Source organism: Tursiops truncatus, chromosome 12 (assembly GCF_011762595.2).
Source record: "Tursiops truncatus isolate mTurTru1 chromosome 12, mTurTru1.mat.Y, whole genome shotgun sequence".
Classification (NCBI taxonomy): Eukaryota; Metazoa; Chordata; class Mammalia; order Artiodactyla; family Delphinidae; genus Tursiops; species Tursiops truncatus.
In genome coordinates, this window is record NC_047045.1 from 51,116,485 (window position 1) to 51,243,427 (window position 126,943).

General features: G+C 37.2%; 1 protein-coding gene across 2 annotated transcripts; it reads left to right on the forward strand.

The window, feature by feature from the left end:
- Nucleotides 1–26,837: 26,837 nt before the first annotated feature.
- On the forward strand, nucleotides 26,838–99,324 carry CLVS2 (clavesin 2). 2 transcript variants are annotated; one of them, XM_019951915.3, is made up of 7 exons: nucleotides 26,838–27,330; nucleotides 27,856–28,705; nucleotides 40,335–40,509; nucleotides 78,951–79,061; nucleotides 84,894–85,114; nucleotides 92,067–92,191; nucleotides 92,679–99,324. In XM_019951915.3, the coding sequence occupies exons 2-6, from the start codon at nucleotides 28,317–28,319 to the stop codon at nucleotides 92,152–92,154; spliced, it is 984 nt and encodes a 327-aa protein (XP_019807474.1). In that variant the 5' UTR covers nucleotides 26,838–27,330; nucleotides 27,856–28,316; the 3' UTR covers nucleotides 92,155–92,191; nucleotides 92,679–99,324. The 2 variants fall into 2 exon arrangements, with proteins under 2 accessions (XP_019807474.1, XP_033723570.1); XM_033867679.2 differs by having other exon boundaries at nucleotides 26,839–28,705; nucleotides 92,067–99,324.
- The last annotated feature ends 27,619 nt before the right edge of the window (nucleotides 99,325–126,943 follow it).

Below are 126,943 nucleotides of genomic sequence, written 5' to 3' on the forward strand. Positions count from 1 at the left end.
CATAACATATTTTGTCTAAAATTAACATGCTACCTTGGCTTTCTTTTGATTAGTTTTTGCAAAATATATCTTCTCCCATCATTTTAAGTTCAATATGTGTATGTGTGTATGTGTACATATGTTTGTGTGTGCGTGTGTTTTGGATGTTTTCCTTGTCAGCAGTGTAGAGCTGGATTTCGTTAAAAAAATCTAACCCAACAATCTGTTTTTTTAATAGCTGGATTTAATCCATTTACCTATATTGGAGCTAATGATTATAGTTAACAATTAATACAATGGCTTTATTTTTGCAACTTATCTTGTGTTTTCTGCTTTTTATTTTTTTTCCTTTTCTTATTTTTCTCCTTCCCTGCCTTCTGCTGGATAGTATCTTTTTATTCCTCTGTTATTTTAGAAATTCTATTCAGTTCAGTATTAATTTGGCATTTTATGTATATTAAATGAATTATATATTAACTAATTCAAACAGCTCCATGAATTATATACTGTTGGTATGTTAATTTTATGGGTAAAGGAAAATGAGCCCTAGAGAGATAAAATAATTAGCCTAAAGTTACACAGTCAGTAAGTAAAAGAACCAGAATTCAACTCAAACATTTTTGCTCCAGAGTCTATGCTTTTCTCAACCACCGGGCTAAATCAGAGCCATGGAGCAAAATACAGAGTTTTGGACAAGGCTACAGGATATTCTGTGACAATACTACATACCATGGTAGTAAATAGCATACTAAGAAAGGCTTTATTAAAAGGTGATATTTGAGCAAAGACTTGAAGGGGGAGGAGAAAAAATTTATACAGATATCTGAAGAAAGAGAATTCCAGGGAGAAACGAATACTAAGCCCTGTGGTGACAGCCACAAACCAGGAGTCCTTATGTCTGTGAGCAAACAAGTGTTGAATGATGACAGCGAGCAAACAAGAGGCTAGGTCATGTAGAGCCTTGTAGGTTATAGGAGAAGCTTTTGTTTTATTGGAACACAGGCCCACCCATTCATTTGTGCATCATAGAACTGCAGAATAGAATGGTTCCAACCGAGACTATATGGATTGCAAGGCCTAAAATATATACTATCTGGCTCCTTACAGAAAAGTTTGCCAACCTCTGTTCTACTCCAAAAATGTTTGAATGAATGAAAATAAAAGCTCAATTTTGATACTTTATCATAAAATTATATTGTTATAGACAACATAATATATATTATATAATATATACTGTATGTATATTAAATACATAAATGTAATGTATATATACACACATAAAAATGTATATTGTAAATATAATATTCATTTCATGTATATTAGATGCATATTAAAATCATGCTGTATAATATATAAATAATATATAATAGCATAACTATCTACACTATATAATTATATATAACTGTTTAACAATATGTAATTATAGCTCTGTATAGCTTTTATATAATACATACATATATGTGTGTATATTAAAAATATATATGTCTGTACAACTTTTATTCTCCTTTCTCAACTAAATTCTAAAATAGGAACTGTGCCTTATAATTGCTTTATTACTTTGTTCCCAGTTTAGCCTGGTGCTAAAGCGTTTAATAAATACTTGAGTTGGCATAAAATTGTTTCAGTTATAGTAATTCTTAACCTACTGACCTATTATAACCATTTGCTCTTAAGTTGGAGGCTTATGTCAGAGATCTAGAAGAAAGATATGAAATGGAGTAACATAGTGATTCAAATATAAATCAGTAAATTATTGCTGGAATTATATGTTTGCAGGATAAATAAACTGTCCTTTATGAGGTGTGATTAAGCAGTCTCACAGAGTTAATGAACTTCTTAAAGTGCCTTGTTAGCAACAAATAGTTACACATAAGGAGTATCTAGCTTGAAGTACTATTGAGTCAGGACTTTCTGTGTTAGATTTGTATGCTTCTTTTCCACAGGGGTTTTGGTCCATTTTAAACGCTATGGACATTGATGGATTAAAAAGTGCCATGGCCAATATTGCATGAAACCATGTAGTCCCAAACTATATGCTTCACTGAAGCTGCTTAAGGAAGTGTAACTCTTGTTTAAAAAGAAAATGTAAGTGAGAGAAGTGAAAACAACTTGGAGGAAGCTAAATCCACAAGTGAAGGGCAGTGATGTGTGTTGTTTGGAAAAATGTCTTTGATAATGTGTTCTGAGAGCAAAAATCTATAGTAGAGTTATTTTAGAGCTAGCTGTCTCTTCAATTATAATTTGTCACTAGCTGTGTGGACGTTTTAAGGTATCATAAACATTGCCTGACAACACACAAAATTTAAAATCTCTACGTTACACAATGGACACTATTTGTATCAGTGTCACTTATCCAATGACTCCACAAACCATATAAATGATGTAGTTCATAAATGCACAAATATTTCACAAGGGAACATGAAATACTAAATTTTTATTGTATCAGTTTAAATCTGTTCTAGCTTATTATGTGGCGTGGTGTCCACCTGATTGATACTCCAAGGTCGCTACGAAAAAAGATGGAAGTTTAAATCACAACTTATAGGTTAGAAGTTACTGATCCAATTGTTTCCTTGAACTACAAATGGTTATATGCAGGACCTTAGGTCTCCCACTCCTTTGGCATATGCATTTATGTATTTGGGGTTGAGTAAAACCCAGTGGTCTCCTCCAGTGTCTACAGTACTGGTACATTTTCTCCTTTGCTTTTATGTAAAAAATACTGCCTGAACATAGTCTGTACAGTTTGGTGAGAGAACACTCTTTCTGGTCTTAGACTTCAAACATGAGCTTTCAGCTCTGGATACTATGTTCCTATATTCCAATTTTTATTAACAGTGCTGTCAGGCATGTAAATTTAAAATTTTTTAGAAAAATTGGGGCTGGGAGGGTGGGAATTGACAAGGGATTTGTAATAATCTTGTTACTGGGAACAAAAGACAAAAACCATTTTTCTTGTTGAGGAATTGTACCCTTTTCTTCTGGAAACAGATGTGAGATTTATTTTTTTTACCTTATGAAACAAAAAATAGAAAGCACTTTCCTTAATAAGTCTAGGGGTATGTGGGGAAAGAAAAGCTGAGCCTCATTATACAAGAAAGAAGAGGGAACTAATACGTATTGAGAACTGAATGTGCATGACACTGATAGAAGCTTTAAACACATTATCATATCTTAAAATTTTTTTTTATTGAGTACAGTTGCTTTACAATGTGGTGTTAGTTTCTGCTGTACAACAAAGTGAATCAATTATATGTATACATATATCCACTCTTTTTTAGATTTCCTTCCCATTTAGGTCACCACAGATCATTGAGTAGAGTTCCCTGTGCTATATAGTAGGTTCTCACTAGTTATCTATTTTATACATAGCAGTATATATAAAACATTATCATATTTAATCATTACAAGGACTTTACAGATCCAAGAACTGAGCTTTAGCTATATTAATGACATTCTCCAATTCATCCCATTATGCTTTGGTCTGGAACTATTAGAATTTATGATTCAAACTTACACAATAAAAATTCACATTGCATGAAATTCAAAGCTAAGGGTGGGCTTCAGTGTTGACAGATTCACTGAACCAAATATGTTATCAAGGACTCAGGCTTCTTTGGTCTCTCTGTGCAGCCACACACAGTTTGGGTTTCAACCTAAGGCCAGTTCTCTCATGGTCATAAGATGCCTGCCAATAGCAATCGAGCATACTTCCTTGTTCACATGCAAGGGGAGTGACAGAGAACATTGTTTTTGGAGGCTCTCCCAGAAGCGGAAGGCAGACTTTCCCAGAACCTTCCAACGGGACAGCAGTCCTTTCCTTGATTTACATTAACTCCAGTAAAATCTCATCATCATGGAACCCAATAAATCTCATCACTAGCCAAAGAGATGAGATGATCTTTAGTGGGGTCAGGCCCACCTCCAGGAGCTGGTGGTAGAGTCAGTTCTCTTGAAAGTCAGGGACTGAATGGGATGGAGTGCATAACGTTAAGTTCTGTTAGATCCAGATGGCAGAATAGGAAGCCCCAAAACTTCCTTCCCCCACAGAGACACAATATTAACAGAACAAAGGATAAAGTCACATGGTCAATAGAGGAAGAAAAAGCATTTGACAAAATTCAACACACTTTCTTAAAGACACTCAACAAACTGTGAATAGAAAAATTTATGTCAGTATAGTAAAGGCCATAATATGAAGAACCCACAGCTAGCATAATCTCAATGGTGAAAACGTGAAAGCTTTTCCTCTAAGATCAGGAATAAGGCAGTGATGCCCACTGTTACCACTTCTATTTAACATAGTACTGAAAGTTCTAGTTAGAGCAATTAGGGAAGAAAAAGAAATAAAATCATCAAAATTGGAAAGTAAGAATTCAGATTATTTCTGTTCACAGATGACATGATTTTATATGTAGAAAACCCTAAAGACTAGCAACAACAACAAAAACCTGTTAGATCCAATAAGTTAATTCAGTAAAACTGCAAGATATAAAATCAACACATAAAAATCAATTGCATTTCTATATAATAAAAATGAATAACCCCCAAAGGAAATTAAGAAAACAGTCCTATTTATAATAGCATCTAAAAGCACAAAATAGTTAGGTATAGACTTAACCAGGAGGTGAAAGATTTGTACACTGAAAACTTCAAAAATTATAAAAGAAATTAAAGACAAATAAATGGAAAGACATTCCATGTTCACAGATTGGAAGAATTAATATTGCTAAAATTTCCATGCTACCCAAAGTGATCTACATATTCAATGCAATCCCTATCAAAATTCTAATGGCATATTTCATAGAAAGAGAAAAAACAAGCCTAAAATTCGTATGGAATGAAAAAGGATCCTGAATAGCCAAAAGAATCTTGATAAAGAATAAAGCTGGAGACCTCACACTTTCTGACTTCAAAACACATGACAATACTGTAGTATTCAAAACAGTGTAGTATTGGCATAAAGACGGACATATAAACTAATGGAATAGAATAGAGAGACTAGAAATAAATTTAGGTATATACAATCAAATAATAGTCAACAAGTGCCAAGGCTACACAATGGGGAAAACACAATCTCTTCAACAAATTTTGCTGGGAAAGCTGGATATCCACATGCAAAAGAATAAAACTGAACTCTTATCTTATACCACACACAAAATCAACTCAGCATGGATTAAAGACTTAAAAGTAAGGCCTGAAACTATAAAAATCCTAAAAGAAAACACTGTGGCAAAGCTTCACAACATTGGTCTTGGCAATGATTTATTAGATATGACACCAAAAGTGCAGGCAACAAAAGCAAAAATATATAAGTAGGATTACTTCAAACTAAAATGTTTTGCACAGCAAAGGAAACAATCAACAAAGTGAAAAGGTAACATACTGAATAAGGGAAAATATTGGCAAACTATATATATATATATATATATATATATATATATATATATATATATATATAAAATAAGAGGTTAATATCCAAAATACATAAGAAACTCCTACAACTTAATAGTGCAAAAACAAATAACCCAATTAAAAATTAGGTAAAGGACTTGGATAGACATTTCTCCAAAGAAGACCTACAAATGGCCAAAAGGTATATAAAAAGATGCTCAATAACACTAATTATCAGGTAAATGAAAATCAAAACCATACAGAGATACAACCTCATATCTGTTAGGCTGGCCATTATAAATAAAGCAAAATAACAAGCCATGACGTGGGGAAATTGGAATTCTTGTGCACTCCTAGTGGCAACATAAAATGGTAGAGCCACTATGGCAAATTGTGTGAAGTTTCTTCAAAAAATTAAAAATAAAATTACCATATGATCCAGCCCCATATCTCATTTCTGGGTGTATTCCCAAAGAAACTGAAAGAGATGTTTGCCTTCTCATGTTCATTGCAGCATTATTCACAATAGCCAAGACGTGGAAACAAATTAAATATTCATTGATAGATGAGTGGATAAAGAAAATGTGGTATGCACATGCAACAGAATATTACTGATCCTCAAAAATAAGAAAATCCTATCATATGCTACAATATAGATGAAACTTGAGGACAGTATGCTAAGCAAAGTAACCCAGTCAAAGAATAAACACTGTGTTATTCCAGTTATATGAGGTATCTAAAGTAGTCAAACTCATAGAAGCAGGAAGCAGATTGATGGTTGCCTGGGGCTAAGGGGAAAGGGAGAAGGGGAGTTGCGGGTTCGATGGGTATAGTTTCATTCATGCAAGATGAAAAAGTTCTAGGGATTTGCTGTACAACAATGTGTATATAGTTAACAATACTGTACCGTACACTTAAAAATTTGTTAAGAGGGTAGATTTCATGTTATATGTTTTTTACCACAATAAAAACAAATAAAAAAACAATTGAGTTCTGTTAAAAGGAAGAACAGAGTTAGATTCTGGGTAAGTTAAACAATCTACTCTGCTAAAACAGGATCTTTGAGTCCTGAGGAAACAAGACTATTTCAGCATCAGAGGCTGGGATGTGTTGGCCTATGACAACTAGTTTTCATTTAAAATAGAAAACTTACTTTAGGAAAAAGGAATGTATGTTATATAGAGCATAATATTATTAACTACCATTTCTTAAGTACATGTCAAATACTTATCTAAGCTCTTTGTTACTTAAAATGACCCTCACAACAATCTTATTAAAGTAGGTACAATTATGTTCAGTTACTGATACGAAAATTAAGAGCAGAAAATTTAAGCAACTTGCTCCAGCTAGGGTGTGGAAGAATTCAAACACAGCAGCGTAATTGCAGAGTCCGCTCTCTAAAAATACGTGAGTGAAAAATCCAAAGAGGGCTCCACTATGAGAAAAATCTATGTTAGAGTTAGCCTGCCTTACATGATTGACAAAATCACTATAGCATCTCAAAAGCAATAAAAATATTAGCATTGATTCACAGCATCTTGTGCTATTGCTTGAAGATAAAGGGAGCAACTAGAATCATTAATAATGTTCTTTTTTTTTTGCTGTACGCTTGCCTCTCACCGCCGTGGCCTCTCCCGTTTCAGAGCACAGGCTCTGGACGCATAGGCTCAGCAGCCATGGCTCACGGGCCCAGCCGCTCCGCGGCGCATGGGATCTTCCCGGACCGGGGCACGAACCCGTGTCCCCTGCATCGGCAGGCGGACTCTCAACCACTGCACCACCAGGGAAGCCTAATAATGTTCATATTTTGTCTCTCCTGATGTGACTCAAACATACACTCTTCTTCTTAACTGTTTGTGTGGTATACTCTTGACTTCCTGACAGAAAAATGTGAATTCTATTGTCCTTAGTTAATGCAGAAACAATTAGACACCTAATGTTTGCACTCTTTTCTTTTAACTTCTGCCTACTTTGACAGACACAAAGTATTATTAAATACTTGAAGAGGTGGCCATAAATCATTTAAGGTAATTAGCTACTCTCCACAGAAAGTTCAGCTCTGTATCTTTTTAGAAGAAACTGGGAAAATTGTCTTGATTGACTAGTACTAGCAGATTCTCCAGGGGACATTTAATCTCTTGGGTTAAATATTTCTTTTGTGCACTATGAGTAGCAGCAAGCCTGATGTTTTTCATCTCCATTTTTACTTGTATATTTTTACTTTATATTCCTTCCCTTCACATGTGACATGCTAAGGGCTGTCACACCTACACTGTGGTGTAATCATAAAGAATCTGTAGTCACTTTCTTGTGTCACCCTTTACCTGTATTATCATGTAAGGGTCTCAGAGTAAAGTAGTTGTGCAACATCATGATTTTCAAGGTCAAACCCTTCATTTTTCTCCTCAACACTATATTAAATTTTTACATATTCTTGGTTTTATTCTTGAATTATTTAAAACAGTATATTCTAAGTTCCATTAAAGTCTTAAATTTCGAGTGTGCCAAGTCATGGTGTCAAAGAATTTGAAAATAATATATTCAAATTGTATTTTCTTATCATTTCCCTTTTCCACATAGTTCTTCTTACCCATTGTCCTGAGAAGAAATTTTAATGTTTGCTTTTTTATGCATAATTTTCCCTTAGGCTGTTTTTTTTGTTAGTCCATGGAATAATTTGAATAATCAGTGAACATTCTGAAAAGTGAAACTTTTGTCTATTGAAAGGGGATGAATTTAAATGGACTATCCAGGTCTAAAACTCTAAGAACTGTAATCTTGGACGTTCTCCAAAATTATCTTCTTGTCAGCATCGCAAGGAACCATTTACTTGACTAATTTACCATCTATGCTCCCAAGTGTAAGTTTCAAAATCCTCTTTATTTTCTTTAACTTTTCATTATGGGGATTTTCAAACATATACAAAATTAAAGAGAATAGCAAAACAAAGTCCCTTATATCCATTACCCAGTTTCAACAATTATCAACATTATCCCAAATGTTTTTAAACTTTCCACTAATCTCCATTTTTTTCCTAGCACATGCTTTAAAGTAAATCCCAGACATTCTGTCATTTCGCCTGTAAATAATTTCATTTACATAAAGCTCTTGCTAAAAAGTAAGAATTGTGCAAGAAAAACATTCAAATGAATATGAAAATCACAGCTGGGACTTCCCTGGTGGCTCAGTGGTTAAGAATCCTCCAACGCAGGGAACACGGGTTCGATCCCTGGTCCGGGAAGATCCCACATGCCGCGGAGCAACTAAGCCCGGGCGCCACAACTACTGAGCTCACGTGCCACAACTACTGAAGCCCGCACGCCTAGAGCCCGTGCTATGCAACAAGAGAAGCCACCGCAATGAGAAGCCCGCACACCGCAACGAAGAGTAGCCCCCGTTCGCAGCAACTACAGAAAGCCCGAGCGCAGCAACAAAGACCCAACACAACCAAAAATAAATAAAAATTAAAATAAAATCACAGTTATCCCTCTAGATATGCTCAAGTAGTACAGAGTGAAAAGGAGCATTGGCAAACTTCTAGTTTCCTTGAGTTACAATCCTAACTCAGACACATATTAACAATGGGATTTCAGTCATGCACCTTCACCTCTGTGTCCTCAGTTCTCATTTCTTTTTTAAAAAAATTAATTAATTTTATTTTTGGCTGCATTGGGTCTTCTTTGCTGCCTGCGGGCTTTCCCTAGTTGCCGCGAACAGAGGCTACTCTTCGTTGCAGTGCATGGGCTTCTCATTTGCGGTGGCTTCTCTTGTGGCAGAGCTCGGGCTCTAGGCTCACGGGCTTCAGTAGTTGTGGCGCACAGGCTCTAGAGCGCAGGCTCAGTAGTGTGGCGCATGGGATTAGTTGCTCTGCAGCACGTGGGATCTTCCTAGACCAGGGTTCGAACCCGTGTCCCCTGCATTGGTAGGCGGATTCTTAACCACTGCGCCACCATGGAAGTCCCTTAGTTCTCATTTCTAAAGTGGAAATTTTAAAATGTCTTTTACCTCAGAGACAAATACTGGGTTGTTATAAGGATGCAACATACAGAGAATGCAAACTGACTTTGTAGACCTCAAATAGAATGGCACCTTTTATAGAAAGTTAGCATAAAAGCACTGAATAAATATGTGTCACATGGAAGAAAAAGTCTGTAAAACATGAATTAAAGACATTATCTGTACAATGTCAGATTGTTGTATGAAATGTATAGAGTTGAGTCACTTCACCAAGTGTTTTGCTCAACTAATGTTGAGCAGGTAGCTATTTAGCGATAGCAATTGAATATATAGTGTATATAAAGTATACATTTAGACCATTTGACATTTTAGCATTTTGCCAATAAAGCACCATATAATTGACAGACATTTTCTTTCTTCATTTAGAGGCTTTATCATTATGTAGTAATAGTAAGAAAAATACTCTATTTTCACACTACTGCTTAGGTTAAATGTCAGATCTTTTTTTTTTGCGGTACGCGGGCCTCTCACTGTTGGGGCCTCTCACTGTTGTGGCCTCTCCCGTTGCGGAGCACAGGCTCCGGACGCGCAGGCTCAGCGGCCATGGCTCACGGGCCCAGCCGCTCCGCGGCATGTGGGATCTTCCCAGACCGGGGCACGAATCCGTGTCTCCTGCATCGGCAGGTGGACTCTCAACTACTGCGCCACCAGGGAAGCCCTAAATGTCAGATCTTTGCCTCTCATCAGCAACCTGTGTGCTTAGGGCATTTTTGCTGCCTAACATGGTGACTAAATGGATCTCCTCACATGAAATTTTGTTGATCACTTGTCATTCATGGTGACTGCAGTGATTTACTGTTTGCAAGAAATTATATTTTTCCCTAAATAATTTTTTTTAAGTAAGAATATTTTGGACTGTTTAAGTTAAACTTGCTTCAATTAGACACACAAAAACCTGAATTTTGTCTTTGGAGAGTACCATATCTTGTGGCTGCGAGGGATGCAAAGATGAAAAAGCCATGGGCACTGCCCTTTAAAAGCTTGAAATTCCGTCATAGAGAAAAACATGCAAAAAAAAAAAAAAAAGATCTGCTGCTAGACAGAATAAAATATATACTTTAATAGAGGAACAAATAAGCAAGGACAGAGGAAGGAGCTATTGAGACCAGAGGAAAAGAAGAGCGGGAGAGAAACAAAATGTTAGGCTAGTAGGTGGCAGTTCGTGTCAAGAGCTTAAAAAAAATCAAATATCACACCCTTGACCCGAGATACCACTAAAAAAATGCATGAAATAAGTATGAAGTCTAAAAAAAAATCAACATAGGTTTTTCCTTTCTTCTTTTTATCTACAACCTCAAAAGGAGGTTGATAATATGTAGCATATTTGTAATTGACAATAGAAAAAATCTACAAATAAAAAGAAGGTTATAATCAGCAGTTTTGCTAAATGCACTCTATAACATTGTAGAAGTAAACAGTTTTTGTGGGGAGAAAATGGCATAGAATTACAGTAAGCTTTTTAGTCAAAGCAGCTGCTCTCGTGGTTTGTGGTGAGGGTTCCTGAATTCACACAACCCAGAGAGCTTACTCTGACACCACAGTGGTCGCTCTTGTCTTATCACACTGCAATGTTCAATTGTCTGTACAAACCATAAAAGGTTTACAGCAACTAATAAATGGAACTGATCAGATTTAATGCCATTGCTCTCACACCCTAGTGCTATGTAACAAACTGTGAAGAACCTCAGAATTTATTTTTTCCGTTGTAAAAATGCTTTTGGGGAATCTTTGAGTGTATCACAGCAGCATAGGGAGGATGTGTTGTGGAATTCCCATTGCTGTGAGGGCTGGTGAGAGATACATCTGCACCCAACACTTTAAAGGCGTGTACTTTATGCTTCTGTCCTTGTAATGCACACCCCCTGGCTAATGGGAGAAGGGGCCTCCTTTGCCCTTCACTCAGATGCTCCCCTAAGCGCAAGCTTCTTCCATGGAGAAGCTCTGGATCTCCCTGGGGCCAGCACGTTAGAGAGTTTCCTCTACAGTACCCTCCTCAGGCCAGCTGGTACCTAAGTGGAGTGGGGCATGAATGGTGTGCTGTGTCTGTTTTTTCCTTGGCCACACATTCTTTGGGACCATCCTCAGCTTTCTGGAACTTTACTACAGTGCTGTGCGACATACAGATGAAGCACATCTCTCTCCCCAGCCACCTTCATAGCTCCATTGTCCTAGACAGCAAAGGGAGGATCATGCTTATCATACAGATAGTCAATTGATTTCCATTCAGTGTGAGTCATGTTTGCTTTAATTGGGACATAATCAATGTCCATTCTACTAAGACAGTCAGTATGCTCTTTGATGAATTGCTTTTAATTTTCCTCTGACAGTTTGTGGTAGATTCTCAAAGGTGATATTACCTTTTTCATTTAAAACTGGAAATTCTATATCTATAGCCACATAACAACATACTGACCTTAAATCATACTCATTTGAAAGAGTATAATACTAACTTTTTGAATTCTCCATGCCAGCTTCTATATTGCTCTAATCAAAGAAGCTAATGTATAAAAAGTTACTAATAAAAGATACAGAGTCAGAGAAAAAAGGCCGTTCAACTGAAAAGTGAATTTCTATCTAAGATTGAATTCTGGTAATTAAAATGGAATTACTAAGAGCCGATTTAAGAGTGGGTTTCAAGACATCATTTAGAGTTGAGACAAACTTGTTTTCCACTTCAATTTTATTTAAGAATTAAATTTTTCATTCAGTAGCAAAATCACAAAAACAAACCACTTTATAAAGAGAGTATGAAAGATATTTAATCAAATCATAGTGACTAATAATATAGCCATTATATATTATAGCTAATCATATATACATTATTTCATTTACTCTCATTTTACACAACTGAAAAGAAGTAAGCAAACCATATTGCTAGTTAAATAATCTGGGAAACATTCGTACTTTACATAGATGCTACCTCCATTTGTTATTATCTGAGTAGAGGATTTTAAATTTGAAAGAAGTGTAAGAAATCATCTAAGTGAACACCTTTACTTTACAAGTGAAGAAAAAGTGGTTAAGAGGTCTTAAATAACCTAACCTAATAACATAGCAAGTAAGAAAGACATAATTGATATCTGGTTTCTTGACTCAGACATTACTCATCTAATTTCTACCATATAATTCACAACTCTTTTTCTTATCTGTTTTAAATTACTGTGATTATATTATTTTCTTTGATATATTTATTTGAGTTTTTTAATTCATTGAGAAACCTGGTATATTCTTTAAACCAGAAAACCAAATGATGTTTCATTAATTCAACATGTATTTATCACACCCCTACAAGACAAAGCCCTAACTTTACAGAACTTATGCGTACTAGGGAACAGGATAAACAAGGAGAAAGCAGGCAATTACACTGGAGCATGATATATGATACAGTAAGGTTATCATACATTGTTATGAGTACAGAGTAGGAGCACAGCTCAATGGTGGACAGAGGTGGGTGGGTCGTATAATGAGGTTGATTTCAAACTGAGCCCTGAATGATTAGTGGTTGTTACCCCCGCAGTGAAGAAGAATAGAAAAAGCATGTACCAGGATTAGGGAGCAGAGTGTGGAAAGGCTCAGAAGCGAGACTGTGCAGTACTTTTACTTTCAAGGATGTGCTAGGAGATTGATTTTACTGAAGCTGAGTGAATGACAAGAGAAATGAGTAGAGAAGTATGAAAGGGTCAGATAATATTTGGACTTTAAACTGAGGGAAAAAGAGATCTGTTTAAGGGGCTTCAGGAGGAGATACAAAGTTCACTCTGATTGAAGGGCAGAGACTGGCACCACCGTGGTTAGGGCAGTCATCTTGCTATGTGACATCCTGCTTTCAATTGTGTGATGGCTTCCATTTCCTTAGGACAGAGTCTAATCTCCTTACACAGTTTACAGGGATTTGCTTCTGTTTCTTCTACCTTCGTTCCAAATTTCAGCTGCACTGGAACAGAATGACTCATGCTAAGAAGTCTGGCTTCTGCGACATTGAAAATTCTCAGTATGTCAGTATGTTACAATGTGGCTTCTTACCTGGGATACTTCTCCTCTTCTTCTTTGTCCAGGCAGCACCTACTCATAATTTAAATTTCAGCCCAACTGTTACTTCCTCCAGGAAGCTTTTCCTGAAATCACACAGTCCTACTCTAAGTGGGTTTCATCTACTCTGTGTCTTCAAGACCAACCATACTATCACTGTCATATCATTGTCATCCATAATATGATTGCACGAAAATGCTTGTGTTCTTAGTAAAACATCAAAGGTGAATAATATATGTGTGATATTATATGAAATAAGAATAATAAAGCAGACATTGTTGGAAACAGAAGTTGTGACTGCAAATTTTCTTATCTTTTTCTTCGCTGGCTATAACCTCTGCTCAGTAAATGCTTGTTGAATAAATAAATTGGTATAAAGCTGGGACAATGAGACTAACATGAGGTGGTTACATATGTGATGTAACCAAGGGAATGACAATGGCATTGGAAGGAAGTGGATGGTCCCTAGAGCTACTAAAGAGATACAGGGGGGTGGGGGGGGGGGGAAATTCCCTGGTGGCAAAGTAGTTAAGAATCCACCTGCCAATGCAAGGCACATGGGTTCTATTCCTGGTCCGGGAAGATCCCACATGCCGCGGAGCAACTAAGCCCGTGCGCCACAACTACTGAGACCACGTGCCTAGAGCCTGTGCTCCACAACAAGAGAAGCCACCACAACGAGAAGCCGGTGCACCACAACGAAGAGTAGCCCCTGCTCACCGCAACTAGAGAAAGCCCACGCGCAGCAACGAAGACCAAACGCAGCCAAAAATAAAATAAATAAATAAATTTTTTTTTTTTAAAGAGAGATACAGGGGAAGAATTGACTGAACCAAGGGATCGGTAGTGAAGGATGATGGCAGAACAGTGGTTGACCTTCAGGTTTGGCTTACACAATGGCTTGATGGGGTTACCAGTCACTGAACTAGGGAACCCAGAGGCAGAGTACTTATGGAAGGTCAACGTGAAGACTACAGTTTTATGCATGTTGCAGTTTTAGGCTGAAGGATCTACAAGTAGAAATAAGCTCAAGACTGTGGTAGGTGGGTCTGGAGCTCCTCAGGGAAATTTGGATAGAGAGGTGTAAGTCATTGGCATAAGAATGGCAGGGGAAGCGCGTAGAGTGATAGGAAAGAGCTGAAAATGCAACCCTGAGGAACAGAAATGTTTTAGAATTGGGAAAAGAGTAATGAAACTACAAAGGTGCAGAGAGATAATAACAATAATAATGGTTAACATTTGTTGTGGACTTACAGTATACCATAGATAGTGCCAAGTGCTGTATCATTTAATTAATTCGACAATACAATGAAGTATATTACATCCCTATTTCTCACCTTGTCTTTCACATTTTACAACTATCAAAATAATGCATGCTTTTACAAAATTCACAATGATATAAATACAGAATTAGAGGTAACTGTATTATATAATCCATTCTGCAAAATAACTTTCAGTAAAGTTTAGCGCATATCTCTCTAATTTTTCCTTCTCTCTGCATATTTATGTTGTGATTGATAATTCTTTTTTTTTTTAAGATTGTGTTACTTTTGTGCAACTTAATTTTTCCAGATGATCACAACTGGTTTACTTTATATTTTAAAACAGCTGCCGGTATTTCATCGTATGGATACAATAAGCAGTCCAAGTAATGCTGCAATGAGTAATCTTTACAGTGAAGAAAATTAGGCTTATAGGTAAAAATAGGCTTAGAGTAAAATTATCAAGGGAAACGGCTAATAAGCGGTGGAAGCAGGACTCAGAAGAGAGAAGCCAAATAAATATCAGATCACAGAAGCCCAAAGATGTCTGGAGAATATGTCAAGAAATGTGGAGATGGGCTTCCCTGGTGGTGCAGTGGTTGAGAGTCCACCTGCCGATGCAGGGGACACGGGTTCGTGCCCCGGTCCGGGAGGATCCCACATGCCACGGAGCGACTGGGCCCGTGAGCCATGGCCGCTGAGCCTGCGCGTCCGGAGCCTATGTGCTCCGCAACGGGAGAGGCCACAACAGTGAGAGGCCCGCGTACCGCAAAAAAAAAAAAAAAGAAATGTGGGGATATTAACAGTGCAAATGTTACAGAGATTAAGTAATATTTAGCAAGAATTTGTTCGTGACAACCACTAATGCATGGTGAGCACAACTTTAATGGAGGAAGTCAGAGGACAGGGTTGAGGGTGAGTGGAGCATGACCAAGAGGAGATGGTGACTCTAAACAGCCTTGTCAACAAGTTTAAAGGAGAGGAGATAGGGTGGTAGTCAGAGGTTTATGAGGTTGTAGAACCCCATAAGCAATAACATTTTTTTTTTTTTTTCGGTACGCGGGCCTCTCACTGTTGTGGCCTCTCCCGTTGCGGAGCACAGGCTCCGGACGCGCAGGCTCAGCGGCCATGGCTCACGGGCCCAGCCGCTCCGCGGCATGTGGGATCTTCCCGGACCGGGGCACAAAGCCGTGTCCCCTGCGTCTGCAGGCAGACTCTCAACCACTGCACCACCAGGGAAGCCCAACAATAACATTTTTTTAAAAAATATAAAGCCATTTTGATAGCTCATCAAAATATTTTTCTTTGATTTGTAGTTGGATGAATATGGAAACATCAGAGAAGATGCGTGATTATGTGCCTAAAAGCAAAAATCATACTAAACAAATGTGCATCACATACTTGACCTGTATACACGAGTCACCAAAGTATGTGCATGATTGAAGCGACTGATTTCTTCTTTCTTAAAAGCTTATTGTGAAACATTTAAGACATAGAAATAGAAAGCACATTATGAGGTAACCCTTATATCCACTGATATACTAAAAAATAAATAGTGCCAAATTACTTAAAGCCCCATGATGCCCCTCTTTGATTTTATCTCCCTGCCTTCACCTGAACAGTTACCAATGTCATGAATTTGGTGACTCCTCTGCAGGAGATAAACTAAGAATACATTCTCATTGTGTCATTTTCACAGAAAATGATGACTAATAGGGATTAGTATAATGTTGATCTATTATTTGACACTATGAGAAACTCTCAAGTTTGAGGAAGTTTAAAATATACTTTTATACAAACAGTAAAGTGAATTTTAGAAGGTGGTTTAAGCATACAAGCTAAGTAAATTTTCATGTAAACCAGACAGCCTGAGCACTATCATAAAAGATAAAGCTTATGAGCTAACCTAAGGTTCTTGCTTTGACTGATGTTCCTAATTTCATGCCATTTCCTTATTCTCATGGTGTCTAATATGGTATTTTATGCTCAAAATGATTTTTTTCCGGGGTGAAGCGTCGTAGGCTGAAACACCAGTCTTCCTTGTGAATGCTGCATTCACTTGGTGGAAAGGCAGTGCTGTTTATACAGGTGAGTCTCAGTAGTACAAGTCAAGGCACTGGGTAGTGGTGTGAGATGAGAAGGGGACAGGATGGTACATAATTCCAGAAGCACATCACCAGATGGTAATAAAGTTCATTGCTTCTCCACGTGGCACTCCTTACGCATCCAATGACTTAAATCCTGGTCACGTTAAAATCACTCTGTCACCAGAGTATAGCTAACCATTTCCTATAGGACAGGAATATTTGGTTTTGCAAAGATTTAGCTTCAATAGTTTTTAGTGTTCAAAGTGAAATATTTCAGCTTTATATTAATAAAGGGATGCAATTATTTTTACCAGTTTACTTTCCCCCCTCTTTTTAAAAGTCTCAATTACATTTTGATTCACTGATTGTTTTTGAAACAAATATACAGTTCTTGAAGCTCTGAAAGTCCCATTTCTTGTCTTTGGAGAAAAATAATTTTCAGTCTCATAATCACAAAACATAAAATCAACATAAACATCCACGACAGCTCCTTTGAGACATGATTGTATCAGCGGTTGGGACGTCAATACAAATGAGATTCAACCCTTTTCTTCAGGAAGCCCAAACATGTCACGTGGATGCAAGGGGACACAGTTGTGCCTGCTGTTTCCAGGTCCTTTAAACCACAGCACACTCCAAAGCCTGGGATTATACTCAAAAACACGTTTAACTCAAATATCCACTGAGTTTCTCTGAGATTTTTTTTTTTTTTTTTTTGCTGTATGCAGGCCTCTCACTGTTGTGGCCTCTTCCGTTGCGGAGCACAGGCTCCGGACACGCAGGCTCAGCGGCCATGGCTCACGGGCCCTGCCGCTCTGTGGCATGTGGGATCTTCCCGGGCCGGGGCACGAACCCGTGTCCCCCGCATCGGCAGGCGGACTCTCAACCACTGCGCCACCAGTGCTCAAAGCCCTCTTTGAGCTTCTAATTCTCCAACCTCTCGATTCCCTTGCATGAGAAAGAGCAATATCCTAGAGCCTCTGCCTTCCCTACAAGAGTCAAGGCAATCACAAAAGATAGACCAGATAAATCAAACGACAGGCTTCCCAGGCTACAGACATGCATAGCGAATTCCAGCGGAAAATGCCTCCTGAATCCACTGCTCCTATTACCCACACAGCTACCCCACAGTCCTGCAGCCCACTCTCCTGCAGACATTGGATCACATGACCTGACGGGTGCAGTGCCATCAGTATGAGCCTGGTCTTACCAGCTCCTTCCCTTAATTCTTCCCTGCTTCCATTTCTGGTATTGATAAAATAGGCCCTGTCTTTTACTGTTAAAGTTTCTTTCTTCCCCTCTGTAGGCAACAGACTTTTCAACTAAGCCTACCAGATAAAATATAGGCTATCTGGTTAGATTTGGATTTAATTTTTTTTAGTATAAATATATATCAATTACTTCATGGGACATATTTATGCTAAAAATGTTATTTGTTATTTATCTGAAAATCAAATTTATCTGAGTGTATTTTGTTTTGTCTTTTTCTTAAACAGGCAACCCTACTTTCAACTGGCTTTAGATAGCCCAGACCCCACGTGACCACTGTGCTTTTGGTCCCTGGATGTTAGTCAAGCTCTAGCGAGTTTGTAGCTCCCTCTGCTGGCAAGCCAGACCACATCTCTGACTTGAGCTCCACTATGAAGTTGTGAGCAGGAAATAATGGACGGCAATGGAAGAAAGTATAAAACGATTATGGGGGATGGGGAGTAAATCTATTCATTTGAAACAGGGGGTATCTTGAAGATTTGAGCCATACATTTCTTCCCTCAGTTGTTTCATATTTTAGGAATTCTTACAGCCATATGAAGTCACTTATTGTTTAATTTTGAAATCATGATATCAGTGTTTTATTTCTTCTGTTCCACAATGAATATACATCAAACTGTTTTAATATTACATTGTAACTTGGATCCCAGAAAACTTGCAACTATCTTTAGAGTCCTGTCTTGTAGCTTCTGGAGGGTTACAGGATCAGAAGATAGAAGTAGGATATTATTTTCAGTGATTAGTGTTCTAGCAATAGACAATTTGAAAATTCTAATTGGAGAAAATTGCTACTAACAGTTCTTTTTCTCATTATGATGTTAGTTTCTTATGTTTTGCCTCATTGTGAGAGTTGTTCAAATCTTTTTGCATAGTAACTTGACAGGTACATGCAGCAAAGTTGCTGAGGTGTGGGGAAGTATTTATAGTAAACATGTCTTTTAACCTTTGCAACCAAGTAGTATGAAACTGGACAGCTAGCAGGTTGACTCGGACAAATCCCAGTTTTACAGGGCAGCACATCTTGGCCTGTGTATTACAGATGGCTTTCCATCTGGTGGCCAACACCAAGCTCCCCATCAGTTTCTTGAAATATGAGGAGAAACTGGCATAATCCAGTGAGTGGAAAACAGAAGGCCTATTCTGGCCTATTCAGGGTATATTTTGCCTTGAATTGTAATTTTGGTAGACTCCGGAACAATGTTGGCTGGATAAAGAAGAAAGATGGAGTCAGAAAATCTGTTTTCTGAGATGCTGCTGGGCTCCGGCTGCTTCTCCAGAAGGGCCTATATCTTTTCCACACAGTGTTGGCGGAGAGACGTGCCCTCAGGTCCTGGCACCTGGCTGCATGTCCAGGCAGTCAAGGTGCAGCCTCCAGTGCTTAGACTGGTGGGAGAACATTCAGAAGTCAGAGAGTTCCTGGTCAACTTCTGGAGAAGTTTTTTTATTGAGGACTGATGCTTGGTTTCAGATACAAGGTAATGTTCTAGCCACAAGGACAGCAACCAGAACCAGCAAAGCGGAATAACAGATGGCTAGTCAGCGTGGAGGTGTCTGGGGCATGCTTTGCAGTTCAACCCCATGGACTGGGTCCACCTGTGGGTCAAATATGAGGGAGTTCTGAGGTGCTGTGACTTAGGGAATGTATGGGAGTGAGCTTCCGGCACACCATGTCCCAGGGAGTTTGGCTGCTAAAGCAGGGGAGGTCAGTGGGGCAGCACAACTTGAGGGTCTGGGAGTTGCAGTGAATGGTCCACAGAATCTCATGTTTGAAGCATGACAGAGGAATAGCTTAGGCAGGAAATATTAGCTTATGTCAAGGGATGCAAACTGGCAGCCCAGCAGATGTTCTGGTGGCTTGCATAGTGTGGAAACAAACCAGAAGGTCTGAACGTTGAGTATGCTTTCAAAATTTGCCACGGTTACCAACACTCCCTGTGGCCTTTCACAGGCTGCTTCACAGTTTAAGATACCGGCTGCTGGGTCCCTAATGCCATTTGAATTTGGAAACTCTGGCTGACACTTTAATTTTGTTCTGATTGATCTGGGAAGCTGAGAAGGACCAGAATCTTCAGAAGCAGCTAACACTGGATTCAGCTGTGAGAAGCTGGGTCAACAAGAGACAGAGAAAGTAAGGTAGCTGCTGACATCGCTAAAGAGAAAACTGTCGTCAAAAGTACTATCAAAGATGTCTAATTATTCAGATACAGAAACTAGCTAAACTTCACTTCAATTGATGAAACCAAGACCAGTCACTCTTAATTACAGGGAGCCAACAGACACACTTTGTAAGGATCCCAGGTTGTATTCTTATAACTCACTCCTCTTTTATAATATACTTATTTGAGTGGCAGTATACTAGATAAGCAAGCTTTCCAGGGATTGCACAATACCCAAAGTTCTATCTTATTTATTGGTTCATGGGACAATATCTAAAATAGCTTGAGAAAACCTGTTTTGGATGGTTGAGAAAAATTTAGCTGCTCCTAAAGAGATGCTAAAAGGATGCTCTTTACCATCCAAGGCACCAATTTGAAAATCCACAGTATCCCCGATAGTGGTCATTATCCCAAAGGATTCTGTTTGAATTTACAGACCTGTGTCCATCTGAAACTAGAAAAATGACCTTTGCAATATAACCCTAAAAATGACGCTTTTGCAAAATAATCGTCTAATAGTTCAGATAATTTAGCGCCAGTATATTCTACAGTGGTGAGCTAAAAAGGAAGCAGAAAGTTGCCTAGCGCAGGGTCTACATTGGTTCTCAATAAATATTTAGTGAAGAATAAATGAATTTGCAAAGAACTGAAACTCCACTCCCATCTTTAAACATTTTTGTTTTCAAACTTCATGTGAGGATCGGTCCATGACTTACTAGAATGATTTTTTTAAAGCACTCTTTGTATCAGTAAGAGTGTCATCTTAATAAGCCATCAACACGTATCCAGCTGGACAGTTTCAAGACTTTCTTCTGCTATATAAATCCTCTTTAGTAAGCCAGAAGATAAACAGTTTGGAAAAGTCCCAGGAATGTTTGTAACTGTAGCCTGAGAGGACTTGAACCAATGGAAATCTAAGGAAAGTACTTTCAAAAGATGATTTAACTGGACTGCAGAAGAAATCCTAGAAAACCACTTTATAACATTCAGGCAAATGTCAGGGACAACTGGTTTCAAAAATCTAAAATATTTCACTTGTGTATTATGTGCACTATTCCCACTTTAAAAAATTCGCCTACAGTTGGAACATGTAGGGATTTTTTTAACTCCACAAGTTTTACTTTTCTTCCACTTGGGGCTTTTGGAGTATTTGATGTGTGCTGAGTACTGGGACTATAGGCAGGGCAAATATACATATGGTTTCCATGTGCTTGTTGTATAAAATTTACTTCAAACTTTCATGAAGTTTAGCTAATTATGTTCCATTAGAACAAACCCAGGTCCTATTAGATGATTATTAACAGATATGGTGCAATAACAGCATTCTCAATATTTTGGAGAACAAAAATGAAAGAAATCCAAGTTTGAGCAGTTGGTATGAAAATATGTTAGAACTGAAATTACATGCCTCAAAATAAGAGCAAATGAAGCAGAACTGAATATGTTCTTATCTACTGATGAGACACTAGCAACAGGAGGACATTTAGTCACAGGCATGTTCACTGCCATTGACAAGCCTGGATACACTGCCTTTATTTAAGAAGCGACAACTCTGGGAAATTCAGCAAAATAGTAGTTTTCCACATTTTTTTAATTGAAGGATCTTCACCCTGATAGACTCTTTAGTATTCATATTCGGGGGACTCATTTTAGGGGTGTTAGTGTTGCTTATAATAAACTGCTGCCCAGGGAGTGAGCACCCAGCTGCTGATTGTATTAAAAATAGCTGAGGTTCATATACATCCAATCAGACCTTCACACACACACCCACACACACACACACCCCTCTTAAACCTTTTATGGAGTGTTTTTCCTTGAGGTGGTCCTTAATGATTATTGTAATCTAGTTTCACCTGCCCAGCTATATTGGAACTATTGACACATAGAATTAAGTGATCCAGGCAAATCCCTTTATGAAAGCCTTATTTAAAAGTAGAGAGCAACTTTGCAAAATAAAATAAAATAACTAACAATTAATTTAATATAGATCTGTGATATGAAATAATTTAAATAGTTATATATAATATGTATTATAAATTTAATAAAACCTGTCAGGCTAATAAGATTTAATGTAATCACCTCCTTGAGTATATTTACTTCTCTGAAAGAAGGGAGAGCAGTACAATCACCCTCGCTGTATCAAATGGGGTCTCTGGGAAGCATTTGTATCATCAGGAGGATAGCTGGATCAATTTCCCATTACTGGTTTCTGTGAAGGTGTGATATCACTGGTAATACACCACTAAGATGAAATGAGAATTTGTCAACTACGTCTGCAACACCTAGTCTATGCAATGCTATTAAAGGCCATACTCTTATCTGTAGTACTACCTATATGTGAGAAAAAGAGAGAGAGAGAAAACAAAACAAGATAAATCTCTGGAGGAAAGAATCTTGCCTATTAACTACCGCAATAGAGATCATTGTGACAATGACATTGGAATGAAGAACAACAAAAAGAATAAATATGTCTGTAAATATAAAGCAACAATTGTCAAGCTTTAGTGTAAATTATGAATGCCTGAAAGGCTGGCCAGATGACATTTTGAGCTCCCTCACCAGGATTTCTGATTCAGTATGTCAGGGGTGGGAATTTACATTTCTAACAAGTTCCCAGGTGATGCTAATGCTACTGGCCTGGGGCCCACACTTTGAGAACCACTGAGAAATATTAGTTATATAAAACAATGATGTCTTGTGGGGCTTATAGTTTATATAGAGTTAAAATCCATGCATATATGGACAGTTATTTTGTGACAATGGTAGCCCTTCTGCTCAGCAGGAAAAACAGATAGTCTTTTCAATAAATAGTCTCAGTAAATGGTGCTGAGTCAACTGGATATTCATATAGGAAGAAAAACAATGGTTGATCCCTTTCTTACACCATGCACTAAACCCAGTCTCAAGTGATTGCAGGTCTAAATGTGAGAGGCAAAAGCAGCAAAACTTCTAGAAGGTAGTATGAGAGAATATCTCGGTGACCTGTTTAAGATATTCTTGAACAGGACCCAAAAAACACTATTCATAGGGGAAAATTTAAATTACATTAAAATTCTTAATTATGTTAATCAAAAGACACTATTAAGAGTAAAAATGCAAGCTACAGACTGGAAGAAGATAGTTGTAACATGTGTAAGTGACAAGGAGCTCATATTCCAAATTTATAAAGAACTCCAACAATAATAAACAATCCACTATAAAAATGGGCAAAATTCTTCAAATGACACTTCACAAAAAAGGTTATACAAATGGCCAAATATATAAAAACTAGCTAACCTCAGTAGTAACCATAGAAATGCATTTGAAAGTCACCATGCAATTCCCCTGTTCAAAATCAGATCATGGATGCAATTAAAATACAGTTAAAATGAAGGACACTAGTAAGAACTTATGAGAACCGTGGCATAGTGAGAAACCTCATACACTGCTGGGGGGGAAGGTGAAATGGCGCAATCATTTGGATATAAATAATTTGGCATTGTTTACTGAATTTGAAGATGCATATCCCACAAGACCCAGCAATTTCATTCCTAGGTATGTCCACGTGCACTAAGAGACTTGTACCAACATGCTTATACATCATGTGTCCTAAGAGCCCCAAGTACAAAACAACCCAAATTTCCATCAACAGGAGAATCGATAAGTATGTTGTTTATAAAATGAAATTCCATGCATCACCACTGACTATGGATGAACTAACTACATGCAACAAGATAGGTGAATCATAATATTGAACGAAACACAAACATAATATTGAATGAAAGTGGCCAATCACAAAATTACATATGAATGATTACATTTATTTAACTTAAAGAACAAAAAACTAATTTGTAGTGCATCGCTCCTTAGTTTGTAAATTTTTAAAGAAAAACTAGGAAGTGGTTACTTTCAAAATGAAGACAGAATGGCTTTCTTTGTTGGGAAGAGAGGCCAGTAGTTATGAGGGGAGGAGATGGGGTTTTTTTGGGTACCTGCAATGTTCTGTTCCTTTACCTGGGTGGGTATTTACACAGGTGTTTGTTTTGTAATATATCATTGAACTGTACATCTTGTTTTTGCCCCTTTTCATCTGTATACTGTATTGAACAGCAAATGGGATAAAATGCTTTAAAACATAAATCACTCACTCTATCCATTTTTAAATACCGCAGTAAAACAAATTGTCCTTTCAGGTTGCTTGAAAACAGCTGAAGTCCTTGATTTAATTATTTTCTGATTACAATTTAATTAATCTTTTTGTTTAACTAACTTATTTTCATATTCTAGTTTCTACATTACTTTGTATTAATTTGGCAAAGTGAGTTAATATTGAATGAGAATCAAATGCTCTGGTGTCATCTGGATAAACACCTTGTTTAATTCTTAGACGGCTTTACATATTTAATTTGATTTCAAATGTACAAGGGAGACAGAATAAAAGTAGGATCATTGCAGGACTGAATAGTTTGTAAATATAACTGACCAACTCCAATGATGCTACTGCATAGCAGAAGCTATTTAGATCATATACTGATATGTTAAAATGAACCTTATTTGAGGCAATTCTATTATTGATATATAATGAAAATATCATCACTAAATATAGGTCACACCATACCAATGACCAACAAGTTTAATTTTATTTTATAAACTCCTTTCTAAAGATATAGTCTAGTATTTCCATCTCAGAGAACAAAATGAAGCAATTGCATTTTAAGCACCTTGAAGGATTTGAGATTTAACCCTATTTGTAAGCTAACAAGTTAGCTGGCCACAGTTCCATGGATGCACAACTCCTGAGTTAGAGATGAAAGAGTCAGATGCAGAAAAGCACTCTGAGCATCAGCTTATTTGGGGCTGGTTTCCTGAGCCCCAATTCCCACAGGCCTAAGAGAAGTCAGGTTATATTTGCATACACCGTGGGTGGCGTTACAGGAGAGTAGCTCTGAGTTGAAGGAAACCAAATAAGCCTGCTTGTCCTTTGCTCAGGAAAGAGAGAGAGAGATACTATCTTCTAAAGCTCTAAGCAAACCTACCCTTCGTTCAGATGGAGGTACTATCTCCAGATGCCAAGGCTCTTCCAAGGCTGTTCACTATGCATACAGCCTTGAAAGGATAGTCTCGAAAAAAGGATAGCTAGTGCCTTGCTCATAAGACATGCAGAAACACAAGACCCCGGGAGAACTGTCTCTCCATATTGGTGATGGCTAAAACCTGTTTATACAGTTGATATAAGACATTTTCTTCAGTTAGAAACTGAATACTGAATACTGGTCTAAACTGAATTTTTCCATTTTTTTTTTTTGAAATGGGAACCAAAAATTTTTAACAGTTCATATTGCATTCAGAATGCTTTTGAGAGTCATAATCACATGAAGTCCTAGAAGGACCTTGAATACATATAGTGCATATATATGTAATACACATACATCTGGTTTGTTTTCCACCTCCCCCATTTAAAATGTAAATTCCCTGAGGATAATGACTTCGTGTGTGTGTATAATTTATTTTCTTATTCTGGTTCCTACATTACTTTGCACTACTTTAATTAATAAAGTGGTATAGTTCTGCCGTCCCTCTTCTTTCTCTTTGTCAACACCATCATCTTAAGAACAATAACTAAAAGTGTGTGCCTGTAATCTGAAGGTACTAATAGTCATCAAATATGACAATGTTTTCTTATCTTCAAGACCACCTATCCATAGAATCTAGGACAATGGCTCACACACAGTGGAGCTCAGTAAATATCTGTTGTTGCATTGAGTTAACCTGAACTCAGGACCCCATTCGACAGTCTGTAAGCCAAAAGTTGCTCTTGGTGACATGCTTGCTCAGTAACATGCTGTCCTTTGAAAATAGAAAACATTGCTTTTTCTCAAACCCGTAGACAGTCATCTCAAGCTCAAAGACTTCTGCTCATTTATCATGATTCTTGTGTACAGATGTATAAAACGGAGGGAACCATCATATGCATCTCCAGAAATGTGTGTTTTATTATGAGATGAGAAGGAAGTCAAGGAGCGCCTGTTTTTCCTTCCTCTGAGAACTGGTCCCACCCACGCCCCCACCCCACCCGGTGCTCATTTCCATCCTCTTCAACAGGAATTTAGCAGCCAGAGCTTATGGTCGAAATTCTATCCATATAAGTTCCTCCGGGCACTGAATCATCAACACAATGCTTTGCAACCACTCTGGTCTTCTTTACCAAATGCAACCTTTCTGTCAACAACAAAATGTGGAAAGGACACAATGTTTCCGTACTCCTTCCACATCAAAAAATTACCTCCTACCGGAACTAGAAAATGTATGTCACTGTGAATTACCATCTGCTACAGCTCCTCGCCGCCGGGCAGCGCCGGGGTCTCGCACACAAAGGGTGAGAGCGGGGCGTGGGGAGGCTGCAAGGCGTCGCTGCTCCGCCCGGCCAGGCCATGTCCGCCCGAGCGGCCATCCCGGCAGTGGGGACCAGGAGCCGGCTCAACTTGGGGCTCGGGATATCTGAATGCCACGGAAACTGCGATCCTACCCAAACGAGTCAGGGAGAGAGCAGCCGAGGGCGTGCGCGAGCTGAGTGAGTGCTTACGTCGCAGCGAGATCTGTGCTGGGATAATTAGAGAGGAGTTAGGCTGAGCCGCGTCCTCTTTGAGCAGCGGCAGCCGCAGCCGCCGCCGCCGCCGCCGCAGCAGCAGCCCGGAGGGGCGCGCCCGACTGCGGCCGCTGGGCAGCGCCCAGGGTGAGGCCCGCGCCCCGCAGCCGCCGCCCCGCCGCGCCCACGGTCCCGGCGGCTCCGGGCGCACAAAGGCGGCGGCTACCCGCGTGGCCTTCTCCATCCAGGCGTTCGATTCTCGCTCCCTTCCTTCTCCTCTCCCGAAGGCGAGAATGGCAGGGCCGGGCGAGAACCTGGGGCAACGGTGGCCCTAGCTCTGCTCCCCCCACCCCTCCTGCGGGGAGAGGAAGCGGGCTGCTCGCGGACGATGTGGTCAGGGCTGCTCCCCAGAGCGTCTTCTGCCCGGGTCCCAGCTGCCGTCCCTCTTCTCTGCTCGCTCCAACCCACCGAGAGGGGCTGATGCTGCTATCGCCGCCGCCGCCTCCGAAGCCGCGGCCGATGGATGCCAGGGAGGGCCGCCTTGCTTAGCGTCCCCGCCTCCGGGTTTGCTGGTAGGAGCCGGCTGCTCTTTCTTCTCTCTCGCTTTGGGGTATTATAGAAAAGGTTTTATCCTCCACTCCTTTTTCCCACCCTCTCCTCCCCCAACCCTGCCTTTGCAATGTACCTTCCCGGCGAGATCCCTCCCCCCAACCTCTCCGCAGCAAGTCCGTTGAAATAAAGGGCTAGAGGAAGACAGAAGTTGGGGGTGGGGTTGAGGGGGGAGCCCACGCTGGTGCCAACGCCACCAAAACCCCTTCTGGTGCCTTATGAGATCACGGTGCATCCAGGAGGGGAGGAGGGAAGGTGCGCTATCTGCAGAGCCTCCGCCTAACTGGATCACAGTCATTTTAAATGGAATCCCACAAATGTCTTAGAAATAGCATCTTTGAATAAGTAGAAGGAGAAATAAGCTCCTTCCCCCCTCTTTCTCTTTCTCTCTTTTCCCTTCTGGCAAAGACGCTCTCTCCCCCGCCCTGAGCTCCGAGCTGAAGAGCCGCCTTATTATTAATCAGAATTTCCATCGTTATCCCTGGCAGGAGCATCCTTCAGTAGGGACCGCAGAAGCATCACAGTGCTGGGGCTGAGATGTGCATGGGGGCTGTTTCTGTTACATCTCGGAAGAGAAGAGGACAGCACCAAGATCAGCACCACCTGTGCGGGGTGCAGTTAGGCGTGTTTTGTTAGGAGAGAGAAAGGACAAGAAGAGGAGCGCTGGGCCGCCAGAGGTCCACATCTCTTTAAAGGAAAGGGACAAGGGAACTAAAGTGGGACATTGTTTTTAGGGGGTGGGCAAAGAAGTTTATATCCTCCATAGAAAAGGTGTGGGGAAGCAGGAGCAACAGGGTACTTGACTGGACACCAAGACAAATCGTTTCCTGTAAAGAAGAGGAAGCAGGCAGCAGCGAGGTCTGGAGGCCGGTGTGTGGTAGTGACCAGGGCCAGCGGTGCAGTGGGACAGCCAGCAAGAGAAAGGCAGGGCTCAGGAACAAGCAGAACAATGACTCATTTACAGGCTGGTCTCTCTCCTGAGACCCTGGAGAAAGCCCGCCTGGAGCTCAATGAGAACCCAGACACACTGCACCAGGACATCCAGGAGGTGAGGGATATGGTCATCACCAGGCCGGACATTGGCTTTCTCCGCACAGATGATGCCTTCATCTTACGCTTCTTACGGGCCAGGAAGTTTCATCACTTCGAGGCTTTCCGCCTCCTGGCCCAGTACTTTGAGTACCGGCAGCAGAACCTGGACATGTTCAAAAGCTTCAAGGCCACTGATCCGGGCATCAAGCAGGCACTGAAGGATGGCTTCCCTGGGGGCCTAGCCAATCTGGACCACTATGGCAGGAAGATTCTAGTCCTTTTCGCTGCCAACTGGGATCAGAGCAGGTAAGTCCTAAATCCGAACTTGTACTAGGGCTTCTTTTACTCTCCCATTTTCCAGAATTTATCTTGAGTAGTGTCATAGTTTTACAGCTTTGACGTTACTGTTTATTTGGCTCGGGGTGGGTGGGTGGGGTGGGTGGGAAGAGAAACTGGAACGAAGAAATGCGTTTTTGGTGGGCACCCTGGGGAGGTGGTGGGACTTTTATCTTTACCTTTGAAACTCTTACTTCACTAGCACCCGTTTTCTACTGCAGCGTTAGGTGCTTCATGAACCATATTATTGTGCTGTATAATCTCAATCATTCAGCTTCTAAATAAAGCTGCTAATTTTTTCAACTCCTAAATAAGTTTACTGTTCTGTGGAGAAATGAGTATGAGAATGGAGACAACTTTCCCTCCTTCCTCCTAAAGAAATTCTTTTTTTTTTTTTTTCCTGAAGAAATTCTTAAACTGGATTCATCACCATCATCGTGCTCCACCACTTCCCCCTCCTCTCTCTCTTTAGTACTGCGGTTTTATTTTTTTAAGACTACCCTGGCATTCAACCAAGATCAAGTAGTTTTATTGCTTGGAAACTTTTCTGCTTGGTGATGTGTAGATGAAGGAATAATATGATGTGTGTCACTTCAATAAAAAGGAAGAGTTGTCCCCTCTGTTGCTGAGCATGCCGCCGACCCTGAAAATAAAGGCTGACTTGTGTGCTTGTTCTACACCTGTCACTAATCTAAAGAATGTGTTTCCTGTCTGATGTGATTTTTCGTCATTTGGAAGGAAGTGAAAAATGTTCAGATCTGTCAGTTGGCAGACTTTTTGAGCTCTCTGGCTTTTTAATGGAGGAGAACTAATATTCTTACTTCATCTACATTACAATAGAAAAAAACAGACAATGACTCTTCTACTTCCTCAGTTGGAGGAATTATTTTCTCAGATTGAAAGATATAAGAAATTATAAAAGACCTTTGTGTAAGGTAGTTTCAATTAAGTTTGAAGTTAAATAAATGTCATGGAACTTAAAAGCGTCACCAGAATTATGAATCATAAGAAGCTTGTTGTTAAAACATCGCTGTATTTTTAGTGCGGTGAATGGTGATTTTTGATGCATCTGGTTAGTTTAAACCATCTCTGGAGCAACTTTAAAAGACTTTTACAGTTACTGAGAAATCTTATGGATCTTATAGGTCTCCAGATAGGCTTCTCAGAGTCTTGGGATTTTAGAATGCAAATTAATATTTTTAACAGGCGTTTAACCCTTCAGTTGGTCTCCTTTTTCCTGTAATTCTACGTTGAGAACTACAATTATTTTTTAGGTAAATATAAAGATAAACTACTACCTGAAGAATCATAAAGCTAAGAAACTCATAGAGTTAGCCATTGAGGGGAATGGAGCTCTCTTTCTGTCTCTTATTTTGGTTAATTATAGAGATTTTACTGTACTCTTTATCAGGTAGCAAAGTTTAAAGGCTCATGAAATGGCATCCTTTGACCACAATTTCTCTTTTAAAAGTTTTTATTTCATCTAAGAAGTACATTGTAGGGTTATGCAAACCAATTATTGTGTATATCAAAGCAGAAAAATTTTATTCAAGAAAGAACCTAGTATTTCATGAGTTAGACTGGAACTTAGTTTATTGAGTTGCCATGAAATGAGCGCTATGGAAATTGTATATTTAAATATGTCTCAAAGTCTGTTAAAGATATCATTAGGGAAGCAGGTTGCCCTTAGGGAGACAGGAACATACATCAAACCTATTTTCATTTATTTGTATAAGTGAGCTAATATTGACATTGATTTATAAACCTAATTAAGATGAAAGCCTCTTGTAGTTCTCATGTATGTGGAAAGGTGATTATTTTGGACTTACTAAAGAAACTGTGTTTTAGTTGTCTATCTCATGTTTTCATGTAAAGGCTAAGTTACTAGTAATCAAAATATATCTCCCTGGAAATCTACAATGGGAGGGGACTTATTAATTGATATGTAGAACTTTTTCTTTAAATCTACACAAAATCTTAAATATTAAAACTTTGTACATGTGACATTAAAAATGAAAAACCATGTCCTGTAAAAATACCTTACAGGGCCTATAGACTAATAATTGTGAATTCAATTTCTGTGGTTGGAAATGAACAGGTATGATCAAGAAGTTTTAGTACTTCAAGATCAAAAGGTATACAATTTATTTGGAGCTTATCTAAAATTCAGTTGAGTTTCCTCCTCCTATATATTTTTTAAAAAGTCCCTCCCTCCTTTTCCCTGCCTGCACCCCCCATCCCATGTCTACATGCACATATACAAGGACTAGTGGATAAGCAGGTCCCCCCTCTTGGCATCCTCTGTAAACCTTTATCCTTGGGAGATGTGCCTAAGAACTGTCTCTGCCCTGTTCTGAAACCAGCAGGACAACTGCCTTTCTGACAGTGCCCAGAGTGTCACCAGCTCTTTTCCTGCCTTTGGCCTGAATCCCCTTCCTTCCTCCACCGTACATTTTCAAGGCTTATCTGACTTGACTCCTACAGAAGTCTCTGCCACCTTCCCTAGGTGTTTACCTTACGATTGCTCTGTTAGCTGGATATGCCATGTGCCAAATTCTTTTACTCCTCATCCCTCCCCAGTTCTGTGAGTGAGGTGTTCTCACCTTCCTGCTCTGATCCCACCAGTCCAAACAACCTGGGTCCCTGCAGAAGACTGCACATCTGAACATAATTCTAACCACCTTCTAGAGCTGTTCAGTGAATTACCTGGCTTTCAACAACTAAAAAAAAAAACAAAAAAACACTATTAAAAGAGACAAAATAGGGCTTCCCTGGTGGCGCAGTGGTTGAGAGTCCGCCTGCCGATGCAGGGGACACGGGTTTGCGCCCCGGTCCGGGAAGATCCCACCTGCCGCGGAGCGGCTGGGCCCGTGAGCCATGGCCACTGAGCCTGCGTGTTCGGAGCCTGTGCTCCGCAACGCGAGAGGCCACAACGGTGAGAGGCCCGCGTACCGCAAAAAAAAAAAAAAAAGAGACACATAACATTGTTTTAAAGAAAGAATAGGTGGGAATTGTCCAGGATTGCACAGGGAAATTCCAGAAATGAGGTAGAAGAAAATGTCCCCCTTTATTTGGATAACAGGTTATTTCCAACTTCCCAAAGGGAATATCAAGATTTTTTGTGAATTTTGAAAAACTTTGTAAAGAGTTTTGTATAACAAAAAAATACTAAGCCTCATGTTATTATAACAGCACCTGAACTAGCGTTAATGTTCAGTAAATGTTTGTTGAGTTGAATTGAGTTATGCATTTTTTTAAAAAAAGAATTCTAAGCAGGAAGTTATCTATATATATTTTCTCCTATATTGAATTTTTAGGACAGTTTTCTGTGCTTCTCAGGAGACTGGAAACAGTAAATGTGTGTGAGATGGTGACTATAAATAAAATAGTGTCTCTTCCTATTGCAGTATAGTGCAGGTCAGTTTCAGGTTATTGCAAGTAACTGGACCGTTTCCAAAGCCTTTACAAGAAATATGGAATCTTCAGGAGACTGAGGTATAATATTTACAGTGTACCCACCTTGTAATACAGCTAAAAAAATATTTGAAATACTGAAATGTCAAAATGACTTTCAGTGTGGTCTGTGGTTCTTTTATAAAAAAACAGAACAGGTTTCAGATGATTTGTTACGTTTATTGAGCAGGCTACCCTTGGCAAAGATTCACACAATTTTATCTTTTTTTTTTTTTTTCAAATCGTCTAACATAATTTCTGAAAACAAAAGTAAATTCCACAAAATTAAAAACAAACGGATTGTTACCCTGCAGCACTGTGATGCAGTAGTCCTCCATATATTACATGCTATCTTGCTTTCCTGAGTGACAGTGCCCTGCTTAGGACTCAGCAGATACCTTCAAATTGTCCACCTGATTTCATCAACAGAGTGTGATGATAATGTACCGAGAAGCTAGAATAGATTATACTACCTTAAGAAAAGGAAGTTTGGAACGAAAGTAGATTGTGGTCTAGACCCTAGAGCGTGAGAGCAGGTATCTGAGAAGTCGAAATTCACTGGCATGTAATTATTGGGAATATTCATGAGTAAACTGTGTTACCTGAAACATAATGATGACATGTATTCTGATATGTGGCCTGTAATTTGTCAGTTAGCCTGCAAGTAATATTTTACCTTCTTAGACTTATAAATGACTTCTCTCTACTTAGTACCACAAACAACCAATTGTAAACAAACAATTTATCTGGAATCTGATTAACATCCATTAGAAAACAATTAAATACAGCCAAGTTAAAATGATTCTAATATAGTGGCAATTCAGAAAGCACTGACCGTCTTGTACCATGTTTGGCTTGTCATAATGGACATTGATTATCACTTATAGTACTGAAACTCTGAAAGAGCTCAAAGACTGATTGGTGAGACAATGCTAGGATCCTCTAACTTATCCTGGAATTTGCCTAAAACATGTACTGTTGTCAGTTTGTTCGTTCCTATTGTGTGGCTTTTTCATACAAAGGAAAATATTATACAAATGGCCAGCTATTTGAAGCTTCAGTTTTAATTATGACTATGCTCTCATTTATTAAAATAATGTAGCCAGTCTTCAAATGAAAGAAGGTTATGATGATGGTAGCTTAAAAGTTTTAAATGATAGCCATAGACTATACATATTTGCTTTATTCTCAGCCACAAAGCTTTACTCTTCTGTGGAAGTGCACTAAAATAAAATAAAATAAAATATAAAATAAAATAAAATGATTAGAAATAGATTAAAACAGACAAGGGCAATTAACTAGTTAATTAGGGAGAAACACTCTTACTTGATAATTTTAAAAACAAAAAACAAGCCAAAAAGGAGGCTTAATTTTTTTGGACTGATTTTTCAGGTCTTCTTGGCTCTGTTTATTAAAATATTTAAATATTTCTCAACTTTTTGTTTCTTGGTGTCATATATCCTGGCAGGGTCAGGAATCCTTACCTTCGAAAGCCTAGAGGCACTGCTATGCCGTATTACGGCTGATTTTGAGATTAGGTCAATACTAGGAATGCAGGTGTGGGTTCCATGGGGTTTCTGTCCCAGCAGGGCTTCTGTATTGCTTCCTTATCGGGCTGCTCTTTAAACAAATACTCTGGGAACTGCAGCTTACTTCAAAATATGCCCTTGGTTCATACCATGGAAAATGGGAGAGAAAAAAAATTGTCCTGAGAAATGTTAGCTAAATATTGGGACAAATCTCTTTAAAAAAATAGGACAGTCTCTAAAAATTAGGGTAATTATGCAGTAATTAGTGAAATAATCCTGAAATAACAGCAATGACCAAGAGTTCCAAACTTCAGCAGGATGTTGATTGGGTCTGGCCCAAACCAGGCTATTTTCATGTTTCAAATATGCAACTTTAAACAAAGTTGAAAAGAAGCAACAGATTTGATGTTACTAAAGTGCTCTGAAAGGATGTCTCAAAAAATGTGTAAAGATATTTTAAAACATGAGCCAACAATTAATAAATTATTAAATTATCCTTAGTAAATTACTATATTTCCTCCATTCTGGGAAAAAGATTGAATTCTTTTACATCATTGAATGCAGGTACATACATTTCATTAACATAGTAAGTGGCACTATTGACATGAGGGAAAAGATGTCCCCGTATGTTGGTTGGGTCCTTACAACATCGAGTAAAATGAGTGAATAGAATAGTACTTGATTCAAATCAATGTTTTAAAAAGTATACTTTTTTCCAGCATTTGCTACATACGTGGACATTTAATAGGTGCTAGGTGCAAAAAAGACACATGACACATTCTTTGTACCATCAAGGAACATACAACCTCTCCGGGAAGAAAAAACACAAAAAGCTAAATAACTCCAGAGAGGTCATTAAGTGCTAAATGAGGGTATTGCTTGTCAGTGCTGGAAGTTCAGGGCAGGGGCAGCAGGCTGCTCAGTGTTGTATAGAAAGAAAATCACCTGCTCGGGTAATGTAATCAACCTTTTATTTTTTCATTCTAATTAATTATTTAATTCATTCATTCATGTTGAAACACTTTTATAGCATATGCTATGTGTCAGGCACTATTCTAAGCACTTTATAAACATTAATTTATTAAATCTTTATCACATACATACGAGGTAGGTTCTGTTAATATCCACATTTTGCAGATGCGGAAACTGAGGCACAGAGCAATTATTCCACCCATAACCTCACAGCTAGTAAGTGAATTGGTCAAACTTGTTTTGTGTGTACAGGTAGTTAACCAACATAAATCTGGGAAAAGACAATTAAATATAATTATAAAAAAAGCAAGCTCTGATAATTAAAAGATTCATCTATGTTTTAGAAAATCTTGATTAAACATCAGAATGTAGACCATTAGGCACAGAAATTTAAGTTGGTAGAATAAATATTCTGAAGGCAAAGACTGTATTAAGCAGCTAAGCAGACACTTATTCTGCTCTGAGGAAGAGTAGCCTTTTCAATGTATTTTTCCAGCACAACTTTGTTTTATTTCATTTCATTTTATTTTGGCGGCAGCCCGTGCACACTTTTTAACCTTTTTTTTCCCCAAAGAATTACATTTTTCCTCTAGATGTTTCATTTACAAGGATTCTTTTGTCCTTACTCATGTACATTTCCACAGCAGTAAAATTAAAGCAAGGCTGAGACAACTAATCTGTGCCTAGTGATACAAACCAGACACTTAATTATTTTGGATTTCACATTTCCTCCAAGGTTTGTAGACTTAGCCTGTTCCCATCCTGACTTTTACAAATGTCTTGTTACTTTTCTTCCACCAAAGCCCCTTGCTGGGACCAGGTTGGAGCTAACCTGATAACTGGCCTGGCGCCATGTTGGTATCGACTTTCTGATCCATCTTCTGACACACAGTATGCCACTGAGACATGAGAAAGCAGAACAGCTATTCATCAAACTCGGTTCTAGGTCTAGGCACCATAAGGAGTGGAGAGCACTGGGGTGTCAGAAAGACCCAGCTTCTCATCTAGGCTTCCAGTTTTACTCCCATAGTGATTTTGGACAAACTGTCTAAATTCTCTGAGATCTCATCTGTGTCCTCATCTCCAAAATAATAGGAACTAAGTCAGGCACAGAGACTTTGGGCTTATTTTGAGATTAAGATAATGCGTTTGAAATTGCTTTGGAAATCTTAAACGATTACACAGATAGAGATATTATTATTACCACTCAGTAATATAAAATACCTTGGTGAATTCATTGACTTTAGCACTAATGATACTCTGAGGCATTAATAAAAGTAATTCTTCTCCTTTGTCTCTTCCCCTGGCACCTTTCTAACACAAAGTGCTTCAGACATTAGAAAATGTGGCATAATGAAAACTGAGGGTTGGGGGCAGCCTTAATGAAGAATTTAATAATGGCTGATTGATTTAGTGACAGAGGGGAAGCTGCTTGCTCTTGTGCTGCTCAGTGTGATGCCAAGATGCCAGTTTTTCCTTGTCAGGCTGAAAGAAAGGGCTGGAGAGTAGGAAGGAAATGGCCTGTTTGTGATTTAAGTCGCTCTTTGCACTGATTGTAAGCTCTAGTAGGGGATAAGACGTTGTGAGCCCCAGGAGAGAAGCATAGGCTAGGTAGCTCCCCAAATCCTTGTAAGGCCAGAGCAGGAGAAGAAGCTTCCCTGCTCTTGATCACACTGGTACGAAATAGGAGAATTTTTTTTTTTTTTTTTTTTTACATATTATAGCAGCTTTGACTTCCTTCAAGAGCAGTGGTCTACTAGTCCCAGGTGTACTGGTGTCATTATTTCATCCTCTCCAAGTTGATTTCAGGTTCAGGCTTTACCTAATGCTGCTTTGGGAAGCACAGTCAGGAGCCAAGAGCTCCATTAATGGGCTAGTTTATTGTTTATGGCTTTCTTTCAACATAGAAGGGAAGAATAGCAATGGTAGAGTTACTATAATTGGGGTGAGCTTGTGAAATACTTATTGTAGTGACGTCTAATTTGTAAAATACAACAGTTCGGAAATAGTTTCAAAGAGAATACTGAAAGTAGGATTCCTGAAGACAGAAAATTCATAAAATGCTCCATTTCTTTGGAAGATATTTTGCAGACTTTGGCAAGGTCTCATGTAATAATGTTCTGCTTACGAATAACCTGCTGAGCTGCTAATGGTAGTAATGTGACATGTTTGACAACAGAGGATTGGAGTGTCAAGAGTGGGTTTTTTTGTTTTTTGTGGTACGCAGGCCTCTCGCTGTTGTGGCCTCTTCCGTTGCAGAGCAACAGGCTCCGGACGCACAGGCTCAGCGTCCGTGGCTCACGGGCCCAGCCGCTCCGCGGCATGTGGGATCTTCCCGGACCGGGGCACAAACCCGTGTCCCCTGCATCGGCAGGTGGACTCTCAACCACTGAGCCACCAGGGAAGCCCTTTTTAAAAAAAAAAAAAAAATTTATTTATTTTTGGCTGAGTTGGGTCTTCGCTGCTGCATGCGGGCTTTCTCTAGCCGCGGCGAGCGGGGGGCCACTTTTCGCTGCAGTGCGCGGGTTTCTTTATGCGGTGACTTCTCCGCTGCAGAGCACAGGCTCCAGGTACGCGGGCTTCAGCAGTTGTGGCTTGTGGGCTCTAGAGTGCAGGCTCAGTACTTGCGGCGCACGGGCTCAGCCGCTCCACGGCACGTGTAATCCTCCCAGACCAGGGCTCGAACCCGTGTCCTCCACACCGGCAGGTGGAATCCCAACCACTGCGCCACCAGGGAAGCCCTCAAGAGTGGTTTTGACCTGCCCTTTGAATTCAGTTAGCTAGGATGTTTTTATGTTTCTTTTATTAAACTTATACATTAGTATAATTTATATAAAAATCACTTAATTCTCTTTTTGGAAGAAAGTATTAAATTAAAAAAAACATTGTTAGATTTACCCTTGAAAACTTTGCAAACCTGCTTTTCTCTATTGATGATCCTGGGATTTGCCTTATTTTCTTTCCTTTGGAATAATGATATGTATATAAGTTTCTCTCTTGATTTGACACAGTTTTGGAAAAGCCAAACTTAAAATGTGTTACTTAAAACAAATTGCCTCTTGTTTTCAGCCCTGCTGGTGCCATGGTTTATTCTTCATACATACAGTGCATCATTCTTCCAAAGCCGATTTCAGATTCCACTTTTACTTAAGGCTGTTTGGTATTAATGCTATTTGTCATTCTTATAGGAAATGTAAGAATGATCATAATGGGGGGAAGTTCTAAACTGGATTGTTCTAATTTTTAATTTTCTTAACTGTGATATTATTATGAACTTCAGAAACTAAAGTGAATACTTTTTTAGAGGGGGTAGCTCTAAATTTTAACCAGAACTAAAGCCTTCCTGCTCCAACTTTCCAGTCTGTGTAGGCTTATAGGCTTCTGGTCACAATACTGTGTTAGGCCATTATGTTTAAAAAGGAGATGAGCCAGCCATGAAGTGACAGATAAAGGTATTCAGTCATTCATATTTCACAGATTTAAAGACAGCTAACAGAGCTCTACAAAAAAATTTATCTCATGTGCTTATGTAGTATTTTGGGATGCCATAGCCTTAGGCCTATAAATACCCTGTATACTTTCCAGAGATTTAAAAATAATCTCTTGATCCTTGCCTTTCACAGTAGTAATAAGCTATGTAAAGATTATTGTTAATTTTTAAGTAAAATTTACAAGCAAATATTCTTTAGTTCTGATCATACCCTGCCTATGTCTGTGGTTACCATTACAGTAAAAAGGGTGCTATGTGTGTATTCCAACCAACATTTACTGAACACATGATACATACCTAGCATTGTGCAAATGGTTTCACCTGAATCATGTCTTTGACTTCCCTTCCCATACCCCCTCCTCCCACCTTGCCACTGCCAGTGAGCTGCAGTGAGATAATCATAGATACTCTCATTTAAGGGAACTAAACCTCAGAATGATAAATCATTGACATGTCCAGGGCCACACAGCTAATGAGGGACAGGAAGAGATTCCGTCTTGAAGTCTTCTGACACCACACCCTTTGCTTAATTAATGCTGGGACCCTAAAGAGATTCTATTCCAAGCTACTGATTTTACAGATGAGGAAATGAGGCCCAGAGAAAGTGAGAAATTGCCTGAGGTTTCACTGTTAATTATTCCTTCCTTTCTGAACTACTACACTTTCTCCATTCGCCTCCAAATGTTTTTAGAAGTCAAAATAGAACTACTCCCTCACATGTGCTCACTGTCTCATGCATCTTCCTGGTGAGCCCATTGCTTCCACTGAATCCCAATGATTTCCACTCCTAATCCACCCCCCTCCCCACACCACCTCTCCCCTGAGGTCAGGATTTCTTTCTCTCGCTTTTCCCAGATACCTCCACCTGAATGTCTGAGCAGAAAAGTAAACTTGAAATGCAGGCTGCTAAAAACGGAAAATTGTTAACATCTTCCATAAATTTACTAATCCCTCTTGAAATGCTGGGATTCCCTCTTAGAGTAATTATCTCATTTTCTTCTCAGCTCAGATTGCATTACCTCAATCACTTCCTTGAACGTAGGATTGGTGTGCTTTTGATTCTGGAATTTTCAATCTTGAGCTCTCTCCTGAGTTTGGAATTTACTTTTTCAGATGTTTACTTGATATATCTTTCTGGGTATACTACATGTTTCTCAAGTACAACGGATACTATTCCAAATTCCACATTTCCAGCCATCCTCAACTGTATCCTCTTTTTGCACTATTGATTTTGATGAAAGATTTTTACCATCTAATCAGACTGAAGCTAGAATCTGTGTGTCATCTTATACTCTTCCCTCAATCTTAGCCCTCACGTTTAATTATTAAATTTTAAAAAGTTTACCTCTAAAATACTTCTCAATTTGGCTTCTTTTCTTCTTACTTCCGCTGCCTTCGTTGAGGCAGTGTCTTAATGCACAATTAGTGTCTTTGCACTCTAGTCTAGTTCCATTTTAGAAGAAAGTAAAGAGCATTTATGGAGTTTTTACAGTGTGCCAGGCACTGTGCTAAGTTGCAAGGTAGAAAAAGATCAAGTCTTGACCCCTAAATTTGGATGGCCTGTGTAATAACAGACAGGTACATTTTCCCTTTTATTTTCATTGATCTCCCTTTCTTTCTGTCCATCCCACCTTTCCTTTTTGTCTTTTCTTTTCTTTTACCTTTATGATATAAACTCAGTACAATTAAAATCTGTTGACACTTTCAATCATAACTGTTTACGTATAGTGTTGTTTATTGATGAAACTCCTTCAAATCTCATTCTCAAATTTTCTAAATGTGAAGATATGAAATGTCAGTACTGCTGAGAGCATTCTTGAGCTATTTAAAAGTACCATGCCTAGTTTTTAGGGTTGTTGAAATGAGATTTTATAAACTCATAGCAAGGCCTAGAAGGAAAGGAAAAGGAAACAAATTGTAGTATTTTCAAAAGCATTGGAATTTGTTTTGGTAGAATACATGTTAAATTCTAGTATGTCCCCTGAGTATAGCGAATAAAGTAAACTTCATCTTAAAAGAGGATTTTTAAACAAAATCATTTCCTTAAGATTCCTGATGTCGTTTAAGAGGGAATTTTTAGTATGCTTCACAACTTTCTATAGCTTCTACACAAGTGGTTGTCAGATTTAATGCAGCCCTTTTCTGTTGCCGATAGGTACACACTGGTGGATATTTTGCGTGCCATCTTACTTTCTTTAGAAGCCATGATTGAAGATCCCGAGCTTCAAGTGAATGGATTTGTTTTGATCATAGACTGGAGTAACTTCACCTTCAAGCAAGCCTCTAAACTTACACCAAGCATGCTGCGCTTGGCTATCGAAGGCCTTCAGGTAATGATTTACAAATTACCCAGTTTCTCAGTCTCCCATGTTTGGCTTATCTGTGGTAGAACAACAGAAGATCTTACTTAAGGAATAATAAAAGCACATTTAAAAAACTAGTTTTCAAGCACAAACACTAACTGGACAAAGGATCATAGAAGAAAAGCTAGAAGATGTGGGCCTTTTAATGAACGGAAGCTTGTGACACTTGGCACTAAGCCCTCACTATGTCTATAAGTGCCAGTGATGATCTGGGATTTTTAGCTTGACAATCAGAACAAGCAACATCTTCTGTATTTTACTTATTAGCTATCTAGGCTTTTGTTTGTTTGTTTTTCTTTCCTTTTCTGTGTATAGTTGTTAATTAGCTAAATGTTTGCTTCATTGTTCCATTTAGTTGCCCAACAACTGTTGGAAAGCCAATCAATCAATAAGTTTTTGGTATCTGAGATATGGAATCACTGTTTTGAATTACTTCTTTATACTTAATTGGGGTTTTTTTTGCTCTTTTTTTTTTTTTTTTAATTGTGGAAGGGCCATGATGTGGAGTTGACAGAGGAATGGTGCATCTTCCAATGAATGACATTTAACTGGTTGGGAATTATAAAATGGAAAATCAGTTATTATTTAGTGGCATGTTATAAACCTAATATCGACGATTTCTTTTTAAGTTTTAAGGTGTTTTTTTTCTGCTCTCTGCTTGGCTTTATGCTACTTTATATATACTATTTATGGAATAAAATTTAAATTCTTAAAAAGATTTGCAAATTAATTCTTAAGTGAGCTTATTCAGTATTTATTCTCAGTATGTTCAACATGCTTTTTAGAAGTTTGCAGCAGTTAGTTTTTATAACGTTTATCACTGAAAATATCGCAAAATAACTAATTTTATCGTTGTCATTCGTTAGTTCAGGATGTTAGATTTTTCTTTTTTTAAGTAGAACAACCAAAATTATCTAGATCTCTGCTTCACAGTAATTTCTGACTGTGTCTATAGGCACCTAAATTGAAGGATGATGGCCCCCTAAAAAAAGGTCACTTCTCCAAGCAGCAGGACATCTTAACCAAATTGAATTCACAGTTTGGGTTTTGCCCCTGGAGTGAATAAGACACACTGATCCTTTTCTCTGATAGGTTTTCCCTGATGCAGGTTTCCTGAGTTGCTCTTGGTGAGTCAGCCTTGCTCCTGCCTTATCTTGAACTACACTTTCTTTTTAACTCCATAGAGACAGTTAATAAGAGTTGGGAGGGCATGGGGAAACACAGTGCTTGGAAATGTGTGTATCATGTAGAATCAGTCCTAATTCTGCCCTCCTGCCATCAGCGTGTAAAGTGTTCCTCACTCTGTAGAGAAAATTGGTCACCACCAACCATATTACTTAACACAGAATGGTAACCTAGCCGTTTATAATCGTGATCCCAATTTAACTGGCATGAGGGGTAGTCTAGGCCTTCAGCATATGAAGAACTGGAGAACTCATATTATTTCCAAAAAATTGAAAAAAACAAACAACTCAAGGATAGACTCAATATCTTGCTGTTTGCTAATTTACACACTTTATGGAGTCATTTAATAGTAATATGATAAGTCCTCGGTGGAGGAAAAAACTGACCACTTGGACACATTTGGGAACTTCCCCATTACCCATGGCTCCCATCAGGACTTTCTAAGTGCTGAGGGTCAGCCCAACAGGAGCTACAGTCAGATTAAACCTCTGTGCTTGTGTTAGACAGGGAAATGGTCCCCCTCTCTGCAGGGACCTCTGCTGAACTGCCTTATCTCTATTCCCCATCACTGTCCCCATCCCCTTTCCTTGCTCCCAGGACCCAGACTGAGTAAGCAGGGTTGATTCCTCCTGGTTGCCAATTGGGAAGCCACTTAAAAGGAGGGAGATCCTCCTGGGAATAAATTTGACATGTTACTAACTTTTAAACTCATTTTTTCTCTAGTTCAAATTAATTTTTAAATGCTCTACATCTATGTCTATATCTGTGTCTATGTCTATATCGATATCTATAAACAATGGTGATTCTGAATAAGAATATAAGATGTGCTAAAAATGTTCCATTGTGACATGTGTGATTTCATATTTACTTTCATACTGAAGTAACGTTTTCTGACTTTTCTAATTAAGACTCTGTTTTATTTTGTACTTACTATGTGAGAAATATTATTGTGTATTGATATGTTTCACGCAGAGCATGAATAAACTGTTTTTTTTGAGATTAGCGTGAAACCGTAAAGTGTTTGAAGTAAAGACACATATGCACAATTTTAGATTGTTAAACACAACTACTGCCATCACTAAGACCACCACCAAAACCACAATAATAAACCCCTTCCAATTAACCCAGTCAGGGAAATTAAGAGGTGAGAATATTTTTAATAACTCAGTGATAATTTGTATCACGCTATCATTCTGCTATAATATGTTACTTCTTTTTAGGCAAACAAAAAAATATCCTAGGGAATTAAACCAAAAGTAAGAAAAGCTACCAGTGGGTCTAGTGCCAAGGAGGAAACATTTAATGATGTGTATTATTAAGGGATGTAACTGTGTTTTGAAGAGGGCCCATCTCTCTTCCTTTATACAGAGGTGACTGTATAACCTCTCTACCTGCATACACCAATCCCCTTTTTCCTCATGTATTTTGAGTGACCCAGCTAGAGATAGCACCTTATACTTTGGATAAAAACACAAAGACTATTGCTGTAAGATCCACCTGTGATCACAGTGGAAGGCCAATAGAGAGACACTGTTGAAGGATGGAAACGGGCTATAGAGGCAGACAGACCTGGGTTTGGATGGCAGCCCTGCCACATATCAAATATTTGGGCAAATTACTTAACTTGTTTGGATGTCAGTCTATTCATTTATACCAATTTTAAAGTATTACATTAGAAATAATACACCTCGCAGGTGATATTAATGATCAAAGTAATTGATGTGGGTAAGCTCATTTTTCAAGTGGCATATTTTCCTGGATGTGTGCTGTTTTTCTCACAATTCAGTGACTACCTAGGCTGTGAAGACTTAAAGATGATTGACTTTGGGAATCTGAAAAATATCGTATTTTGCTTTTAGTGCTCAGATTATAGATACACAGATTGCATTTTTTAAAAATCACTTACTTTGTGGTTAAATAGCATCTAGATATTTTCATGTTAGCTGCCAAATAATATATTTTTTTCTCGTTGGAAGCCAAACAAAACATGAGATTTTTTTTTACCTGGTGAAAATTAGTCTTCGTTTCTTTTGGGAGAAACTCCTGGCACAGTTGGAAAGGTGGTGATTGTGGAGATAGCTTTGGCCTTGAGGGAAGAGCAAGAGTTTGCTAAGGGAATAAGGACAGGAAGAGCATTTGGGGCAGGGAAACTTTGGGGGAGGTGCCTTGAACAGACAGCTACAAAGCATTGAAAGTATGTGATAAATCAGTTTCGATATGGCTAGAGTGAGAAATGAATTGAAACAAATGACCAGAGGTGATCTGGGAAGCGCAGGCTGAGACCTGGCCCTATGGGCTGGAGGAAGGCATGCTGTGTGGTTTGACCTGTGTACTCCAGACATGGGGACATTTGGGACAGGAAAGTGACCTGGTCACTCTTCTTCTTTGGAAAGATCTGTTGGGTAGAAGAATTGACTTGGATCAAAGGAGAGGGCTTAGATATAGAGAACACCCAGACTACCCTAGAGGTACTTATATTGATCCCATTTTGTAGGACAGATAATGAAACTTCAGGGAGTTTAAGATGCTTACCTGAATTTTCTCAGCTGACCTCAAGGCTTGAGTCCAGGTTGTCTGATTCCAAAGAATGAATGTCTTTCCTGAATCTTGTTTTTTCTGGTTTTCTGTTAATTAAAAAAATGATACAATTTTAAAGGTTACTTTCCATTTACAGTTATTACAAAATATTGGCTATACTCCTCGTGTTGTACAATACATCCTTGAGCTTATTTTACATCCAATAGTTTGTGCCTCCCACGCCCCCTTGTTTCTGTTGTTTCCAGGGCTGTGCCTAAGAAAAAATGGGTAGCCTCAGGTTAAAGTAACTTTCCTCCCCCATGCCAAAATTCCTCACATTTCAGTACAGGTGAAATGTCTTTGTTGGGATAGTACAGTACTAAAATAGTCACAAATGGCCGACCTTGCACTTTTTTGGACACCAAGTGGCAGAACCATTTTCTTCTTCCCAGTGAGTGGTCTCTTTGAGTGACTACCAACCTCCCAGTTCCCTGTGATGAAGGGCAAGGGCAAGGCACTTTTCTGCTAGCCAAAGAGAACTTTTATCCTCACAACCACAAATTGGTAAGCCACTCATTATACCAATCCAAGGCAATTCTGTACGCTTTCTCTTTGCAGAATCTTCAAACATTTTTTTTTAAAGGAAAGGCATAAAAGATTTTTTTACCAACACAGTGCGGCTCCTTGATAGATAAGAGGCAACATCAGATATATTTTGTGGAAATAAAGTATTCATTCTTAGCTGGAAGGAAAAGAGAAAGAGAAAATTGTCTTGCACCTTACAAGAATTTAATTGATTAGGGTAGTCATAGTAACAGGAAGCATCTTAGAAAATCAATACAAGATTAAGTGGATGTGACTTGTTGACTCTAAGATATCTGCTGGGGAAGCCAATTAAAACATGAAATGTTTGGAAATACCTAGAACAGCTTAGACTGAATTTATAATGAAGCAGTATGCTTTTAATATTTTTTGGTTTCTGTTGCTCTATTTTAATATTTTTCTTATAAAATATTACCATTCTTAAAACTCTTTGGTAGTGAAAAACTCAAACTCTCTTATGAATCCAGAATCTCTTATTTGTGATGTTTTTAAACATATCCTGACCCTACCTTTGTTGTTTGTTGCCCTTTGGATGTATTTACCTGTTATTCCCCCTTAGCTCTGTTCTGCTGAGTCTCTGTGCTGTTGCTTTCACAATTTCACAGGAATCCCCAAACTCCATCTGCTGAAAAGTACATAATGAAGTCAAGAGGTTGCTTGCTGACAAGGGGTTTGGCTGTAACAAAGAATTGAATAGCTCTTTGAATTGCTACCTAAGACTCAGATGTAGGGCCATCACAAAGTACCTAAATCAGTGCCAGATATTGTAAGAGCCCTTAATAAATAGGACTTGTGAAAGAATCAAGAATATGTAATCAATTCACAGTACTTAATGCTGGCCCTTTCTTTTGACTCAAGGGTCCAGTGTTACTAGCAGCCACCAATCTGCTAGCTCTGAGAGCTCTGGTCATTCATGTGGAAGGCAGAAAGTGCTGCCAACTACAAATTCTGGCTCTGACTGTTTGGAAGCCCAGTCCTACCTAGGGGATCTTGCCAAAAACAGAGGCTATGCTAATGACTTGGAACATCCCTGTCCAGGGCTAGCGGGTGAGGAGCGCCATTAACTTCAGTCTAGCGTTAGCTTATTCAGTCTTCCCGATCTTACCCACAGCTCCTGCTAGCTTTGAAATTGCACATGTGTGTGTGTGCGCGCGCGCGCGCGTGTGTGTGTGTGTGTGTGTGTGTATGGAGGACAGTTATGGGAGAATATTAAAGAGGAAGTCAATGAGATATTGAGTAAATTGGGCTTTCATAATAAGACGAAAGGACTCTGTTTTGCAACAGTGTTTTTTGCAATGGTTTTTAACCTGCCAATAGTTTTCAGGCTTATAATGCTTCTGACAACAGCAGAAACCTCTTGCATGCAAGCTGCCTTGTAAATTTAAGGCAGCATGATGGTGCATTGATGGTAGAGGTCTGAAACAATACCTGTCTTTTTGAAAATGAACACACGGACTCATGAACTGTATTTATTCAGACAGCCTGGAGGGTGGGAGCATTTATTTCCACATTTTGTATGCACCGTCAGAACCATGTTGAGAAACAGTGACAAGGGCAGTGTATAAAAAAAAAGTGACATTTTGTTCATCACATGCATAGCTGTCTGAACTAAGTGTGCTTCCTTTCAGTTGTTTCTTAACCTAAAACAAAATGAGTGAAAACCCTAAAGCTGCTTGATTTCATGGTATGAGACTGTGGCTTGGCTGCGAGGTTTAGTCCCCAGAAGTAGGACGTTGGAAGTCTTTTTAAAATCTGACTATAGATATGTAAAAGCTATATATAATATTCAGTTCAGCAAGCAGGCTAAGGATTATATAAACTTTGCTAACAGGCCAGGTTAATTCTGCATATATATGTCCATATATACACATAAACATAACACATACATGTACCTACATACATGTGTATGTGCATATATCTCACTATTTTTTCTTGCATTAAAATTGCTGGGTTTTTTTTTTTTTTTGATTAGCAGCTAAATCCATTTAAAATGTCTAGTTAGAGGAAGTAGTTGTCAACCTTGAAAAAAAAAATAAAGAGATGAGTGCTCTAGACTTACTTAACATACACTTACTGAATTAAAGGAAGGAGTATCAGTAACTATCCATAACATTTAATACCTGTACACTTTCAACCACTGAAAAGGAGACTAGCTATCATTTTTCTTCTAACAGCCAAATAATTTAAGCAACAAAAGGGAAGGAAGGGGCTTCCCTGGTGGCACAGCGGTTGAGAGTCCGCCTGTCGATGCAGGGGACACGGGTTCGTGCCCCGGTCTGGGAAGATCCCACATGCCGCGGAGCGGCTGCGCCTGTGAGCCATGGCCGCTGAGCCTGCGCGTCCGGAGCCTGTGCTCCGCAACGGGAGAGGCCACAGCAGTGAGAGGCTCGCGTACCGCAAAAAAAAAAGGAAGGAAGCAAATAATCTTTCTGTTTGAGTCATTGAGATAATGATAAATGGATAGAAAGTAACCACCTATAATGAAAAACTGAACAAACCATACGAGCTATTCTCCATTTCATTTTATTGGCTATGTTAAGACAAGTCCTTAACTGGAGAACAAAAAAGATGAGTAACTGCAAGTTCTCTCTTACTCTTTTTATTATCAATGTAAATGCATCTTGATATATTCTTCTATCCCAGTAGAACTTCATTTTTTTCACTCTCTTCAAATCAAAATGGCAAAATGTGAACATTCATTTATCTTTAAAAAATTAGTTTAGATACAACCTTAAAAAAGAAAGGAATCCTGCTGTTTGCAACAATACGGGTGAACCTTGAGGACATTATGCTAAGTGAAGTAAGCCAGGCACTGAAAGACAAGTACTGCATGATCTCACTTACACGTGGGATCTACAAAGTTAAATTCATAGTAACAGGGAGGAGAATGGTGGTTACCAGGGGTCGGGAGGTTGGGGAAATGGGGAGATGCTGGTCAAAGGGTACAACATTTCAGTTATAAGATGAAAAAATCCTGGAGACCTAATGGACAGAATGGTGACTATAGTTAATAATAAAGTGTTGTATACTTGAAATTTGCTAAGAGAGTAGATCTCAACTGTTTTTACCACACACACACACACATAAAAAAAGGTAATTATGTGAGGTGATAGATATTGCCTGATTGTGGCAATCATTTTACAGTGTGTGTGTATACCAAAATATCATGCTGTCTGTATACCTTAAGTATATCCAATTTTTGTCAATCATGCCTTGATAAAACTGGAAAAAATTAGTTTAAGACCCCAGTGCTATCAGATTTTCCTACAGATGTTGATAAAACTGACATGCTTATCTTTCAAATGTTTAGTCATTTCACCTTCATAAATGTACCCTCCTGGACATCTAAATCAAAATCTTTTGAAATCTCAAATTAAGGTGTCATTTTTGTTTTCTTAAGTTTTAAAATTCTGGTACCATATTGCCAGAATCTTGGAGGTAAGTGATTCTTCTGTCCCATCCATGAGTAGCACTCTTGTTACATTCTCTTAAGATTGATCTGGAAATTAAAATACTCTTTATTCTTCATTTTAACTATTCTGAGGATTTGTTTTTAATGGGCTTCATTTTCTTCATATCAGCAATCAGAGAAGTCACAATAAACTCATAAGAGGAATGCCTCCTTGTATTAATCCTGGGCTTCTATTTGATGCACAATTAAAAATAGTGTGTTTCTATGGCTTGAGGTCAACTGCATTTTGAAAGGCCTCAGTCAGTTGGAATTTTAAGATGTGGGGGAGTGTGAGGTAGTTATATAAGGTAATGATAGCTGCTGTAACAAACAAACGAAAATGTGTGCATTTGCTCAACCATCTCACGGTGAAATCAAATAGGGTGCTTTGATCAAGGTATGGTGCTTCTCCTAGTGAGTCAGTAACCCATGTTCCTTCCACTTTGTTGCCCTGCCGTTTTCTATGTGTGGTTTCCCAGGTCACTTTGGTCAGTTTCATTGCATTTCCCTATAAGGTGAAAAAGCATGGAAAATCACGTATGATACATGTCTATGGGCCAAAGCTGAAAACAGTGTACATTGTTTATTTGAACTTGAATTCTGTTGGCTAGAAAACTCAGTCAGGTCGACACCCATAACTATAAAGGAGATGAAGAAATGTAGTCTGTGATTCTAGGAAGAAAAGGAATGGTGGACACCTCGTCCTCTCCTTCACAATGCTGATTCCCTAAAATACCTATGATGACTCTTCTATCAGCTCTTTATAGCATGTTTGCTTATGTTCTCTGAAAGGAAGAGGTGATAATTAGACAGTGTTTCAAGAAAGTTTTATTCCAACCTTTAAGCACAAAGAAATAAATGCAGTTTTCCTACAATCCATTCTGTGTACTTACTGCAATCTCTGTACCCGACTAGCTTTGCGTAGGTAGGGGTGCTGGCCATTTCTATGTACGTGGGTCCCTATAGCTATATCCCCATAACAAAGGTAACACAGCTGCGATTCAGTCAGTTCAGCGCTCCTAAGATCCCGATTTTAAAAGGAGAAAAATAGTAAATCATTCTTCTAGCGTCTTAAGACTACATGTAAGACAGCTATAGTGATATTTTTGTTGCTTTACCTTGAAGGTTAGAAATCCTCTGAATTGGGGATTTAATTTTCATAAAATGAGAATATGACTTTAAAAAATTCGAGATTACCTACCTTGAGAAACTCCCCAAAAAAGAATACTAGCTGCTGAAACACTGAAAGGATTTCACTGTAGAGTCTTGTTGCATAGGCTTAAAGACTGAAATCAATGTCAAATTTTAGGATGCAGAGTCCACCAGCTTTCACCATTTTGTCAATATCTATCAAGTGCTTTAAAAACCAGTTGAAGTTTTACTTATTGTTTAGTCATCTAGAGAAAACATGCAAAAAGTCAATATAATTTTAGTACATAAATTAATAAAGTAAAAGTTATACTATCAGTACCTAGTTTTTCAATCATGTTGTGTACCATAAGGAATCCACTTTCCTCTTGAAGGTATTCTAGGAGCTCTTTATTTCCTGTTATGACTTTTTCCTCTTGTTTATTAGGCCTGTATTAGAGCTGTCATTCTAGAAGACTTTCAAATTTCATTCTTGTGTAATATTTGCTGTGTCTGAGATTTCCTTTCCTCAAGTCCTTTAATTCTTTTCTCTCTTTTTTGTTTTGTTTACATATATATATATATATATATATTTATTTTTTTTTCCACCTGAAGGAGTATGAGGGAGGTAAAGTTGCAGGGCACTTGCATTCTCTAAAGTGTGTTTATTTTTTCACATCGGTTAATAGTTTTGTCTAGATATATAGATTCAAAATAATTTCCCTCAAGTACTTTGAAATCATTATTTTATAGTTGTCAGGCATCCATTATTTCTGATAAGAAGCCTGGATTCAGACAAATTTTTGATACTTTGTAGGTACCTGTAAAAGATTTTAGGATCTTTTTTCCATCTTTGGCATTTACAAGCATGCATTTGGGAACAGATCTTCTTGTGTCTACCACACCTTAATGAATCCTTCAGATAGAAACAGAAACATTTTTGTTATTCTTTCCTTTCAATTTTTCTCTGATCCCTTTTCTGGTATTCCTATTGCGTGGACATTGTATCTGTGGTCTTAATCCTCTGTGTATCATAATGTTTCTGGATCACATGTTTTTTAATTAAACTTTTCATTTTTATATTAATGTAGATTCACATGCAGTTGTAAGAAATAGTGCAGAGAGATCTCATATATGTTTTCCTCAATGGTAGCATCTTGCAAAAATGTTGTGCAATCTCACAACCAGGATATTAACATCGATATAATAGGGATGAAAGTCCTGGCTGCATACTCAGTCTTCTCTTACATGACCCTGGTGGGAGCTGGGATACCTCATCACAGCTTGATGAGGGTGCTTTCATCCTTTGCTGGTGTGGGTGGGAGTGAGGTCACATGTGTTTGTTTTTGTTTTTTTCTTTTCCTCTAGTGCTTGGCTGGAGTAGAGTAGTTATTGCCTAAAACTTTTGTGTGTTGCTAGTATGCGTCTTTCCTGGTCCTTTGGCCAGTGAGAGCAAGCTTTAGTTAGGGCTTTTTTGTCTGTGCCTGTTTCCAGTTGCCAGTTTCCTGAGCTATAAATCTGGGATATCTGAGGCAAAATCAAGCCCGGGGAATGTGCTAGTATTTCATTCTTTGGGTCCCAAAGCCTCTAGCTGGTCTGCCTTTTTCTTTTCACCATTTATAGTCTTCTTATGTTTGTTTTATGGATACTGCCCAGGTTTTTTAGTTATATTTAATGAGAAGAATAGGGAAAAGTATGATTTGATTATTCTGTCTTTCTGGAAGTGGAAGTTAGAACCACATGTATTTTTCATCTTCTAAAATTTTATCAAATATCTGATTTAATAAAGTTACTTTGCCTCAGTTAGTTTTCAGTGTTGTAAATTTATTATAGTTTGTACCGTTTACTGTCATTTAAATTTGTGGAAGGAGGTGAGGCGAGTGCGCTTATTCAGTCAGCCTTATTGACTTGGAAGCTCCTTAACTCCTTAAAGCAACCATTTTCTTTTCTTTTTCTTTCTTTTTTTTTTTTTTTTTTTTTTGTGGTACGCGGGCCTCTCACTGTTGTGGCCTCTCCCGTTGCGGAGCACAGGCTCCGGATGCACAGGCTCAGCGGCCATGGCTCACGGGCCCAGCCACTCCGCGGCATGTGGGATCTTCCCGGACCGGGGCACGAACCCGTGTCCCCTGCATCGGCAGGCGGACTCTCAACCACTGTGCCACCAGGGATGCCCAAAGCAACCATTTTCTAGTTTAGGACCACAAGACGATAGAAATGAAAGTCATGAGCCATCATTTTTATCTATAGATAATGATCTAAGGGAGAAATTTTTCTTCTTCTATGTAGTAATAGCTTTTATTATTATGTTCTTTAAATCCCCAGAGATATTTTTCTAGGATTAAATATGGAGTAAATTTATTTCCAAAAACCCAAGAATATTCCAAGAGATATACCCATAATTATTTGCAAATTATTATGAACTAAGGCGTTAAAGCTTAGAAAACCAGGTTTATTTTCAAGTAAGATGAAATTCAGGCAGATAGGCAATTTTATCACTTGGTTTTAAAAGAAAACCTCCAAAAGATGCTACCAGTCAGAGCACTGTCTCTCCTAAGATGGCTAAGAAAAGCACATTCTACCCCACGCAAGACCACGATGGGCCACAACAGAACTGGTGAACAAGCTACATTTAGTGGTGTTTGAGGCCTACTGTCTCAACAGGGGGTAGATAATCAGCATCATAATGGGTTACTACTATATGCTAAACTTAGAGCTATAATTTAGTCAGTGGAAGGAGGGTAAACACACTCTGCTGTAAATCATAACAGGCTGTTTTCTAGTTTCATAGATATTTGGGTCTGGAAAGTGCCTTAACTCAGAAAAGAGCTAATGTGACCTCAGTGCTGCATAGAAACCATCAAAGTAGGCTTAGGCTGAATTGAAATCAGCCTAAGTGCAGGTGATTAAGTAAGGTGCAGCCTTAAGCAGCACCACGGAGAGCTCCCAGAAATTCCATTGCTGAGGTTTGTCTTTTCCGCTTTGCAGTTCTGGTTTTCTCTTGTCATCACTGCCCTTAAAGTTAGCCCCTCTACCTCTTAGAATAGGTCACAGTACTCACAGAAGTGGAGGTTTCCTTCATTTTCCCTGAGTCTCATACTTTCTATGTTTGGGTCAAGGCTACATTTTTCACGTCGTCCACGGTTTTCCTTTTAAGGCTTTCCCTTTATTATTTAGCTCCTGTTTTTTTGGAATTGTTTACTGGAAACTCATGTATCGGCATTGGAATTAGAACTATCGTCTCTCTTTCCTCTATTCTTGGAATCTTCCCATAAGTTATTTATGTCCTAATTTTAAAAACACAAAAACATTCCTAAGTTGGATATAGGGTAAAAGAAATGACACTGTGATTTGTGTTTCATCATAAGGCCATGTAAGGAAGAAAGAGATTGTCTTCTTTCACCCACGAAAACTGCTAGGAAAGTCATGGTTTGATTATATGCTGTCTTCATAAAGAGGTATTTGGACAAAAATTATATAGGATATAGTTGAAAGCAGAATTGTCTCTCCCCTGACAGGTGCTAGAATAGGTCAGACTTTAGAAGCAAGCATTCCTGGGCTTAAGTCTTGTCTCAGCCACATCCAGATTTCAACTTTAGATAGACTACTTCACTGATCGCGGTCATTGTTACCACATATAAAATGGGAGTGATACCTTCCACCTGGTGTTATTTTGAGGATTAAACAAGATAACATGTATGAAAGAGATTGGCATGATACCTAGTCAGAGGAGTCACTTGGTTACAGTCAGTCCTGACCATGCACTTCTTCCCTGCCCCATGCTGGAGAAGATAATATAAATAAACTATGTAACAAGAAGATTATGTCTTTAGAACAAAATACAGTGGTTATATAATATAATTAATCAACCTAACTTGGCAGATCATGCAAAACTCACCAACTAAAATTAGGTGGGAAGAAAGTCTCCCACCCCCTTTTTCTGAAAATAATGCATCTTTTAAGAAATTAAGTGGGTAATTTTCTCTTTGAAGTTTATAGTCACTACATTTGTTCTTCCAAGTTGTAAGATAATAGTTAAATGTGATAATAAAAAGTATTGTGATTTATAACATGTGGAACTCGTTGGTTTGTTCTTAGGACTTTGGGGATTTTCACTCTTGGGAATATCACAAATATTTTCTGTTGAAATACATGAAGAGACTTGTATTTACATGATTAATATACATATCTCTCCTCACTGTTTTCAACTAGATGAAGACTTCCTCAATGGCAAGATAACAGTTCCGCTAAATAACTCACCAGTTGACTGGCAAGGAGGATCATATCATTGGTCCTGGGTAGACTAAAAGCATGTTATAGACCTGCAATTCTTAAAACTTTCATAGTGATGAAATAGGGTGGGATACTCATGGGAGAACATACACTGGAGAGTGCAATATCTAAGACATGTGAGAGCTGCAGGGGAATTAGTAATCAAAAGGACTATGGTAAAGAAACTCAGTGAAAGGATTTCCTGAACAATGGGGATGACAGGATTCAGAAATACTGCTGGCTAGGTGATGGCATTTAAACACCAGAAGTATGTTGGGTGCAGTTATTATAATGAGTGGCAAGGTTAGAGTGGCAATCGTAAGGGCCTGGCCCTAAGGGAGCTGTGGATATGGTTATTAAACATGGTGTTCCTATGGGAAAGAAAGATAGGAAGACAATAAATGTTGCTTAAAATATTAAATGAGAAAAAAGAGAAAAGGAATGAAGGCAGCTATCCGAATCTAAAGTTAGAATATTATGCCTAGTTTCCTGACCTGAGATAGTTCTCAGACTCAGAATCCATGAGCTGAAGGAGAATATAGATCCTTGTGAGGAAGAACCCTGCAGCACCAAGGTGTTTCTATGATGGATGATCTTTCAACTGCTAGGAGTAATGTTTGCAAAGAGTTTGTGATAATATGGGCAATGATTATTAATAATCTTAAGTGTGTGTGATAGAAATGAATGTATGAAAATATGATCACATTTATGTTAATAATATGTTAAGCAAAGAGGAGAATAAAATGCATTGGAATGTAAGCAATGACTATATGAGAGTGGTAGGACTGTGGAGAAATTTTCCTTTTCCTACTCTCTGCATTTTACACATTTTACCATTGGGAACATAGTATTTTTATCATAAAAATTTTATTTCAAGTAGTCATGATATACAGTAGAAAATAAAGCAAATTATTTAACAAATAAGTATACAATGTGCCATGTTAAAAAGGTTAGCTCCTATTTTAAAGTGATATTAACATAGTCTGATGAGAAAATTAATAGAATCAGGCAGCTGCAGCTGCTCATCTTAAGAAAATTATGCAGTGCTAACTCATATAGCTGTGACGGGTCACATTTGGGAACCACAAAGGAAATTTACAGCAAGACCTAGGAAAACAGATTCAGTGGAAATGTAAATATGCTTCAGAGTCAAAGATCAGACATGCTTAAAAAAGCATGTTTTATGAAGCTACCAGGCTGATATATAAACCAAAATATTATGCTAATATACCTGATATGAACTAACCAGTGTTTGGTAGGAGGAAAGAAGGAAGTTGAATTTTTAAACAGCCATCAATAAGCCCCATTTTAAAACATTTTTATGCAAATCTGAATAAGATAGCCATCGATGAATTAAGTAAAAGACAAAAAGTGGACATAAATTACACCTTATAAGGACAATCATGCTTTTAAACAGTACATCTTATTTCTGCCTACCAGTCATATCCTTATATTATTAAAATTGGCTCTATAAATGGCAAAATAAATTTTTACAGACAGAAATTGTTTAATAGTTCAGAAGAGGGAGTTGTGGTGTGTGGACTAAAATGCTATAAATGTTTTATGTAAGAGTTAAAGATTGAGCATATCTTCAAGGATGACATGATTTGGTATATAGAGATGCATAGGGAGAGAAACAGTGCAGCTAAGTATAGAGTGAAAATTCATACATTGCATTTTGGATATGTTATAAGTCTAGGCAGTCTCATGTGACGAGTTGATGTAAGGTAGGCAAGAAAGATACACTGGAGAAATGTGATAGGTTGGGGTCAAAGTGGGATGGACTTTGAATTTAAACTGTATTTTATGAAGACTGGAGAATCAATGAGTATTTTAAGTGAGAAAACAAATCATGGAAAATGGCCAACTGAAAAACTAATGTGATATAATTCATTTGTTCATGACTTCAGCCCACCAATATCTATGGAGTGGGATAATCTTAAAGAAAGAAGTTGGAAAAGTGGGAATTTAGGAGACAATTTTATAGCAATCCAGCCCAGAGATGCTGAATGTCTGCATTAGTTCAGGCCAAGTGATATGAAAAAGAAGGGGAGGGTACTTTCTGTCTGTGTCCTTTCCAATTCATATTTTTTCCCTATCCTCCTTTAAATCTTTGTTACCTCTCACCTTTGTTATCTCCAAAGATAAATCAGTGGCCCTGCCTCCAGCTGGACCCTGTCCAGTTCCTCCTCAACATGGACGTGGTAATCACAATTGTCTTTCTAAAACATGATCTAGTCACCAGACACTCTCCCCCAGCCCATGTCTTTGCTCACATTGGTCTCTTTGAACAGACGAGAAGTAAGGGTTCTGACATGCTCCATAGACCCAGAGCTTGTCAGGCTTACCTTAAATGAAACAAACCAGAGGTTTTGGCGAGGCAGCGGTTTGGGACCCAAATTAGAATGCCATCCGGTTTGCAAGGCAGAAATAGAGACACAGATGTAGAGAACAAATGTATGGACACCAAGGGGGGAAAGTGGCGGGGGTGGGGTGGGGGGATGAACTGGGAGACTGGGATTGACATGTATACACTAATATGTATAAAATGGATAACTAATAAGAACCTGCTGTATAAAAAATAAATAAAATTCAAAAAAAGATACTCTTAAAAAATTAAATTAGTTGTTACTCATGGTAAAGCCTTTTGTGGAAAAGATTTTCTTGAAAAGGTTTATACTTTCATTTGCTCAAGATCTGATGATAAACTGTATTTATGATATTGAATGTACAAAAAAGGGCATTCTGTTTTATAAGACTTTTTAATGAATTAATTTTCTTCTAAAATCTGATCAAATGTTGGTAAATTATAAACAACTATTCACATATTTTAAATATTTAAGGGTTACAGATTCATGACTAGATTCTTCTTTTTCCTGTTGACTTTCTAGACTAATACTAAGTACAAGTGAATGGAAAACCAAGTATTAAAATAACAGAGAGCAACCTAATGTGATCTTTCTTATCTAATTAGGATGTTATTTCTTGGCATTTTATGTCATTCTGTATTGGGCTCTTGACCATTCTATATAGATCTAAATTAGTTTCAGCAGGTACACAGCACAGGAGCACATTCTATGTCAGATGCTGTCATGAAAAGCTTAGCGTAGACGTGGCTAGAATCTTTAGAATCTTAGCATTTGAAGGAAACGTAGAAGTCACACAGGCCATCTTATGTAAGAATTACTTCTGTGGTAGTCTTAAGAGATGATTCTTCAGCTTCCGTTTATACACAATCTGAGCCAGCTAGTGCAGCACCTCAAAAGGCAGTCCTTTCCGTCTCTGAGTTTGGCAACAAAGCTCTTTCTTAAATTCAACTAAAATCTGCTTCTGAATCTTGCACCCATTGGTCCTTATACCAACTCATGAAGACAGGATCAATGCTACTGCACCTAGTACCTGGCCCTTTACATAACAATATTTCAAAAACATAGAGTGTTGTTCCTTTGAACATTTGGAGCTATCCGATATTTTTTATTTTATGATTTTCTTCTCCAAATACCAATGGCCTGTTCCTCCATCCTTTCTCTCATGACAAAGTTTGTAAATAGTGTATCATTCTAGTTTCCTTCTTCTAAATTCAAAACTTTTTTTTTCAGTTTATCCCCAAGTAAAAAAATAATTACTCCACATGTGTTTGGATCAGTATGGCAAATATTTGCCACGATTAGTAAAGTATATTATTAAATAGCCAAAGATGATGTTAACTTAAAATCGCAAATGCTCTGTAAAAGTGCAAATAACATACTAAAGAGGGAGAAAGGAAAGGGCAGTTATATTTTACTTAAGGAAAGGATTAAGAAAAAAGATATCCATAGAAGGCCCTGGAAGGATTTTAAGAGAAGGGAAATGCATCATTAAAAGCATTACACGCTGAGGGACAGTTAGGGGAAAAAACAGAGATGAATATGTACATGATGTACATCATGGGTATTAGCAAGTAGATTAATTTAGTTGTATATTAGCATTCATGAAAAAGTAAAGTAGGAAATAAGGTTGCAAAAGTTAATTGATACCAATAGTATAAGGTCATGAATGCAACTCTAGAGTTCAAATATTTTTCTGTGGGAGACCAGTCAAGTTTTTGACTTGACAGGGAAAGTGTATTTTAATAGAAAATCTGGTGGACCTGTTATAAAGGATGGGTTAAACAGAGGGAAACACTGTAACAGTTGCAACATGCTGTTGGTTCATTTAAGCATATCATCAACTGTACTTATAGCAAATACTGTTTGATGATGGAATTCACAGGTAGCAAGGAACCTGTGTATTAAAACACAGATTGATGAGGCAGTTTTTGTTAAAACTACTGTGAGAATAGTTCTCATGAATCATCTTACATGGAGAAGGCTATTGGACTTGGAGATGCATCATCCTCACTTAGCGAAATGCTCATAACCTCTGTACACCAGACCTTTAGCGAGCTGTACAGAGAGCCGAGTCGAAGCTCTATCACAGCTCTGCAATACCAACTGGAAAAAGGCAGGAAGTTACAGTTTATCACCATCACACTGTTGCCTTATAATATCCCAATGTCTCCTTTTATGTCATTTTTTTCTTATTTCTTTGAAATAGTCTTTTAAATAGGCTGTTAATAAAAGTGTGTACATTTTGTTCTTTTCTTGTTCAATTCTATCTGTGTCTGATCTTTGATCTCTCTCTGGTGTTTGATCTCATCTCTGGTCTTATGGAGCTATTATAAGAGACGGATAAGAGACTGGATTCTTGAATTCTTTGCGTAATATTTAATCTCCAGTGGAGTCCCAGTTATCCAAGAACCTTATCTCAGGTTCTGTTTTAATGTTCTCAGCACTATAGGAGAGAGAAGCAGGAATGAGTCATGTTGAAGTCAAGCTTTATGCCACCTAAACTATATGTTCTTCAGACTCATATATGACTGCTCAGAGAATTGCTCACTCCCCGCTAGCTAAGCATAATGGTCAGCCCTATCTTCAGTAACATTTTCTTTAGATCTCCTTCCCTTTGTCTTTTTTTCATAGCTCCAAACTGGACTTTGCTGTCCAGGTAGTATTGGAGTGGAACCAAGGTGGGAAGATCCAAATGACAGCACATGCTTTCTTCTTCACATTAATATCTGAGACTAAAACTCGCTCTGCCAAGGAAGGTGGAATAAATCCTAGGGCCTTAACTACTACTTTGCTTGCTACACATTAGGACGGGGTTGAAATCATTTTCTAAGGAGAATCTTAATCCTGTCTGAAAAGTTATCATTTAGCTTATCACAGAGTAGAGGAAGGGTGACTTTCTGTTGTGTTAGGTGTCTCTATTAGGCCACCTCTAAAAGTTGCTTGTTTTCACAAGCAAATGCCAATTCTAATTCCAGCTCACATGTCTACTCACAAATCTGATGAACTTCTAAGTGACTATTTCCAGAAGATTTTCAGGGATTATAACTTCAAATGCTGCTGCTAAAACACTCAGGGATATATCTGTACTAACTAGTACTACATATACCTTACTGCATTAGTCTCATTATTGAGAATCTTGGTCTTATTTTTCCTTCTTTTATACTTAACTCCATTTAAAAATATTATATCAAGATATTTACTTCTTCATAAAAAATAAAAGAGCTTATAACTAAAAGTAGAAGACCTTTTCCCACGATTCACTGCCAGTATCTTATAGTCATCTTTTCATATTTACTCATGAAATTCTTTTTATTCCTTTAAAAATCATTTTTCTTTTAGCCCAGTCACTTTCTCTTCTAATTTGTCTAATTGCTTTCTAGTTTTTCTGCATGACTATCATTCTGTATTGTTTTTCAGTGAATTCCTGGTTTAAATCTACTGTTTCTTGTTTAAAATCCCTTTCTTCTTGTTCTCATACCCGTCTGTATTGCCTCTGTTTTATTCATTAGACTTTTAAATCCTTCAACTATTCTAAAAATGCTTTGAAATAATTTATGTGATCATGTTTTTTTCTCCACTCCGCTCACTATTTATGGTTTCATTTCCTCAAAAAAATTCCTTTCCCATAATTGTAATGAAGTCTCAGGAGTAAGGGAGACAAATGCACATGCTCAGTCTGTCATTTTAAATCAGAAACTACTCATTTACTTTAAAATAAAGTTTTGTATCATTGTAAGCCACCAAAACGCTCTCTGGTAAAACATAGAATATAACATTTTTATTTCAACTAAATGGCAAAATCCATGGGTGGCAGAGATGGTATCTTACTCACCATCACTAAGGGAATGGCAAAAAGTGGGGCTTAACGAATGTTCCTTCAATACATATATCATCAATAAAATGTGAAGCTCTTTTTTGCTTAAACTAAGAAAATGATAAAGGTGTGTGTTGGCTGTAGAGTGACTGAAGCAGTGTCACTGCTACAGGAGTATGTGCAGTATTTTCTTAGTATGATACTTAACTCTAATATTCAAAATTTGGTCTCTTTCTCACTAATAGACAAAAAATTATAGCAGAGTGGACTAAGAAGTAGATTTGAAACTATGGTAGAGTCCATGATCACCTTAACTAACAACAGTTTGATTAACTTTAATCCTTTAAATTTTAAACTTTCTGTGTCTCAGTTTTCTCAGTAATAAAATTAAGATCATGTAATGACAGACTTGTCCAAGACGCTATGGGCATTCTGTATATCATAAACACCAAAGGTTTATTTGTTGTCTGTTGTTTCTTTATCTATGTCAGAGTTTTTTAAAAAATTAATTATTTCTTAGTTGTATATCTTTTCCTAGTAATTTTTCTCAATCTTTAGATATGTATTTTTTATTCAGGTTTGGGGTTTATTTTTTTCATGTTGGCATATTAATCTTTTTTTGCTTTAACAGAAACATTTCAAACTAACATTATTTGGCTCATGAAATTGAAAGGTATAAAATGGCAAGTTAATTTTCAGCTTTTTCTAGGGATGGAATTGTTTCCTTAAAAATCAACTTTTATTTATGTTTCAGAGAACAACATAGTGATATATTTGGAAAATAGTTTTAATTTACATCTTGAGAAGAAGTAGATTTTGTTCTTTCTGTGTCAAATTTATATAGCTACAGTAATATTAGATATAAATATTAGAACGTTGAACTGGTGGAGGGATAAACACATAGAAAAATGGAGCAAAATAGAGAACCTAGAAATAGACTTACACAAATATGCCCTGGTTTTTTACAGAAATGTGAGAGCTATTCAGTGGAGGAAGTATAGCTTTTTCAACAAATGATGCAGGAAGTAACTGGACATCCATAGGCAAAAAAATGAATCCCGACTTAATCCTCAAACTTTATGCAAAAATTAACTCAAAATGGATTATGGAATTAAATGTAAGACACAAAACTATAACTTCTAAAAAATCAAAGAAAATCTTTAGGATCTAAGGCTAGGAAAAGGTTTCTTAGACTTGATGTTGAAAGCACAATCTATAAAAGAAAAAAAAATAAATTGAACCTCATCAAAATTAAAGAAATATTAACTCTGTGAAACACCCTGTTTAAAGGATGAAAAGACAAGCTACAAGCAAGGAGAAAATATTTGCAAACCACATAACCAAGAAAGAACTTTTATCTAGGAAACAAACAACTCTTAAAAAGCCAACATTTGAAAAAAACCTCCAATAATAAAATGAGCAAAGTAAATGAACAGATATATCACTGAGGAGGATATACAGATGACAAATAAGCACATGAAAAGATGTTCAACATTTTTGCCTTTAGGGAAATGCAATTAATACCACAATGAGATTTCAGTATATACCTACCAGAATTGCTAAAATAAAAATAAAATTAAAAACAGTGAAAATACTAAATGATGGTAAAGATGCAGAGAAACCAGATGTCTCATACATTGCTTGTGGGAATGTAAAATGCTGCAGCAATTCTGAAGATCAATTGGCAGTTTTCTATAAAACTAAATATGCAACCATATCACCCAGCAATTTCACTCTGGAGCACTTATCACAGATAAATGAAAACTTATGTTCACACAAAACGCTACACACAAATATCCTTAATAATAGCCCCAAACTGGAAACAACCCAAATGTCCTAAAATGAGTGAATGGTGGTACATCCATACCATGGCATACTACTTAGTAATAATAAGGGGAAAAAATGACTATTACTACATACAACAATTTTGAAGTATATCCAGGGCATTATGTAAATGAGAAAAGCCAGTCTCAAAAGGTTATATACTGTATGATTCTACTTGTATATAAAATTCTCAAAATAACAAAATTATAGAGATGGAAGACAGATTAATGGTTACCAGAGGTGAGGGATTGGGGTCAGGTTGGGTGTGACCCTGGAGGGGTGGCAGGAGGGAGCCCTGTGGTGATAGATCATTTCGGCATCTTGAATGTGGTGAGCTACACAGATGATACAAATTGCGTAGAAATACATACAAACACACTCACAAATGAGTACTTGTAAAACTGATGTCATCTGAGTAAACTTTGTGGATTGTACAAATATTCCATTGGGCGAGGAAGGGGGAGTAGTGCAGGGGGTCTCTTTCAGTTTTGCAGCTTCCTGTGAGTCTATTATTAAAAATTTAAAAATCAGTGAGTAAATAGATAAATACAAGTACCTTCTGAATGGTTAAAAAAGTGAAAATATTAGAGTCTGGATCTCACCACCAGCATCATACTTAAAACAATAAATCCTTGTTGAATGAGAAATAAACTTTTATTACCTCTTTTGAAGAAGACCATAGAATAACATTCAGAATAACATTTTTATTTTGTATCATTGAAAGAAGTAGAATAGTTTTTCCTGTTTTGTTTTGTTTTTGATCAGATCTATATGGCAGAGACTATTGGAGAGATAAAAGCAACACTTTTTAAAGTAAAATCTACTCCTTTGGTAATATTTACTTGTAAAGGAATTTTTTGATGACTTTACCTAAAGGTGGGGGTTATTTTTTTAGAGTTAATACATAGAACTTCATGTGGAGCTTTCCATCAAATACATACATATGTACATACATGAACACAGATAAGACCCATGTTAAAGGAATTGTAAGTAGATGATAGAAAAAAAGGAATAGGATCAAAACCTGATCCAATGACAAACTACATGTATGGGGTGGGGAGAGTGTTGAAGTTGGAGAAAAGGTGTAGCTGTCTGTGTTTTGTCTCCAAAATCTCTGGAATCCACCTAAATTGTAACTCACGGTTGAGCCATGGACTATTCTAAAGATTAGAGAGTGAGTTTTTAAAAATTACACTGAACAAAATATCAGCCTAAATATGTCACATACTTCAATTTTTTAAATGACATGCGTTGCCCCAGTCAGCTTTACACGTTATATAAAACGGATAAAACCAGCTTTGTCACTAGTTCAGAATTGTTGTGTTCCCTTCAAGGGCAGGTGAAGGGCAAGGCATGCAATCTCTTCTACTCATGAATTGCGAAGAAGACGTTGAAGCTACGGAGCTTTCTTAAACACATACATCCATGCATACAGCAATCATTGGAAATAACAGCTCTTTGTTCAGGAAATCTGTGCTTTCTTGAGGATTTTCTGCAACTTTGTGTGGCTGGGCTAGAATTTTATTTTATTTTTTATGTATATACCATGACTGAGATTAAGGAAAGAAAGACTACAGATGTGTTTGGTTGCCCTGATATGAATGCTTGGACAAATAAAGATGCTTCAATATCTTGTTCATACAAATTGGCAGACCAAAGACTAATATGAACTCTCCAGTTCTGTGCACTCAAGGAGGCCCTGAGTGCATAGGAATGCTATGGGGGGACAGTAAGTGCCAATCTTTGACATCTCCACTCCGAGGAAATGCACCATGGTGCAACAGCTTGTTGACTACAACTTCCCAAGGAGCTTTATTTGTAGGAGGAGTTTGCAGCAATGTGAAGGCAAACTTCCAGGGAATAGCTTGGGGTGATTATTACTGCCAATAAAGTCACAGAAGGTAAAGCAAAAGGAAGAAGAATCCTACACAGCGCACATGAATTTCCTGTAGCTTTAATTAGAATCTTCTCAAAGTAACCAAAATGGATAAGTATCTTTGATTTTGTAATAAACACAAGGAAAGCACAGTAAAATATTTGAAGCATTGAATTAGAAGTTCTTTTTTTTAGAGGTACATTCATTACGAGTTTTCAGATTTTGGAGGCGGTGGGGGGGTGACCATCCCAAGCTATACCCTTGCTTCCTTCCTGTTGTAAAACTAACAAGTAAGAGAATGTAAATATTCCCAGATTAGCTAAACTGAGGAATCATCCTCCTTACCCCTGGCCTTGCAGGAGACATTCAGAGACCAAATGGGAGCTCCTCATTAGCAGTGTCAGGCAGAGGGGCTGCCTACACCGTGAGCCTCGGCCGTGCTGTTTTTCATATGTGCTTCTTTGAAGGACACGTGCCTGAACATCTTTAGAACCTCTCAAGCTATCTTTATAATCCACTGCCTCACAATCCATATGGACACCACATAGTCTTGGAAGGAGTTGGTAGAGCTAAAAATGTCCTGGCAAATGATTGGAAAACATCACACTGGCTTCAGTGACCTCTTCTCTCCAATGCCGGCAATATGATATTGGTCAAGAACTTCAATTAGGGGGACAAATGTGTATTATTATCATTTTAAAATTTACAGGTGTCTGTAGCCTTTTAAAATGTTTTTCAGTGTATTCATGAATCTCCATTTTTTGCTCTGTTTCTGCTTTTCTATATCTCTACTCCAGTCTGAGCTATCCAAACTTGGGGACATCTCCACATGGCCTACTGCCACTTGAAATTCGACAGATCACACTTCCTCTCAAATATAATCCGTTTCCTCTTTCAGTTTCTAGTACAAGTAGTGGTCTCTCAACTAACCAAGATTAAAATGTAGCATCCTACTTTCAGCCATTCTCTTGTAGGCTCCCTCTTCTGTCTTCACCATATTTCTGACGAGTGTATCTGGTTTTCCTTTTATACTTAACACCTTAATATGACTCGCATTCGGCTTTTTTACCTGCATAGTGCTAATAGGCTTGACCTCATGTGTCCATCCTCCCTGTCTCCTTACTTGAAATCAAGTAAAGTAGGACATTTTGCAAGGCTTCACCAAACGATTGGGCAGGTGAAAACATAAAAATCAGTTTCATATTCCAAGAAATGTGCATCAGAGACACCCAGGACTCTTATTCCATCCTTATCTCCATTAGTTCCCAAGTCTTACTCCAGCCCCGTCCCATCCCTTACCCTCACCACCTTATCCCTGCTGCGGGTGAGCATGTGGTAGGTGAGCATGATGGGAGGACCTGGTGGATGGATGTGTGTGTCACACATCACTTGGTCATTAAAAAACAAAACGACAAAACTAACACTCTAGTTGGTTTTTTATTTTTAACCTGAGACAGAATGTCTCTACATTACAATGGTTGCACTAAAACATAAATATTAAAATGTCAAATTTCCATAACAAACTACACAACCCTGCTAGATTAATGTTCCCACAGCACGACTGCAACATGCCACTCTTCTCAAGGAGACCTAGTGCAAAGTACACTCGAGCTCTTTTGTGAGACAGCTTGGATGGTTCAGGTGGCCTGCGAAACCGTCTTGCTGACAGCCATGCTGTCAACACTTCTTCACACTTACCTTCAACTCCAGACAAACAGTCCTGGCAACTGGATCCCAAAGGTGGCCCAGTCTCCCCGTGTCTAGTCGCACTTCTCCTTCTCTCTGAGATGCTCTCTTCCACTCACTCTGTTGCCTCAACTACAGCGACCAGATTCTCATTGACACCCTAAGATTTATTCCAAATACTACCTCTTTTGGGAGTTCTTTCCTCATCATTCCAACTTCTGTTCAATCTGTCATCTTTTCTCTCCTTTAAACCTTATAACATTTTGTGAACATTGTCTTTCCTTGGTTTACATTACTTATTCTTTTTACCAGAATATAAATTCCTTCAAAGTAAGGACTCTGCTTCATTCATATTCCCCTTATGTTTCCTAGGCTTGAGCAGTTTTCAGTAAATATTTGTTAGCATTAATCAACGCTTAGAGTTCTGTGTTGTCTTTGTATTGATTTTTTAAAAATATTTCTCTAAGTGTGTGTGTGTGTGTGTGTGTGTGTGTGTGTGTATGGTCATTTCGGAACATTTGAAAAATATAAAATATACAAAGAATAAAATAAAAGTCATCTAGTATTCTATTACACAGAGTTAACCAGGCCAATATTTGATGTATATTTCTAATTCTTTTCTTTTATATTCTTTGTTAAAATAAAATTTTTTCCTGGTTTATTGCCTAATATTATAGTTTGATTGTTTTCTGTTATTAAGAATTCTTTGAAAATGCCATTTCAATGGCTCTTTAGTATTATATATTATAAATACACTATTCATTTATTCACTCTTTTGTTAAATAAATTTAAATTGTTTCCAGTGTTTTCCTCATTACAAAATATGTACAAAACATTCAAGTACAGAAAATTTTGCCCCAATTAATGATAATTTCTTTATAATTTATTTCTAGAAATAGTATTAGGAGAAATAAAGTATATGCTTTGAGGTTTCTTTCAGGAATGTTTCACCAATTTCTATTTCCTTAACAGAATATGACAGATCCTGTCTTGCCAAACCCTTGCAGCACTGAGTTTCACCATTACAAACAATCTTGGCCAGTTTCACCTGCCTGATGTAGGCAGGAGTGTCCTGAAATATTCACTTAAGGATTTCTGCCGAATTACTTTTATAATTTGCTCTTCTGAATTCCTCTGGCTGAAGTTCTGCTGCTTCATTCCCCTTTGGCAATTTTGAATATGAGAACGTTAGCATTTCTGAATGTGTGTTACTAAAGTAGTTTAAAAGTCAAGTGGGAGACCTAATTCATTATTGATATACTGGCTGGGGGTAAAAGTAAGGCTGTCTTGCTACAGCTAACACATAGATTGAAGCCACAAGACTCAGGTACAGGTCATAGAAAATTACTATATATTCTATTTTGATTGGAAATGGCACAATTAACTGTGACCTTTGCTTTGTGTTCAGTTTTAATAAAAGAACCTAGTGTTTTTATAAGGTGGTAGGTTTTTTTTTTTTTTTTTTTTTGCGGTACGTGGGCCTGTCACTGTTGTGGCCTCTCCCGTTGCGGAGCACAGGCTCCAGACGCGCAGGCTCAGCGGCCATGGCTCACCGGCCTAGCCCTTCCGCGGCATGTGGGATTTTCTCGGACCGGGGCACGAACCCGTGTCCCCTGCATCGGCAGGCAGACTCTCAACCACTGCGCCACCAGGGAAGCCCAAGGTGGTAGCTTTGACTTTGGGTTCTCTCCTGCTATTATAGTTGATTGAAATTGATACTTCATGGATGGTGAAGAGGTGTGAGAATGGCTTTGTGTCCTGTCCTCTTGGCTGTCTCACCTCCCGCATGTACCAGGCACACACCAGCAGAGACTAACTTAAATAAGTCTTGTGTCTTCGTGTCAAGGCTCTGTTGTGGTGATTCGTTTCAATCTGATTTCAACCTTCTCTGACAGAAAAAATAGCTGGGGGGAATACCAACTTATTTTGCTCATGAAAGAGAAATCTTCTTGTTCATTCAGTTATGTGATGACTAAACATGGTACAAATTAATTTTCAGTGTTGGTTATACTTTAAGCAACTTTTTTATCTAGGTAGTGCTCTTTCGAGGAGGAATATTTTATATACTATCCCACTTTAAGTTGTCTGTATTTTACTGTACTCAAGACTCAGACATACCCTTCCATATGCAAAGTTGATGTCACTGTGTCACCAGTGTAATTTGAGAGTTTTATCTAGGTATAGGGATTTATCCACTGTAATGTACCAACATTGTGTTCCAGGGTTCCTTACAGTATGGGAAGGGTTGTACTTGAACCAAAGTTAACCAACACCAGATGATCAACTATAAGCACAAGAACACAATAATAAAACAGTGATTTGTCTGGAATTAGAATATACCTGAGATTTTGAGAAAGATTAGTCAGTTCTAGCCCACAAATTTCAGAGACCCTGATCATATAGTCATAATGTACTCTCGTAAGCTTTCTCTCCATAGTAATCCCTCTGGTCTATTTAATAATTCTGATTATGTGGCTGAGAGGAAGGGACAGGAATACTTTTGCTGACAGAGACATTTACCTAATAGGTACGTGGATTTATCCCTGGAAACTAGAAGCCAAGAGTGTTATGGATTACCTCAATACATGTGTTCGAAACATAGCAGGAATAGGAAAAAATGGAATAACATTTGTGTTTTTTCCTGTGGAATTAGTGTATAACCATTATTTACAAGTGATAATTTACTGGTGAGAGAGGAAGTGAGGTTATTCTTTGTAGATTTAGGCAAGCGAACTATACTGTATTTAAGATTTTTATAACAAAATTAAAAATTGGGAAATGATGGTCTACATTAAAATTACAACAATAAGAACATTACACAATTCTCATTTTCATGTGAGCAGATGATAATCATGTGTGTCTTGGATGAGGAAAGGATCACTCCTTCCCTTTCTCTAGGCCTGTAGCTTTGTGAGCTGGAGCAGTCCTTGGCCACCACTGGGTCCTGAGTGACCCAGAGAAGTTTCCTCCTAGACCTCTGGGGTGGAAGTTGGAAGACTCTCTCAGTCCAAGCAATCACCAAAGCAATGCAGTCAAACGCCTCTGCCTTCAAAATGTTGGTGTGAGACCTGCTCTCCCTACAGCACATGTCCACTCACAGTTTAAAGGACATGATAATTTAGTACCTTAGGATCCTATAGCAGTTCTCCTAGTTATTTGCATTGAGAAGATAGAGCCCTCCATTGAGCCCCTCTAAGTTTTCTTTTATGTTCCCCAGAAAGGAGAATATCAGGCAACATCACTGCACTTGCACTTGGGCATCATTTCAAATTAACTTAAAAAACAAAACAAAACAGAGAACACCCTCAGACAAAACTGAAAAAGAACAAAGCTAGCATATCTCTATAATGGGAACTGAATTTTATAAAAGGAGAGTGACAGGGCAAAAGAGACATTATTAGGAGTCGTGGCACCATGAAACCTTCTTTAGCTAAGTATCGATGCATATAGGATGAAGGAAAGTGGCTATTTTTAAAAATAGAAGTGTTGTAAATGGATGCATTTGCCTTTGGGTAGAGCACATTCTGTTGATCACCCTTAATAGAAATTCATGTTGACACAGTTGTATTCATGATAGACACTTTAAACAATAGCTGACATTTTGCCAGAGGTCTTAAAACAAACAGATACTGTAAAGTTTGCAAATGCAAATCTAAGAATATCAATTTTCAAATTTAAAAATTTAACATAAAAAGTTATCTATATTTTAGTGTGTATTTGGATTTAAGATTTTAATCTTTATAAGGGTAAAATCATTTCAAAATGTATTCGTATCTCAAAAATTTTTAATTCTAAAAAGAATATCACTTATTAATGGGAAATTAATGTATCCTATTCATCACTCTTTTAAATGATCCATCATGGTTAATCCATGTTTCTTAAAACACTTATTAAAATTAAGACACTGTTTTCTGAGGAATCATAAAAATTTAAATCTGTAATTGACATGCATTTTGTTTCAGAGATTGCTCATCAAACAAAAAGCTTTGCTAAGTGCTTATTTTGGAATACAATGTGATATATCTTTGAAGGCTGACTTGTTTCCTGAAACAGGAATTCACTAGTCATTTTCCAACCATTCGCTTATTTTCTTCTCTTTTCTCTGATGACAAACTCTAAATGTTAAACAAACTGGTTGTAGAAAATGTTAATCATTATTGTTTCCCTACATGTCAGAGCAATTACTTCCTTTTGGTGAAATTTTGTTTCTACACAATTTTTTTTCATCTAAGTTCCTTTATTTGATGCCTACCTGGATAGCATGAGGTTTTAATGGACAGTTACAAGTTAAGAGGATGGAGATGAAGCATCCTCCTGCATGTGTACGATTTCAATGTAAACTCTCTTATCTCCATACCAGGGTCAAGATCCTTTGTTTTCAATGTCACTTACATTCATTTACATATGGCTTATTACCAGTCATGAGACAGGCACAGAAAAAGACATACCAATTAGCTGATAATTAAATACTTTCCTGCCTGTCTTCTTGCAGTTTGGCAGAAGGCACTAGTTAGAATGTTTTGGTAAAAATTTTTGTTTCCCTTTTGAAAGCAGTTGAATGACTTGCCTGGATCTGTCTGTCCACTATTGATGGCACTAAGTATATGGGATCACAACTATAGTTCCATTCTTTTCAGTTGCAGACTCTGCGCAGGGTGCTAGTGGTAGGGAATGGGAGCAGGGCTTTGGAACTAGAACAAACGTGATTTCATTCAGGAATCTTAAGCTTCTGAAGATGGGTACAACATGTAGACAAATAGCTAGTACAACATTCTAAAAGAGGGATCTGAGGACTTCCCTGGTGGCGCAGTGGTTGGGAGTCTGCCTTCCGATGCAGGGGACACGGGTTCGTGCCCCGGTCCGCGAGGATGCCACATGCCGCGGAGCGGCTGGGCCCGTGAGCCATGGCCGCTGAGCCTGCGCGTCCGTGAGCCTGTGCTCCACAACGGAAGAGGCCGCAACTGTGAGAGGCCCGCGTACCGCAAATAAATAAATAAATAAATAAAAGACGGATATGAGATTAAAATACTATTTTACCATCTAGAAAGAATACCCTCAATATACATATTTAGCAAAACATTCTACGGTTAGCACGTCAAAGCAGACCAATCTTTTTTTTTTTTTTTTTCAGATACAAGATGAAATTTTACTCATAATGAAATGAATCGCTATAAACTAGACATTTTAAGAAGCTGACACATACCACAAATATCATAAAATCTATACAAATAACATAATATTCTTAATAACTACTTAATACCATCTTTTATATCTTTTTTCTCTTCACCTTTTGATTGCATATTTTTTATGCTTTCTTTTCAAAGTTTTTATTTTTTTTTTTAACATCTTTATTGGAGTATAATTGCTTTACAGTGTTGTGTTAGTTGCTGCTGTATAACAAAGCAAATCGGCTATATGTATACATATATCCCCATATCTCCTCCCTCTTGTGTTTCCCTCCCACCCTCCCTAGCCCACCCCTTTAGGTGGACACAAAGCACCGAGCTGAGCTCCCTGTGCTATGCGGCTGCTTCCCACTAGCTGTCAAAGCAGACCGATCTTAAGAAGTTTGAACATATCTGAAGGAAGCTAATGTTGATCCTACCTAAGGAACCAGTAGTACCAACTGCTACAATAATCACCTACTTTCTATACCTACTCACACTTTTAGAGAAAGTGATATCGTGTATGTTGCACACATATGAGCCATTATAAAAAAACTATTATCATAATTTAAGACTGTTAGTGTTTCATGTCATCTATATAAAACATAACTGAAAAGAAATGGAGGCATACTCCAAGATGCTTAGAGTATTGCTTTTGTCTCTAGGTGGTAAAGTTATGAGTGACTTTTTAAAAATTATATTTTGGGCTTCCCTGGTGACGCAGTAGTTGAGAGTCCACCTGCCGATGCAGGGGACACGGGTTCGTGCCCCAGTCCGGGAAGATCCCACATGCCACGAAGCAGCTAGGTCCGTGAGCCATGGCCACTGAGCCTGTGCGTCCAGAGCCTGTGCTCCGCAAGAGGAGAGGCCACAACAATGAGAGGCCTGCGTACCGCAAAAAAAAATTATATTTTATTTTGTGTTCAAAATTTCTACAACAAGCATGTTTTATATTTATTCTAAAAGCTTCATAAAAGAATAGTCCAATATTTTTGATCCTAGTATAACTTCAGAGGTAGAGTTGTGGAATTAAAGGTGTAATTTCTAGGTGCTGGTGCTACAATTTATCACTAAATGCATTTTGCCATAGCGCATATAGTAGTTGAAACTAAGTGCTACAAAAAGTGCAGGAAAAGAGGAAAAGAAAAACAAACATTAAAAAAGGCTGAATAGATTTAATTCTGAATGGGTGAGTTACAAATACAATTTTTGCCTATGTTCACATTGAGGACAATTCTTAAACCCAGTTGATAAGTTTAAGAAGAAGTTGAGGAACCGTAGACAGTCTGGTTTAGGAGTCCTAGACAGTCTTACTTGTGAAACAAGACGAGAGCTGTGATGTAATAATAGAAAAGTTCATTTTCCTCACATTTATTACCTCAACCTTTAATTACACCAGAAACTATATTGATTTATGTTCTCAAATCTGACAATTTACTCATAGTAGTGTTAATCTTAATACACAATTTTTATATTTCATCAAAATCAGTTAAAAATTTGAGTTACATGCTAATAGTTCAGATTCTCTAATTTTTTTTTTCTTGAATAGCTAGATATTTAGGGCAAACGTATTTTTTTTTTGCTAGAAATATGTGAATAATTCTCTTATGTATATTTGGTAGATATAAATATGTTTACCCCTCTATATGGTGCCCATGATGCCAAAGTCTCTTGTGTTCATAGTGTTTTTATGCCAATGAGGAGAAGATCAAGGCTTTGCTTTGACTGAGCTCATTTTGCAGTTGTTTGCCATGGCCGTCAACTCTTAAGGAAACCCACATATTACATGCTGGAAGTACTTCCAAATCCATCTTCTCCCAAAGAAGGATATTTATTTGAGTTTGTGGTCAGCAGAAGCTTGGAGACATGCCGAGTTCCACTAGAGCTTTGGCGGGTCAAGTTTCCATTAACTGAAGAATTCACGCCAGACAATCTGTACCTCAAGCACAAAGTGTTCTGCTCAAGGAAAAACGAATAGAAGTAGGTGAATTGGCAAAAGCTTTTGGAAGGTAGAAATTCTATTAACTCTTTTCAGCCCATTTTGGCTATATTCTCACTAATTGCAAAGCACTTATTTCCTTGTCTCCAGTGAAGAGCAGTGTGGCCAGAGCCAATGATCAACATACTGTATATTCTTAATATTTTGATTATTATTTTCTACTATGTAGTGTTATTTAGGGCCAAACAATTGCCCAATAAACTATATTATAAAATTACCACTGCAGTCATTTCCACGTGTGTAAAGTGGGAGTTAATATGGTAGCTCAGCACCAAGAAGGTGGGCTCAATGAGTGGTACCAATGGTGAGCCATTAGCAGTCCTGTTAAATATTGTTCCCATGTTGCAGATAAATTGTAGCTCAGAGAATGTAAATAGTTTACTTAAATAATAAATATCAGAATGTATTTCATTTAATAAATATTCATCTAGCTTACACACACACTCACATACACAGGTTTTCAAAATGCTGGGAGTAGAAGGATGAATCAGGCACAGTCTGGATCAGCATTCAGTGCACAAAACAGAAACGTCTCTGCATAGTTCAAGGAAAAATGGATTTAAATGCAGTGAGTGAGTGCTTAAAACCTCACTGGAAGAGCAGGAGGAATGAAAATTACGGAGGTCTGTGACTGCTTTCTTGGTTTTGAGGTCCCAACCCTGCAGATGTGATTCAGAGGTCAAGAAACTGATGTCTTCACCCTCTTACTGCTAATGTCCCAGCAGACTTTTACCTTCCAAAGGTGGTAACTAGAAAGTGGAAGGTGGTGTGCAGATACTACTGTAAACAATTGCTCTTCTAGAGCTTGCTTAGCAGCTGTCATTGCACAGGAAGGTGACTGCTGCCTCCCTTTAGTCCTTTAAATCTTATTCAAGTGCATCTCATTGACAGATCTCACCTAGTCAGAACCCTAGCTAACATAGATTCCTGTTTTAGCCTTCCATCCCCTGCTCTGTTAGGTGGGGCATGAAGTAGGTGGAAATGGATGCCAGGCCCAGCACCAACAGACCATATGGAACACACAACCTCTGCACTCAAAGAGCTCACAATTTAGTAGTGGAGGCAGATAAATAAAGAGACAATTTTAGTATCATGGCAAGTGCAGTGATGGACTTAGGCACTGTGATGGTAGAGATGGGCTTTGATGTGAGAGCAGTGGGATAAGTCAGGAAAAGGATCAAAAGAGCTTCCTGGAAATGGTGTTGCCTGAGCTAATTCTTAAGGGATTAGTAAGAGCAGATGATACAAAAAGGGAGGGATGCATATGGGAAGGAACAGAATCAACAAGTGATAAAACAGCATGTGAACATGAACAGACATGAAGGGGATGGGGGAAAGTGACATGGTACTAAGGAGTGGAATGGAGGTAGTGAGTTTCGGATTTTACTGTGATCACACTAGCATCATATGGAAGGTGAATATGAAAATATGAAGCTACACAGAGGTGGGGGTATAAATACTGCAAGACCCGAGGTGTGATCAGAAATAAAGGGGATCAGACTTCTGGTTTCCAGTTCCTAATATAAACAGCTTGGAAGTCACCACTCTGTCCTAACAAGGAAAAAACTGAACAGACTGAAAAATCAACAACTATTCTTAGATCTGTAAAAGTGGTGTGAGGACACAGGGCAATCCCCTACCCCCCAGGATTAGAGAAACAGGTGAATACAGGGAGTCTTGGCTTATTGGGGCAGAAAGTCATGATCAGAAACCTACGTGGGAACCAATCTGGGGAAGGACAGCCTGAATTGTTAATGACGGATTGCTGGAGGCTCATTGTATAAAATGCTGAGAGTTAAAGCTCCAGGGAGAGGAGCAGGTATAGGGGGGCCTCCCACACTTTTGTGAGATTTACCTCCAGGACCTTGACCAAGTTCTCACCGTAAATACTTGAGAAAAATCTCCTTGTGTTTGCATCAGGAGGAGGGGAAAAGAGACCATTTTTACATATGCCAGAGCACTCTGCTCTACTCATCAAGGCTTGCTCTCAGGAGAAACCAGGTAACCAGAATCTAACCTGCTGGGGTATTATTAGAGCTTAACTGACCTGCGGGGGAGGGAAACTCCCAACTTTAGTCTTCCATATGGGAAAAGGCAAATACCCAACTCCAGGTACTTTAGCCATCCTGCTCCACCCAAGCGGGGAGAAAAAAGATCAAGAAACACTTGTGAGTTAACAGTCCAGTTAACAGTCCAGAAAAAAGATCAAGAAACACTTGTGAGTTAACAGTTAATAGTCCACATGATCATTAAAAGCCCAAGAGCTAATCCATTGGACCATAGAATGCTTTACCTTCCCCCACCTCTTACCATTTTATTACTGAAGGCCTTTTACAATAGTTCCTTTTACCTGGTACATCATGCCTGGCTATCAAGGAAAAATTATAAGTCATAACTGAAAAAAGGTAGAAAACAAAATTTGAAGAGACAGGGTAAGCATCTGAATGAGACATGGCAGGGATATTGGAATTATTAGACTGGGAATTTTAAACTATGATTAATATGCTAAGGGCTTTAATGAATAACTAGACAGCATGCTAAAACAGCTGGACAATGTAAGCAGAGAGGAGGAAATCCTAAAAAAGAACCAAAAAGAAATGCTAGCGATCAAAAACTGTGACAGAAATGAAGAATGCTTTTGATAGGCTTTTCAGTAGACTGGACACAGCTAAGGAAAGAATCTCTGAGCTTGAGGATATATCAATAGAAACCGCAAAAACTGAAATGTAAAGAGAACAAAGGGAAAAAAGAACAGAACAGAATATCCAAGGACTGCAGGGCAACTACAAAAGGTGTACCATGTGTATAATGGTAATACCACAAGGAGAAGAAAAAGAGAAAGGAAATGAGTGATATCACACTGAGGAAAGGAAGGAATCAAGTATTATGTCCTTGCTTTGGACTTTGATACTTTGATACCTTTTTAACACAGAGGTACTGTTAAGTCAGAATTTTAACCTAGGTCTACTTGATTGCAAAGTCAGTGTTTTCCTTTCTCTTTCACACTGCCTTAACTGTGATTTGGTACTGACCAAGTCATTCTGTATTGAAAGATGTGTCCAAGGAATCCATGGCATCATGTGTAAGTTATGTGTTTACATGTGTATATTCTTTGTTCACAGTAGAAGGCATGACCTCAAGTGGTTCTCAAAGTTTAAAAATCACTGAGCTAAGACTTCTGGCTTAAAAGCCTGATAGCTGGTGTTCATTCAGTTTTGTTCTAGAGATCAAATGCTCACTCAGGAGTATATTTTAAAAGTGTACTAAGTAGTTCTGCTTTAGGTAGTGCTGTAGGTTAAAAATTCTTCAAGATCTCCCTGCCATGAAGCACCAGGGTGTTGAATAAATCACAATGAAAATATGTCTAGGTGCTCTACTGAACGCTGGTGAACATAAAACAAGTCCCGACAGAGACAAACACATGGAGTCTATTGGAAAGAAACAGAATAAGGGAAGCTTGAGTGGTTCTGGAGGCCAATGTTGACTGTAGGAACCTAGAGTTTTGGAGAGTAATGATTGCTGGGGGTGCGCGGTGGGCAGGAGAAGACGTGAGGCCTGCACACACCGAGGGCAAGTTGGGGACTGGATGTGAGAACCTGCATTCCTCCAGGTGCTGCATCCTTAGGGAAAGGTTGTGCTGGGGAAATCCCTGCTGGCCAGGAAACATTTAAGGAACCTCTCTGCCTCTCCCATATCCAGGGATAGAACCTAGTGGGAGCTAATATAGGTCTTGTCGGGACAAAAGCATCTTCAAACTAGCTCTTTCAGGATTCCCAAGGATTAATATTAGCCAAATATGATCCACCATAAACAAGATATCATGAACAAGACCAGCAGAGATAACAAATTCAGGCCCTCAAGGACCCAGAAACAAAACACCTCTGTGTAAAATGGTTATGTTGTCAAACAATGTTATTAATGATGGAATTAAAATAAGCAAAGACGAAGCAACTAACAAATTAAAGTGTCACGAGAATCTATTTTACACCCACTAGATTGGCAGAAGTTAGAAAGATGGGTAATACCAAGTGTAGTATGTGGAGCAGCCAGAACTTTCCTGCATTACTGGGGGAAAGAAGAGTATAAATTGGTGCAGTTTGCTCCTAACAATTTTGTAAAGTTGAACTGTATACACTCTATGACTCAACGTTAACACTTTTAGATAAATACCCTGCACATACACCTGAACGTGCACAAGAGACACTTCTGAGAATGAAGTCTGCAGAGCAGCTGTGTTGGTGATAGCAAAACAAACCGAAAATTTGGAAAACAATGTGCAGGGACAGGAGAAAATAAACTGTGGTGTTCCATACAATGGTATGCTATACAACAGTGACAATGAACTATAGCTATGCACAACGTGTTTAAATTTCAGATACAACGAACCGCAAAAACACTGTTACCCGACCACATTGACTATGACATTTTTATAAAGCTTAAGTACTTAAAAAACTTAACAGTATGTTTTAAGGGAGATATATATATATATATAAATAAAATATATAAAATATGCAAAATAAAAATATAATATTTATATATTTATAACATTTATAAAATAAAATATTGATATAAGCAAGAGAAATCCTTATATTTCAAATACAATGTGCAATTTTAAAATGTGGGGGAAATGAAAGAATATATAAATACAGTGATCTTCAAGGTTACCAATTATATTCTATTTCTTAAGTTGAGTGGAGGGCACATATTAGTATTCTCTTTATTGTATATACATTATTTATCTTCATTTTATGTATAAAAATGTCGTAATTTTAAAAGACACTATGAATCATATATACATATATGATTCATATATCCCCTCTTTTCTGGATTTCCTTCCCATGTAGGTTACCACAGAGCACTGAGTAGAGTTCCCTGTGCTATACAGTAGGTTCTCATTAGTTATCTATTTTATACGTAGTATCAATAGTGTATGTATGTCAACCTCAATGTCCCAATTCATCCCCCCCCATTTCCCCCTTGGTATCCATATGTTTGTTCTCTATGCCTGTGTACGGTAGAAACTAACACAACATTGTAAAGCAACTATACTCCAATAAAAATTTTTTAAAAAGTAACCTGCTATGTGGAAGTCAGATGTATTTTTTCATATGAAAATAAAAGCATATTTAGCTGAAAAAATAAAAAAATTAAAAGACACTATGTCTGCATTTCTACCTGATTCATTTCTGTTTTGTAATACTCTTGATGAATGAAAGCTACAAATTTATAAAAGAAGTAAGACATTGACATAAAATAAGACACAGCTTACGAATGTAATTATTATTTGAAGTACTGTGGTTTTTTCGTAGTGTGTTATTCTCAAAGATAGAAATTTTGTTGCAGAAAAAATGTTTGTTGACTCTAAAAATCAATATATAAAATCACTAATGAATTTCTAATGCTCATAAGTGTCCCCTAAAAACAAAATAATTTAATGATGTTACACCATGCATGTTTTTAAATCTTTTGAATCTTGTTCAAGAGAAAATTTAAATTAAGAAAATAGATCTACAATTATTTCAGTTTCTTCTCTTTTGTTCCTGTTTATGTTCTCAGTAGAATCTAGATGTATGCCAATTATTATGATGCCACTCAAGAGACACTTCCAGTGGTACAGTTTCTTAAAGGGACTTTTGTAGTCAGTTCAGCGTGGAATGTTGAACCAGTAGCAAAATCTATGTCCATTTACGTAGAATCCGTAGCACTGTCAAATGGTGTAACTTATTTGGCTTAAGGATTCTCTTCAGATTTGGGGGTGGACTTGAGATGCACCTATTTAGTCACAGAAAGGAGGAAAACACCTCTACATCACTTCAGATGCAAACCTTACATGGTTGAGTTCTTGCTGAAGGAGAGGCTGGCTTTGTGATAGCCCCGTTTTCCTCCTGTTGGGTGAGCTCAGAGGGTTTAACTTTCATTTAACTTGGCAAAATGCATGTGCAAATTTCTTACACTACAATTCCAGGTTTTTATTTTGCTTAAGCGTGTTTCCTTTTTTTGTAGTTGGAATAAGGAAAGGAGAGTGTTTATAGTAAAGTTGGTAATAAAATAAAGAGAATAAAGTGAGTTTTGATATCTGACCATCCTCACATTATAGATAACTACATTGAAATTTAATAAAACATTTTAATTTAAATACACTTTAATAGACACTTATCTAACATAGATTCATTATTTGACAAATTTCTAAAGTCTTTTACATATATTTCGTGGTCTATAATGACTGTTAGCAGTTTGCAGGCTTAAAACGTGGCACTCCTAAAAATGCTGAAATTCCTATCAACAACCTATTCTTGAGAAAGATGTGCTTTATTCCATATTGCTTCAGTTTCTGTATGAAAGTTACAGTGATTAATTGCAGTAAGGTTCTTCCTAAGGTTCTTCCTTCTTTCTTCTCCTTAGCTATACACATAATCATTTAAGTGTACGGAATAACAAATTTGTATACCATATGGCCTTCCCTAAACCTTCTCAGTGTCTTAAAGCGTGTTTTGATTTTTTTTCCCCGCCATGTTACTCTAGGATAGTTTCCCAGCACGATTTGGAGGAATTCATTTTGTCAACCAACCATGGTATATCCATGCCCTGTATACCGTGATCCGGCCTTTCCTGAAGGAGAAGACTCGGAAAAGGGTATTTGTTTGCTTCTTTGTTTTTTTATTTCCTTTCTGCTCCCCCGTTCAATAAATTATGATGCATACTGTATGTATAACATGTGCTGTGGTAAAATGTGTTTCTGTATTGAATATAACTCTAAAAGATAACATAAAAGATATTTTACAAAATGTAAAAACTTGTGATTAATTCTGAACAGTGTATCTGTGAAAGAAATACTTAAAAACTAGCTCTCTTGCTTTTCCACAAATGGGGAACATTTTAGCACATTCATTATACATTAAAGCCTCAGTTTAAAAGTAAAAAAAAATTATACCGTGTTACTATATTGTTATTGGTACACTTAATTTCAAGTAATATGCAGGGAAAAGTTATAATTTTTTATGTTATAAATAGGCGTTAGTTATTTCACAATATGTATTACATTGAATATAGTGAATTTTGTGATCTCTAATATAATTTTGTAGTGATTGTCTTGATCAATCACACATTTCAGAAAGAATACTAATGTGTAGAAATTTTAATATCTCTTTAAATTACAAGTTACTTGAATTCCAAGATTCAGTTTTATCCAACAATGAGGATATTCAAAGTAGATTCCAAAATAATCATTTTTCTGAGAATAAGAATATTTATATAAATTATTTAATGCAGTGCATGGCACATTGTAAATACCGAACACATTTATCACTATTGATAATATTTTAAAATGCATTTTAATGTACATTATTTCATTTTATCCTCCAAACATCTCTGAAAAGTAAGCTTAGTAAGCATCATCTCCTATTGAAAAGCTGAGGAAAGTAAGTCTTAGGATGGATAAATAACTTGCTTATTCATTTACACAGCTGTAAAGTTGTAGAGTTAACATTTGAATACAAATAGCTCTGCATTTAGGGATATTTTTACCACTGTGCTGTGACCAATTTTCAAATGATTAGTTCCACAGGAAAATATAGTTACTTCTAAATCCATAGGGAAGATAATTTTCCAGGTTTCTCATGAATGAGAAGGCACTTCAGGTATCTCAGTGCCATAAAAGCCTTACTGTGAGTGTGAAAGTGAAATCATTGTTAGTATGTGTCGGTGTCAAACATTTGTGAACAGAGAGTTTTCTGTTTGTGAATTTGTTGAATATGTTTTAGTAATTTAGGAGGAAGAATTCTGTAAACAATTATAATTTATATTAGGAATTATTTCTACCACCAAGATTCATATTAATTTACATTTTATAGTTTGGAAAAATGTATTGATGTGCCTCAGAAAAAACACTTTCAGCATTGTTCTATGAAGGGATGATCAGGTGATCCAAAATACCTGCTGGGGCTTTTAGCACAGGTTGTACTAATGAATGCTTTTGTAGTGTTCACGCTATGCTGCGTGCTGTTCTAAGTACTCTTGGTATGTTAACTCATTTAGTCCCTCCAACAAAGCTTTAGGGTAAGCATTGTTATTTTCCTCCTTTTATAGATGGGAAAATGAGGCATAGAAGCTGAAACCATTTGCTCTAAATCACAGCTAGGAGGTAGTAGAGCTGAAAATGTGGATGTATTGGGAAAACTGTTCCAGGTAGAGGGACTAGCAAAGGCAATGGTCCTTAGGTAGAAACAGGCCTGGAATATTTGACAAACAGCAAGGAGGCCAGAAAAGCTGGAGACGAATAAGCTACTGGGGAGGATATTAGGGGACTGGATGGGCAGGAACATAGTGTGCCCACTCATAGAGGGTCGTAAAGATCTGGGCTTTCAGTCAGAGTGAAATGAGGAGCACTTGAAAGACTTTGAGTGCAGGAGTGACTTGTTGTGACATGATTTTGACATGATTTTGCTCTGTTGAAAAGACTGAAGAGTTTCAAGTCTACAAAACAAGGAAAGTTCTAGGTTTGGGGGTTATTTGACGGAATTTGATGATTTTGACAATGCCTACAAGAATGCATTGCTAGCACTATTCCAGATGGAATTGAGGTATTTGAATTTTACCATTTTAATTAAAACTATATGACTTGGAAATTTTTGTATGAGAAAATAATTATAGATTGAAACACCTTTAATTTTTAAGTATATAATCAATGCACAATGCAACGTTATTATATTTCCTTACTGGAATCCCAAGTGATTCAGCATTACAGTATTACTCAAACAACTTATAACACAGATGCTGTAAATCTATGTTCTGAAAAACTGGTAAAAGGAAACCTAGGAAAGAGTCGTGAATCCTCTTTCACAGTAGACATTTAGCTCTTCATTTTCTTAAATTAAATCAGACTTTGAGTTTCCAGCACACTGGGCTGATGGGAATGTCAACCTTAGGGGTTGACAGGGGTCCCTTCTCAAAATTTCACCAGTGTCTAGAATCTTTCATGTACAGCCTAACTTCCCATCCATCATGGCCACTTTTGACATGCTCACTGTTCAAGCTAGTATTAGTTCATTGAATTAAGGTCTCCTTCTGCTCCAGCAGAAGGAGATGCTTCAGCATCTTTACTGAAGCCAGAACCCAATGGCGAGGTTTCAATCCACTACCCTAGTGCACTCTTCAGCTGGTCCACAGATGTGGTCCTGCCACACCCCAAGAGCTGACAGGAAACAGGTTTTCCTGCTAGTTGTCACAAATTTCCACTTCTTCCTCAATCGTGGGCTTGCTATTCTATTCCTTGCTAATTCTTAAAAATATTCTACCCTCTTTCTACCATAATTATGGTCAGCTACCATAATCTCTTCAATGGCACGGTTTAGGAAAATAAATTTTTTTTAAATTTAAAAGTTCAGCCTAAGTATAATTGTAAGGTAATCTGAGGCAAAGGAGACCCAAAGAACCAGACTTCTTGCATGAAATGGAGGAAGAAAAAATATACACGGGGGAGAATATAGTAAAACTTCAATAAATGATGAGACAAATGTGTGCATGGCATATTCCAGCAGGGTGTGAGTAGTAGGAGATGTGCTCACAGAAAGAGTTCATAGAGGATCTTATAGGACTTACTCTAAGAGAAAGAAGAAGGCAATGGGGGATTATGAGCAGAATAATGTGAACTGATGGATGTTTTAACATGGTCATTCGGTCTGCTGTGTTGAGAATAGAGTGTTGGTGGCAAGAGTGGAAGTCAGGAGGGCAGTTAGGAGGCAGTAACACAGTGTGAAGGATGATGGGAGTTGTGTTAGGGTTGTAAGGGTGCAGTTGTTCAGATGTTTGAATTCAGGATAGATTTTGGAGGTAGTACCAAAAGAATTTACTGACAACTTAGATTATGAGAGAAGTAAAAGATGAGTCAAATGTTTTGGCCTGAGAAACTAGAAGCATATTTGTACGATTAACTGACATTGAAAATAGGGAGGAGTTGATTTGGGGGAGAGAATTATAAGTTCAATCTTGGATATGTTAAGCTCCAGGTGCCCATTTACCATTTAAGTGGAGGTGTGACATAGAGAGTAGAAATACCAATATGGAGTTCAAAAGAGAGGTCTGGCTTCAAAATATAAATTTTCAGTGTATGGACAATACTTAAAGGCACTAGACTGAATGACATCACCAAGGAGTGAGTATAGTTAGAGAAGAGAATAAATCCGAGAGCTGAAGCCTGGAGCTCTCTGATGTTAAGATGCTGGGGAGGTGAGGAATAACCAGCAAAAGAGTCTGAAAAAAGCATCTATCAAATAGAAGGAAACCAAGAGATCCTGGGAGAAAGTGTTTCAATGAGGAGAGCCATCTACTATATCCAGTGCTGCTGAGAGTTTAAGGAAAATAAGGACAGAGAATTATTGGACACTGAATTTAGCAGTGAGAAGGATCTTGACAAGAGCTATTTTCATGCAATGGTGGGAGGCAAAGCCTATTTGGATTCGATTCAGGAAAAATGGGACAAAAGTACTTGGACAATGAATATAGATGACTCCTTTGATGAGTTTTGCAATGAAAGGAAGGAGAAAAATAGGATAATAACTGGAGGTAAGGTCAAGAGAGGTTTTTATGCATCTGTATGGTGGGGGAGGGAAGAGTAGAGTTGGCATGTTTGTTCTTTGATGGGAAAGATACAGAAGAGGAGGAAATCTGATGATGTGAGAGAGACAAGAGAGAATTGTTTGGGAAATATAACTGAGTGGAAGAGAGAATGAATTCTAGTGCACAGGTGGAGGGGTTGGCCTTTGTAGAGTTTATTCTTCCATTGTGCTGGGAGCAAAGGCAAAGCATATGGATACAGATGCTAGTGGGTGGGTCTCATCTGGTTGCCCTATTTTTTCAGGGAAAGAGGAAACAAGGCCAAAGCTGAAAGTGATGTTGAGGGAGGAGGGAACAGAGTGTTAGTGAAAAGAGAAGTAGTGTGAATTACATTTACTTTTCTAAGGATTTATTACCTAACTCTTGCATGACTTGAAAGATAAGGTTTCTGACATGAAGTAGTACATCTGATGAAATAAAGGTTGTATACCTAATAAAGTTGGGATTTCAGGTGCTAGAACTTAATTTTCCCAGGAAAATTATAAGAGCGAGAGCGAGAGCGAGAGCGAGAGCGAGAGCGAGAGCGAGAGAGAGAGAGAGAGAGAGAGAGAGAGAGAGAGAGGGAGAGAGTGTGTGTGTTTTCCTGTTGTGCTCTGTAAGTAGGAAGGGGAAGGTGTAAAGTGCAATTAACCTGATTTAACTTGGGGAAGACAGTATCTTCCACCTCTGTAAGCCCCACATTATGTATTCCACCAGCCACTTGCTGTGATCATTTTGACCAGTGACCCAATCTCAGATGCTTTTATACTCTTCCACAATTTGTTGAAATTATTTGTTGACTGGTGACTCCCACTCCTCTCATTTTATTTGATATAGACTAGTCTTTGTTTTCCAGTATATTTACTTCCATGGATTCTAAAAGTATGGAAAGCAAGATGAACCTCTGTTCATCTTGAACCTGAAGTGTGAGATTTCTAAGCCACTTATAAATTATAATCTTTAAATAAATATAAAAGTTTATATGAGGTGACAAGAGTACTTTATCAGAGAAGACTGATCTGAAGTCTTGAGATTGAAATGAAAGAAGAGGAAAGAGGTAGCAATTTATGGAGAAACAAATCTTGAATATGTAGCTTAAATAATTCTCCAGTTTAACCAAAAGCTCTATGTAGACAGTGATAAGAATAATTAACAGATGCACATAGCTTTACAGTTTCAACTCATTCCATTTCTGATTTGAATGATAACCATGGAAATCTCTAGCAGAGAAGATGCTGGCAACATTATAGAACATTGGTCTTTGGGATGTGAAACTTCAGTCAACCTTTCATTGTGATGATGCTAATCTACTTTTATTTACATCACATACTTTGTATTATAAAGCAGTAATTTAGTGGTTACAGTATTCTTATTTTTACCGAAGATAAAGAGAAAGCCATACTGGTGACAGCTTTTGGGTTTAATAACGTGAATGGGCTCAGCAGTTGTTGAGTCCTTATGAGAAGAGTCTTTTAACAGCATTCATTATGCACATCATCAGCTTTGTACAGCTAACACCAGGATAATGTGCAGATCAACGTGCACATTAGATTCTGCTCATGTTCCCAGCTATGAAGCAGGAAACGAAATTTCTTGTTCCAGTTCTTTAAACCAATAATGATCTGGCCTTCTAGAAGCTACCTAAAATCCCTGAGCCTCAGGATTTTTATATGAAGTATTAGGATTACAGAAGCAGCCTTCCTGTTTCACAGAGTAGATGAAGGGCTTAAATATTTTAACAGACATGGAAAACTCTTGCTTTGGCTTTCCTATCCTCAATCCTCCATCCCCCCCACCCCCCGCCCAGTTCCCAAAATCTGGGTGATATTTATTCTCCTCTGTGTGTTTTCTCCCACCCTCTTCTTGCATTTGTAGATATTTTTGCACGGTAACAACCTGAACAGTCTACACCAACTAATTCATCCTGAGATTTTGCCCTCTGAGTTTGGAGGAATGCTCCCCCCTTATGATATGGGAACCTGGGCAAGAACACTGCTAGACCACGAGTATGATGACGACAGTGAATACAATGTGGACTCCTACAGCATGCCTGTGAAGGAGGTAGAGAAGGAACTCTCCCCCAAGTCCATGAAGAGGTATGCTGGAGGTTGCTGGGAAGCGGGCTGGGCCAGGGTGGGGACACCTGATACAACTCCAGATTTTATATTTTTCTGAAGTAGCTATTTGGTGACATTTTAAAGCCTTTCATGCTCCTATGATTGGATGTCTAAGGAGTTTCAAGTCAAAGATAAATTCATTCAAGGTAACCTCAACTCAATGTTGTTCCAAATTCACAATCCAGCTGGCCCCTTAGAAGTCAGCCAATCCAGTGGCTTTTCAAACTGTTCTTTAAGGTTCTGGTTGAGTGCCTCAGGGCAAGCAGGTAGCGGGTGGGGACAGTGCCCATCTCCACTGCAGTGAGACTGACTATCTAAACAAATTTTTGGACTCCTGTGTAAGATTTCATTTGAAGGAAGGGATCCATAGAGCGAACAGACACACACTTCAAACACTAACATTCAAAGCTTACGTTCTTTTTTCAGCATCTCTGCCAAGTTTCTGTTTAAAAGTTTCTGTCTAGCCATTCCTGGGGCAAAACACTGTCTTTCCCTACAGCTTTAATCTTTACAGAATTCACTGTTGAGTCAGAATCTGATTTCCTGCTTTGACTCTCATAGTGTTATTAGGCCTGTTTTCTTTCAGTCAATGGGTATTTATTCAACACATGCTCTGTAATAAAAACTTCCCTAGGCGTTTTGTATCCAATATGGGTAAAACATATGTCCAGCCATGATCTACTGGTGATCGAGGGCAAGGGGGTTGCCAGACACACACAAATGCGTAACTGCCTCTGAGTTTGCATTCTGTAGCAATTAGATGAAGACATCTAATTCTTATGCTACCCCAGGCCACACCAGCCCAGCGTTCATTTGGATCACAAATATTATTTCTTGGTTCATTTCCTATCCTGGAAATAAAGGAACCACAGCTCCTACAAGTCTCTCTTCACGTAATTCAGGGAGGACACAAGGGCATCTCCCATGTCATTGCAAACACTATCTTGCATCCTTCTCTGAGGAAAGCCTTAGGGTCATTCGGTCACCACTGACTCATGCAGTGGCATCTTTGAGTCTGGCCTCTTTTATTTGCTGCTGCAGCTGCTGCTGTTCTTGGGGGGCGGGGTGTGATGCCTTTCTCTCCCCAGGCTGCTCCACAACTCCTTGGAGAGAATGGAAAGGCCAGGAACATCTTCAGCTTTAATTTCTCCACTAATGGACAAGCTTATCTTTAAATCAAGTTTGGGCTTTTCAACTCCCTCCTCTTAAAACAAGGCTTCCTAATTTGAGTTATATGCTCTCCTCACCAAAGGGGTTCATTGATGGACCCTAAAAGTGGTCTGTAAAGTGATAAAAGTTGTATTCAAAACTGTGTGTGTATATGTTTGAATGTATGTGTGTATATATAGATATATAAATGTATATATAGTGCTTTTTTTTTCTGGAGAGAAGGCATATTTCATCAAATTCTCAAAGTTGTCTAAGACAAAAATGGTTAAAAGCCATTACCTAAGAATAGGTTCCTTCTGATAAAAATTAAAATTCTAACAGTGATAATTGTTACAATCTACCATTTTTAATAAACTTCTCATGAGTTAGGCCCTTACTAGGTACTTTTTTGGTAACATTCACTTATTTAATTCTCACAACAACCTTGTTAAACAGATATTCGTATCCCCAAAGTCACATAGTCTATATGTGATGGAACAAGGTTCCAATCCATGAGGTACAGAGTCTTTCATGTTGTTGATATACATCTTGTCTACTCTTCTGTGACAGAACTGAGCTACATGAGGATTTGGAGACAGCTCTCATAGGTGTCCCTTAGTCTTTTCCTTTGCCAGCTAGCAATGCTCATTTCCTTTAGCCCCTCCTTCTGTGACTTGTTAACTAATGTGGTCCCCTCCTCTGAGCACACCTCTCTCCATATCCTCTACAGCCTTAGCTGCATCCCCATCACCTACACTTCCTCCAAAACTTCCTACCTGCTCTCTTTGCCTCCACCTTTACCCTGCTCCCCTACCTTCCATTTATTATATTATCCATGTGGCAGTCAAAATAATATTTTAAAAATGTAAATCAGATCATTTCACTTCTCTGCTTTGAATTTCTAAGTGACTGCTGATTATACAATGAATACAATCAACTCCATATCGAGACTTACAATATGCTGCATGATCTGATCCTGCCTACCTCTCTCCTCTAAGTTTATTTACCTTTTCTCTCCTCCCCTACCTTTCAGACACAACATCCTTCTTTATTCTCCTTCAGCCTCCCCAGTTTGTTCCTATCCAAGGGTCTTTATTCTTGTCACCTCTGGCTGGAATATTCTTTTCCTCTGTCTTCCAATGGCTGGCCCCAATCAAAGGTCATCTCCTCAAGAGGGTCTTTTGGTCTTTCTCAGTCACCAGGTCTTAATCAGCTCTACTTCCTACTCATTCTAGACACTTCCTATCAATCACCTTCTTTATTTTCTTCATAGTTCATTATTAGTCAGTGAAATGATTGATTTTATTTAGTTATTTATCCCCCTGTCCTGCAATGTAAGCTTCAGGGAGACTTTAGTGGCTTTGTCTATCCTGTTCTCTTCTGAATCCTCAGTGCCTGGAGTGGAGCCTGGCACACAAACCATGCTCACTAGGCACCAGTTAAATGAATGAAGGAGTCCTCTGCTGTCTGTCAGTGGCCCCTTTTAGGTGCAGTGTTTAGAATTGTAGAGGTGACATCTGACGTTATCATTACTTGCATAGAGGTTCCAGAATTCTGGCTTTGCAGTGAGGACCTCATTGGCTTCCTTTAGTTACTGTTGCTGTCACTGTTGCTGCCGTTCAGGCAACCAAGGCACATTGCTGACTCATACTGAACCCCTTAAAACTGGTCTCTTTACTTATAGATCCTTATCCTCATAATTCTTTATTTCTGTGTTTAGCTTTTTCCTCCAAGCACATTATTTTAATTGACATCATCTTGTTAGATTTGGTTCAGGCGATCCACATTTTGAAGTCTTTTTGGATCCTGATTTTCTTCTCCAATTAATTAGGACATTTTGTCCCCTGAAGACTTGACTTACAGCACGACGACCTCCTCAACCCTGAGTTTCTTGCTTCTGACATGGGCTGATTGGAATTTCAGACATCCTTTGTTTGGTGTAGCTTTTGTATCATATGAAGCTTATATGGTTCTATTTGAAAACTCCTGAAGAATAAGATCAAGAAAGTTGTTTCACTTTATTTTGATCTTCTCTCTGGCAGGGGATGGTAGTTCCCCATCAAGGATGGGAGAAAATTGTTTCTAGGTTCCACCCTTCTCCATCTCCTTTTCCAGTTTTATATCATTCTTAGATTGAGAGGGGAAAAATCATTCCTTCACCAAAGAGTTGTAGATAACTGTTCCTTTGGGTGAATTTAGTTACGTGTATAGCTAGAAGATTATGTTCCTCCGTGTAAATTTGTGGAGAGACAGTATAATCATGTGAAAGAATACAAACTTCACTAGAGAATGGGTTCCTTGAACTCGGGGACTGTCTTTTACCTTATGCCTCTAGGACCCAGGATAGTGTCTGGCACGCAACAGTTGCAGTGAGCATCAACACTCATGTTGTTAATGGTAATATGCACTTCCATTTTATTAAATAATATTCAACACCTATGGTTACTACGTGCCAAACCCTACCTAATGCTTTGTATACATCAACTCCTTTGCTTTTCTAAACAACTAATAAGGTAATACTATACCCATCTTATTGATGAGGAGACCCAGATACAGAAAAGGTAAGTAACTTCTGCATTTCACATAGCTCCAAAGCTACAATGCTAATGCTGGAACACAGGTAATAGTGTTCTCTAAGTTATTTCCTTAACCACTACCATATGCTATCTGCCGGAATTAATGCCGGGGGTTATGCATGCATTATTGCACTTGATCCTCAATACGTCTGTATGATGTAGGTATTATTTTCCCCATTTTACAGATAAGGGAACAAAATCTTAGGAAGTTTAAATAGCCTTCCCTTGGTCACAGAACTAATAAATAACAGAAGGTGGAATTGGAATCCATTTCTGTCTAAAATCTAGTCTCTTAAACACTAAGGTATAGCACAATATTGTAGATACATAATAAATAAATAAATGATACCTGGATAATTAAAGTTAAACTATAGGTTTTCATGAGGAAAAAAGTTATTCATTGAAAGACAGTAGAGGCTGGAGACTGCTAAGATGTACTGTGAGTTAATGTTAGATAACTTCCTCTATTGCAGTTGAAACAGACCAATTTATTAACTGTTATGATCCTGCACAAATAACCCTGTTTTTTTGTATAAGAGAGCACAAAAGAAAATCTAGACTAAAACAACAGTACACTTGGGGCAATTAAATATCAAAAAAATCTTAATCAGAAATTGTTTCTGCCTGGCTTGTTTTATTGAGGAATCGTTCTGCGTATTGAGCCAGCAGCATTCATCATCCAACAATTCTGACATCTGTAGTGCATGATAAAAGCAAACTAGGACATATATACACTACCAAACATAAAATAGATAGCTAGTGGGCAGCAGCCACATAGCATAGGGAGATCAGCTCGGTGCTTTGTGACCACCTAGAGGGGTGGGATAGGGAGGGTGGGAGGGAGACGCAAGAGGGAGGGGTTATGGGGATATATGTATGCATATAGCTGATTCACTTTGTTTTAAAGCAGAAACTAACACACCATTGTAAAGCAATTATACTCCAATAAAGATGTTTTTAAAAAAAGCAAACTAGGAACTTAATCCCAGGTTGGATAGTGCACTGTAATTTAAACTATTTTATTAAAATTGCCATATCCTCTAATATTTTTTTATTTAAAAAAAATTTTTAACATCTTTATTGGAGTATAATTGCTTTACAATGGTGTGTTACTTTCTGCTTTATAACAAAGTGAATCAGTTATGCATATACATATGTCCCCATATCTCTTCCCTCTTGTGTCTCCCTCCCTCCCACCCTCCCTATCCCACCCCTCTAGGTGGTCACAAAGCACCGAGCTGATCTCCCTGTGCTATGCGGCTGCTGCCCACTAGCTATCTATTTTACATTTGATAGTAAAAGTAGTCAAGGAACGTAAGGATTTAAAAGATGTGTGTGCATGCGTATGTGTATTTGTATGATGTGTGTTTTAATAGAACATTATGGCAAATGATTATATTGTAGACTCTGTGCTGTCTGAAGAGCTTTGGTGTGTACTTGAATATTATTAGGATATGCCTCAACATTTAACTTTGTGAGAATTTTAAAATAAATTTGTGAGAATTTTAAAATAAATGTTTTTGTTAAGAATTTCTTTCTCCACAGGATAAATTGCTTTATCTTCATCACTCTTCGCTTTGAATGCTTGATAGCCATCTTCTTTCAGTATGGAAGCTATTTATTGGATAAAAGTTAATCGAAATCCTACTGTGTAACAGACTCTGTGACATGCATTGTGTTCATAGCAAGGAGAGAAACTGATAAAGTCCCTGCTCATGGAATTTATAGTCTAGTGGGTACTCGTTGTCAAGTAACCCTCTAGTGCAGGACATTAAATGAACCCCTGTATATTTTAGCATGGATTCATCTTGGGAAACCAATTATTTCAGTTGAGTCTAAGAAAAACAATGTTACAAGTCTAATTATTAAGTGCTTTGTGCAATTGTCAATTGTGTTAAAATGTATTTTATTCATGTACTTTTTTCTAAGATAAATTATCATTTCTCCTTCTCCTTCCCTCTCTCTCTGTCTCTTTCTCTCTCCTGCACACACACAGACACACACACACACACACACACGCACCCCACATTCAACTGCAGCCATTCTCCATTCTGATACATGCATCTAATACCTATTATTGAGGTAAAATAGTGAAAGTGACTTAGGAAATAAACCTCCTTATTTTAAAATTCTCACCTTCCTTTTCATTCTCTCTTTAGAAATGAATTTAAGTTTATTTAAATGAAGGAGTCAATTTATCAGTTAATTCTGTAATTATTTTTGCTTTGATAATTAGTTCCATTGCTGTTCTTCTTCATTAGCATGTGTGGTTGTATTTTAGTTTATAGTCTTTCTTTTTGAAAATTAATGAGGTCTGTGAAGAGGCATATTGCCACAGCAATAGCCAAATGGTTGGAATGCAGCAGCAGGGGAAAAATTCATTATGGAGGATAATTTAAAAGGGCAGCTGCTTCTTTAATGCCATAGCCATTAAGATGACAGCTTCCTGCCACCACAGTAGCACTTTTCATTGACTTTCCTCCTTCCCAGTTTTATGTTGTTTCCTAGTGAGGAACTGAGATATAATTCCCACCTGCTATCAAAGGCATGTGCAAGAGGTTTTCACATTATTTGCTTTCCTAATCATAAAGTGCTCCTGACTAAACAAGAGGGGTTTCTACTTTTCTTAAAGTTTTCAAGAGTAAGATTGATTTTATTCAGATGCCCTAGTGGAAAATTGAACAAAACTCATATTGAAATATTGATTTTTTTCCTAAAGTTCTCATTAAATATAAAAAAAGATGGTTAAAAATGCACATTCCTGTTGAAGTCGTTTCATAGAGCCCTTTCAGACAGGAATCAAGGCTCCTTTTATTTCTACTTCTTTTCTTATAACAATAAGTTCACTGTAATAATTCCCCCATTTGGTGATCTCTTGGAATGCATCAGTCCTGTACTAGAAATTCTCAGACTCAAAGAAAAGTCTCTTGCTTGACTGTAAAGAAGAGAACTTAAGCCTATTATTATGTATTTAGAATCCTCTGCTGTGCATTATTCTATTCAGAGGCCAGAGGGGATTGTTTCCTTTGATGCAAAACATCACCATAACTGTATCTCTTTAAATGTGCAGCATTCTCAGTTCATAAGTCTCTTGTTGTAGAAAAAGTTAATCCGCATCCATGAGAGAAGTAATAAAGGAGAAAAGACAGAGAACAGAAGGTGATTGTTTGGCAGTAACGCACTGACATTGGCTTTATCATTTCTAGATCCCAATCAGTTGTGGATCCTACAGTGTTAAAACGCATGGATAAAAATGAGGAAGAAAACATGCAACCTTTGCTCTCTCTGGACTGATAACTTCTCTACCCTCCCCATGGATTAGAAATGGAAGGTACTTGTTTTCAGCACCAGGGCCAGCGCTGTGGAGGAATTACCAGCTGGAAATTTATTTATTCACGTTAATGTAGCATAATATATAAGACATCAGGCTTTCCCGTTTGCCTGAACCATGGGTGCCCTGGTCTGAATTTTTTTTAAAAGGTCAATAATTTATTCTGTAAGTGCCAAGTTCTTTGTAAATACAATGTACTCTTCACGTCAAGTTTGTAAATTTTGGTAGTAACTTAAATTGGAAGATTGGCTTATGAGTCTATGCCAGTGATATGAACTATAACAAGAACAGAAAAGACACATAAGCAATTAAAGCTAATTAAATGTAGCCCTGTTTCCTATGAAGCCATATTTCAGCTATCATAGTGATTGTTTCGTTGTTTTTCTCTGAAACTGTCGTACTCAAAGGTACATTTAATGGGCACAGGGAACTAGATGATTCTAGGAAATTATTATGATAAATGTGTTAACTGTCTAGTGATTTTCAGTTCACAGAAAACGTACCCTGGTGACTATCACTGGCCTTGCATTTGGGAGACAAGGAATGGCAAATGACCTGGTAAACTCAACACTTGAACTCTTCTATGTTGTTTAATTCCTGGAGTCTTGTGAAAAAATATGTTCCCCAAATTAAGATGTGGAATTCTGAAAGAGAGTGGATTCTTTTTAAACTGCTGTCTTCACAATGTGTCCTTTATTCCAGACCCCATTTTATCCCTGTCTGATGTACTTTAAGAAACTTTTTCCCCCAAAACTCTTTGATCAAGAGAAAGAGAACTCATACATGAATGGTATTTGACAGCTAATTTTGAACATAAAAGTTGCCAAGTACCAATAAGGGGCTAATTTCTAATTCTTGTGCACTGGTTGAAAAAATATATATATTCTCACACACGTATATATTTTTACTGAGCTCTAATAAATCCTCAATGTGACAGGCTTACAAAGTAAATCACACATATTCAATGGTCTTAGAGATGTTATAGATTACTGTATGCAATGCTAACTCTGGAAAACCACTTCCATTAAAGTTAATGAAAATGAGGTATAGTAAAACAGACTTTCAGTGAACTTATTTAAGGGAATTCAATTTAATTTGTAATGCAATCTTGACTCTGCCATTTTAGTGCAATATATTTTGTCTTCAAAAAAACAACAGGTATCAACAAAGGCAGTAGGCAGTATCAGGTGATGGAGAGTAATATTGTTTTCCCCAAATTCAAGTTAATTTTCCTAATGATCCAGTAAGTTCACGTTTTCTTCTCAGAAAAGATTTTAAGAGCATATTGCATCCAGGAGAGATAATGAAATCTTCTGAGGGCATCTGAGATACTATATTATAGTATAAATCTAGATTTGGAATGCTTATGTTAAAGTTTTCACTTCATAAAAATTCTGCAATGATAGCACATTTTAAAAATTTAACTTTAAATTTCAAATTCTAGTGTGAAAAAGCAAGATTTTTACCACCTTTTCAGAGTGGTAAGTTTTGAGACTGAGGATTTAACATTAAAATATTCTTTTGAAAGAAAAATATCTCAAGGAACTTTTGGAAACCAACAGAAATAAAGGCATGTAGCAGCCTTCATATACTTCTTAATCAAAAGCTTTAAAAAGTCAAGTTCTAATTCTATAGCTAAGAATCTTAAAATCAAGATCAGTACACGATTCTGCAGTGTCACCAATGGACTGTCTAGTATTTGTAAAAATACATAAATATACATTAAAAATATGAATGCAAGATACCTTAAAAATGCTGACCTCCAATCAAATGCAGAAGAATAATGACTGTCGGTCCTCTGCTCCACCCATAAATATTACAGAGATTGGAATGCATTGGAATAAAAAGCCACAGCAACTCTTAATCTAAGAACCTAACCAATGTTGTTCTTACGTTTTTGCCAACTTGACATACATTTTTTAGCATTGGGCTTTATATACTATACAAGCAAGTGTTAGACAATATGATGGAATAAAATGGAAAGAAAGTAAGTACAGGAGGCCAGTCAACCTTGCATTTTCATGAGTTTCATTTGATATGCACCATTTATTGCCAATTTTCAGAATTCTACCAGCTTCAGATGTCAACCAGCATAGCCAGCTTTTTTTTCCCCCTGTCATAGGCTAGTGTCATATACAAAAATAACTTGGAAGGCATATTTTATGTGTATACCTACCCACTTATAAGTATCATTCACACTCTCTCCCTACCCCACATTTGGAAACTGCATTGGCATTGCTGCTTGACGGCTCTTTTTCAAATGAGCAATTGAGAGTTGGCTGGATTGTGTAAAATATTTTTAAATGAATGAACAAATTACAACAATGATGTGTTTTGAAATTGCTGTATCTAGTTCGGTCTGCCTATGTCTTTTCAGTCTGGAAAAAAATTTCCAGTAATGTTTTTGAAGCTGCTTAGAGAACATTTGATCTTTATGAATTTTCCCCTCAGCACCAGCTAACTAACACTGTTTAGGAATTTTCTTTTTCCTCATGTGATTTTCTGTGTTATGTTGCTATGTCTACTGTTACATACATAGTAAATAAGCACCCTTATATTCTTTCGATTTCATTGAGATAGTACATCCCCACTCACACATACACACGAGCACTAGACTGTTTGCTCTAATGATTTGCCTCTCTATTTTGAGAGCTATGCTTTTCTTTTTCAGTTATCTTGTTACTTAAAATTTGTAGGCATCAAAGAATTACCACGTTTGATTTGGAATAGGCCCATAATTCATTTACTTCCCTCACTTAGCCTGCCTAACCTTCTATTTCTTGTATCATTTCTTTTCTCCAGTGTTTCAGGGGCAGCTGCTTCCAAAGCTGGTTTAAAAATAAGTAACTTCCTTATGTTGTCCGTGATATTTGCACACATTTTTGACTGATATTTTAAAAGGAAGAGATTATCATAAAAATATATTCTAAGAAATATGAAGAAGTGCCTCTTTAAAAAATGGAATAAAGCAGTGATACTAGAATGTGGATTCTATTTGTTCTCTCTTCCAAAAAGTAAATACATGCATCTATTATATTATAAGGGTGAAATATAGCTATAATCTGAAGAAGGATATTTGAGGTCTTGCTTTGAGTATTCTCGTATAGTATTGTCTTTATTGTGTAAGTTCAATACAGTAACTTCAACATGTTACTGACAAACATGGCACTATGCTAAAACAATATACAAATATTAAATTGAGTGTTGCAAGCAAGTTTTTGAAGTGCATGCATGATTACTTTTATTTCATTAATAGTTTGCCTAAGTGTAGGCAGAGACATTCCTTAAGTGTTTTCATATAAAATGCTTGTTTACTTTACAGTACTGAAAATTCGTACATTCATAAGCAAGAAAGCCAAGCAGCTGGGTTCTCTTTAATATTAACTAGGTCACATTGTTAAATTAAACATTTGAAGTTTCCGTAATATTTCTGAGGGAACAGAGGTCCCTCTGATGCATCAAGGTAATGCAGAATTGTTTTAAACATCAAGAAACATGTTTACTACTCTTCACAAAAAGAAACTTTTAGAGCTATGGCAGTGTGTCTTCAGGAACAGACTTCCTTTTCATCTACAAATAACCCAAAAGTGTATGGACATGCTTATGGTCCTTTAAAGAAGTTATATCAAGAAAACCTGCTGAAAGGTTGTACAATCTTACGTTATTTTATCTAAGCGTCAAGCTGGTTTGGTTGGTTAATAATTTCTTTTGCTTCTTATTTGGTGTGTGTTTATTAATAATTACTTGAAAAACTGCCGCCAGTTATGAGGACATTTCAGAATGACTTTCAACACAAAATAAAAGGAGCAGAGCTCTGGCACGATGTGTGAACTTTCAGATATGGTATTTACATTTTTTGCATCAATCGGCTAATAGGCAAATGTTCCATTTTATATGTGCTATATAGCTATATAGCCTAAGAAATAGTGATACATTTTAAATTTATGAGGCTGTTAGATCATGTAAGAATCAGCAGGTTACCTAAAATATATTGGAACAAACGTGGAGGACTGGCTAAATATCCAGTGTGTGTGTAATTATCTTTAGTAGTGAAAAGGATTTTGTTTTGTTTTAGTTGAAAAAAATGTTTTCCAATATGCTCTTGGAACTAGTTAGCACTATTACTATTTGAAAGGGAGAAAATAATAAATACATAAGGAGGCTTGGCTTTGAAACATTATTATATCGCTTTAATGGCTTAAAGCATATCATTTTTTTCATGAATTGAAGTTTTTATTTAGTAAATATCCATAGATTAGCCCGGCACATGGCCATAATACTATGGAACCTATTCTGCGCTGAGCGTGGGAATCTATTCCCCTATACTGTAGGAGAAAAACATGAAATAGCAATGCACTGGACTGAGACACTCAAGTTGTACTATTTTTTTTAAAGGAGTGCAAATGATACTGTTGAAATAAAAAAAAATTAGAAAACAAATAAGCATAGGTCTTAAATACAATAAATGCACTTTTATAGTAAATAGTGGACATTGTTACAATTCAGAAGGTATTTGGTCAGTCAGTATTTGACTTAGTTTCAAATTTCATGCAAATATTTTTTTCCTTAATGATAGCAATGCATTTATTCTGTCAAACTTAGTTCTTGTGGTGAATGAGAGGGACCTAGATAAGAAGTGAACAAACCCTAAACCATATTAAAAAATTGCAATGCATTATAATTGGTTATATATAACAGAGGTTCAAAGCTCTGTCTTGTTCTTAATTCAGTTTTTCAGTTTTCATATTTGTGTAAAAGATAAATAAAACTCCCCAAACTAAGTAGTGTTTGTTTTCAAAACAGATTAAATAAGATGTCTAAGAGGTAATTATAAGAATACTGAGCACACTGTTTACTATTTGGCTCAACTACCTTTGACCTTTGGAGGGAATTGTTTATTCCAATACAATATTAAAAATGGTATAATGTAATTTTGAATTAATATACATTTTTGCTTTAAAAAAGCCTTTATTTTGCATATAGTAGATGTTGAATTTTGTAGTATGGATCTTTGCATCTGTGAAATGGAGATTTCTAAAATGTCATCTAAAAATGGGCAACAGGAACTTTATTTTGAGAGAAATTGTAGTTAGCTATTTTGGTTAGGACACCTGAAATTTTCTGATACTTGTATGTTTGGGGCTAAAGGGAAAAACACAATTCATTTCATTAAAATTACATTTTCAATAGTCTATAACTTCTAGACAAGACTTCAAAGGAGAGCTTGAATGAAGAAGTAAGTTAACTTTTAAGTTGCATGGAGCAATGGGAATGATCAATAAGTAAAATAACTAACATTTTCACATTTTCATATAATGTTATTGGATTAGACAAGGAACTAAATTCAGAAATTTGAATTATAAAAAACATTGATTTAAATTCTATAAAAATAATTAAGTAAAATTAAAAAAAATTCATTCTGACTTGAAAAAAATGCTTACTTAATAAATACACATTTGTATCTTCTGCGAGTTTTCCTCGTTTATCTTACCTGTGGATGAAAAACCATCTATGGAGGGGCAAGAGACACCTAACTAGAATCCTCTATAATTGATTTCATGACTTTCTTTAGCTCAAACGCAGATGATTTTCCTGTGCACAGCTTTTGAGGTTATCAAGTCTCGTTATTGCTGCCTCTTTCTAAAGCTCTGTCAGGAGGAGCCCACGTTTCTAGCAGCTACTGCAGAAGCATCCTGAGTAGGAATAAAACAAGGGCAACCAGACAATACACAAAAAGCCAGAGATATGGTCTGCACTCCTTGTCACTTAAAAGTGCATTAAACTGTATTACTAATTCTAAATACAGAAAATGATTTCAAAATGTCAAGACTTTCTGATATCAAGAGTTAAACATTCTTAGCCCAAGAACAGAGGCCATGGGGACATGATGGGCAGGGCTCTGGTGTGTAGTCTGTCTGCACACAGCAGCACCACCAAAACCCTTATCTCTAAGTATCACTTTTCTCTAAAAATAAAATATGCTCTTATTCCCTTTTTTCTAACTGGAAGCATAAAAGTATCAGTTGGAAACCGTAAATGCTTAGTTGTCTTTTAAGAAAAAATGCTATGTTATACCCATATAAACACAACTCACTCAGTTGCATAGGACTGAAATATTTGCATCCTGATTTATAAATCCTTCCTAAAAATTTAAAAACATATGTAATAAGACTATATTGCTAGAAAATTATTAAATGTTCTTTGTACCTGGGATTCGTGGGGAAGACTGGTAATATCCTTTCTGTTGAATTCATATATCTAAACATTTTATTTGGATGTTTAACGGACATCTCACATTTAACATTTACAAAACCAAACTTCTCTATCCTGAACCTGTTTCCTCTTTATAACCTTACCATCTCACTAAGAGTCAACCCTAACCTTCTAGTTTCTAGGGCTTAAAACTTTATAGTCACTCTATCCCTCCTCTCTTGATCTCAAAACCACATCCAATCTGCTAGCTCATACTTTTAGCTCCTTTTCAAAGTATCGTATCCACACTCTGACCACTTCTCTAACCTTCATCATCAGTACCTTGCTCCAAGGTTTCATTTTCTACCTGGAATAGTTTAATAATCTGAAAACTAGTGTCCTTGCTTCTGCCCTTGCCCCCTAGAATCAATTTATAGCACAACATGTGAGTGAGCTCAGATGATTTCATTCCTCTCAAAACTCTCTGCAAGAGTAAAAACCACAGTCCTTATAACGATGTTTGAGGAGGAGTGATACGAGGTTTGTAAGCACCAGTATAGCAGAAGAGCATATTTTCTGATTGGGCTGGCATCTTTACCTGTACGATGCAAATGTAATTGTTAAGTAATTTCTTGCTTCTGAAGTTCTAGACACTATACCCTCTCACCCCTGACCTTGACTTTTCTTAGATCATCTCTTAAGCTTTCATCTACTCTTTAATTGTCTTGCTAAATGGTCATCCTTGCACTCCCAGGAAATTGCCAAGCATTCCTCCACCTCAGAACTTTTACTCTCTGTTCCTTCTGCCTCTTTCCCCCAGACATCCCCGTAGCTTATTCCCTCATCTCCTTCAGATCTTTGCTCAAATGACACCTTCTTAGAACTCTCTGGATTTCCCTATTTAAAATCACATGGCCCTGTGTTTCTTCACGTATTTTTTTCTGCTCTATTTCTTCTCCATAGCTTTTATCACCTTCTAATACAGCATAAAGCTTATTTATTTTGTTCACTTTGCATTTTCCCCTAATGGAATATGAACTCCACACAGGCAGATATTTGTGTCTGTCTTGTTTACTGTTGTATTACCAGTGCCTTGAATAGTGACTGGAATTTAGTAGCAAATCCAAAAAGACTGCATGAATATCTTAAGTTGTTTCAATAAGTTATGTATTAGCCAGTAGTATACATTTAAGGAGAGTCCTTTTTTTCTTAATAAGAAATATTTTTTTAAAACATCATCAAAGTGGGAATTTATCATGAGCCGAGAATTCTCTTTCCCTTTCTCCCAAATCTGGTCTCTACTCCAGGGCCCAAATTTTACATAACTTTTGAGCTTTATCTTTGGAAGTCACCCTAAGATCATTAGATGTTGTGTCTATATATTCATGGCTTATATTTACACCTAGAGAGGCTACAAGATACCTCAGATGAAAAGTCATTTTGAGCTCAAAACCATAGTAAATTGTTCTTTGTTGATTATCCTAGTTAATTCCAATTTTTAAAAATTGCAGGAAGTTAAAAGACCATAGTTCTTCCACTATGGAAGACAGATCAAGAGAATATGCCTATATACTTACTTTTACTGGAAAGGAGAGGGAAAAAGCAGGAAGAAGGAAAGAGATAATGATCACCCTTTCTCTGAAACAATTATAAATGAGGAAGTTTTTTGGTGTTTCTAAGAGCTTCCTATGATCTAGAAATCTATATGTTACAACTACTTAGTCCATAAGCCCTCTTAACAGAAGTCTTATATCAAATGAGTTTTATATTTGATATCTTTACATATTTCTTATAGTCCTGACACCACACGACAGGAATTGATCAAACTCATATAGTCTAACTGGCTTTCCAACTTTCTCCCTTCTCTGTACTTTACTTGCAGGTATCATTTTCTGAACTTTACAATCACATTTTTTTTTGTCCTTAACTATCCCCATATTTTTTTTTAACAATTTGGACACACCCATAATTTTAGTAACTGAATATCTTAGATATTGATTCTTGGTGTGACAAGTTTCTGATATCCTTTGCAGTTTATCCTTTTGTTCTTGCTAAACCTATGCTATTCCTTTTCCCCCACTACACTTTTGTGCCTTTCCTTACATTGTAATAATTCAATCCTCCAGTTTTATAATTTCCTACGAGGACTTCTATTAAGAACACACTGAAAATAAAGGATTGACAGGTGGTACTGAAGAAGGAACTATAACTTGAAAAATAAGGATAGATGTTTGAAAGTGTTTTCAGGAGACAACCAGTCTTCAGTGACTTTGTGATGTATAGTATGTACATTGGTACTCAGCAATGATCATGTTTCTTGTCAGTTACATAAATATATTGCAATCAGGGTTAATGGATAGTTTGGAAAACCTTCTTCTATAGAGAAGAGATTAAATGGCTCTTGCTCAGAAACAAGGCAGGATTTTCTTGTATTTCTATCCTTGACAGTCTGTACAGTAGAAGCCATTTGCCTCTGTGGCAACATTTTTTGCCAATCTTCAAGAATGTGTTTAGCATCACTTCAGAAATAAGGGATTCAAGCTCAAGTATGCACAGTACATGGAAGATACTGTAATTCATGTTATCTTTTACTGAATTTTTTTTTCATGAATTTTTTTTATGATTGAATCCTAACAATATGTTCTTTGATAAATTTATTTATTATATGCACTTTTTAATGGACTTAGAAATTTTACAAAATAGGTCACTTTATTATATTCTTAAGCCCATAGTATTCATGTTTCATTTAATGTCTAGATTATTCAAGTCTGTTGATTTCTGAGGACAAATGGATTTCTGTTCAATAAAGTGTCGCTAAATGAAATTTCAGATTCTAAAATGTGGATGTGCGTATATGCCCTTTCAATCTTTTCATCATAAGCTAAATTCCTGTAAATTTAGAAGACATCGTGTCAAATAGCTATGAGTAACTTTGTCATTAAAAATGGAGACATATGAAAATGGTGTTAGTATTTAGAAGTATAAAATATTTTTAAAGGGACACTAAACATTTGTGGGCATATTGTAATGTTATTTTGAATTTATTGTTGACTTGATACAATATATTTGATGAGATTGTTATAAACAGCAAATCACTGGAAAGAACTTAGTGACTTCTGGAATGACAGAATGGTGATCCAAACCAGTGTCAGCTGTAATGTCCTCCCCTTGAAGCAGTGGAATGGACTGGATGATGATTTCAGTTAATTTCATTTTTAACATTAACAGACATTAATTGAGCACTTTATCTGTCCCAGGTACTGTTCTAAGCTCCAGAGGTACGGGAGTAAACAAAACCAAGCCTTTGTCTTTATGAAAGTCTTATTCTGGTGGAGAAGACATGCAAAAAGTAGATAAGAAAAATTATATACTGTCAGGTAGTAGTGTAAATACAATGAAGACTTATTAGTTTAATTTGTGTGACCTCTGGCCCTCTGTTTCCTCACCTGTGAAATGGGACAATACTTGTACCAAAAACATGAGCTAGATCTTGTTATAAATCCTCTTGTTAATCTGGCCCCTTACCTTTCATGGAAAAATACAATATAATCTATCATTCTCCTTGCTATTTTGGGGATGGCTATCAGGATTCTTCAGTTCCTTCATTTCTGCTCAGCACTGCCAGTGGTTGCCAGGGCTGCAGATGCTCACAGAAAATGGATCTTACAAGCTGCGTTTCAGGGTCATGCAGAGGTGCCAGTTCCTGCCCAGTTTTGTCCCTTTTAAGGTAAATTCCATACTGCTTTGATTCATTATATGTGAAAAATAAACATCAATTTTCATCAGAAAAGAAGACCAAAAGAACAAAAGATCAATGAGCCCTGATAGACTACACAATTTAATCTTTCCATTTAATCTGTTATTTTCCCTCATCCACAGGGAGAACCACAAACCCATGGTTTTCCTGAAAAGGTTTGAGTGTATCCTATGTGTCAGTATCACAGTTAAAGGGAGCTCTGATCATTGTAGATCCAGAGGTGTTCATTTAGGTAGAATTAAAAGGATTACTTCCTGCTGGTATGTGAAATTTAGAAGTTTTGCTTTTTATAAAGTAGTCATATTATAAAATACTCAGAGAAACTTGTGAGAACGTTTGGACAAATTACAAGACACGGTGAATATAGATTATAACTCATCTAGGAGGAGCCGTGAGCAAATAAAAGTTTCACTTATGAAATAGAGAGAAAAGCAGCAAATGACTTCCATCTTGGGGAAACATAGGGCTTCTCTATTTCTGTTCATACAGAAAAATCACTAAAAGAAAGTGTCTATATTGGGGCAGGCTAGATGCCATGTTAGTTAACTAATAGAAAAATTGAGTCTTCTTTCACATACTGACTTTCATAAAGGAATATTTCAGACCACCAACAATTGATTCATTAAATTTATGGGAAAAAACCCCCAGATAATCTATTACGATCATAATAAAACATCCTGTTTTTGAGAGCAGGAAAGTATTACCTATTTTTGTGAGCTGATGTGTTTCTGAAGTCTTTATAAATTTATTTCCCTCATTGATTATATACTAAAGATTTTAGTCAGTCTCTAGAAAAATATAGTGGGTTTTTTTTTTTTTTTTTTTTTGCGGTACGCGGGCCTCTCACTGTTGTGGCCTCTCCCGTTGCAGAGCGCAGGCTCAGCGGCCACGGTTCACGGGCCCAGCCGCTCCGCGGAATGTGCGATCCTCCTGGATCGGGTCACGAGCCCGTGTCCCCTGCATCGGCAGGAGGACTCTTAACCACTGCGCCACCAGGGAAGCCAAATAGTGGTTTTTATACAACTTACATACTAAAAGGTATTTGAAAGCAATTTTTCTAGCGCAAAGAATTTTAAACCTTATTTTGCCACAGTTGCTCTTTTGTCATTTAATGGATATTATAAACATGTTTTAACAAACTTTTCTCAAAAATAATAAAACAAATTATGGATATAATTCAAGACTTTAAAAAATCTAAGAATCTGTAGCATACATATTTTTAACTTGGAACGATTATGAGGATATTTGGTAATTATCCAATATATTTGATTAATGAAGACTGCCAAACAGACAGTTGTTAACACCTAAGGAAAAAAGCAAAATAAGCTTTCTTATTATCCCTCAGGCATGGCCCTCCTCACCACAATCAAAAACTACCTCTCTTTTTGTTTTCCTTGAGAATAATAGATGCTACTGCTAGAAGATCCTTCAGAGATTAAGTAATCCAAATTGCTCATTTTATTAGTATATAAATGGAAACCTATAAGGTCTGTCTTGCTAGAAGTCACACAACTAATTAAGGGAAATGCTGGTACTAGAATGAAGATTCAACCAATTTGGTGATACTTTTGTTGCTTTTAATAACTTCTTCCTTGCTCTCCTAACCTTTTTCTATTAAACTCTCTTCTCCTGCATATGTCCCCATTTCATTTTTTTCATTTTTTTCCCCATACCATATACTGTGCTTGGAATTCTCCACCAGTATTATATTAGGTAAACATCTACTAACACTAAGAGCACAATATTCAGGGGTATTAAAATTAGAAACAGACTGTACATATCCACTATGTCCAGCCTTTGAAAGGATCTTAACAATCAGTAGATGTGGCATAAGCCGAGTCCTGCAGGAAGATGAAACTTTATCAGGCCTATGACTAAGAAAACAATAGTCACCCAATGAAGCCAACTATCTTGTGTTTAGAAGCATGTGTTCCTTGATTTCAAGAAGAAAATGGGATGGGGAGCAGCTCAGCACAACTACTCAACTCTTGACTATCATCTCTACATTTGTCAACGATTAAAGGCAAATCAAAGGCCAGGAGGTTGGTGACTTTTTCTATCATGATGGCTGCAAATCAACTATGTGTTCCATGGGAGTGCTGTGGTACTGTTTGGGAGAGAGGGTCCCACAAGCATTTCCCCTACTGTGTTACCTTATTGTGAACTTTTCTCATAGGATTTGCTATAGGAATTTTATGGGCTGATATCTTTCACAGATTGGATTTTCCCAAATCTTAAGAAAAAAATTGGAGAGAACTATAGATCTTAATAAATTGGTTAATCTAAGTGTACAGAAATATTTAATTCAGTTCACTAAAAAGGAGTAAAAATGTTCTGTATCAGATTTTATCAGAGATTATCTCAGCATTGCTATTGTTGAGTTTGGAAAATGGTGGTTTTGGAGTTACTTGGCCATTATCATTTTATCTGACTTTTAAACTGCATTTTTATGTTTTTTTAAATAATGTGTGAAAATATGGTATTAGACCCATACTGAGAACATAAATATTACACAGAGTCAACTATCTTAAAATAATGCACTTAAAAAAACCCATAGTACTTATAATACTATTGTATTCTAAGTTGGGAGTAATCTAATTTAAATATATTTCTCTTTGGGAAACAGAATTATAATCAAAAACAGCATAGCTTCATACTTCATACCATGTATTATGATAAATTTCAAATGCAAGCCCTTTAAAAGTCAAAAGACAAAGGACAAATTGGGAAAAATTTTCAACTCATATCACAGATATAGAGCTAAGTTCTCATGTATTAAAAGGTTTCTAGAAATGGATGAGAAAAAGAAAAACCCAATAGAAACATGGGCAGCTGATATAAACATATGGTTCACAGAAAAGAAAACATAGCCTCTCTAAAAATATGAAAAGATGCTGTACCATGCTCAAAATGAGAGAAATAAAAATTCAGTGGAGCAGTTTCAGGGCACACTCTTTTGAGGAGGCTATGGGGAAATAAGTTCTTCCTCACATTGCTTTTATGATGGATGACAGTTTGACAATATCTATCAAAACTACAAAAAGAAGTGTACTTTGACTCAGCCATTCCACTTTTGGGAATTTATCCTTCAAACATACTTGCATACATGAGAAATATTTCATAGGATATATTCAAATGTATTTCCAAGGATATTCATAGGATAATTGTTTGCAAGAACAAAAAATTGGAAGAAAAAATGTTTAAAAATATATGCTATATCCATAGAAAGGGTACTATACAGATCTGATATAATCTGCTTAAATAAACCAGAATACTATATAAACCTAAAAAAAATGAGGAAACACTTTATGTACTAAAATAGAAAGATCTCTAAGATACATTGTTCAGAAAAACAGCAACGTACAGAATATTGTACAGAATATGTTATAGTTAATGTAAAAAAGTGGGGAAGGGAATAAAATAAATATACATATATGCTTGTATATTAAGGAAATGCAGAAAAATACAAAGGAATTAATAACATTTGTTGTCTGTTGGGGGGAGTTGGAAATTGGATAGATTGAATAAGGGTGGGAAGGAAATTTGCACTTTTCACCTTTCCATGTTTTTTTAATTGAACTTTGTGCATGTATTATTTATTGAAAAATCAAATAAAAACTTAAGAAATTGTTATTGTCTTAAGCCATTCTGACATTGCTAAAGTTTGTAGTATATATACGGAATAACAGAAGGAGTACCCATATATCCATACCTCAGCTTAAGATATAGACCATTACCAATAGTTTTAAATCCTCCTTCACATCTCTACATGATGCGATCTGATTCCACTTAAAGATAACTATCCCAAATTATGTTAATGATTAATTTTATTTTCTCTATAGTTTTACCACTTATGAGTAGATCTCTGAAAAATATAACATTGCAAAGAGCAAGATTGGATTTTCTCTTCTTTGAATGGCAAGCCCAAAGTTATCTGGGACTGGTATTTTCCTTATGTAAATATTTATACCCTTAATAGCACATCCTCAATGGTTTCAGGACTAATTCAATTTTCAGTTTCTCGTTGAACTGGTTTAGGCTATTGTACAGGCATACCTCCTCTTATTGTGCTTTTCTTTATTATGCTTTGCAGATATTGGGTTTTCTTACAAATTGAAGGTTTGTGTCAGTTGTGCCTGGAGCAAGTCTATTGGCTGCATTTTTCCAACAACATTGTCTTACTTTGTATCTCTGTGTAATTCTTTGGTAATTCTTGCAATATTTCAAACATATTATTATTATATGTGTTATAGTGATCTGTGATCAGTGATCTTTGATGTTACTACTGTGACTCACTGAAGGCTCAGATGATGGTTAGCATTTATTAGCAATAAAATAGTTTTAATTAAGGTACATACATTGTGTTTTAGACATAATGCTATTGCATACTTCGTAGACTATAGTATAGTGTGAACATAACTTTTATATGCACTGAGAAAGCAGAAAATTTGTATGACTGGCTGTATGGCAATATTCACTTTACCTCAGTGGTCTGGAATCCAACCCACAATATCTCCAAGGCATGCCTGCCTGTATTTCTTTTTCTAGAAATTTGATCATTTTCAATAAACTTTTCAAATTTTTTTGCATAAATTTTATATTAATCTCTGTTTTTTAAAGTACCTATGCTGTATTTGTATTCACCTCCCCTTCCTACTCCTCATATTATTAATATATGTCTTCTTTATTAGCATTGCCATAGGCCTTTGTATATCAATAATTTAGTTGAAACTGTATTGTACTTTTGTTTCTTATTTCACTAACTCCACTGTATTATATTTTATTTGTCTTTTTCTTTGTGTTAAATTTTGTGGATCTTTTTTTAAAACATGAATTCTTAATTTGGATTCTAAACTATTAAGTCTTTCTTATTTTCTAATATTAAAAATTTTGAAAGCTATGCATTTTTTTCTTTAAAAAATATATATTTTCTCTTTTTTCCTAAAACATTTTGCATTTTTGCCTCTCACATTTAATCCTTGACCTCTGTGGAACTGATATTTGTACACAGTGAATGATGGAGATCAAATATTGCCCTATCCCCATCAAGCATCTAACCTTAGTCTTAAATAGCCCTGACTTCATTTACTGTTGTGTGTTTCAAATGTTCCAGCCTCATACAGGGCCCCTGCTTTATCTGCTATATTTTCAGTAACTATTCAAGCCAAAACTTCAGATGAAATGGGAATGGCAAAAGATCCCAAGTCAATGGTCGTCTTCAGTCTTTGAAATCCTTCCTCAGATTCTCACACCTGTCTTGTATTTATCATATGAGGATTTCCCTTATTTTCTTGTCAGTTTAGCATTATTTAAATAATTTTTTAAAATATAGCATTTCTTTTTATTTTATAAAGGGAGGAATTGTCACAGTACCTACATATCAATAGTACAAGAAGTCTTTCAAATTGATTGCCATTTTAAGAACTTTTAACTCCAGCAGAATAAAAGCACTGGAATAATAAACCTAATTTAGTTTTTAAGAAATATATATTCTAGGAACTTTGCTACTCCCTTTGTGATGTGTTTTTTATCACCAATACTCTCGGCATGTGCCTCAATGCAATGTGTTTCAATATTGTACATTAAAAGAAAGAAAAGAAAATATCAGTGTAAGAGGCTGAAAGCTCACTGATTTAAGAATAAATGTCTAGACATTGTAGATGAACATTAAGTCAGGTATTCTATTTTGGTTGGAATTGATAACTTTCCTTGGAATTGTAGCTTTCCTTGGAATCAGAATTGCTTAGCCATTTATTCTTCTCTTGCATATAATTTATGTATTGGTCTAGGCAAAAATCTCTCAGATTTTACCTGCTGCCTATGCACTTTTCCATAAGTTTAGACGGGATTTTCTGAGGTCATGTATATACAGAAAGTATTCAACAAGGAGTCTGTCATTTCCCATGGATTCCTTCTGTTTATAATCACCTAGCAAAGATGAAATCCTCTCTGGATTATAGGAGGCAATGTTATGGAAAGCAAAATACTCTAGTGGGATTCTTTTGCCTCTAATTTTTCTAGGGTTCACAACCTCCAGGTTGTTTCTAAACTAGTTTCTTAGTAAAATCATTTTATACCTTTTAGAATGGGTGTTCCAGAGTCAGAGGTGATCTCTTATAAGATTTGTCATTTGTGGACCAACAAGAAATCCATCACAATTTACTCAGAACCTAAAGTAACTTTTAGATTATTAAATAGCTCTCTACAATTGCCTGGATAAAAAGGTTCAAAGTGGGTATTAATAACATAGATAGATTAAAACAACTCATACATATTAAAAAATCAGGGACAAACAAAAATAACCATGTCTGCCATCATGCCCTAGAATAATGGTTGGCACTGTGGCCCCTCAGGTCAGACACTGAGTTTAAGTCTTTAATGTAAGTTTTCTAGAACTGCCTTACCAAAATACCAGAGACTGGGTGGCTTAACCAGCAGAAATGTATTTCTCACCCTCACAGAGGCTACAAGTCCAAGATCAAGGTGTCTGCATGTTTGGTTTCTTCTGAGGCTTCTCTCCTTGACTTGGAGGTGGCTGCCTTCTCAGTGTGTCCTTACATGGTCTTTCCTCTATGCACCTGCACCCCTGGTGTTTCTCCATGTCCAAATTTCTTCTTCTTATCAGGGTACCAGTTAGAATGGATTCAAACCTACCCTAACAGCCTCATTTTAATTTAATTACTTCTTTATTAAAGGCCCTATCTCCAAATGCAATCACGTTCTCAGGTACTGGGGTTTAGGGCTTCAGTATATGAATTTTGCAGGGTGGAGAGCAGGGGGGATACAATTCAGACCATAATACCCTTGTTTATTGTTCACCAGCTGTGAGACATCAGGCCAGTTTTTTTTTTTTTTTTACATCTTCTTTGTACCATTAGGATTGTTGTGATTATTAAAGAATAAGAAACCTGCAAAACACTTAGGATAATGCCTGGTAAATAGCAAATGTTAACTATTAGTGTTAATTGTTACAGAATGGAAACTATAATTTTTACATTTAGGTAAAAAATTATGAAATACAAACTGCTCTGAAGATATCAAGTACGTGTAGTGGATTTACAGTGTACATGTATTCTATTTCCTTGTTGATCTTCTGTCTAGTCATTCTATCCATTATTGAAAATCGAATTTTGAAAACACCAACTACTACTGTTGAATTGTCTATTTCTTCCTTCAATTCTGTCAGTTTTTCTTTCATGTATTTTGGGCCTCTACTATTATGTACCTGAAGGTTTATAACTGGTATGTTGTCAATGGGTTGACCCTTTTATCATTATAAACTGATCTTAGTGTTAAGAAAAACATCTATAACTGAAAGTCATAAACATTATTTGCCTCTTTTGCTCCAGATTTCTTCATCTTTTATATTTATATGTGTAGTAGCCTTTTCCTGAACTTGGAGCCCCATTTGAAGAGAGAGAAAACTACTATGGTGCTTTGACCAATGTCTCCTGCTACATCCATCCTTATGTGCTCTTGCCATTAATAACTCATGCCCATCAATTGAGGATGCAGCTTACCAAGGCAAATGAGGAATTGGAAAATAGCAAGTATCATGAAACTGAACTAGAAGCCAAAGGAGACCAAGGCTTCTCAGTGTGCGTTGATTGTTATTAAGCAAAACTGAAAATGATGACAAAGAAGAGTCTCAAAATATTGATGAATATTGAAATAATATTGGTCATTATGTTTGCTGTCAATATTGTTAGTAGTACAGACAGTAAAATGATTATTGATTGATTGCTAAAATTACTAAAGACACTGAATTATATTACTTTACCTTATTTATTACTTAATATATAGCTTATTCTACTTTTTAAATGTTCTTAATAAACATGGAAGAAGAGAGAACATATTATGTACCAAGTACTTTTTTAATGTAAAGAAGCTATTTTAACTCATACTTCAGTTTGATGAAAGTAAAGACTTTGTGAAGGTGAGTTCAGAGTAATAAATGGAAGAAGCAGGATTTTAAAACTTGGGTATCTAACGCTCAGGTTATTTCTACTACAACTGCCTGCTACTTAAAAATATCTTGACATTACCCCAAATTAATTTTATCAGGATATTCTGCTTTTTAGAGTTCTCATTAATAAAAATGTTGTAACTTAACATATGTTATAAAGTGAAGCATATCAGTCATGTCATATATAACATGTATTGTGTAATCCAAAAGTTAGATTGTTTAAGTGCTATTGAAATAGATTTTGTCATTTATAGTAATAAAAAAAACCCTCTCTATTATGTTTATTTAGTGCAATGTGGTCTTCAGCATTGACACATTTGCAAAATGTGTCAGTAAAAGGAAGATCAAAGACACAGAAGATCTCATAAAACAGAACTATCTGCAATGTTGACATACTCTTAGTTCAAGGTAGTGACTAATGGTGTGAAAGTTCTGGTGGACGTATGTCACTATTTCTATGTCAAAGGCAAAGCTAAGTGAAAAATAGGAGTGGACATTCTCATAAAGGAGATTCATGTATATTATCTCAACATGTATGCATATTATCTCAAGCTACTTGGAAATGATAATCAGGAAATGACTTCCAATGTTCCTGATAACAGAAGAAATGTGGCATGTGTTAGATGTGTTAGAGCTTTTTGAAGATTGGGTTTTAAGCAAAAGTATTTTATAAAGGAAGAAAAATGTGAGAAACCTATGCTCTGATGACTCACTATTCATGAATGTGTGAGTTTACTTAAGATACATATGAGCAGAGAACGGGGACACTGGAAGGGTCTCTGGCTGTCTTCTTTCACATGACAGGTTTGTTGAATGAAAATAAAGTCATAATCAAGTGCTTACTCTTATCCTTATCTCTTTTATTTTATTTTATTTTATATTTATTTATTCTTTGGCCTCGCCATGCAACATCCAGGACCTTCATTCCCCGACCAAGGATCAAACCCACATCCCCTGCAGTGGAAACAGAGTCTTAACCACTGGACTGCCAGGGAAGTCCTCCTCTAATTTTAGAAAATCCATTACACTGATTCCATTTATCTAATCCTGTTATGTTGCTTTTTCCTTGAGATGACATAGTAAAAAAAAAAAAGGTTTTTAACAGATTTCTGGGAACACAAACAATTGAAACAAACCTTTACTTGGTTGATTATATTAACCATATGGCATCTAACAATTTCCCAAGAGCAAATGAGAACAGAGATTTTGAAAAGAAGAAGAAATGAAAGTAGAGACATGAGATATATAAAAAACATTTTGGTTGATTTTTAAAAAATTTTCCTGGATGGTCTCTCTGGAATAAGAAGTGAGAAATTACATACACTGAACCATTTGATTCTGTCTGTAGCTAGATAAGTGATATCAGGAGTAGATCAGCTGGGAAACTGCCTAGAAAGATGTTCCATATGGGACACAAAAAACATTATTGACATAAAATGGAAAAATTTAAATTGTTCCTGTTCTCACTCCCAAGTGGTGGAGATGTGGAACATTTCTTTATAGCACAATATCTCAGTTGGGTAATTGTTGGGTTTTTTCTTTGTTTGTTTGTTTTAATTTACATGACAGCAGAAATTTGGCAGCCTGTCACAGTAAGTTGAAATTCTGAAAATAGATAATTCATGATGCAGTGTTGTTTATGGGAAATTAATCTGAATTTTAAAGACTTTGCTATACCTCTCAAGTGATTTCTGAATAAAAAATAAATGCATAATAATGCTGAAAAGAAAATAGAAACTATGAAACAGAGTTATTTATTAATTTTTTAGACTGTAAATCTTGCTTTATCCAATTAAAGTGAATCAGTAAGTGAATCTATTTGATATACAATACTTAGAAAAGCAGGTCATTCATTTATAGCAATATTTATAAGCAACAAAATAACTAGAATGATCACAATATTTTTTAATCCTTTTAAGTGCATAGCTGGGCAAGCAAGGAAATAAGGGAAATACTCAAGATAAGAAAGTAAAAGTATTGAAATACTTGAATTATACTGGGTGGTAGGTTTGTGGAATGGAGGGGTGGGAAGTATGTGGAGGGGCTACTATTCTACTTTTTGGGGGGTTGTAAAATTTTAATGAAGATTTGGGTCCAGGGAAAGGGCGGTGAATCGGAAATAAGATCCTAGCCCCCTCCCAAAGGGCTATATTCTCATTAAAATAGAAGGAATAACTACTCCATCAGGAAACCCACCTTCATAAGGAAACTTAATAGGTAGTAGTCTGGGCCATGGTGGGGAAAAATAAGTGTTTCCCCTGAGAATTCATAACTATGTGGATTTGTGGTTCCAATTTATTCTATATGAGTGGTCCAGAAAACCATAATCAGAAATAACATTTAAATAGTAATCTTAGATAGGGGTACCCCAAGAGTACCTGGCAGAAGCAAAAGCACAACCACTCATAAGCCAAACTCACATTTCCTAGTACTTCAAAGGAATCTTGAAGATAATTCATAATACAAAATTTAATAAGGAAAATCCATAAGGAAAAAATTTACCATGAGCAAGAATCATCAGATACAATAAACAGTAGAAAAGATATCAGTTCGCTTACAATTTCAGATATTAGAACTATCAGATAAAGATCATAAAATTAGTAAGCATGCCTACCAATTTATTTATTCAGTAATCGTAGTAGATTAACACCTTTATTTTTTTGGCATTCAATGTGTTAAAAATTTGAATGTGAAAATAAAACTTAAAATTTCAGAATAAAATATAGATGAATATCTTGATGCCAGGATAGGGAAGAATTTCTAAACTGCCTCCCAAAAATTGTAAAGGAAAAGAGAGATTTGATTATATTAAAATTAAAATTCTCTGTACAGCAAAACATAGACATATTTAACTATAAACTGTAAACAAATTTATTTATGATGAGCGAGAGATTAGTAAAACCTATTTGCAATGATTTAAATCTAGAATATATAAATAACTCCTAAAAATCAATAAGGTAGATAATGCCATAGAAAAATGAGCAAAGGATTTAAGAGAAAAAGCTGAATTGCCAATAAACACATACAAGATGCTCACCAGAGAGCAGGAAATGTGAGTTAAAATAACATGACGCTAACATCACTGACCCAAAGATTGAAAAAACTGAAAAATATTTTATAATAACAAATTTTGGTGAAGTTGTTGGGGGAACTATAATAAGTGCCACCATTTTGGAGGGCAATTGGGCAATGTTTCACAAAGTTGGAGAAATGAGATACCTTTACTCTTAGGGGCATATTCTTGATGGGGTTCAGGACACGCTACTCCAAAATATGGCACCTTAGCATATTGACTATTTTAAGCTGAAAGAGTTTGAGAAAACAGAAAAATAAGGGAGGTCACTGTGATCTTCCCCCTGCTCTCTCCTGGAACAGGTCAAAAAGTCCTCATGTGTGAGGTGACTGACCTATACCCAGAGGAAAGGAGCATCCTTATCTCTGAAGACAAAGGAACACCAAGAAAAATCCTAATACAGTCCTTTCTAAGTTTTCCCCATTTTACTACACTTCCCTCATACTCTTTGACCTATCATATTTCTCCACACTGTCCACCTAGAATAAAATACTCAGGTTTAACCATTTCTTTGGGTCTTCATTTCCTTATGAAGACTCTCGTGTCACATAAAACTTATATTAAATAAATTTGTGTGCTTTTTTTCTTGTTAATCTGTCTTGATCAGTTTACTTTTTAGACTGTTCCAGGAGCCCTAAGGGGATCGAGGAAAACTTTTTCCTTCCCTACCTTTGGTAGAGAAATTTTGAACATTCACACAATGAGATAGGTACAGAAATCCTCGATCAATGTTGTTTGTACTAGTCAACAAATTGAAAACAATTTAAACATCCATCAAGAGAAAAATGAATATTTACATTGTGATATAATCAACCCTAGAATATTATACAACAGTTAAAATAAAATAGCTGGAGCTAAATGTATAAAAGGAAATTTGGAATTGATAGCTATATTACAATGCCACTTATGTGGAATTTAATAATAAGAAAAGCAATAGTCTATTTGCATGAAGCAAAAGTATAAAAACATCATGTGTGGTGGTGAAAAAAAACCAAAAAAATAATTACCTGTGGGAAAGGAAAGAAGGCACTATGATCAAGCAAAGATTGACAGGGGCTTCAGATGTATCTGTAATATTATACTTCTTTTAAAAGAACAATATTTCTTTCAAAAGAATTATATTAAAAGAATTTGTTTTAATTAATTTGGATTAATACCTGAGTATTCATTTTATTATTCATTAAATTTTCCTGTATATTTGAAATATTTCACTATAAAAAAGAAAACAAAATGTTTTATCCTACTCACTAAATCAATTATTGGTCTGATAATTAAATAATTTTGATGAAAAACTTCCATTTTGTTAACTTGCCTAAATGGCTGGTACGTCTCAGTGTTTTCCAGGCCCTGTAAAATTTGATTACATTAGTCCCTGGCCCCACCTATGGGGAACATCATACTCCTTGGAAGCTGCCTGTAGAATAATGTTCACTCTTCCAGTGTTCCACTCAACAGGGTTAGGGAGGTCAAGCCTCATCAGATGATTAGTCTGCAAGGCTGTTGTTATGGACTGAATTGTGTTCCCCCAAATTTCATGTGCTGAATCCTAACCTCCAATATTACACTATTTGGAGGTAGGACATTTAAGGAAGTAATTAAGGTTAATAAATGAAGTCATAACCTTGGGCCCTGATCCAATAAGACTGGTGTCCTTATCAAAGAGGAAAGGATGCCAGAGAAAAGAGCATGTGAGGACATGGTAAGAAAGATTCTTTTTGCAAGCCAAGGAGAGGTGCCTTGGGACAAACCCAACCTACCAACACCTTGATCTTGGACTGCCAGCCTCCAGAACTCTGAGAAGATACATTTCTGTTAAGTCAACAAGCCTATGATATTTTGTCATGGTAGCCCTTGCAAACTAATACAGCTGTTGTAGCATGGGAAGACATGAGATTGGAAGGCCAGAAATAGATAGAAGACCAGAAGCAGAAAAGTTAGTTCATCTATTTACTAAAGGAGCCAAAAGAACAGCAAATGGCCACTCCAGCAAAGTTGTGAGTAGTATTGGACTAGTTAAGATAGAGATCACTCAGAGCGTGCCATGGCCTTATTCAAACATCAGGTGATTGCCAACCTGGCTGAAAACTCAAGTGTAAACCCCATCTGAATGTAAAAATAAATTTTGTTTTGGCTATTATATGAATGGGGGCTCTTTTTGCTTTGAGTTTTGCACTGTATTTGTATAATTCTAACACAATGCACTATGGACTCCAGCATACTAGTAAATACTCTATGGTTTAGTTCCCAAATACCTAATTTTAAGTCTATTCATAATTTTAGAAATCACACACAATGACAAAAAGGACAGACAAATAAACAAAAACAAACACCACAGCCAGGTTGTAAATAGGCCTTGAGTTCAATCAATTTCAAATAAGGTAGTGTTTGAGAAGTAACATTAAAGCAATTAAAAAATTACTGCCTTTTCTCAGACATGAGTAAATTTTTATCTTTATTTCTTTTGGATGATTAGATTGTACTGAACTGCAAGCTAAGATATGATATCAAGGGTTAGCCTAAGGAGAGTTAAGCCAATAGAATGACTAAAATAAAAAGAAATGAATGATGGCAGTGACAGCTAAAAGAACACTGGATTATTATGGAAACAGACAATGAATATAATACCCTTATTAATATGTCCCAGTTATTGAACCATTATCCTGCACCTTGTTCTATGGTCTGCCTTTTATATACCAGAGTCCATTTAATCATTAAAACCACCCTATGGGGTAGATACTAAGATTGGCCCAAATTCTCAGATGAGTAAACTGGGATTTAGGGACACCAATTAATCTACCCAAGGACACATAGCTAGTAAGTGTTAGGATCTGAATCCAGTTCTGTCTGATTCATTAACGTATGTCTTTAACCACCACAACATACAAGGACAGACATTACTTTTAAGGAATTATAAAAGTCAGTGTGAATGATCTCTTGCACATTGTCAACAATCAGAGGCCAACAAAGCTCTAGACTGACTCAGTTTTGCCCGGCATCATTTCAGGACACTTTATTCTCCAACTCTTGTCTGCTGATGATTCAGGGTGGCTGACATCGCCATAACACACCAATCAGAACAGAGCAGCAGGGCTTTCTCGGAGCTGAAGTTGACCCTCAAGGTAGCGTAGACCAGATCTATCTTCGGAGGACTCCATAATCAGACTTGGGAAGTCTGGAAGGAGGCCAGGCCTTATATTCAGCAGGAGTGGGCTGGGATTCACATGAAATAGAAGAGAAAGTCTGCTGTGGCTGTGGAAAATAACTATGTAGCCCTGGATGGCCGATTTAGCATAAATGCAGCAATGATTCATCTCTGAGTTGATAAACATGTTTTCCAAAGTGAAAGGCAGTCAGGATGCTGTTTCCAGCTTGGAGGGCTTCATTACTGAAAGGTTTCTAGAGAGAAGGCACTCAGCCCCTGCCTCCATAATATTGGAGATGGATCAGTGCTAGGGGCACAGTTTTTCCTTTCGATAAAATATAGACAAGAGGGAACTCTAGCATTTAACACAGCATAGTTTGAGGTGGGTCTTTAGCCTTACTTTTCTTATAGTTCACATAGTGACACAGTCCCAGTGTCATATTCAGGACTCGCACTGACAATAGGCATGCTGGAAATGCTCACTGACTCATTGATATGGTCACCAATATGTTCCCAATCCTGGGAGAAAATAAAAAGGACGAAAGACTCAGAATTTCAAAATCTGTCTGGCATTGTTTACTCTGGATCTACATGTGGAAAGAAATACAAAACATAGAGCATAACTCTGTGAGGAAGGCTCGTTAATAAGAATCTTCAGTATCAAATCAAATATTGTCATTGGTTTCTCCTATTTAAACTTTTTTTTTTTTTTTTTTTGGGAAATAGCGGACTTAACAGGAAAATCTTCTTGATGCTTCTCTGGGATAAAGCATTAAGGATGCCAAAAAAAAAAAAAGTGATAGTGACACTAAAGGAGGATTCTAGGGTAATGAGGTGGGAGAGAAATGACTGAGATTTTAGGAGAGAATTTAATATATAACAAAATAATTGTATTAACATTTTTCAAGGTATTTTAAAAAGATAACTATTTTGATACTGGGGGAAAAAAAGGAAGTTCTCTTTTAAAAAAATTAACTATGAGATCTATGTACAATTTTAATAAAAGCTCATCCGTGAAACATGCAAAAAAAAAAAAAAAAAAAACAAGAAACACATAGCTACCAGGTAGGCATAAGGAAACTACCGCACCTCAGTTATTAACATCAAGTTGACTTTACAGGTTCTCTTTTATGTGTTAGTTCAACCCAAGTTCACCACCACTACCACCCCAGTCTTTAAAGAATTGCTTTATAATTCACAGAGGAGAAAGAGCCTTGTACTCACAAGTAAACAAACTTCCAAAGTCTGTTTGAAAGGGGAAACTGGTAATGAGCATTTGAAAGGAGTTCAGTTACATTTGAAAATAATGAAAAAGCAGAGTGTTTTTCAGAAGAAGAGAGTACAGTACACATCAGGGGTCCCCAACCCCTGGGCCGCGGACTGATAGCGGTCCGCAGCCTGTTAGGATCCGGGCCGCACAGTAGGAGGTGATCGGAGAGCGAGGGAAGCTTCATCTGCCCCTCCCCATCGCTTGTATTACCGCCCGAACCAACCCCCACCCCGTCCGTGGAGAAAATGCTTTCCATGAAACCAGTGCCTGGTGCCAAAAAGTTTGGGGACCGCTGTTATAAATTGAAGAACTACAAGGGGCTGATGGTGGTTCAGGGAAATAAACTGAGTGTTAAAAATATTTTGTTCATGGAGTTTTTCACTTTTAGAATTTGCGACAGGAAATTCAAATGATTACGCATGAGCTAATTGCCTTTTTTATTATCTAACAGTTTCAGGCAGATTAAAGGTAAATCATTAAGTTAATTAAATAAATACACAATTTAACTGTGAAATATCCAAGTGGTATATCATTAGGCATTTGGCTATAGGTCTAGGGCTTGGAAGAGAAGTTGTGATAGAAATATAAATCTGATTTATATTCATGATTTTAAAGGAATAGGAGAAAATACAAACACTTAAGGAAAGACGATAAATTCAAATATGTAGATAGCTTAGATCTGAGCTCTACAAAATTCCAGTATTTAAAGGTCTGGTAGTTGGCAAGTATCACTAGAAGGGGCTGCCTGAGAAGCAAGAGGAAAAATAGGAAAATGTTCTGTTAAAGAAAAAAAGAAAAGGAGGTGTTTCAAGAACAGGAAACTTTTGGTTGGCTTGTTGAATCTGCCTGAAAAATCAAACAAGTTTTCCTGTAACTTAACTATTTGGGTGTCATTGATTTCATTTACAAGAGAAATTTTTTTAGAGTGTTAGGGTCAGAATGCAGATTGGAGTAAACTGCAGAGTGAGGTGAATGTGAAGAAAAAAACTGTAGAAAGCTCTTTTAAGAGAGGTTCTATAGTTTCATCTAGAGCTGTGATTTTCTCTTTTGGCTATAATGATAAAGGAAGGACAGGGAAATTAGTTACATCTGCAACATGGTAACAGAAATAAATCTCTGTAGAATTGAACCTGTGTAGGGAAAGACTTTAAGCCTGAAAGTCTGCTAGATATAGTAAAAATGATAGTGATAATGGACTGGTGATCTCAATGAGTTATATGAATAACTGCTTCAGGGGACGGAGGGAGGTACCCGGCAAGTGGCTGGAAGACTGGGATGTTGTGGTCAGAGTGGGATATCTGAAATGGGTACTTTAGGAGTGGTTGAGTTTCCTGAGATGGCAGAGTTCAAGTTATGATTGAGGGGGTAGGTGGCTTAGATGAAGTGGAGGAGATCATTAGGAAGTTCAGAGAACACAGAGTCTAGATTGTTGGATGGTTTGTCCATGTGGCCATTGTATTCACCTGGATAATTAAAGCAGCTAAGGTGAAGATGAAGATTGTGCTGAAGTCTTCAAGGAGGACTTGGAGGGTGGAGGAGGGGAGAGTGCTGAAGCTGGATGATATGCATCTGAAAGTTCCAGAATAGGGGGATTCACATACAGCTATTGGAAACCAGGAGGAAACAAATCCCACTGCCTAGCCCAATGCTTAAACATTGGAGGTGTGGGAGGGAAAACAAACAAACAGACAACAAAATAAAAACAACTTGCCTGAGTAGGATAAAGGGGAAATTGTGTTTTCTGGGGACATCTAGGTTTCAGTTAAGGTCATTTTTGAATAACAGATAATTTAGGGGAATATCAGTGGTCATTGTGGAAGATTTGAGAGAGAAGATTAGAGTGAGACATTGGGTCAAGAGAAAATGTGTTTACAGCATTGTGGGGATAAGAGTTGAAGAGCTGATTGAATGATCTGAAAGGCTTGGACTCTGGGCAGTGACTGTATAAACAGGGAAGAGACATATCATATCCTTGGTCCTGATTGTGTCCTTAAGGCAGGTTATATGAACTGATGGAATCAGCTGCAATCTGGAAGCAAGGCATAGCAATTGCAATGTAGGACCAGGGTTCTAGTGGCTGAGTGTTGCCCACTGCGGTGGGGATAACAATGCCAGCAGCAGCTGTCAATGGCGCTTTACTGAGAGTCAAGTGATTCTTACTGGGGGACAGCTTGGGGTTATATGTTGGCAGCAAGTGTAAGTGGGTTCAGATAAATTTCTGCATTGTGTGGACATCCCAAAGGATTGATCAGAACTCTCCATGGCTTTCAAATGGCTGGGACCAAATACTTCTTGAGACATCCTGTGGGGTCCACCACAACCACCTGTAGTGGTTGTCTCCTGGGATCTCCAGCAGCATGGGAGGAAGGTTCTAGCAAACACAGGCTTAGCACTATGATAAAATAGCCATTTAATTTTACATAGTGCAAAACATGATTTTTGTTATATACCGAACATAAATTGGAGAGATATTGTTGTTAATACCTAGAGCATAAGTTTTGAGTTTGAAATGTAGTTGCATCACTTACTTAGAGAGTGACACAGAGACACAGGTTCAGGCTTCCTATCCTAAAATAAGAAAAAATTAACCTGTAGGAATGATCTAAGGAATAAATACAAATATTGAACATATACAAGATATATACCTATATATGTTTCATGAAAATACTATTTGTATATGTACAAATTTTATATAAATGCATGTACATATATATATACACACATATATATACATGTATAGCCTTGTACAGTTCCTGATAAATATGAAACTAATATGCCTTAATTTAATAGGATGTTATTCAGAGGTGATAGTGAAATTATTTAACAATAAGTGAGGCAGGAGTAGAGAGGCTGCCTAACCAATGAGAATGCATATTGGCTAGTTTGTGGTATCAAACCTGTAAAAAGTTAATAAACAGAAACTTCAATTAAATAGAGTTGGGAGGCCAGAAGGAAGAGCTTTCACACCTGAAAAGATAGCAGAGAGCAAAAGGAAGAAGAAAGACTCTTTTTCTTTCTTGGCAACAGCTCAGCCAATGAAAAGCATGAACTCTTCGTTTACTATAGCCCTCCCAACTTCCTTTTCCCATCTTCCCTTGCCATGGGGCCCTTGCACATGGCTCACCATGGTTGCAGAGCCCACAATACAATTCTTTGCTTATTCGGTAATAAACCTATTTTTGCTGGAGAAATGGCTGGCAGTCTGGTTTTTTTTTAGATCAATGAAGCATGCCATGATGAGTATTTGTTCTGAAGCTAAGTACATTGAAATAGCAAGAACAGCTGGACAGCAGTCCATTCTATCATGGTCTCGTGGTCTTGCGACTTTACTCACAATGGTCTAGCTTCTCATTTTTACCCACTGAATTAGTAATACCATAAAATGCAACAAGCAGTTTCCTCTACTGAAAATTAGGGTCATTATTTCAAATGTATCTCATTGTAGTATTTAAACAGATTTCTAAACTAGTCTTTATGAGTGTAGAAACAGTATTTCACCTTCTACTAACAAGTTGGAATTGCCGAAAACAAGTATATGTGTCCCTCAATATCCATAGGGGATTGGTACCAGGACCACCAACAGATACGAAAATCCACTGATGCTCAAGTCCCTTATGGCTAGTACAATTGGCCCTCTGTGAAACCCACAGGTTTCACAATCGCAGATACAAAGAGCTGACTGTAATAGCTAAAAGCAATTGCTTCTTGATGTCTGCTTTGGAGAGGTCAGTGTTTTGAGGAGTTGGTAGCATTTAATTTCTTAAGACCTCTCTTACAAATATGCTTATTTCATTTTATAACAACTTACTTTTTTTTTGATGTGTGAGTCAGTATTTAAACATTTGTTCCGTCAAACTACTGTGTTATTAAACTAAGAAGAAAAGGGTAAGAAGATAGTCCTTTTTTCAAAATTCGAAATGTTATTGAATTATGTTGTATTTATGTTATATGTTAAAATAAGGAATTTAGACAATTTTTAAAAATCCAGATCTTCCTTCTCTCCCAAACCCTAAAACATCCAAGGAAAAATACCTAGGAAATTGAATCCAATGTTAAGATTTAGACTGAATTAATAAGTGGTTCTCCATAGCATTTGCGGTATGGAAACAATATATATCATCCCTGGAAATATTGGAAAGCTTTAAAAGAATTCTCTCCAAGCTTTGATTAAAATTTGTTGAGATTTATCCAGGGCATTATTTAATGACAGCTCAATTTTCATTTACATTGTCCAAATAGGTATTTTTCAGGAATGTCATAGAGGGATATGTTGATTTATCCATTTCTATATGAATCTTTAGAGTTTATAATCCTTGACCTTGAAAAATAGGAAATTTTTATTTCTTCATCTCACTCTAAGAAAGTATTTATTTCTCCTGGAGTTTAGGATGCCATTCTAAGTTTTGATTAAAAAAACATTTTTATTTTATATAATAATTGTAAATAATTTTTGCATGTAGCATTATAATAAAATTGGTTCTTTGCTGATATCTATCAAGTTATTTAAAATAATTTATTGCCCTGATTTAAATGATTTGCTCCATGAGAAATTAAAGAGCTCAAGGCCAGTGCCTCAGCCAAGTCTGTATTGAATAAATATTTATTAAATGAAAAAAATAGGTTTTAATAACAATTACATTATTATTATTATTTTAAAATTTGCTCTTTAATTGTAAGTACCTTTTTAAAAAGTTATTTTATCAAATAACACAATACTAAATCACAATACTAAATTGTGGGGAAATCACAATACTAAATACATACAACAAAACCAATCTAGGTAACTTGCATATCCACTCCTGCTCATTTCTGTAAAATAATAAGATTACTGTAGGGCTAAACTCCTTTGGCTTCCTTTGTGATTCTTCTTTTTTTTTATTTTTATTTTTTTTTTGCAGTGCGCGGGCCTCTCACTGTTGTGGCCTCTCCCGTTGCGGAGCACAGGCTCCGGATGCGCAGGCCCAGCGGCCAGGGCTCACGGGCCCAGCCGCTCCGCAGCATGTGGGATCTTCCCGGACCGGGGCACGAACCCGTGTCCCCTGCCTCGGCAGGCGGACTCTCAACCACTGCGCCACCAGGGAAGCCCCCTTTGTGATTCTTACAAATTGTTGCATGATTGATTTCTCCGTAGGTTATCAAAATAAATAAAACCCACGGGCATAGAGAACTCACTGTTTGCGACAAGCTATCGTTTCAGTTCAACTCAGCAGGTACTCGTTGGGCATCTAACAATTAGTGGGTGTTGCTAGGATATGAATATGAATAAGAGACAGTTTTTATCTTTGAGGGCCTTATGATCCGTGAGGGAGACAGAAGCACGAGTACCAGTGAGTGTCATGCAGCATGAAAAGTGGTAGTGTCATACAATGGGAGGACTGATGAGGAAGCAATTTTTTCTGAATAAGATTAGAGGGTTGGGAATTAAAAGAGAATTACAGAAAGCTGCAGATATGAGGTAATGTTTGTGCCAGCTCTTAAAGCCTGAGAAAATCATTTTCCAGGTAGACTAATGGAGAAAGACATTCTATGCCTAGGGAAAAGCATGGTTAAAGTCATGAAGAGAGGACCTGTGTGTGATATATTTCTTGCTGGGCAATAGTGACCCACCAAGAGTGGTTATAAAATGAAGTTTGGTGGGGACAGTGTGGAGGCAAGACAGGAAAAGCAAACTGTAACGAGCTTGCAGGGGTAAATGGGTCAGATGGTGGGTGGGGTTAGGGAGGTGGGGAGCCGTGGAGGTACCCTTCCTGCTCTGGAAGGTGGAAAGCAAGCAGAGGCTTTTAAACAAGAAGCAGATAGGATCTGAGTTCAGATACAAATAAATCATCTCAATCTGTTTGTTCTTCCTTTCATTGAATTCTTTTAGCATTTTCCTCTTAGAGAAAACCTGCTTTTCATACGGCTGTATTTTACTCAGTAGAGCAATTACCTGGCAGTACTCTCAAAGCAGAAGACTAAATGTGGGAAAATGGAAATGGGAGAGTAATTTATACAACCAGGAATGAAAATGAACGTTGAAAGGTCATGTTCTGTCGTTTGCCTCTTGAGGCTAGTAAATCTAGACACAAAGAATCAGAGGTGACACTTCTTATAGGCTTAAGGATAATAATATTGAGCCTTAAGGATAATAACATTGAGATTCTTTCACAGCACGGGACGCCTCTCATTGTGCTGCTCACGAGACAAGTCTCCTCCTTTGGCATTCCTGTGTATGTACCCCTCACTCAGTACTTCATAATGAATTGCAGGACCTAGAATTCACTATGCTTTCTTTCTTCTATGCCTTTTAATATGCCAATCACTAAAGTTGTCTCTCCTCCAATGCTTTTTTCTAACTGAATAGTTCTTAATTATTCTTCAAGATTCAGCTCAAATATAATCTGCTCCAGGCAGCCTTCCCTGTACGTTTTGAATCTGATTTAGACCTTCCCTTATGTACCTCAATGTCATCCTGTGTATATTTTGATATTACCACTTTTTCAATTGTATTGACATTGTTTAACGTTTTCCCATATGAAACTGCAAGCTTTTGGTAGCCAGGCACTGTGCCCTACCTCTATATTCTTAATGTCATACATTGATACTTAGAAAATTCCCAAACATTTGCTAAATCTAATGAAACAGAATGGAATGGAAGAAATGAATAGATTAATTGAACTTGATTTTTTTATAAAACCTACACAACAATTTCAACTTTTTGTTTCATGTTACGTAACTGTCTTTCTTTCTTCCTTTCTTTCTTTCTTCCTCCCTCCCTCCCTCCTTTCCTTCCTTCCTTCCTTCCTTCTTTCCTTCCTTCCTCTTTCTCTCTGTCTCTTTCCTTCCTTTTAACTTGATTCTTATACAAAGAAACGTAAAAATATGATAAAGTACTTCTCCATAACCAAGGCTGGGATGTTTCTAAGCCAGTAAATTTGGGTGGAGCATAAAGAAAGCAGGTTTCCTGGGCAGTTTCAGATTTAAACATGCACAAGTGCACATACAAGAAATACATGAAATACATGATATGTATATATATACTAATAATTCAAAGAATAATGTATTCCTTTTGGAATAGAATCTATTTTTTTTCTCCAAATTCAGGAATAGGAAGGCTGGAGAGCTTCCCCTGAAATAAATCAACTAATATTTGTTCAGCTGTAATGAACCATTGAGAAACCAGGACCTTTGGGCCATAAATCCACCACACTGTGAGCTTCTGAAAGCTAGAGACCATGCTTTACTGATTCTTCTCATGACCTAGCACCATGTCTGGGTTGTAGCATATACCAAATAACTGGTTGGAAAGGGAAAAGAAAAGGAGAGTGTAAAGATGGTTCAAATATTGTTTGAACAATATTCAAATATTGTTTCCTATCTATTGTTTCCTGGTTCCCTGCTTTATCTATATATAATTTCTAATATACTACTTGGGGTTTATCTAGGTAATGTGTATCAAAAAGTTGATTTTCTTTCTCTTCTATTAATCAGTTTGGGGACTGGGAACTTGAATCTCAATCGAAAAGCAATTAGCGGCATTTTATGAAATAAATATAAGCTTAATCACTTTTGGGACTGTATAACTAAACAATGTGCCTTCAGGAAACATAAATACTTGAATATATATTTACTATTTTTCATCAAATGTTCTGATGTGAAAAATGTTATTGTTCTTCATCCCAGATCGTATGATAAAATTATAATTCAGTACTTATTTGTGAAATAAGTAAACATAATACACTAAGTTTAAGTTTTGTTATTTTTGAAGTGGAGTAAGATTTTGTTTTCTCAAACCTCTAAAAGATAATAACTTCTTCAGGAAATTATTTATTGAACTGCTTTCTCTTATTAATTCATATTGACTTTTACCATTGCTCTGATGTGCTACTAAATTTGAGGCAGCTGTTATTATTTGATTAAATAATCCAGGGGTCTAAGCAACAGCTCATCATTACCCATAAACACCAAAGTTCCTTGAAGATTTTTCAGGATATGTATGTCAAATCCCTTGAAGATTTGATTGATGATATTTTGAGGTCATGATCTGTCTATGCCACTCAACAGGATTTATGTGGCCCTAGACAATGTTCTGGGCCCCAGCGGCTGCTGGTCCACCCTCCCTGCATGTACACACACCTTTACCACTGCCCTCCCTCCTCTCTGCCATAGTGTCTTCCATAAACTGCGGCTTCTCATCCTTAATGCTCTCTTCACCTGTGTACTTAAAACATATCTGTGGGTTTTCTATTGTTGTGTAACAAATTACCTCGTTTAGCTGAAAACAACACACAGTTTCCAAGGGTCAGGAGTCTGGGCACAGTGGCTGAGTGTTCTGCTTAGGCTCTCACAAGGTTGCAATGAGGTTATAAGTCTGGGATATGATTTCATCTAAGGCTCAGGGTGCATTTCCAAGCTCACCGGTTGTTGGCAGAATTCCGTTCCTTGTGGCCATAGGACTGAAACTCTCTGTTCCTAAAAGTCACCCACCATTCCCTTCCACATGGCTATATCCAAAGCATGGCTGTTTGCTTCTTCAAGGCCAGCAGGAGTGTAGCTCTCCTGCTTTGAGTCTCTGAACTCTGGACTCGCTCTGAAAGTGCTGACCTGATTAGTAGAAGCCAGCCCAAGAAAAGCTCCCTTTTGACTAAAGTGAACTGATCAGGGACTTTATTAACCTGCAAGATCCCTTCACCTTTGCCATATAGCCTAACCTAATCAAAGGAGTAACATCCTATCATAGTCACAGGCTCAACCCACACTCAAGAGGTGTAATGCTTTGGAGGTCATCTTAGAATTTTGCTCACCTCACTTAGATAGGTAATTTCATTTGGGTTAATCTTACCTGATCCTAACATTTACCAAAACTGTAATCTAATCAGGGATCATAGCTCAAAAACCTACAGTGCCTGGAAGCTTTTGTTAAGGAATAAGGTGATAGTAGGAAATGGTAGAGAACGTGATTTTTCAGAGAGCCTATGATCGTCTAAAGAACCAAACTCTCCTCAGCCCTAACCAACGATTGTCTTGCAGGAATGCTGGCCCAGTGAGTCATACCTGATTTTTTCAGATAAACCGGGAATCTGGATTTCTGTATGTATGTGTGTATGTGCCTGTGTATGTCTGAGTATAAAATCTTAAATGTTACTAATTAATTCAAATAATAAAAACACTCTTCAGGCCAATACCATGCAGAACAAATTAATATATTTGCAGGCAGGATTTGTCCTTGTGCTATCACTATCAAATTTTGTCTTAAGTGATTATTTGTGCTCCTAGTGTTTTTGTTTTTTTAATACATTTGACCCCTCTAGGTGATAAGTGTTTGAGGTCCTGGATCCTGTCTGTCTCCTTCATTCACACACTTCAGCACCTA

What these genes read in the sequence shown, in the direction of transcription:
- CLVS2 (XM_019951915.3), top strand. Translation starts at nt 28,317, where the DNA reads ATGACTCATTTACAGGCTGGTCTCTCTCCTGAGACCCTGGAGAAAGCC. An exon ending in GCCAACTGGGATCAGAGCAG is followed by an intron (nt 28,706 to 40,334) that starts GTAAGTCCTAAA and finishes TGTTGCCGATAG; the next exon opens with GTACACACTGGTGGATATTT. An exon ending in AGGAGAAGACTCGGAAAAGG is followed by an intron (nt 79,062 to 84,893) that starts GTATTTGTTTGC and finishes TTGCATTTGTAG; the next exon opens with ATATTTTTGCACGGTAACAA.